At 36.3% G+C, this 144,179-nt stretch overlaps 1 protein-coding gene and 1 pseudogene across 3 annotated transcripts; both read left to right on the forward strand.

The window, feature by feature from the left end:
* The first annotated feature begins 24,676 nt into the window (after positions 1-24,676).
* Positions 24,677-84,844, forward strand: LOC131062598 (WD repeat-containing protein 26 homolog). 3 transcript variants are annotated; one of them, XM_057996289.2, is made up of 6 exons: positions 24,677-24,870; positions 25,069-25,915; positions 75,121-75,222; positions 78,684-79,313; positions 79,513-79,678; positions 84,437-84,844. In XM_057996289.2, exons 2-6 carry the CDS (start codon positions 25,118-25,120, stop codon positions 84,442-84,444), a joined length of 1,704 nt encoding a protein of 567 aa, XP_057852272.2. In that variant the 5' UTR covers positions 24,677-24,870; positions 25,069-25,117; the 3' UTR covers positions 84,445-84,844. The 3 variants fall into 3 exon arrangements, with proteins under 3 accessions (XP_057852272.2, XP_057852271.2, XP_059063323.1); XM_057996288.2 differs by having other exon boundaries at positions 24,679-24,870; positions 79,513-79,747; XM_059207340.1 differs by lacking the exon at positions 84,437-84,844 and having other exon boundaries at positions 24,680-24,870; positions 79,513-80,017.
* On the forward strand, positions 52,725-52,847 carry LOC131062632 (5S ribosomal RNA; annotated as a pseudogene).
* Positions 84,845-144,179: the final 59,335 nt, after the last annotated feature.

Consider the following 144,179-nt stretch of genomic DNA (forward strand, 5'->3'; position numbering starts at 1 on the left):
GATACATGAAACTTCTGAGTGCTCCTCATGGTGTATCCGACACCACTTCGATAGCAGCAACTCTTGTATCTTCATAGTGTTTCCCAATAAGCACATTCCTTGTTGTACTATTGTAACGAACTCTTTCACCCGCCCTCTATATGTGGTCTTGTCGGCTTGAAATAGTTGAAGAGGGGTTGGTGCAGAGAAAGTTAGAATCTCATTGACCTTGTAAACTCTTGGGCTTACCTCAGTAAATGCCACTTCATTAAGAGCACCATAATTTGTGACTAATTTCTTCAATTTAGGCTCACTATCAATTCGGATCTAGTTGCTCACCCCCTTCCAAGGAAGCCATAAGTACGTAAAACAAGTTGAGAAATATCCTCCCAATGTCTTGGACCAATCCCTACTGAGGAGCATCCCATATACTTCTGGAATATCCACCACTTGAATGTCAATATAGCGAGATATTTGAGGATCGACGCCTAACTAGATGTATACATCTTTCAATTCTCCAATGACATTAACCTTTGTTTTGTCTAATTGTACTACCTTACTATTTGCATGTACTGGTTGAAGTCCAAGTTGTTGGCATATAGAGTAGGGCATTACATTTCCTAAAGCTCTTGAGTCTACCAAATAGTTATGTAAATTCTTCCCACATATCTTCAAACTCAGTAAAAATGGTGGATTTTTTATTGCATCGTTACTGACATTAGCATTGAATTCATTAAAGTCTGCCATCTTAACCTCATTACTCTATGATTCTAACATTTCCAACTTTCTAAGGAGAGCCCTCTTCTGTTCGGGGCAATATCTCAATACTTCCATTAAGGACATAGTCATGGCAGTCCTTTCCATCTCCTTAGTAACATCGAATGATCCTTTCAGAACATAATCTTGCCCCTGAGCTTGTTTAGGGCGTGTTCCTTGGAAAGCTTGAGGTGGACGAGGATTGTTGCTCGCATTAGCATCCGGAGGTACAAACCCCCCCATCGAGGGAGGTGGCTCTATTAATGAAGCCTTGCCTTGACTCCTAAGGTTATAATTGTTCCTGGTTTGAAAAGCCTAAGCATCGTATACGCATGGTTCACCATCAGCTTCAGCCTGAAACTCTTTACACAGGAAAGTATCAACCAACATGGCAGTATTAACCTTATCAGGTTCATCATTAGAATAATCTTTAGGCTAAGAGTCAGCTTGAGCAATTCTTATGATTTTCTCGAACTATGCACAATTAACCTCAGAATGGGCAGTTGTGTCATGCAACCTGCACCAATTTGTTAGTAGATTCATATCAGCAAGGTTAACACTTTGTGTGTGGTTTGGGTTATCCCGTGCATCTGGGTGGTCATGGTTCACCCCACCGTTATTCGGACCCATATTCCACTGCCTATTATAAGGTTTGTTATTGTACCTTTGATTTTGGTTCTGGTTATTGTAGTTTCGTTGATTATTATATGGTTGGGCTTGATTATACCCTCTTGGAGGATTCATCTTTAGCTGGTTCAAGTCTAAAGTAACCTGTGAGATCATTTTCTTCAAGGCCTCTACTTCAGCGGATATATGGGATCCTTGATTCTCAGGTGTCGTAGTTGGAAGTTGGTTTGCCGAATTCATATTGTCAAATTGTTGATTTCCGGCTTGCAGCTGAACAGCATACTGTGTTTGAGTGGGGATGGTATTGGCACCATTTTGCCAAGTCGACACTTGAGCTGCGAACTGCTGACTTGCCTGAGGTTGGGGTGCATAAATTAGCATGGGATTCATCATCGGGGCACCTATAGGTAGAGACGAGGGTACACTTGGGAGTTGAGTGTAATTTCCTTGATTCAGCCCTGTGGGTAAATTATATCCGATCCCTCTTGGGGTTTGATTCAGCTCATGATTCATGCTAATTGCTAATGTGAAGACTTTTGCTAAGGTATCCCTTTGATCTTGAGGAACACTCTTTTTAATGAACATAGCAGTCCAAGGGTCAATAGCTCTCAGATATGAGTCGATGGCTACGTTAGGCACTACCTAGTAAGGGGCTTGCAGCCTCTTGAATGCCCTTTGGAAGTTGGTATAAAAGTCGTTAATGGCTCATTCAAAAATTTCTTAAGAGAAGGAAACTGATGGTATAGTGTCCCAGGGTCTACGTACACTCAGAATTGATCAATGAAGGCATTCTCCAAGAGATCCCAACCTGTGATAGAGTTTGCAGGTAAGGTTAAGTACCAATTGTATTCATTCTCCCCAAGTGAATATGGGAAGAGTCTACATACTACATCTTTGTGTTCAATATGATTACGAACAACTGCATCTTTGAATGCTTTAATATGTTCATCAGCCGTTCGTCCCTCTATTTAGTAAAATTTGCTGCAAAATTTGTTCGAGTTTCTAGGTAGGTCATGTGTACCCCTTGGTATGGTTCCTAGCGGTGTGGTGTCTTGGTTGAAGTAGGCCACCGAAGGGAGTGATGGTGAACATTGAGTCACAAAAGGTGCAGCGATAGGCTGAGGACTAGGGATCAGTTGATCTCTTACGTTGGGTATGGATGACTTTACTAGTGAGGATGTTGAGGGTTGTTTCTTAGCTTTGTTCTTCTTCCTCCTAGTGGCAAGCCCTAATTCAACTAAGTCAGATGGTGAAGAACCACTCCTAAGGACTCGATGGAATCTCTCGGGAGAAAAAGATGATATACGATCCAGCTTAGTACCTCAATTTTTTGGTTGAGGAGGTGGTTGTAGATTTTCTCGTGGGTTCACCTGAGGATTGAGTTGTCTTTGTGTCTCTGCTTCTATACGTATAGCCTTTTGTCTCTCGTTATCTAAGACTTGTCGTACTTGTAACCAATGGTTGTAATTTCTCGTACTGTTCCAAGCAAAGTCGTATAGTTGAGTAAGAATGTCATCTTGTTGGTTGTTGAGGTTAGGTTGGGTAAAGGGTATCAATTCATCTCCTGTAAGTACCATATGCGGTTCACCTACGAGGGGATTAGTCTTGGCCCTCCTTCTAGCGCCAGTTTCTATTGACGTGTGTTTTGACACACCCACCAACAGTCAGGTAGTTTATACAAACACTCACCACCTCTCCTGAAAAGTAACGAGTTTGGAAAAACTCACTACCCCAAGGTCTCTGTAGTCAGGTCTCGACGGTGATGGATAGCTCAATGGTTGATGTGGTTATACCTATAAAGGGGCCTGCTGGTTAGAGCTAAATCTCGCTAGTTTACGGATAATTGCACTTCCTCCTTTTTTGTATTTTATGATTTAAGACTATCTAGGGAAATAAAATGTAAAGCGTAAGGGAAACAAGAAAATAACAATAAAGATCAATACAATGACAACTTAATAAACTATTCAATTAGTTCCTTGCAATCCAAGCAATTATCAAATATTATCCAAGTTAGCATTCAAGAACGGACCTCCAGAAAACCTGCAAAATCATCAATTTCACAAATCTATGGACATAAAATCATCAACAATATGGCCTATCACAATAATTCTCATACACCACTGACATGCGTAATATGATTCATAACACGATAGACAAAAAGATTACCACGTTGCTAACTCAAAATAATAGACGTTACCCGATTACACAGAACAATTTGGTAGAATATAAATGTAGATCAGGCAATCTACAAGCTGCTTTTCATATTAATCTCCATGAATGTATAACAAAATTAACTCAAACTTCTTAACAATCTACAAAATATTTTAAAATTTCTAAGTAGGCCACAAATCATCAATTTGGGGACCCTTACAAATGAATCTAACTTCTCAATTTATAGAAGTTTCCCACCCTACTATCTAGGAAATAATTCTACTCTAAATTAAGAACTGATCCTATGAGTCGTAGTTAACTTGCAAGTTTATGCCTCGATACTCCACTTAAAAACTACAAAATGGGGATTGCGTGAGCACTACGAAAACCCTGCTTGGTGAGCCATGTTTTCGTAATCATGCAGAATTTCTCTCAAAACTGGAACTTGAGTAGGAGCAGCAGTTTTATATATAAAAAAATACAAGAAAAAGCTTTGCTATCTTTAGCAATTATGTGCTTATCTTTTTATTTCTTGGTAAAAGCCTTATAATTTTCAATTATACATGCAACTGCTTGGACTGGCGGATTGGCTACATGCTTAATTCTAAATTTATATTTCTTCAAAGTCTCATCTGCATGTGCTCCTTGTTCCTCTAACTCCTTTACCGTATCTGCCACCTCTTGACACTGAGTAATCAGCTATGTGTATCTATCCATAAGGGCGACATCGAACTGGGTGGCAGGTCCTAGGTTTTGTGCCTCATACGCATCCCATTGGTTCAAAACTTGCTGCTAATCCATTATTCCAATATCAGCTATCCTAAGGCCTAAAGGTCCCAGTATATTCGTCACAAAATTCTCATATGACAAAATCTCCCTGAGGAGAGGGTCCCGAATGTTAGTCATCTCCTTGGTATATTGTTGATACATCTCTATTTTTAGCTCCAAAATGTATATGTAGCATTGAAAATTATCACAACTATCCCCTCCTAAGAGATCTTCTTTTACTATCAACTCTTCTCCTAACCGTAGTATCTTTTTCAAAACTCGGAGTTGTTTAAAGGTGTTCTCCTTCTGCTCCCATTGTCTAGAGCATGTTACCAAAGCTCTACCTGCCTGTACTGCCTTATGGTATATTTCCATTGTATTCTGCAGAAGCAATCTAATGTTGGCCGCATTTACCTGGGTCCAAGATTTAGTGGCAGCAGCTACTTGTCTCACCTCTAGTAGTGCCTTTACCTCTCCCTCTGGTAGTGATGAGGTTGAAGGCAGGTTATCCGTTCTACAAGAATCCAGAGGTTTACACATTTCTATCAGTAGCTGTTTATATTTCCCAAGTTGCACCTTAAGCTCCATATTTCAGGTATGCTCTTTTTCCACATGCCCTCTGACAACACTTGTGGCTAGCTCCAAGGTATCTAGCTCTCCCCACTTAGTTTGCCTACCCAAATTCACTTGAGATATTTGATACTTAGGGGAGACCTATCCTTCGACTTCATGCGGTACTGCCATGTCTGCAATCAGCTCGTCGGAATCTGTTTTTGATAGATGATGGATGGTTTTCGACCTCTTAACCTTTGGAGGTTCTTCGGTGATTACTTGTTGTAGAGTGACTTCTGGGAGTTTCGCTTTCCTCTTCTTCTTTCTGAAGGTAAACTCCAACCATTGTGGTATATCCTCATCCTTATCACCTTGATGTGATACAATATCCGCAGTTATGATATGGACCTTTGCCTGCTCTTTTGCTTCATCTCTCACTTCAGCTCGCTCTTGCCTAGGATCTTGGGGTGAGGAAATTTGGTGGGGTAGATAAGCTTGGAGAGCTTGTTGTCTATGTAATTCTGGTAGCTTGACACTAACCTCTTCATTGAATGTCATTTCTTCATCACTTGGCTTCGTCTCAGCTTGCCCAGCTGCTATATCCTTTAGAAGGTCTTCTTGATCTTGGGGGGTCAGGATCAACCTTTCATTCAATATGTCTTCTACTTCACCCCCTTTGCCTTCTAGCGGTCGTTGTTGCTCAAAATCCTCCTCTTCTTGATTGGAGTCAGACTCAATATTTCTAACTTTTACCTCTTCAGTAGTAGATGTGAAGCCTTGCACTCTGGGTTGCCCTATAGATACATTAACTAATGGTGGTGCAGGAGCAGTGGTGCCTGGACCACTTGTTGTACCTGTGGAAGGTCATTGGGCGGGTACCTTCTCAATGGCTTCTACATTCTCTTCTTGTCCCTGAGTACCTTGTCCTTCGGTGTGGCCTATAGTTGTCCTTGGTGGGAGAACTTTTGTGAGTGGCACCGCGCCCAGCCCATCGGTCACCTCTAGGTCTGCAACCTTCTTCAATAGTTTAGACTCCCTCATCTTTTCCTGGAGTTTCTTTAATAAGTCCTCAGTATTCTCTTGTGGCTTATCTTCCTCACCTGGGTCGGTGGAGGTATTTTGCCTTGAGGTTGACCTTGTCTTTCGAGTGTATTCCTTATGGCCTCTTGACTGAGGTACCCCTAAGGTGGACTCCTTCTGTTTTGTTTTTGATATGCTAGGCCTTACCCTCTGGCTTAACCATTGTTTAGTTCTATTGATGACTGCCTATGAGACCTTCTCCATATTCGTATCTTCAGTTGCAAACCATTTTACTGGGGAGAGAGGCCTCTTATCTATCCCTGATTCTCTATAGACTGGATCAAGTAACTCTCCATCATATCTCAGGTCCTTTGGGAGGCTAGTCTCAATACCAAAATCTCTCACTTGTGGGACAGATAACCTATTATAGTTCTTTTCCTTGACTTCGAAGCTATCTTGTAAGTTAGCCCAGAAGTCTTCCAAGTTGGGCCTGTGTCCCTCATATGCCTTGGGCATAGCTTGCTTAAGTTTCCCGTAAGGGTCATAAAACTCCCTAGAATGATCGTATTCCTTCAAGTTTAGATCTTGAAGCTCTTGTTCTGCCAACTTTGCCACTTGTATCTTGGAACAGGCAAAGTACCCAATAGACACTGAGAAATTGATTCCTATTTTATGCTTTGATGATAGAAGTGATTGGAGGCCTACAAGTTGTCATACACATTCTAGTAGAATCACCCTATCGCTGCAATAACGAGGCAACAACATTGGGTTCCCTGTGAATCCACTAACCCTGATGTAAGTGGATCGTGGGTTTTGGATGAACCAACATGCCCACTCCCGGATGATAGCCATAGCCTCTGGGCTAATCCGATATCCTGCATTGCCTGTCAATTTGATGATTATTGGGAAAACAAAGGCATCATTAACCCTTTTGAAATGCAGCTTGGCATTGGCTAGAGTGAGTTGGGAATAATACTCCCATATCTTCTTCTGTCCCTCCTCTCCTAATTGTCCTTCAACCTGTAGGCCTAGGAATTTTCCAGCTCTGGCAGCTACCCAGATGACATATGATGTGAAGAAGAATTTTTGTGTGTGTTGCACCTGTTTCATCTACTTACAGATATTATCAGAGAGGATCTGCGGGTAGTCAAAGTATTGTTTCCCTATTAAGATGGTGCTCATGAACTGGAACATCCAGGGATGGAAGTGCTTGTAGTCTGGCTTGCCAAAGGCCCTGCTGAGCATAATGATCAGGTCCTTTTAGGGTTCTTTGAAATCTGCCCTCTGGATCTCTGTTTCCTTAAGCCCTGTCTTTCTTTCCTCTTCAAGCCAGTTGGCATTCATGTGCCTCTTATTGGCTGATATTTTGTCATTCCATGCCTTTAAGGCCTCTTCTTCAGTTAATAAAAATGCCTCCTTCCCGGTTGGGATTCCAAAGACGAACCCCAACATATCTGGAGACAAGTCAATAATTGTTTTTTCCTGTGCATCAGTGCACTTTCTAGTCTCCGGATTGTAGAATGGAGTGATGGTCATTATGAATTATGGTGCCTATAATGACTGTGAGAATACAATAGCTTCCACTAGACCAGACCTTTTGATTCTTCAGTGGAGAGCATCTAGACTAGGTTTATCCAACTGGGCCTCAATATCTCCAATTTCTACATGACCACTTTTAGTGTTTGTGACCCATCGAATTTGATCTTCTAACTTCGAAATATAGACCTATCCCTAATACTAGTATTTCATGCTGGCTGGAAGTCTGTCAATTTCTTTGCCTCTTTTGCTAGAAGATGAGTCCATCTAACCACTCGAACCTGCAAGTGAAACATAAATCTTCAGTATCCAAGATTAAGCACAAACTTTGATTTACTTCGGGGCCTCGGGGTCCCGGGGTAGGCACAAGCGGAGGAGGCTCAAAACTCTGGGAATCCAGGGTTCCTAGATGAAGTCTATACAAAACCTCCCAAAACTCTGGGGTTTTGGGGTTTTGGGCTCATGGCTTGGGGTGACCTGGAACTCCGAGGATCTGTGGTGGAATGAAACGGACACCCGGAACTCCGGGGATCTGGGGTTCCGGGGTGGTATGGAATGAACACCTGGAACTCTGGGGATCCGGGGTGGAATGGAATGGACACCCGGAACTTCGGGGATCTGTGGTGGAATGGCACGGATACCCGAAACTCCAGGGATCTGGGGTTTGAAAAACTAGGGCATGCCAAAAACAAAATGAGAAAAAAAACCACAACAAGAAAAAGAAATCTAACCTAGAAAAACATGACGAGGGGAAGAAAATTCACCAACCTAGTGAATCGAAGACCCTAAAACGCCAAGAGAGAGCTCGGAGGTCCAGAGGTTCATGACTTGGGGTTAGGGAGGAGAAGCTCTGAATGCACAAATGAACTCTAAAAGCCCATCATCTCTTATATATATCCTCCCAAACCCTTCCATATGAAAGTCATAAACACGATCTCGGGACTCCAGAGTCCCGAGGTTCCGGGGTCGACATGGCGTACAAGAACAAAACCACCTCGGGACTCCGGGACTCCAGAGTTCCAAGGCAAAAAAAAGGCCCAAGACCTCAAGACTCTGGGACTCCGGAGTTCCGAGGTCGGAACAACAAGGACCTCGGGACTCCGGGACCCCGAGGTCGACAGAAAGGAAAGGGGGGCCACATTTTGACTCAAGGAGACTAATGGGGAAACAGATATGCTAGGCATAATAGATCTGTTGTAGCATGTAATGCCAAGAGTAGTTGAAGCTGAAAGTTACTAGGACATTGCATAGGTACACCGCCTTGGTCTTGTGGAGCCAAAAGTGTAGGAGATCTCAGTCATTGTGATTGAGTCTTGTTCGTTGGCAAAATCCTTTTCTAGGTCTAATCATGAGTTAGTGGCAATTCCTCTAGGACTTGGACCTATTGATTTGGGAACCAACAATACCATCACAGGGTCTGGGACGTGATTGAGAACTTTGAAGCCTTCAATATTTTGAAAATTTCCTGTAAAGAAAATGAAGTGGTTGATCTCATGGCAACGATAGCATCTCATTTCGATCCTACAACCCAATTACTAGAAAATGAGCATTCAGTCTAAGTAGTTGTGAGGCCAGTTGTACCCGGCAATAATATCCATTGACAATTTTTTGAAAGTGATGAACATATAGCTATGTTTATTAAGCAATCTGGGGAATTTACAAACCAATTGCAGTCTAATGTGTCTGAGGCATATGGCGACCAAGAAATCCAAATGAAAACAAACAAACTCCCCAAAGGTCTAATCACTCTTGAGAACCTTTTTGATTGCGAAGATTCCAGGAATGACAAAAGGAAGTTCACAGCGGACAAAGGGGATTATACTGACCTCCAAGTCGAAGGTGGCTGGAAACTCAAAGTAGGGAAAGATGTTTCCCAATGCGATAGAGAAAGGCTCATCCTTTTTTGCAATAAATATGAGGGAGTGGTTGCATGGTCATATGACGAGCTAAAGGGTTACAATCTGGAAATTATCTAGCACACAATCAAACTGGAGGAAGGAGCAAATCTTGTCGGACAGAAGAAACATCCAATTAACCCTAAAATTGAGTCCCTCGTGTCACAAGAGCTGCAGAAACTGATTGATTCCAAGATTATATATCACACTAAGCACAACACCTGAGTTTCCAACTTGGTATTGGTCCGGAAGAAGAACAAAGATATCCATCTCTATGTGGACTTTCAAGATTTGAACAGAGCCTTCCTAAAGGATCACTATCCTCTACCTCCAATGGAGCAGATCCTACATACAGTGGTTGGATCTGAAATATTTTCTATGCTTGATGACTTTTCCGGTTATAATCAGGTCCTCGTCAAGCAAGAAGACCAGCATGAAACCACGTTCATCACCAAGTGGGGAATGTTCGCCTACCAGAAGATGCCTTTTAGGTTATCTAATGCTAGTGCTACCTTTTAGAGGGCCATGAACATAGATCTTTGTGAACTGATAAATAGGATAATCCTAATTTACTTGGATGATCTAACTGTGTTTTCGAAACACAAAGAGGATCATTTTGACCACTTAGAACTGGTTTTACAGAAATGGTTAGAATTTAGTGTCTCCTTGAACCCAAAGAAGTGCATCTTTGGGGTATCGAAAGGAAAGTTGTTAGGACATGTGGTGTCCAAAGAAGGGGTATCAATCAATGCATATCATGCAAAAGCCATCAAGGAGATTTCCCTGCCAGTGAATAGGAAAAATCAACTTTGTCAGTAGATTCATTTTAGATTTCGCTGGTATGGTAAGGCCTATCATGCTCATGCTAAAAAAGGATATGCATTTTAAATGGACCTCAGAATCCAAAGAAGAGTTTGAAAAGATCGAAGAAGCTATTTCATCCGCCCCTATTTTGGCTAACCCAGACATGTCCCAAGATTTTATAATGTACGTCTTTACCAATGATTTCAACATCATTGTTGTATTAACTCATAGAGACGCATAGTCCAAAAATGAACACTTGATCGCTTTCCACTCCAAAACACTTAAATCATATGAGATCAAGTACAATTTTATAAAAAAGCAAGGCTTTGCCATTGTAAAAGGTCTAAAGAAATTCAGGCACTTTATCGCTTGCAACAAAATGACAGTCTACGTAGCTCACCCTACGGTCTGTGAGTATATCATGGAAGGAGAGATCATAGAGAAAAGAGCCAATTGGATCACCAAAATCCTCGAGTATGACATAGATGTCAGACCTACCAAAGTGATCCGAGGCAAAGGTCTTTGCAAGTATTTAGCTAAGAGCCTGAAGAGCTAGGAAAAGCTCAAGACGAAAATGCTAATGCATGCAGGACCAGAGGAAGAGGATTGGATGGCCAACCGCAAGCATTTCATGCAAACTGAAATTTTCCCTCCAAATCTTCCTATGAAGAAGAAGAGATTTTACAAGCTCTAGAACAGTGGCTATCGGTTGTTGGATGGTGTTCTGTTTAAGCAAATTTTTTACGGTCTTATTCCATTGTGTTGATAGGAAGCAAGACGAGAAAATTATGCATGAATTCCATAGTGGCCCCGTAGGAGGTCACTTCTCAACTCAAACCACTATCATGAAGATCATCTACGCAGGTTATTATTGGCTCTCGTTATTCAAAGATGCACATGCTCTGATTTGAAAATACAAAGAGTGTCAATTCTATAATGGAAAGCACAAAAATGCAGCCATGCCACTCAGGCCTATAATGGTAGACAAACATTTTGCTCAATGGGAGTTGGATTTCATAGGAATGATTAATTCAGTGTCCTCTGCCAGTCACAAATAGATTCTTACGACCACAGATTACTTCACTCGCTGAACAAAGGAAGTGCCCTTAAAAAATTCCACTAAAATGGAAATTGTTAGTTTCCTCGAAGAGCTAGCTGCGCGTTTTGGTCCGCCTAAGACCACTATATCTGACAATGCCAGAGCATTCACCGGGTCCAAAGTTATCCAGTTCGCTCTCAATCACAACATCTATTTAAAGACCTCAAATTATTACCTGCAAGGGAATGGTTTGGTTGAGGATACGAACAAAAATCTAATTTGACTTATCAAGAGGATTGAAGCAGAGCATAAACGAGAATGGAATTGTCATCTAAGAAGTGCGCTTTGGGCAGACAGGGTCACCCTTAAGCAGGTGTTGAAAAGATCCCCATACAAGCTTGTATATGGGAAAGAGGCACATTTTCCAATCTCATCAGAGATTCCAACGCTACAACTCTTGAAGTCTCTTGAACTGGAAGAAAATGAGCCTATGGAAGTAAGGTTGGCAGAGCTCATGGAGCTTCAAGAAGAAAGGGAGGCGGCCTTCGAGTCACTCCAAAACCGCTAGCAAACTGTCAAAGGATGATTTGATAGAAAGAGCTCAGGCCTTGGTTTTAAACCAGGAGACCTCAGCCTAAAATATAATGAGCGCAATGCACAACCAGGACATCATGCCAAATTTGACAGTTTGTGGGAAGGCTCGTTCCGCATTGTTGAATGCAAAGGTTTTAACGCTTTTGTGTTAGAGGAATCGCAAGGTGAGTTGTTAGGGATCCCAGTTAATGGGTTCCACCTCAAGGCATTTTATTAAAGCTTATCCTTGTGTTGTATGTAAATATTGTGAATAGTGTGCCTTTTGTTCTTCAGAGGTCTGTTTTGTCTTAGTTCTTTCCCCTTTTTAAGTTATGTTTGAACCAAAGCAAAGCAAAGCAAAAGAAATAAATAACAAGTATTTTTAGTCCAAAGAAACCATGATTAAGCAGAAAAGAAAAGTTGTCTTTGTATTATATAGATATTTCTTTACATATTTACAATGCAAAAGAGGCTCTTAGGCCTTCATATCAATCTGGACAAAATACAAAAAGATAAAGAGAAAAAAGAAGTGTTGCAGATAAGGGGTTGGTCTAGTCATCCTGTTCGAAGTCAAGCTTGTGCTCGTCGTAGTCTGCATCATCATCATCATCCCCACCATTTTCTTCATTCCCAAGATCAAGATCCGAATCTGAATCTGAGAATCGCAAAACCACCTGGAGGATGAGATGATTTTTTAGGTGTTAGAATCTTGGGAAATATGTAGTCCCTGAAATCTGAGTACCACTCTACTCCAGTTGACTCAATCAACATATGAACTTTCAACAGGAAATCAATTGTCCGCCACGCTCGGTAGCGGTGTGTTAATGTGGACATGGTTTTAAAACCAGAAATTAAAGGCAACCATGGAACCACCTCATCATCAGTGATGAATCACCTCAAATACGAAGCAGTGGGGATACCCCAAATGGGGTCTGCATAATGAACTACCTCCTCCATACCACCTAAGTACTTATTGTGAAGAAGCTCATTTGTGAGTTGCAGAACAAATTCCTTAGGCACAAAAATGTCAAGTAGGGGAGCTACAAATCTAGAGGTAATGTCTGTGTTCACACGGTAATGGTCCTCACATCCTACGAAGTCCTCTCCCAAGACCCACTTGATAGCTACTATGATGACGGGATTAGTATGGTTTGTCATCCTCTGCAGTGGATGGTCTGAGATAGTTCCTAGAAAAGAAACTTGTTTGTTTGTGCTTACTAGTCTAACAGAGGTATCTATTACTCCTATTCTAAGAAGCTACTCAAACTTGTCCTAAACTGCTAAGGATTAATTCTCATTATGATAAAAACTGCCTTCTCTAAGCGGTATTTATAGAAAAGATTAGGCCAAAAGCAACATCAATGGCTCTCACATTAGCACAAGTTGGCATTTAATGAGTTTTATTACCGCACAAGACAACTTTAATCATACCTCTTGCGTAGTCTTTTCAGAGGATATGAGAATTGCGAGCCACCGCCACGCGTCCGACCATAATATTTCCTTTTGAAGCAAATCTTAGGTAATCTATTGCATCGATATGTGCAACCAACTTTTGTAAATGTGCCATAAAGCGGGAAGTCCTTAATCCAAGAAGATTGTACGGTAGTGCAAAATATTTTTAAATGGCGGTGTTAAAAGGCATAATTTCTTCACTCTTTGGTGAGCTAGTAGTAAGGCGAGCAACACACAAATTAATCTTACAAGTAAGTGTGAGTTGGCCATTTCATCGAGTTAACTCCCAGCTAACGTACCGTGCAACGCTATTTTCAAGGACTCCATATTCATGAAAGCAGTTTCATCAAGAATAGAGTGCATGCAATAGTAAAGTAAAATAAGAGCAAATTTTTTCGGCCTCTAAGTGTAGACCCTGAGAAAACACAAAGTGGCATCATCCGTAGGAGTTTCTGGAACTACTTTCAATAGCTAGTATGTGGATATTTTCTGAGAGGCGTCTTTTTCTACCCACACCATGCCTCCTAAGCCCAACTGTCCTTTCACAAAACCAAAAGGAAAAAGCCATGTCAAGGATATATCTGTAGTCGTGGATAGGTTTGAAGATGTTTTCAACCTAGATCTTCATGTTCAGCCAAAGGCCCTCCGACAAGCTTCTTACCAGAGGTGGAAGAAGGGTGGTTCGAGTAGGCCTGCTTTTCAGCTTTGGCACTCTGATCTTCCGCAGTACATGGTTCCTATGGTTCCTCATTGCTCTGATTTCATTAACGAGTGCGCTGAAAAGTTTACCCTAGAACCTCCCGTAATTGAAGGAGAAAAATTGAAGGTGGTGATAAGTGTTGAATCCATCGGAGATATGTTGTGTATTCCCTAGATTGACAGTAATACAACGACTTTTAAGAAAAAGACCTTAGAGGGTTATTGGAAGAACAGAGACATCGTTGTTAGTTTCTGCAATGACTTGATGAATAGGGATAAAGCTACTATGAAGCTTCCTCAATTCCCAATAGCTTATGGCACTCTCCAACATCAAGATGTAAAAGATGTTGCATCCATGCTGACATACATTTTCGGCCTAAATGATGATCGAAACATTTACCCATTTCAAATGGGTAACTTGTTCAAATTTCGCAAGCAGAGGGAAGTCTTTCATTTTGACTTTGCAGATGTTTTGGTGCATAAGATGGTAGAACAATTGGTGAACTTCAAAAGTCATCACAGGTTCAGGTATACCTCTTTTCTTGTCCATATGTTTATGCACCAGAACCATGGATTCTTTAAAGAATCCATGGAGCTTGCCATGCATGACATTAGAAATAAAAAGAATCAGGTAACAGTGTGGTACCCCTTGATGTCTACCACATATGATGCTTATACATTTTCAGATGCCTTCTTGGCTCTTGCAATGCAAGATTTGAGTAAGGTAGATATAGATTCGATCATACATTTTTCAAATACACAAATCGCCTGGATGACATACAATTTTCTCCCATCTGATTAGTATCTGGGGTCAGATTTTTCTTTTATCAGGACTCATGGGTTCACTGAAGAACCTTTTCACCTCCCGCAATCCATCCTAGACCGCACTTTCGCTCTAGAAATGTTCAGGCAACTGGTCATTATTGAACAACGTATAGGGTTAGGAAAGAATGGGTTTGGCATTTTTAAGGACAACTAAATAATTGGACCCATTGTTGTTGTCAAAAGACGCGAAGTAGAAGGTGTACTCACCTCAAAGCTGGTTCAACTCAGCCTGGTGGTTATTGATGATAAATGGAGTTATGACCTAGACGAATTTCTAGCCAAAAGGAAGAACCCAATAGTGCATGTCCCGCGTGGTCCTGTTTGGGATTATTGGAGAAACCCACTGGAAGATGGCCTGCCAGTATATGTGAACCTACATCTCATCCCCAAGGAAGAAATATTGCCTTGGTTGGACCTCTACACTATGAAAGAAAAGTATGATCCTGCCAAGAAGGTACCACTCCACTTATTCAGAAAGATGGAGGAAGAGAACTAGTCCGAAGATAAGAAATAGGCCTTTTGGAGATATAAACAAGAAATCAAAGAAAACAAACTAGGATTAGGAAATCTTCATAGCGACAAGGAATTTGAGCTAGAGTGGCAGAAGTATAACAGTGACGAAGATGATGATTATAATCCTTCTCTAGGTGCCACCGATGAAGGAGCTTTCGCGGAAGTGGCTGAGCAACCTGGAGGGAAAGGAAAGCAAATCAAGATCATTGCCCTAGGAACCATGCTTGACACTAATTTTCACTCTATAAAGAAGCCTGTCAAAAGGCCTAGATCTCAGACTTCAAGAAAGCGGTTAAGTCCCTCACAATAATAGGATTCTTCAGAAGAAGTCACGACCTCTCAGAAGAAGCAAAAGAGCATTCCTAGCAACCTTAAGGCTTTAAAGACCCAAACTCCTCTATCAACACAAGCCTCCCTTGCACCAACAACCGCTCCAACGTAGGTACCTTTTTCTTCCCCTCTTCTTTCTTCTCAATCTTTGGTTTATGTGTCAACCTCACACTCTATCAACCTTGTTACCATACTAAGTAGTCCTGAAATAGTCGTGCCTTTAGAATTGTTTGTGCAAACCCAATCAATTGCAGCCTCCATAAGCACATTTACATCTCCCTCACCTAGCGTTATTACTTTTGACACCTCAGCTATCATGACCCACTCTTTTCAGACCCCCAGCCAGCCAGCCAATACGTCTTCTACTTTACATGTCCTCGGGTACAAGTTTTTCATCTACCTCTTCGTCCAATATTGGTTCGTTGTTCTCCTCGCCTGTTGGTGTCTTCCCTAGGATTCCCCCTTTTTCTCCAACTACGCTCTCCTTGATAGCTCCAGCCCAATTGCAAGCTAGCATGGCTCCTATTCCTTTCGTCCCACCCCTAGGAGCTCCTTTCGCATGACAAATGATCTTTGTACCTTCAAAATTCCATCAGTATGCGGATCAAGGCAGGCTCTCCTATGCTCAAAGGGCACAAAAAAGAAAGGCTAAATATTCTCAGAAGCCCATTGAGCCTTGCATTCATACTATCTTTAGAGAGGAACATTATAATTTAGTGTTTGCAGTCATTACGCCAAATGTTGTCAAGCCAACAAATCAAATGCAGCCTTAAGACTATTCTATGCATGTCATTGGCATTAATTTGAGCAGAGCCCAACCACAAGATAGAGTGAAAATCATGGAAGAATCCCATAAGGTGGTCTCTTTAGACTATTTAAAACGTTCTCGCCGCCTGGAGAAACTCACGATTGAGTTGGGAAGAAAAGCTACAAATGAGCAGTTGATGAAGAAAGGGAAGGCCAAAGAATCAGAGATAACTCACTTACAATCTACAATACTTCAATAAAAACCCGAGTGGGATAGACTTCAAAAGGCATTAAAGATATCTGAGGGCTCATTGCAAGCAGAGCAAAATGCTAAGCAAACAACTTTCCAAGAACTACTTGATAAAACACAAGAATTATCGCGTATCCAATCTGCTTTTGCCAATATGGCTCAAATTCAAGCTTAGTTGCAGGAAGCCATTGTAGAAAAAGAGAAGGAACATCAAGAATTGGTCGACACTCAAAGCCTTCTGGCGAAGGAAAGAGAAGCAAAAGATAAGGTTTTGCAAGACTTCTAGACCTTGCAAACTCAGTCTGCCTAAGATCTTCATGAATCTCAAGTGATTGCAAATCAATAGGCATAAGGCAAGCGACTGCAGGATGAGGTTCAGGATAAGCAGACTAGAATAATAATGTTGCATCATCAAGTGATAGAACAAGCTAAGGATTTGAAAGAGATGCGTGAGAGTTTGGAGTCCAAAGAAGCTGAAGTGGAGCTTCTCTCAAAGCCATTGGCCCCTCAGCCTACCCCCCCACACAAACTTCACTTATCTAATGTAGGAGCTTCATAATACATATTGGGAAAAGATAAATCGGTCTAGTCTTCTCTTGGAACCAACTTTGTGTTTCTTAAGAGTTTCTCAAAGTTTACATGCTAAAGTTGATCCTTTCATTGAGCACGCCATGCAAGTTTTGGCCCCTAAAATCCCCAAGGCTCAGAGGTTAGTTGATTGTCTTTATGTCGCTTCTCCCCAGGAGCTAACTACAACGAGAGACACACATTTTGAAGGAATAATTCAAAAGACTAACCATTTCATCAATTGTGGCAAAATGGCCAAACAAGTTGCTTCAAGTCTGTCGACTTTAAAAGACTCCATCAACCTTGTCACAGAGCGGCTCGAAGACTTTGTCAAGCTAGACCTACCTTCCCCTTTTCTTTCGGATCGCACAATCATGGGAGCCGAGAAACTCTTAGATTTGATAGTGAAAAAGCAACATGATCAATCATCCCTCCAAGCATTGAGTGATCCCCCTGAAATAGATGCGTTTGTGGCCTTGTTTCTTCCTTTGGCTAAACTCCTTACTGTGCTTGAATCGGCCTATAAAGAACCAAAAATAGCTCCTTTCAAGGATGTCAACGAGCTGGATCAAAATTTTCAAGATCTCAAGGCTCAACCTATCCCTTTTGAGGAAGATTAGTCTCCCATGCAACAACTTTTTGATAGGCTCTTCAAGATAGAAGCATAAGCTTGGTCGACGAACTAGAAATTTTTGGGTATCGGCATCCCGTGGGCGAGATTTTCCCAGAAGTTGCCTAGAAATGTAGACTTTAAGTCTCCCCTACCCCTTTCGAGGAGTTAGTTTCTATTTTTTCCCTTGACTGAAGTTCTTTTCTGCTCGAGGTTCTTTTTGCCTCTCCGCGTCCGCCACATGGTGACACGACTCGTAATGTTCGAGCTCCTCTTTTCCCTTTGCTAGGAAACCCAACAGTGTTGACATGTGGCAGTTTTTTTTTTTGTTGTTTTGGTGGGCCCGCGTCTTCGAGCCCGTGTTTTGAAGTATTTTTGCCTACGTCACATGGCAATTCTTTGCGAGGCACTCTATGCATTTTTATTGCGTCCCCATAACACTCCCTCCTCCTACCACGTTGCAATTAAGGCAACCGTCGGGTATTGTTGTTTGTTGTCCTGAGAAGATGGGTTTTTGTCACCAGTGGCTTGCGGTTTTCAGTGGTGGTTGCAGATTCCTTTATTTTGATCCACCATTAGAGGATTTGATAGCAGTTACGCGAAAGGTTGAATATTTTCCGTTTAGCTTTTGGGAGGCCGTTTCATGGTTGCTAACGACATTGTCAGTGATGCTTATGGTTTTAAGCACTCTCTATTTTCTCCACTGAGTTGGTTGGCTTAGGCTTATTTAAGAGATGCTTTTTGCTTTTGTAAGGGTTCAAAATTTAGGAAGATGAATATAGACAATTGCTAGTAGAATTATGCCTTTAATTTGTAATTGTGCTTTTGAGACTTTGATAATCAAATTGTGCCTTTGACCTTTATGATCATTGTATTTCAGTGTGCAAGGACTTGTTTTTGTGCAATTTTATAATTTTGTACGACTTTGCAAATATATGCTACAAGACTCTATAGATTAGACTATGTTTTTATGAACTTGTTATCTAGTGGATGAATGGTATCTATTCCTTTATGTTGAATGAGTTGTTGTCTATATTTCATTTTTGTTGCTGAGCATGTAGATTGTTGAATGGGCCTCAAAACTACATGTTTATGAAGTTATCTTTGTGCCTTTAGTTCCAAAATTATCTCAGCGCATCGCTATAGAGTAGTTTTGCTTTCAGTTTTCCTTCTATCCCTTTTCTCCCCTTATATATGAAGAATTAGCTTCTAAAATCCCAGAGGTCACTCAGTGAACACGCGCAGGTCCCCCATCACTGAGTTTCCCATAAGGTTGTATTCATAGAAGCAATTTTATCAATCAACACTAATAACCCCAGACTTAGTCCTATTGAGGTAGTAAACAGAGCTTTTTGGATCTAGTTTAGTTACTTAAACAAACAAAAAAATATCACACATAATATTAGGCTTGATAATCAGATCTCTTACATTAATATCTCAATATATTAAGTACGTACCTTATATTTGTTTTATACTTTCTGTTATTCTACTCACATTCTTCTCTCATTCTCTCTTATCTATAATAACTAGTTATCTTATCTCTACTTATATCTCTTAATAGAGACACAACCTTTAGATGATATCCCTAAAGACTACTTTATCCCCTAAGTTACATATTCCAAAACTTTGTTATTGGATTACATTGTTATATCTCTAAATGAGTGTTTGTAGCCCATTTTTTGATCAACAAGAATAAAGTTGTCAAAGAGTTTTGTATCTCCTTTTTCTTTTTATCTTATGAACATGTTATGGGGATGAAGATGACTAAGTGGATGCCATCAGCTGGATGATGAGACTATGTGATGAAATGAATCTAAAATTCAAAGATGTAGCTAAATCAATGATGTGATTGTTGGATGGGTGGATTTTCTACTTGTGATAGGCTATGCATTTAATCAAAGGATATTTTGATGCAAACTATACCTCTTGCTTGAGTTGGAATATCTTGAACGAGGATAACTAACTTGAGATAGGCTAAGTTCCCAAGAAAGCATTATGATGGGGGGTTGATTTAGGATTTGTCACTTGGGTTGAATTGTTATTTTAGACGATTTAGATGTCGACACAAAGTATTTTACATATGTCCTTGTCCTAAGAGGTTGGGATTTTGACTAAGTTTTAAATGGGTGAAGCTACAAAAATGGTTAGTATGAACTAGGTATAGAGCAAAAAATATATTAATTCATACTTTTGGACTTAGGAAGAGACTCTCTATCCATGGTACAAAAGGTTTGTTCTTTGGATTTTGTATAAAAATAAATTTGGTTAAACACAATTTGTATTTGCTTAGTAAGTCATGAATTTTCTTGAGTGTATGCTAGACAAATTTTTCCTAATTGGGTTTTTGTTGATCTTTTGATAATGTGGTGACAATTTGATTTTACACAAGGTAGATTCATCTAACGACATGATGGGTTCACTTATCAACATGAAATATTCACCAAACCAAGATCACATTCGTTGAAAGATAAGGTACATTTGCTTGAACAAGTTTTGGACTAACTAAGGTAGATTCACTTATGGATAAAGAAGATTCACTTATGGACATAAAAGATTCACTTGTTGACTAACATGTTTGTTTAATAAAGGGACTGACAATTGAATTGAAACCAATACAAAGGAGTTTTCCAAAATACAAGGAAGATTCACCTAAGGACTTGCATACTTGCTTGATTACAATTTCGATTCACCTAATGGCAAACATATGGATAAGATAGAGGATTTATACAAAGGTGGATTTTTCTATCAAGAAGGTAAATTTGCCTAAAAGGTGGAAGATTTTCACGAAAAGGGGTGTGCCAAAATGGGTGCAAGAAAATTATGCTCTAATGAATGATAATTGAAGGAAAACATAAAAAACCACAAAATTAAGCAAACACTCAAGTTTAGGCATGAAAGATAGAAATACAAATAGATTAAGTAAATTCACACTATGTTGAACCTCCCATTATTTAGATTTTCCCAATGTAATTGGTTTTGATGTGAAATTTGATAGCATAAAGATACTTAATTGCAAATGAGAGTGTTAGAATGAAAAAATGTCTGAGTGTTTAATATACATGTTTAGGAATGGAAATGGATGGAGGGTTGAGATTGCATGATGGAGATCAATGGTGGGAAATGAATGAGACATCTCACCTCATGGGACGTTTCTAAGGGAGATTGGTACTTTGGAGTGTATGGAGAGATCTTCCCATAAAGACAAGGTTCGTCCTCACACTCCAAAGGCATGTGAGTAAGGGAAATATTTTTTTTTAAATTCCCTAGATGTACTTTTGGAAGGAGGACCCATGTGGTGGCTCCTTCCAAAAGGGGTAAGAATGTGGTAGATATATGTAATGAATGGAAAGGGTTGACCCATCCCCTAATCATGGATTAGAGAATATACACATAATTAGAGGGTTAATCAGGTGAGGATTAGGAAATATGATCAAGGTGAGGGAGATAGTTGGAGGATTAGGCATTTGGAGAGAGAAAAGGGGGAAAACTAAATAAATTATTTAATTCACATTTGAAGGAAAAAGAGGATAAAAAGATTAATTAAATAAATAAAAATATTTATTTAATTTTAGTAGAGGAATGTGACAAGGTAGGACAGGTAATTAAATTACCTTAGGCCTTAGGAAAAAATAGAAAAAAATAGGGAATACTAATTAAAAAATAACATTATTTAATTAATATAGATGATATGAAAATATATGGATTAGGGTTAAATTGAACAAATGTAAATGCTCAATATGTTAGGTGTCTACACAATGGATTGCAAGGTTGAGACACCTTATCCTAGTAAATTATAATTTTTAGTAATTACAAAATTACAATGAAACTCTAAAGTTTCACAAAACTATTGAATTGCAAAGGAATTTCAAATTTTTGTAAAATTATAGAATTGCATGGGAACTCTAAAGTTTCACAAAATTGTAGAATTAATGGGAACTTTGAAGTTTTGAAAAAGTTACAAAATTACTTGGAAGCTCCACATTTTTGTCAAGACTTATGTTTTAAGATATCATATAGAATTTGTTCCATGTTTTTGCAAGTCTTCCTCTTGTAACACTATGTTCAGTGTATTGATGATTGTATGCCTCTTGTGTTGTTATGTGATGTCACGGTGAGCCATGTCTATAGGTGTTCAACGTGGTATGTTTGTGTCACTTCTGTTAAAAAACCATTCATCCATTAATGTCTATGTAAAGGCCTACGACATTACAAAGCTCAATTAGCTACTTTTAATATTGAGTTCACTGCTTGTTTGCTATGCTAGTGGCTAACTCAACTCCTTCAGGAAACTTGCCATTACGGATAACTTGGATTTAATCTAGAACTTCTTTTAAGTGTAATATTAAAGGTTGGTTGATATTTTAGCATGCAAGCAACATAGGATTCAAAGACAAAGCAATTAAAACACAAGAAGATACATATCTAAAATATTTAAAAAAAAAAATCAACAATATCATATCATAAAATTAGAATCAAGAAGAAAATTGAACCCTAGGAGTAAATAATTTGACAAAATATGAAAAAAAAGGCTTCTACAAATATAGATTTAATTAGAACAATGAATATCACAATCAAATAATTTATTTATAAATGAAATAAAAAATTAAAGAATGCTAGACTCTGATAATGATGAAAGTTATATTGCTAATTTGAATTGTGTAGGTGTTCTTAACTCTTGAAAATCAAATGAATGAATGAATGTTTTTAATAATGTCCACGAGACCAAACAACCTATGAGACTCGCGGGTAGCCAACAAAGAAGACTATGCAAAGACCAAAGAGCTTTGTCTGCTAAACCTCCTTTTCCTTTTCCTTCTGCATCTTGGATCTTAAACTGTGTAACTTGATCAAGAAATCTGCAACTCTTGTTAGCTTTCCTTCTTCAAATAAATTGATCGAGGTGTTTACATTTAACGTGTCAATGTAGTGGATTCAGATATCCTTGTAAGCCTAACATTCCATGATGTAATGTCATTTAGTCTCCACTACCCCTTAGGTGCAATATCTACATTTTCTATCTGCTCACTCCTCTTTAGGTATCATCCATCTTTCAGTTTCACATCTAAGTTGATGTGAGTTGGTTCTAATCCCAATAATTAACAATTTTTCTTTTCATTTTATATCCATTCCTATGTAATTCTTTTGTGTATGGTCATGTGTGATATTGAAATGTTTGATATAATATTCCTTTTTCCACCTAAGTTGTCCTGTCCACATGCTTTCTCTAAATTTTCCTTCCACGTACTTTTTTACTTGCTTATTGTTATTTGGGAAATCTCTTATGCTAATATCCCATTTATTTATCCATTTAATGTTTTCCTTCATCCATGTATTATTCCTTCTCTCCAACTTCTCTTCTGCTGCTATGTTTGGCCAACGATGTATCTCCATGTTTTCTACTTTTCTTAGATAACTTAGTAACCAGGCCATAACTGCCACCTCAATAGGAAAAGCCCCCGCTTCCGCTAGAACAATATCGTATGGAATATATGATTTAATCTTAATGCTACTTGTGATTAAATGTTTTTGTAATCTCTCTATTTGCCTCCATTTACTTCTCAAAGTGTTGTTGCCCCAAACCTCAGAACCATATAAAATCACTGGAACCACAAGAAGGCTTAAAAAGAGTTTTCTTAGTTTTCTAGTCAAATAGCTCAACTCTTCTACATCTATTTTGCAATGAGTATAAGGCTTTCCATCCTCCTTGAATCCTTTTCGCTCTACATGTTTTCCAGCTAAGTTTATTGTGGAAGTCAAGGCCAAGATATTTATATTCATTGACCATTTGTAATGGGCTGCCCACAAAAACAAATTCCCTAGGAGCCTTCTTTCTCTTCAAGGTAAAGATCATAACATAAGTTTTGCTAGTGCTCACTTGCATCCCTGCCTCATGACAAAAAAGTTTTAGTGCCTTCAAGTGTTCCTTCAAATTTGAAGCTAATTTTGCCATTAAAATAAGATCATCAACATATAAGAGCAATTTTATTACATAATTGGTCAAACGAACTTCCCCTCCATCAAACTTGTCTATCCATTCTCTTGTTTGTCAATGTATAACCCAAATAAGGCAGGATATAATGGGCATCCTTGCTTGACCCCAATGTCACTTCCAACGCATTTTGATAATCCTTGTTTGTTTAGATTTGCCCAGACTTGGTTATATAGCTTATGAACAACAACCCTATAATGTCATGGAATCCCCAATTTTTCCATTCTACTCCATAGGTTACTTCTAGTTAACGTGTCAAAAACTTTCTTAAAATCAACACAGCAGCAAAAGACCTCCCCTCCTTGTTTGTCCCAAACCTTTTCAATCAAATGTCTGAATATAATGCAATGATCGATAGTAAAATGTTTCGACCTGAAACGCACCTACCTTTTCACCCTATAATAAAATGTTTCGACCTAAAACCCACCTACCCTTTCGCCCTCTTTCCCTCTTTTTCAACCCAAATACGACACAACATTGAGTTTCCTTCTACACACTAACACCTAAACCGATTTAAATATAATTGCAATGGTTTCGTATATTCGAGTTTATATTCGAGTTTGTGGGAGATCCTAACGTCCACGCTTTAGCGGAGTCCTCGAAATAAATGGGTGAGGAAGGCATTGGTTATTGGAGCGTCAAATTAACTTTTGTATCCCGTCACTTCTTCTGCCCTTTCAAGAATCTATACATTAAGCTACCACCATCACCGATTTCTTTATATTCCTTCCTTTGAATAGGAGGAAAAGACAGCAGAAAGACGGTGGGAGGTTGAGGTCGAGGGTTTGGCGGCTCTACTTGAGTTTAAAGTGGGAGGGAGAGGCGAGGCATCTGCAGAAAGAGACTTTTTTCCTTGCTCGCAACTCAATCTCAATCTTAATACCAATCCCAATCTCATTCTCAATCAGAACAGTCGTGAAAAGAGAGACCTTGCCCATTAAGGTATACCCCTTTTTTGGATTTCAGACAACTAGGGTTGGGGTTGATTTCCCTTAGCTGCTTTTCTTAAATTCAAAGGTATTGTCATTGGATGTCGGTATTGATTTTTGAGTGAAATGCTTTTAGAAAAACCTGTGTGTTTTATTTACATCAACATTTTGGATTACACCTGGATCTTCTTCTTGACATTATGAGATTGCCTCTCAATTGAAATATGGCTGTCGGAGATTATCTTATTGTTTGTGCCCGGTAAGTGAATTAGCGATATTAGTCCCTTGGAAGGGAGGAAGGAAGGAGACAAAACATATGCTTAGATGACCTCTTTCTTCTCTTATTTTACTTCTTGCAGCTGAGACGATGTTCCTAGTACATATGTAGGATTTTGATTCTTCACACCATAGGACAGTCTTTTTGTTTGTTGTGAAACAATCATTTATCCATGTGCAGGTATTGATGGTGTGTAGAGGGCTATTTATGGGCTAAATTGTGGCCTTTGATGGGAGGCAAAGAGGATGAGGAACCACCCTTGAAGCGCATGAAGCTGTCTTCACTGGAGGCAGAGGCAGAGGCGAGGAATAAACGAGAGTTGTCATTGGACATTCTAATGGCCAAGTCAGTGGAATTATACGAAGATGACACAGAGACAAATACAGAGATTTTGGGTTCCAAAGGACTGATAAGGAGGGTGGAGTTTGTAAGGATAATAACACAGGCACTGTATTCCTTGGGATACCGGAAAGCAGGTGCCATTTTGGAAGACGAGTCAGGAATACCTCTTGAGTCTGATATTGTGAGCTTATTTAGAAATCAAATACTTAATGGAAAGTGGGATGAAAGTGTCCTCACTCTGCATCGAATTGGTCAACTGGAGGAAAGCACGCTCAGTGCCGCCTCTTTTCTGATATTGCAGCACAAATTCTTTGAACTATTGGATAGAGGCAATATCCCTGCAGCTCTAAAGACCCTTAGGTTAGAGATATCTCCACTCCAAATAAACACACAAGGAGTTCGCGAGCTTTCAAGCTGCATCATATCACCTTCAAGATGTGAGCTGCTTGGATATAAAAAGCATGGCGATTCTAGCTTCCATCAACGAATGAAACTTCTCCAAGGCATCCAACAATTATTACCGCCTTCTATAATGATTCCAGAGAAGAGGTTGGAATCTCTGATTGAGCAGGCCCTTAATGTGCAGCGAGAAGCATGTGTTTTTCACAACTCTCTGGATAATGCACTTTCTCTATATACTGATCATCAATGTGGAAAAGATCAAATTCCTACTATTACATTGCAGGTTTCAATTCACATCCTTATGTTTTTTCAGAGGCTAATGTTCAGGATTTGTGCTGATTTTAATTCTCTGTGTTCTCTAATCATGGTCAAAAATTAATTTGAGCATTTTATGCTTACATGTCTTGTGCTTTTTTACTGATATATATCTCTTTACAAGTTTTGTTGTTTTACTTAAGGTTCTCATCGTAAATATTTCACATACAATAAATCAGCATAATTCTACCAAGAGGAAGCTGTTCAATGGAAATGCCAGTAAGTTAAAGAAACAAACGAGTCTCGAATATAAACACTTGTCATCATAAGTGGGTAGTCTAGGAAGCAACAATCTATGAAGAGAAAATGGATAAATATGAGTATCTTCCCCCAGATTAAGCCAATATTGCTTGTGGATCTAAGTCTATGAGGATGGAAGATCAGCCTAGAGAAATGCTACAGACGAAGAGTTTGGATGACAAATTTGACTTGGACATTGCACTGGTGACTGTCCATTCATAATGGATCATTTGCTGGACCAAACTACTTTCCACACTCTCAATATGAGCTACCTAGTCCGCTGGCCCTAAGTTTGGAGTCTTTGGACCCAATATTTTGAACCTATAAAGCAACATGGAGTTGGGCTTAAACATAGTGTTGATGTATCATATTTACATAACTGAAAGCATCCATGGTCTGAATTAGAACGAGATCCCTTATGACAAAGTAATGATTAGGGAGAAAATAAGGATTTGTAAACTTAGGTTTAAGATATTACAATGTATTATTGATCCTTTGTGGGAGAATTGGGTCTTGGTAAGAGCATTTTTGGAGGTTTTGAATATTAGAACCTTAGTTTTACAAAGGTAAATAACTAAGTGTTGTAGCTCATAGGATTAGATTAGCATTGAATGCTCTTTGTACTCACTAGCGGGAGTGAATGAGGAGTGTCACATCATCACAAAAATCTGTTTGGTGGTCAAGTTGTGACATTGGAAGCACCCATCCTTTAAATGAGTTACATTGAAATGAGTTGTGAGATGATGGGGTACGATAGATTCCAAAGCAGGCAGGTTGGAATGTAGAGAAGAAATAGTCAGTGAAGGTCAACTCAACATGACTAGCTATGGGGAATTCAACAAGGGCACGATCGTCTCAAATGTGAGGGATTATAAGCTTTCTATGAAGAACATAATCAACGGCATTCATGCCTCCATTTGTTTAATGCAAGTAGACTCATTGCAATTTCAAAAAATCGAAAGACCATTGTGTCGTAGCTTGATTTTTCTTTTTGTAAAGGTTTAGTTTTTAAGATCCCTTTGATTTAGTTTAATAATTCTAAGTTCATCCTTGCCTATATCATGTGAAGGCACTTGGCAAGTACAAGTACAAGCTTGATGAGCCGCATTGCCCATGGAGAATTATTTGGAAACTTGGTTAAAAATTAAAGTATGGGTCACAATCAATGTGAACACAAAAAGATTAATTGTCTCCAAGTAGTAGTGGACACAAAAAGATCATTAAATAACTATTGCTTTTATTAATGGCAACCACTTCAAGGGGGTTGTGAACTCCAAACAAGCCATTTCAAGGGGACAAATAGGTAACACACTCTTTTGTAAATAGTACCACTTATTATGTAAAAGAAGGAGAAGACATCACATCATAAATTAATAATGTGGTGATAAAAAGAGTGAGAAGCACACAGGAAATACTGAGAGGGGGGCTTAATCAGTATTTCAAATCTTTTAAAAAACAAGTTGCAGAAGTAAAACACAGAGAATAACCAGCAAGACAAGAACACAAAGATTTCTCGTGGAAAACCCTTTTGGGTAAAAAACCATGGCATAAATGACTCTTATTAATCTCAAACAAATGGGCACCAACCCAATGATACAAAAGTGAGCTTCAACTCACAAAGGGCACCAACCCTTTCAAGTCACCAACTTATCAAATCTGAATCACCGACTTCATATACCACATGCACAGTCATCATATTTTAGAAACATCAACTTTGATCTTCTGAAGCACCAATTTCAAACTGTCAAAAACACTCTTAATTCAAGCTGATTGAATACTGCTCAGAAATATATGATCAATAGCTCTGCTGCAACCTGGAACAAATCTCTTCAATGACCAATCTGGAACAATCTAAACAAGTCTTCCTTTTTAACATAACACTCCTCTCAACAACATAAGCATATTTTTCATATCCTGCAACTCTGCAATATAAGTCAAACCTTCGTACACCTTTTTGGATGAACAAAATCTGCTAAGGATGAATGTGCAGGATTTAACACAAAAGAACTCAGAATGCCATCCTTGACTCCGTAATCTCTAATCTCTTTAGTTTCTTTTTGCAAGCATATAACAGACCCCCGAAAAAGAAAAATAACGTACACACAATATATCAAAACTCAACACCCTCTTCCGTTCCTATCTCGTCAAAAGGATAAATACGCTCTATTCAAAGCGTAACTCTCAGCTGCCACAATTTACATAAATAAATGCTTCGATACCTTTTTAAGCCTTACACCCCAAAAATATTAACTGCCAACACAGATATCTACCCCCCAAAATACACAGGAAGCTCCCAAAAATAATGCAAAAAATAAGCAAGAACCATGCACTTGAAAAAGAAACATTCCCGAACTTCTGCACAGCCTCTATGACAAAAAAACGCACACCATGAATTCTCAAAGAAAATAAATATCGCTTCCCTCTGCATCCTAGGATGGCACTTCCTGATAGAAAATGGCTCCCACTCAAGAACAAACTCCGCTGAAAAATAAATACTGTCCAGTCTGCATATATATTTAAAACCTGACACCAACATGCCTTCTATTTCAAACATGCCCAGCTCACTACACAAAACGTAAGTAGATTTAAAAATCAGGATTCCAAAAAACTGTTGCATTTTGATATAGATTCCCAGCATGAGTCCACACGGCAGATAAAAGGAAATTGCACGAACACGGGAGTAAAGATTTCCGCTTTTTAATCAGCTGCCAAATATCAAAAAACTTAAACGTTTTCTTTTATGAGCACCAACGCATGGATATGGTTCAGATATTAATTCTTCTTTTCCTCCATCAAAAAGTCTTCACATTAAAAATACGTTACCAAAACCCTAGGGAAGAATCGGGTCCCACACTTGAAAACTATCAGTGAAATCAAACCCAGTGACTTGGCAAGGAATTTGACATGACAAACAACCAAGCAGATAACAAGCAGCTGAATAGAGAACAAGTAGGCACCCACACTGCTTAGACAGACACACAAGCAGGTGAAGCTGACAGCCAAGCACTTCAAGCAACGAAGCAAGCAGGCAAGGAGCTGAAGCAGGCAAGTAAGGAGCTGAAGCAGCTCAAGCTGCTCAACTAGATAAACAAGTAGACAGCTCACCCAAAATTCATAATCAAACTCAATTAAGCCTTTGACATCACTGACATCAATGGCAAATCTTCCAACAAAGAGGAATAAGAGTAATATCATATTTGAGAGTGGGTATATTACATGCCTCACCCCTTCGAGAAAGCCTTTTCTTCAAGGCTTAAAAGTTTGATGATGTCGAAGAAATGTGTTATCCTCCAAGTTATATCTTCAACAAGTAGACTTTCATTTAATAAGGTACCATTTGACTGTTTGATAATGAAGCTGGTGAAAACTTGTTTAAAAAATAGATCAACTTCAAGTATGAGCTAACCCTCCTCATCAAGTTCAGGAAGTTGTTTGAATAGAAATAAATTGGCCTATAAATTACTTCAAGCTCAAAACATGAAAAAGTTTATGGATTCTAGAGGAAGTAGGAAGTTCCAATGCACAAATGCTACTTCATTATTCTTATAGACAACTTAAAATTTGGGGACCAATTTATGTTATCCTTTGTGCTTGGGTGAAGACTACTTACAAGGCTGTAGGCGAAGTTATACCAATCTCCATGAAATCAATGTTTGGTGAATCGTAAATCAGCTTGTTGCTTCATTTGATTTTGAGATAAGTGGAGGGTATGTTGAAGGAGCTGTAGAGCATCTTGACTATGCTAAGAGTAATTCTGAACTACCTGCATCTTATGAGAATCTGGATACGAGTCTCAATGCTTATTGGAGGATACATCCATCTAAAGCATTAAAAGGAGTCATTGTAGTTGAAATGTGAAATGTGGTGTTTACCACCACTTTACTAGGAGAATCCAATTATCATGCGTTGAAGATGGTACTCAAGATACTTGCTAAGAGGTTTTCTTTGACCATTTGTTTGTGGATGGTATACAAAACTCATGGTAAGTTGAGTGCCTTACAACTTGAAGAGTTCCTTCCAAAAATTGCCATTAAACATCGGATCCTTATTAGAGATAATGATTTGGAATAGGCATGAAGTTTAAAAAATCTTAAAATAAGTTCAGCAATCTAATGTGCTCTAAAAGAAGATGGAATAGGGAATAAATGAGTGTACTTCGAGATACAATTTACATTTACAAGAATTCCATTTTTACCTTAGGATTTTGGAAGGCCTATTATGAAGTCCATGGAAATTTCCTCTAGTGTGGATTTGGAATAGGCAATGATTGAAGAAATCGTGGTGAAGCAGTAGTCCCTCCTATAACTCTCTGATAAGTGTCGCAATGGTCTGTGAAGAAACGAACATTGCTCTTAAGTCCGTTGCCAAACAAAAACAATTTACTTTGTGGCATGTCTTAAAGAACCCAAAATGCCCCATTAAAGAAGAGTGAACTTCTTGGAGAATTATATCCTTTATTATGGAATGGGGTACCAAATAGATGTGATTTTGATAGTGAAAAATGCCATTAGCCCATGAATAGTGCTACTCTGAATTAGGATCTAATTGGAACTCTTGTATAAGTTTGGAGGGATCATTATTGCATTTGACGAGTGTTGTGTGATCCAAGTGGGAAGAGGATAATCAATATAGAAGAAGTGAGCATAGCCTTCAGTGCCTTGATAGTGCATCAATCCCAAAATAATCCTTACCATTTTCATAGATAATTTCATATCAAATCCTTGCATTTCACTTTTGGTGTTCTGTTGAAGATATTTGTTGTTCCATAAAGTATTCATGGCTGGAATGATCTGTTTTAACCTTGAAATGATGGCCCGATAAATATTGACACCATTATTTAACTATATGGAGCATAGCTAACTTCTCCATTCTGTAAGTATGTTTCCAAGATTTTAGGACAAAACTGTTTACTTTCAAAAGCACCAAGTTTTCCTTTTTGCACTAGGACCATTTTGAAAATGGGTACAAAAAGAAGAGCACAAGGTTTGACTCACAAATCCAATCATTTGTCATCAACACAATATAATTACATTCAATGGTTATATATAGCCATACAACCTACAACTATCCAATAACCAACCAAAAACTAACTAGAAACTAACTCCTAATAAATTATCATTATCATGTCAATTAATTATGTATTACATTATTCTATGTCATCCACTAATAGTTCCTAACACCACCTTTAGTGATGACATAGGGACTTTATTCATGTGTTGCAATATTGATAATATGCTTATCTCATATTTGCCCCCTTAATAATTTTTTTTGGATTTCATTATCTACCAATAATGCATCCAAATATAATGTGCAAATGCAAAATTTGTTGTGCCCTAATGGCTCCTTAAAAAGATAAATTAAATTGGCATTTAGTATCTATAACCATTCAAATTACTTTACGATCAGAACAATGTACCAACAACAAAATGGTGCTTATTGAAAACATAATCATTTTTCACACAGCTTGATTATCCATCAAAGAGCAGCATAATAGATCCATACCAAGCTTGAAACAAATAAAATTTCATAACTGAAAGATGAAAAACTTCTCAACTATCTTAATCTCTTGCACTTTTTTGCAACACCTTAGCTTTCTGCAACATTGAATGTATTTTTTTTTGATTTTAATATGAATATGAACAAAATGGAGTGAAAACAGCAAAAATAATGAACAAGATTGTGTTCCACAACGTTTTGGGGACGCCAGTCCGAGGATCAGTTTTTGGGGACGGTGGGGGGATGGCGATAAATGTATTTTTCAAAAAATATGACTATATATGTTTCAATGTGTGTGTCTATATATATATGAGAGAGAGAGAGAGAGAGAGAGAGAGAGAGAGAGAGATGTGTCAATAATTGATAATTGATAACAACAATGCCAATATGTAAATAAATAATGACAGCAATCTAAACTTCAATAAAATAATAACAGCAGTATAAACAGCAATAAAATTAATCATGAGATTCATGACAGCAGTATTAACTTTTAAAGCATTTTGTTGTTTGACTTCAAAGTTCAAATTTTAAAATTAAAGTTAGCTATTAAAGTAACTCAAAGTAACTTTAGAATACAACAATCTATGAGACTATGCCTCATTTGGGCTATCAGTATTCAAAGAGCCACTGGTGTCATTGTTACTCTCTGCCTGAAGTGGATCATCCAATGGTAACCTGACCATTCCTTTTTGCATCTCCTCGTCAATTTGCCTAACATCTCCGGGATCAACATCCCAATGTGCTGTTGGAGTTTGTCGATACTCAGTATTCTGCCGATCTTGAAGTCTCAAGGCACTATGAACTGCAATTGGTTTTTTTGCTTGTTTCAAGGTAAGCTTGTTACTCTTAATGGAGTGGATGAAGCCATAGGTTGACTAATTCCTCTCTACAGTAGAGATACTAGCAATTTGTGATAGTAAACGAATAGCAAGTTGTTTTAACTTTGGTGTGACCTTTTCATGAAATTTCCACCATACAATGGGTTTTTTTTGTAACAGTGGCTCTATCCATTTGAGCGTCTGGTTTGCTGAATGTAGAACCTTGAAGATTAGAAAATTGAAGCCATTGCTCTCGAAATATGGTTGCCTTCTTGATCACCTCATCATCCTTAAAAGGAAGCATTCAACTAGGTTTAGGTGCATACCACTTCAGATTAAGAGCATAGGCAGCCATATGAAAAGGGGTGTTCATCGTGTTCCACCTCTTTGTGACAATAGGACTAATATGCTCTTTGTAGAATTGCGATTCAGGATCCTTGTCACGAATTGCTTGCTTCATTTGATCAAGCATGCTACAAAAAGTCTTATAAATCTCTCCAAGGCTAGGAGAGTCTATATCTGCATACCTGATTACCCCCACAATATGTGATATGATAGAGCAAATATATTTGCAAGCAACATTTAAAATTTTTAAAATTTAAAATTATGATTTTTTTTTGATTGGTAAATTCAAAATTATGATATTAACACTATTAATAAAGAAAATTAAAATTTTAAAATAAAATATTAAAAAGTAAAACAAAGTACAAACTCAAATAATTTTTTCTTACTTGATATTGGACCACAGAGTGTCATTAAGTACTCTTTCTCTTGCTGCTTTCCCTTTATTTTTGATCGAACCCACTTTTTCCACTCTTCACAAACCGCCATGAATTGTAGAGCATCTTGCACCTCCAACATCCTGTCCAACAAAATAAAATAACTAGCATATATCTAGTTTCAACTGGTTTGAGGAATTCTTTCTTTGAATAAGACCAGAATAGTGCAAGTGTGATGGTTGCATACAAACATTTGTATGTCTCTAGCTTCAGCCACTACTACCTTCACCCAATCTATTTTGCCAAAGTCTTCAAAGCATTATTCAAAGCATGTACACAACATGAAGTCCAAAAAGTTCGTTTGTAAGTGCTCTCAACCATCAAACCAGCTAACTTACAAACACAAGCTGAATCTATCACAACTTGTACAACATTAGAAGACCCAACCTCCTCTATAGCCTCCTTCAAAATGCCAAACTAGTAATGCATACAAACATTTGTATGTCTCTAGCTTCAGCCATTACTACCTTCACCCAATCTATTTTGCCAAAGTCTTCAAAGCATTATTCAAAGCATGTACACAACATGAAGTCCAAAAAATTCGTTTGTAAGTGCTCTCAAGTTCTCAACCATCAAACCAGCTAACTTACAAACACAAGCTGAATCTATCACAACTTGTACAACATTAGAAGACCCAACCTCCTCTATAGCCTCCTTCAAAATGCCAAATTAGTAATCAGCATTCCTACATTTCCCAGAACAATCAATAGCTCTACGAAAGTATGAAGTAGCAGGGCATGTAACAATAATATTAGTGAGTGGCCAATGTCAAATATCAGTCCACCCATTTATCATGATCGAACAACTAGTCCTAATCCATGTTTGTCTCACCTCCTCCATTAACATGTTCACCTTTAAATATTGTTTTCCAAGGAGGAAGGGAGGCAATCTATGTTCTCCAGGGTGAGCATTAGAGGGTCCAACTACCATTGCATCTTTTAACATAGCTTTGAAATAATGTGACCTTGCCAAATGAAATGGAATAGCATGGGTATAAAAATATTTGGCCATTGAATCATTGGATTGCTCACGATTTTGCATATTCATTAACCCTATTATCGTACTTTTCTCACCTATGCCAGGATCAGCCTTTCTCTTCCCCCTGTCACAACTCTCTCCAACTGATACATTGGAATGGTCACACAAATCATTAGATGACCGTTCCTTGTTGTGAGTAGAATCAATGATTTATTCCTCACTCATTCCAACCAACTTTGCCATTTCAACCTGCTATTCCAATGTTATACTTTCACAAACTTTAACCCCATGTAGTATAGCTCCCACGGTAATCAGTTTTGCAAATATGACATAGCCAATGCCTGATGTCCCTCCATTTTTACCCTTATTGATGGGCAAATTGGTGGCGAGTTGAAGCAATGGTTTCCTAGGGTTGAAAGGACCTTTTGCAAATTTTTGAAGAGAGGTTGAAGGGCATGCATAATGGTCTTGTGGAATACAACCTGAGTTTGGATTATCAGAATTAGAAGAAGGTTCTATTGATATTCTGTTTACTTCATTTAGAGTTTTTCACTACCCTTATGATTGGCACTACCACTAGTGCTCATTTTGAGGTGTTTTTTTTATGCTAGCAAACTGAAAGTCTGAAACCAAAACAATAAAAACATTTTTTAAATTTACTTACTAACAAGCTAAAAATTTAAAAAATTAAAGAAAAACAATGACATACCTTGACAATCGACACTGCTGTAGCTTTAAATTTGTAGCTGTTATTTTGTTTCAGACTTAGAGCTTTTGTAAGATGTGGCGAAATGCAATGGCGATGTGTCCAATCTTACCTCTCAAACCCCCTACCTCGCCCTTGCAACACCTTTGAATCATTGACTGCAAAATTCAGACAACCACCATTTGGCAAGATGGAGGGGACTAGAAAAATGATTTTTTTTTTTGTTTTCAAAGGGATTTAGGGTGCACAAGGGGCATGGGAGGGTTTGTGGGACCCCCATGCTCCTTTACAACCCAATAGACTTTTAAAAAATTTCATGTTTTATTTTTTTCACTTTCTAAACCTTGAACATTGTGTGGGAGTCTTGGTTGTCCCCTTCATTTTTGTTGTTGTTTATGAGATTGAGGATGTGTCCTCGGATGTTTGGAGATGGGGGGATAATAGAGGGATGTCTTGTTGTCCTTGAAACAATTGGGGGACAGGGACGTGGCTTTCAGGGGTGAGGACACATCCCCATGTAACACAAGAACAAGATGGGTAGAGGAGAGAAACTAAATACAAACGGATGATGAATGTTAACAGATTTGTACATGGTCGGACTGCATCTTTATTGACAAAATGTGAGAACGGTGGATTGACATCAATGGTTGTTGCACACAGTCTGCATTGCTTGGCCATTGTATGCATTGCTTTGGAGAAGAAAGACAAGCAAATGTGAAAGATCCCTTACTAGAAATCCTATCCAAACTGCTGATTGACTACAAATTCAAATTCTTTGACCAGCGAAAAGTGTTTTTGGAAGTTTATTGTATTTTCAATTTTTTTGTATTTTTTTGGATTTTTGACAATACATGGAAAATAATAAATGCAATACAATAAATATAGAACTGATAAGAGTTTCCAGACTTCTGATTATTAATTGCAGCAAGTACACATAAATAATAAAGAGGATTCTTGATAGAATTAAGCTGTTCAAGGCCTACCAGGAGTCCAACGCTGGGGTTTGAGGGTGGAATTTGAGCCTGGTATGTAGCAGTGACTGAACAAAGCACCTCCAGCTGCTACTAATGGCTGCAAATGACTTTATTTAACTCTAGGGTAATTACCAAAAACTAATATTGAAGAATTATTCAGACCCAGTTGGAATTCCAAATTCTTGCCAGGCAAGATCCCCAAATTATGTTTCTTTTCTTCAATGATTTGCTGTTGCTGCCCAAATCTGATATTTCTTTCACACCAAACCAACTATGACCACTTATTTATACCCCAACAATGAATTCACACACAAATGGAGGAGTCAAAACCCCTCAGTTTATTTAATGGAAGCTAGAGGCTTCCTTAGGTGGTACGGCCAGCTACTTGGAAAGGTACGGCTGCCATAAATGCAATTATTCTGCTGTAATAACCTATTAAGTGGATCAGATCTGTTATTAATGCCAATATGCCCCTGTCACAAGCAATAAACCCCTGAATTATGACCCTAAATGGCCAAATATGAGGCTCCAATTGATGCCGCTCAGCTAGAGATGTATGAGCTTCCGTCCAAACACCTGCAAATTGGAGATTGCTGCCCCCAATCTAATCTCAGACCTCTGCAAACCGTGCAGACCTGCTATAGATGGATAAATTCACAAAATAAAATAAACATAATGAATCTCCAAACATCTCCCAACACCTATATTCATCCTCAACCATAATTCGACCTCTTTTGGCATCTTTCAAAGATTCTTTTAGAATCTCCATTGCTATAATAAGTTCAATCAGCCATGAGGGTTGTTAAGTCATTAAAGTGGGGCCACTTTTTGTTAATAAATAACTTTGGAAAATGTGCCATGGTGAAAACATAAAGTTGTTTAATAACTTCTTATAACTTATTTACTTTTTCTAATTTTAGAATAAAGTAACTTTTATAACTTTAAATTATAAAGTTATTTTATTAACTTACCAAAGTCATAAAAATGACTAAGTATAGAACTTCCTTTGGTAAGCAACTCATCTCCAGACACTAAATTCACCTGTGGAGATGAATGACAGGTGAATCTCCATCCTGGTAGATCACTCAGGAAGTGGGGACATTACAAAATGGAAGGCAAATAGAGAGATCCAAAAAAATTGCTCTGATACCATATTGAAAATGGGAAACACAAAAAGAGCAGGAGGCTTAACACATAGAGTCACTCAATCATCTTCAACACAAGATTATAACATTCAATGGCTTTATATACCTATACAACCCACAACTACCCAGTACCCAACAAACAACTAACTAGAAATTAACTAAAAATTAACATCTAATAAGTTAACATTAACATGTTAATCTATTATTTATTATATTAGTCTATGTAAAAATTAACATCTAATAAATTAACATGTTAATGTTAATCTATTATATATTATATTATTCATGTCATGCACTTTTAATTCCTAACAGGCTGCACCAATGCTAGAACCATATACATCACATCAAATGATGAAGGATTTGCTTAACTTTGGTGTAGCTAAAACAGGCCTGGTATTTATAGCAGTCTTTAAGGCCTCAAATGCTTCAGTTACCTGCTCTATCCAAGCAAAAGAATTTTTTTGAGTAAGGCTGTTAGGGAAGTTTCAATTTTTGTGTAGTCCCCAACAAACCTCCTACAGTAGTTAGCCAGTTTGAAGAAATCATAAAGACTCTTAATGGTACGGTGTATGGCCCCCTTGACTATAGTTTGAATTTTTGTCTATTTGCCTTGTCACCTTCTTGAGATATGATATGACCAAAATACAATATCTAACCTAGCTAAAGACGTTTTGACTACAGTATTGAGATTCGCTTGTTCCTTGCCTAGATTTGCAAGTTTGGTTTTAAGGTGACCCTAGCAATTTTGTGGATCAGACTCATGGATCCATCGAGTCTTCTACCTGGACTCTAGATTCTCTGTAGACTCACGTTTCTTGGCAAGTTTGCAAGGCCGATTGCCAAACTTAAAAAGATATAAATAAAAATATTCACTTCAAATAAAAAAATACATATAATGTAAACCTAAAAGGCCCCAAAAGACATCATTTCATTTGTGCTTTTGACAATTGTCACTTGCCCATGTGCTTTCAAATTGTTTCCACTACACTTGGATATCATTTTTATCTTCAAAGGAGCTAAATAATCTTATGCAAGGAGCTGATGCGGTTTGATTAATAGTGGATTTGTACCAAGGAGGAGCTGATATAAGACCATGGATTTGACTGAAAAGCACAAGTTGTTAATCCAAAGATTGAGTGGCCTTGTGTTTGTGCACCACAGTTATGCCTCCACAAGAAAATTTCATTCATAGATGATGAATTAACTCAGATGGAGTTGCAGTGGATCATCAAGGATGACCTTGTTTTTTTGTTTAGAGTAGTATCATGCATGGGTTGATTAGATTGATTGTGAGTTGGAGCTTTTAGTAATTGGGGAGGGAGAGATATTAGAATGTACATCTGGAGTCAAAGAAGTTGTCCAAGAGAGAGTGGTTGCAGTTGCTTCTTTGACAAACTCAAAGAGGCATAGGGTCCAATGACTTGCAGCTAATGTTGGGAGGAGTTGCTTCTCTCAATCTTAGTTTGATTTTTCTAGGTATCATTTGGCTAATACCATTTATATGGATTTCTATATCCATTATTTGAACTTTGTCCACAAAAAACAATTTAAACAATTTTAAGTATATTAAAACATATTTCCTTCTTCTTGGAGTTCAAGTATGAATTTTGATGCATTTTTTAGTTATTGTGTTGTCAAAACATGTGTATGGTATATTAATTGATTAGTTTAGGTGTGTATATGAAGTTATTTTAAAATGCAAGATAATTAGTTTTTTCTCTTAAAATTTGCTGTTTTTCAATATATTTAAAATTTATCAAGTTTTAGTAAGTCTTGTTAGACGTCTATATATTTGTCATTGATTTCAAGAGACCCTGAAACTCTAGATTTATAATGAAATATTACAGATTGTATATATCAGATCTATCTTGAATGGTAGTATCACATCATGTTGTTGAAGATTTTGTGTCTTTTATCTGTTGATTTTGTTCCTTGGGTCTGACAGAATTTAAACAGTAAAGCATGGTATCGTGATAACAAAACAGTAAATCTACACTAATTGTGATTTCAGATTGTAAATCGGAAAAATAATAATTTACCATTATTTCTTCTATATCTCGTACTGTATCTCCATGAAAGATTCATGAACTAAGAATTAATGGATGTATAAATCTGTATAAACGGAACTGAATATATCTGTCATCTGAAAGTTCATCAATACAAGGTATGTGTTTGTCCATCACCAATCCAATCTGCATTTTATCATATTTTCTAATTCTGTGCTTGACATCAATGCCAAATCTTCTAACAAGTCTGTGGTGAGTTTTGGTTACAAATCCAAGTCTAAGGCAAACAATTTGCCTAGTCTCTGTTGAGTTTGTTTCTCAACACTATGATTTTGGCAACACGAATTTAAGATTATGATGAGCTAAGAGATTGAGAAGATTAGCTAAAATAATGTAGTTGACCTACCCACGTAGGCCATCAATGAAAACAAGTACTTGAAAATGTAGGGGACATGTCCCTTGGATACATAGGTACTAGCATGTATGAGAGTGGGTATATAACACATAACTACCCGAGCAATGTACGACACTTGATTTGTGTGTCTCATCTCTAGAGGCTAAGACTCATAGTATCCAATAATGAGAGGGAGAAATTGCCTTAGACTTTCATGATTACTTAAAGAAAATCACATTGAATTAGCATGGTTCTAGTTGGTGACATCCTAATACATGTCAAAGTTGAGCACATTGAACCACTACAATATGAGTAGGCGATGTAAATGCTACCATTGTTTATTGGTACTTGTTAATGTTTCATTTGGTTTGTGAAGGGTATGAATGACTTGCAATTTACAATTAACACATTTGTTGCCTCTTCTAACAACTTACAATTTACAAATAAGTGCTTTAGAGCTCCTCCCTTTGAAGTCACTTGAGGCCCTTAACCAAAAAATCTCTGTGGTAGAGCTATAGTTCCAAAACTTTGTGAGTTATTTGTAGACTAGCAAGCTCAGAAGGGTGGGGAAATTACTCATTGAAAAACTTGTTGGTGAGTTTTGGGTGAGAACTCATTGGGTAACCTGTGAGTTAATTTGTGGTTACTTGAGAGTTTTGAGAGTAAACTTACATGATAGTGCAAAAAATAGGCTGTGGCTTTACAATAGAAAAAACCTGATTTTTTTAATGTTCGTGACATTTATTCTCATGTCCTTCATTCCTTTTCTTCATTGCATCAACTTTCAGTTGATTTGGACTTGTTTTGAGAGATCTTGGATGAAAGAGAAATTTTAAAACTGAGTTTTCTGCCTGCAGTGGCAAAATTGCTAGTTGCAGCAGGTGGTGGAAAAGAAATCAACTCTTTTTGGAAAGAGAAGAATTTGTTAGGACAGTTTGTGGCATCCAATGCTTCTCTAATTCTTGTTTTTTCCTCATTTTCCCACAATTGCCGTCCTTTTGACTCCCTGAAGCATTGTATAGTTATACATGCCCTGTTGGATGTGCTGTAATCATCTTAGATGCCTGAATGCATGTTTGAGAGCTGTAGTAAGTGATTTTGTTGTATGTTTCTTAGTTTCTCTGACTCTTGTAATAGCAGAGGCAGGGGAGTTAATTGGAGGGTTCTTAGGAGTTGTTTTTTGATAAGAGCAAAGGTGTTCAAGCTTACTTGGCTTAGGCCTCATTTAAAGACATTTTGGAGTGCTTTGGTGAGTCATTGCTTAAGTTTTAGCTGGAGTTTTTACATGAAAGTGGAGTTTCTCCAGGGTATTGTTGATGTGTATTTTGTACACGACCAAACACAGAATAAAATACCCAAAGGTATCTTATCCTCTCTTGATTAAAGTCTCCGAATGCTGAAGATGTCGCGAAAAGGATCAATTGGGATGACTTCAAGGTTCTTTTTTTGTAGGATCTCTACGTGTGGATAAGCACCAGTGGTCGTTGTGTTTTCTGTTTCTTCAAGGGGCCTTATGCACTTTCAGAGAAAGCTTGTCCGTATTACTTTCTTTCAAATGAGGGAACAGGATTTTCCTGACACTAACAGATTTTCAAAAAATGTCAAAAGATAAGGGTTTCGGGGAATAGAGACTTAAATTGATCCTAAGAATGACTCAATGAAAGCTAGACTTGATAAGATTCTACCAATTTCAGTATCGCCAAGAAATTACAACTCTACTGGAATTGATGCGATCTTCTAAGGGGATTCAATAACTTTCAAATCATCAAGGATATAGATACTATCATAGAGATACATATCAATACTTCCAATAATGATTGAATTTTTAATCAATCTTAATGTTTCCAGTTGACCACACAAGGCGTCCTCACAATCAATAAGAAGCTAGTGGTTTGGAATGTGAATCTTATCAAAGATCAAGCACAACAATTCGTCCTTCAAACTTAAAATTTAAATGCTATTTCAACTGAGAGTGATTCAAGAAGATAAACAATCATGAAGATAGCCACAAGTATTGCAATAAAACACCATAACTTCAATATTTTATTGATCTCATAGCCAAATGGACAACAATTGTTCAAAATTCTTTCCTCACTAGTCAATCTTGCTACAAACAATGACTAATTTCTCTCCAACTTTCTAACTTTCTTCACTCTAAACTCTCTCCAACTCTTTAAAATGAAATGAGTGAGGGCTTATATAGCATCCTCAAATACAATGAACGGCCCAGATCGAAAGAAGATCAATGGCTGAGATTCTGACACCTAAACCCTAATTAGGGTTTGTTACAAAAAAGTCCCCATTTAGATAAACATTACTAATCCATAGCCAATAAAAAATTGGCACAAATATCAAGGAGACAGACAAATAGGAATTAAGTTGCCACATCATCCTATAACAACTTTTCATCTAGAATTTTGTTCCCTTTCCTATGCTCTTTCTTACCATATTCAATGAATCTGGACACAATTCCCTCAATCTTAGCAATGGGAATCTCAGGAAGATTCTTCATTCGTTCTTCCAAGTGGAGTACTTGATCAAAAGCAGTGAGAAGAGTCGTCTCCCATCCAAGTTCTAGTTCTTTGGTCTTCTCAATCAGGAACATAGTAGTATACATTTGATCTCGTTGCTTTTCTGTGATGATGTTCTCCTTCTTGCAAAAGATGACCTTGATTCTATCCTCCAACTTTTGGATGTCCACATCTGTCTCGATCTCGATCCCCCTGTCAAGGATGGTACACAACACCTCAAACACCTTATCTTGAATTGGATGAATGATGCCTTCCACTCGGCTGTTTCTGGTGTTGACGTCTTCAAAAAGGACTTCCTTCATCTGGAGCAGAGCTGACCACTGTAGGAGGCTATGGGTTCCTCCATCCATTATCTTTTCTTGCGTCAGAATCTGTCTTGGTGTTTCTCTTATCACTTGTAAGACTGGGATGATAACATCTCTAGTGTGAGTGAATGCAGCTACAGTTATCATTAGATTATGGATAATCTCAAGGACCTGGATAGCTCGATGAACTGTCTTCATCATTCTTGTTGCAAATTCAACGGCTACCTTGTGAGATTCATCAATCCAAGAACTCATAAGTTGAACCAGGCTCTTCACCCTTTCTGCCTCACCTACGGATTCAAGAGGGAGTGCATGTAAAGGAGATACTGTTGGATCCTGACGTCTCAAGGGCTGATTAAGATGACTAAAATAGTTCCTCCAAGCACTGACCTCTCTCTCAAGCTTCTTTTTCTTTTCCATTTCTTCTTTAAGTTTGTCTTTAAGTGCTTCAAATGAATCAGTTGCTTCTTCCATTGCTTGCTCGGAGGTAAGTGGACCAAGCTCAAATGTTTCTAAGTCATATTCTTCTACTAGAATCTCATCCTCATATTTGTCCACCACTGGTGTAGCTATCTGCACTTTTTTGGACCCTGTCTCATCTCTAATTACCTTAGACATCTTTGTGGCCTTCTTCTTCTCTATTACTTAATGAGAATTTCCTATAAGGCTTTCCAAGTCAAACACATCTTCTTCTTCTTCAACCACAACTACCCCAATCAGGAATGGCAGATCTTGTTTCCCTCACTTGTATTTCTTTAGGTAGAGGTCTATCTTCCCAGAAAGGAGATGTTGCTTCATCATCATTCTTTTCTTCATGTTGCTCATTAGCACCAACTTGGGGAGATTGACTTGATGAATGCTGAGGTATCTGTCCTTTCTCTTGTTTATCATTCTGTACCATGGATTTTATAGACTCATCAATTTCATATACTATCTGCCTCTGATCTTCCCCTTGACTTGCTTCCTTTTCATGCCTAGAAGATGTGCTTGGTGGGCGATCAAGATTTGTTTTCTGCTTCTTCTTGGAAGGTTCTCTCTTCTCAGGTCCTTCTTTCCTTTTTGAGCCTTTGGAATGAGAAGTATTCTCACTCACACTTGCTTCTCCTTCTTCTGGTCTCGCTTCTAAGGTGAATGTCATAGATACATTCTGCTCCTTCAACTTTTGATGCTGTACATCCACCCATCTGCGAGTGTAGGATAAAACGCGAGCCATCAAAGCTCTCAAGTCTAAAACCTCGGGCTCATTCCAATCTATCTTCACTTCTTTGTCTTCTTTCTCATAGGATGACTGGAGGTATCTACCGTTATTCTGGGCTTGATCGGCTACTCTATAGATTTTGCATTTCATGATGAGATCCAAAGGCAACCTGGAATGCATCTTTCTTTTGACCTCGACATCATCTTGGACATTCATCCAAAACTCCTCCACCTGAGATTCATGCCTGTACTTCTTCCCAACTGTTTCTTCTATATGACCATGAGGGTCAAAATTCTCGCTTGAGGCAAAAGATGTGAATGAGTATAGAGATAATTCCTTCTCTGCATCTTCCACGGCTTGAGTATTAGGACATACTTCAACTGAGTTCCCTAGTATGATGGGCATGGGAATTCCATTTCCATGCTTGTGTCTGGATGCCTTCGCATAAGTTGCCAACTGTCTAGTCACCTCAAGTAGTACTATCCTGTCTGTTGGATATCTTGGCAACATGTAGGGAGGTGAAGGACACCCATGAACTTTGATGTATGTGAATTTTGGAAACTGAATGAACCATGCACCATGCTTCTTCACAAGCTCGTGCGTCCATGGATAGTCGATTGTGAATCCCACCTTGCAATATCCTGGTAATATTCATCGTGAAGGTATCATTGACTAACTTGTAGTCACTTCTAGGCGGATAATGCAGTTGAACATAAGAATCACAAACTTTTATTTCTCCAGGTCCTCTTCCAACAACTCCTCTGTGAGGTAGTCCGGCATACTCAAAACCTCTGATCAAGGCATATACAACATATGAACTCATGTGGAATGATTTGGTAGGCCTTAGTCTTCTCAACTGCACGTTGAGATTGTTGCTAATGATTCTAGCCCAATTGAGCATTCCCTTTCCTTGGACAATCAGTTGTATGAAGAAGAACATCCATTTATCAAAGAAGAAAGCTTGAGAAGCACCTGTGACCCGATTAAGCAAGGTTATCAAATCCTTGAACTCTTCTTGGAAGTCGATTCTGTGCGGTGTATTTGGAATCTTGTTCAGGCGAGGTCTGCTCTTGAGTAGCCAATTCTTGTTGATGAAGTTCAGGCAGGAATCAGGATCATCCTCATAAATCGACCAAGCTCCTTCTAGACTTTTGTAGACCATGTCTTTATGTTCCGGGAGATGAAAAATCTCACTTATAGCTTCCTCCGAAAGATAGGCCAAGATAGTTCCATCATCGGCTACGATCGTTCTTGAGTGTGAATCATAGTGCCGGGCGCACTCGATCTTCAACTCATGACACTTGACTGCGGGAGAGAAACCTGCAGCTTTGATAATGCCACTCTCAATTATCTTCTTTGCAACAGGTGATGGCTTTCCGATGTAAGGGGCCTCTCGAAACTTCCTCACATTGAAGTTTCCTAGGTTGGTGTCTCCGACATTACTCCACTTGGACACGATCTTGGTCTCCAATTCGTCATTCCTCTGATCTTCCTTGATGAGAGCCTCGCGAGTAGTAGATCCTCCGGCTTTGGGTGTCTTCATTTGATGCCTACACAAAAACTTAAAATTAGTCCTTGAGCATAATATCTTAAAGCATAGGATCTAAGACCTTTCAAGGGGATAATTTGGACATTAATTTGAAAGTGACATGATAAATCCAAGAATTATAAACTTTCAAATTAATTATGAATGAAATCAGATTTTTCAAGACTTGAATTTTAAAAGATTGCTATGAAATCAAAATAACTCTTGAATAAGAACTTTAAAAAAAATGATTCTTCATACCTCCTTTGAAAGCTTAACTATTAACCTTGGAAAATGGAAGAAAGAAGATCAGATTTTGCTGGATAAGGATTGAATTTTGGTCTTCCCTTGAATGAATTATGTCTCAATTAACCTTCAAAAGAACTTCGCCTTTCACTAGCCTCCAACCACTTAGCAAATTCTGGAAATTAGCCTCCAATTTAGCAAGAAATTCACCTCCAATCTGGTATAATTCGCTCCTCCAATCTGCTCTTGAAATTCGCATGAGAAGAATAATGGATGAATGATTTGAAAATGCTACAACACTCCTCTCTTATATAGGGCGCTCACCCTAATTAACCATGAGGCCGACCTAGTTTTTTAGCAATAAAACAAATAAAATCCCCTTTAGAAGGAGGCCGACTTGCTTATAAAAGCAAAGAAATGGATTTTGAGCGCTCCCCTTCATTTTTTAAAATTTTAAAATTAATTTCAAGGCTTCCAAGCTGGATTTTATATTTATATTAAGGCTTAAAAATTAATTAATTAAATGGTAAAGGCCTTAATTTATGCGAATTTGATCTAGCTTCCCCAAATGTCTTAATTTTGGCAAATTTAGTGAAAATTGAGGAATATTGAGGTTTGATTGAGGCTTAATGAAGTTTCTTTTCTCCCTTGGGCATTGAAATATCCAAGATGATGAAGGTCTAAACCACTTCAAGGCTTGTTCATTTCAGAAATTTTCACAACCTATATTTGCAAGTTTCCATGTCTTTGTCTTCACAATCTTGCAATTTGTCCTTAACTCAATCAAACAAGGTTGAATGATAGGCTTTTTGATGATTTCGCCCTGGACCCTTTGGAAGGGTCGAGAGCGATTTTTCAAATTAGGACTTGAATGCCTTGTTTTCTTGACTCCAAAATCTTCCGAAAGGCAAGCTCATGTTTGTTTCGACCTAATTAAAGTCTTGCATTTCAAATTTTATCATTTCACATGGGCAAATTAGGTGATAATGTGATTTTTGCCCCAGACCCTTTGGAAGGGTCAGGAGCGATTTTTACTTTTTAGGTCAAAATTCACCTTAGTTTGATCATTAACCTCCTCCAAGGCAATCTCCAGTGTCTATTCATCTCAATCACTGAGTTGGCTTATCAATTTTTGAAGGAAATATTGTTCTTTTGGGAATTTCGCTCTGGACCCTTTGGAAGGGTCAGGAGCGAAATTCTCTCCTGAGCTCAAAATTCTCATTTTTTGGAGGTCTAAACCTCTTCAAGGCATTCCAAATGGCTTCTTTTATTGTAGTCCAGGCCTAGTTCTACTTGAATTTTGGAAGAAAAGGTGTCTTTGATGTTTTTTTGCCCTGGACCCTTTGGAAGGGTTAGGAGCGATTTTTCTTGCTTAGGCTTACTCCTCCATCATTCTGACTTCAATCCACCCCTCAAGGCTAGGCAATGGTCTTCTTCATTCACTCCACCCAAGCTTGGTTTGTTCTTGCAAGGCAAAATAGGGGATTCTGAGATTTTCGCCCTGGACCCTTTGGAAGGGTCAGGAGCGAATTTCTCTCTTGGCACCAAAACTGGCATTTTAGCAACCCAATTCCACTCTAAGGCAATCCAAATTCTCTTCTCACACCCTTGTCCAAGCTTAGTTTTGTCCAAAATTTGGAATAAAGGATAGTTTCTAGGATTTTCGCTTTGGACCCTTTGGAAGGGTCAGGAGCGAAAATCATGTTCTAGGCTTAATTGCTTCCTCTTTTCAACCTCAATCATCCTCATACCCATTCAAGCCATAAAAACCAAAAAGTTGTCTTGACCTTGCAAGGAAAATAGGTGTTTTTAGGAATTTCGCTCTGGACCCTTTGGAAGGGTCAGGAGCGAAATTTACTATTTGGCTCAATTCCTTCACTTTTCAACGATTTCTTAGCACTTCAAGTCATTTCCAGGGGCAATTCCTTCTATATTTCACCTTATCCCACACTTGACTTAGCAAAACTTGATAGCAAAGAGTGATTTTGAGAAAATTCGCTCTGGGCCCTTTGGAAGGGTTAGGAGCGAATTTCTCAATCTTGACCAAAATCCTCACTTTTTAAACTTGAAACTTCTTTGCAAGGTGGGATTTTATGTCTCATTGTGCTAGGAATAGGATTTCATGTCCAAGCAAGGCTAAAAAATAGGTTAATAAGGAATTTCGCTTTGGACCCTTTGGAAGGGTCAGGAGCGAAATTGCGTTTCTTGGCCAGAATCCTTCATTTTCATGACTTCTAAACATGCTTAAGGGTTTCAACATGCTCTTTCTTCCTTTTGTCATGCCTTTGACACTTCAATTTGACCAAACAAGACAAGAAATGTCTCCTATAGAAATTTTCGCTCTGGACCCTTTGGAAGGGCCAGGAGCGAATTTCTCATTTGAGGCCTATTCCATCATCATTTCAAGTTGAATTCATCTCTCAAAGGAAGAAAACACTACTCCTCTCTCATCCAAGCCATAAAAACCAAAACTTGACTTGATTTTGCAAGAAAAATGGGTGATTGAGGAATTTTCGCCCTGGACCCTTTGGAAGGGTCAGGAGCGAAATTCTCCTTTTGGGCAAAATCCTTCATTTTTCCAAGTTAAAACATCTTCAAGAGGCAAAAGCAAGTTGTTCTTGTTTCATTCATGCCAAAAACTTGACCTTCTTCACTGCACAATAAGAGTTTTTGGGAATTTCACTCTGGACCCTTTGGAAGGGTCAGGAGCGAAATTCACCATTTTGTCCAAAGTTCTTCATTTTTTCATGCTTCCAAATCTTCAAAGGTAACAATAATATCCAATCCTTCCTCCAAGATACCTTGCACATCAAAAGTTGGCCAAAGTTAGAAAGAAATAAGCTCTAATAAGATTTTCGCTCTGGACCCTCTGGAAGGGTCAGGAGCGAAATTCACTATTTCAGGCCAAATTGCTTAGTTTTCAAGTTTCAAACCACCTCACAAGGCAAAGTTAGATCATTTTCCAAGCTAGGAACAAGGTTGCAAGTCTATCCAAGACAAGAAATAGGGTTTAGGATGAAATTCGCTCTGGACCCTTTGGAAGGGTCAGGAGCAAAAATCCTATTTTAAGCTTGATTCTGGACATTTTGAACTCCAAATCTCCTTGAGAGGTAAACAAAGACCTTCCTTCACGCATCCCCATCAAAATCTTGCTTTTCACTAGGCAAAAATGAGAGCTTTTCAAAATTTCGCTCTGGACCCTTTGGAAGGGTCAGGAGCGAAATTGACATCTTAGGCCAGATCTTACCTTGGTTCACTTCATTTTCCATCAAACTTGATCAAACTAACTCCCTTGCTTCACAATCAGGACAAATCTATCACTCAACTGGGTCCAGGCAGGGTTTTACTAGGTTTTCAGGGCCAAGAGAAGGCAAGAAGGAGAGATTTCGCTCTGGACCCTTTGGAAGGGTCAGGAGCGTAAATCTTGTCCTTGACTGGCTTTCATCACATCCAAGCTTAAAACTCTCTTTTAATGCAAAAGATGACAACTTTCTCCATCATGTCTCAAAAGTCAACAATTTTGGTCATACCCTTCTAAAACGCCTCCAGTCATCATCAGGTGCATTCGTTTATCATTCACCATTTTGACCTTCCTTTGATTACTGACTCTGCTCAACTGACTCAAACCAGGAAACAAACATGAGTCCGACAAGAAAACCTTCAAACTAGACCTAACCTGACATGAGACCTATTCACCCTGTCCCTTGATCTAACCAACTTAACTCTCCTGAAAGGCATGCTTCATTCTGGTAAACTTGAGGTTTCAGGCAGATGGCTAACAACTCCCCAAAATTAGGCTAGACTCAGTTTGAAAGAAAACCCTAAAACGAGCTTCCAAGATTAGCCCTAATCTAGCCAGCCTAGGCAAACCACTCACTCACTCAAAAAAACCTAAAGGCAGAGAGAAAAACAAGCAAAAGGAAAGCAAAACCTAAAGCAAGAAAAGGGGTCCCCATTCTAATGGGGCGATGTGTGAGTCACAACAGGTATATCAGTCTCCTACCTTCTTTGGTGTTGTTCTCTCTTATTTATTTTTCCTTGTTTATTCATGCTTAACAAGTTATGTATTTTTATTGCTTTTTATTTAGGGGAATTGATTGGAGAGTTCTTTGTTGTTTTTGAGCTAAGAGAAAAGTTGTGCAAGCTTTAGTTGCAAGCCTACTTGGTTGAGGCTTCTTGTAAATGACATTTTGGAGTGCTTAAGTGAGATATTGCTCATGTCTTGAGCTGGAATTTTTATCCGAAGTGGGTTGCTCCAGAGTATTTCAGTCTCCTATCTTCTTTGGTGTTGTTCTCTCTTATTTGTATTTCCTTGTTTGTTCATGCTTAACAAGCCTTTTTTACTTTATTTTTATCTAAGATTAAACCATTGGTTGATGACTTTGTTGTTGTATAACTACCCAAGTTTATGAATCAAGTGTGTCAAAGCAAGTTCATTCTTTTTGGGAAATAGTTGTGGATGTTTTGTAGGTTCATACCCACAACAAGATTGGTTGGAGAAAGTATTTTACCTTACGGAGAGACAGTGATTCACACAGGTGAAAGAGTGAGTTAAGAAGCATGGCGAGAGAATTAGAATTTGATGCTGATGTAAGATTCCTCAAGATGGAGGCTGACACAGCAAGCCTTTCTCGATTCATGGAGATCATAAAAGCTTGATGGAGGCACTCATAGGTAGGTAGGATAAAGGTAAGGCTAAATCCAATGAAGGAGAGATGCAAAGATCGAGAAGAGCTTTCCAAGTAAATCTTTATTGAAAGAAGAGGCTAAGATTGGGATTTTCCATTTTAAGGTGAAGCAGGTTTTGGAAGAGCTTGAAAATTGGTAGACACAATTGGAAGTATACTTTAATATGCATTCCCTAGTCTTTGAACAAAACACTTCCTTTGCTAGATTAAGGTTTTTTTATTTTTATTTTAATTTTATATTGAACAAGCTAGATTAAGGTTAGCAAAGAATGCTCTAAATTGGTTCCGAAGGCTCTTGTATTCTATTACATTAAAGAAACAAGTGATTAGGAAACAATTTCATCTTTTTTTTTCATAAAGAGGGAAAATGTATGAAATGACAATTCTTAAAACTTAAAGATGCACAAAGTTACAAGAATACATTGGTGAATTTTGTAGAAGGGTTATACAAATGGGTAAAGATGTGCAAGATAATGAGGTATTAGGTCTTAATGAAATACATGGGATGGAATGTCCCCTATTTGTGAATGCCCTAATTTAGCCCTAAATCACAATTTCCAATTAAAACAAGAAATGGAATAAAGGAACATTAATTCAGTCATATGACATACCTAATTTATTGATGGAATTCAATCATAGGTGAGCTAGGGTAAGGTGACTCAATAGGGTGCCCTAGAGAACCTCTACCCTAGGCCCAAGAGTGAATATGCCATCCCTCTTGGCCTCATGTGGCTTGTGCCATCCATATGAGGTGGTGTATTTAGTGAGGTGTCCTATAACCGTTCCGTTTCACTTGCCATCCATTTCCCATTTCCTATGATTGGACTTATTGGTATGTTAATTCACCATGATAGAGGGATGAGGTGTATTCACAATAGGGTGCCTCGGAATGCCATTCCTTGTAAGCCCAAAGGCAGTACCCCTTGTACCCCCTTGGCCTCATGGGACCATTCGGTCAGCACCATGAGGTGGCGTACCTAGAAGAGTATCCCATCGTTGTTCCCCTCGTAATCCCACATTACCCCTACCATGGCTGAAAAACAAAATATATACAAAACATCCTATATTATGTCATGTATTCTATACATCTATATATTAAACAGTCATAAGCAACAGCATAATATGAATCAGCGATGAACAGATATTATGTCACGTATTCTATACATCTTTGGGCTCAGAAGGGATGGACTTTTGGGGCACCCTATTGTGAATACACCTCATCCCTCTATCATGATGAACTAACATACCAAGAAGTTCAATCATAGGAAGTGAAAAAAGGACGGCAAGATGAAGGGGAATGGCTACCTCACTAGGTACACCACCTCATATGGATGGCACGAGCCACATGAGGCCAAGAGGGATGGCATATATGCTCTTGGACCTAGGGTAGAGGATCTCTAGGGCACCTTATCGAGTCACCGTACCCTAGCTTCCCTACGGTTGAATTTCATCAATAAATTAGTTATATCATATGATTAAGTTAATGTTCCTCTATTCCATTTCTTGTTTTACTTGGAAATTGTTATTTGGGGCTAAATTAGGGCATACACAAAATAAGGGACATCACATATGAGGCCCTTCATAGTCATCTTGGTAGGCATGTTTTGTGTTCCATCCTTTCCCTAGACAAATGGCGATCAATCCAAGAAGTTAAATTCCACAAGCTTTTAAAAGAAACTCGTGCATTGTGATCATTATGGTAAGGATGATCACGAAGAATCTTGTTGAATTTCATCAATAAATTAGGTATATCATATGATTAAGTTAATGTTCCTCTATTCCATTTCTTGTTTTACTTGGAAATTGTTATTTGGGGCTAAATTAGGGCATACACAAAATAAGGGACATCACATATGAGGCCTTCATAGTCATCTTGGTAGGCATGTTTTGTGTTCCATCCTTTCCCTAGACAAATGGCAATCAATCCAAGAAGTTAAATTCCACAAGCTTTTAAAAGAAACTCGTGCATTGTGATCATTATGGTAAGGATGATCACGAAGAATCTTGTTGTTGAAAGTTGCAGTTGGAATAGAACCCTCATAAACAAGGCATGAAGGGTGAGAAAAGTTTTGCCTACTATGCATGTAAATAATTTAGTGGTGAATAAGGTTAAGTAAATTGGTTGCACTTTAGAAGTGGATTCTAGAATTATTGGCACCATTAGAAAGGCTGGTTTGTTTGCAAAGAAGCATTGTTTAACATCAAGATTCGCCTTAATACTGTTAAGGTTGATGTACTATTTGATCCATGTTCTCAAACTTAATTGACAAAATTGGCCTTAAAACGTTTTTAACACCTTAAGCCATATTGCTTTGGTTTTGGGATGGACCAAAAAAGGTACATGTATGATAGTTAGCAATATATGTAAAATGAAGCTTTCAATTGGTTCCAATTTGGTGATGAAGTGATTGTAGGTGTTGCTCCTTAGATGTTTGTGGGTGTTGTAAAATGAAGCTTTCAATTGGTTCGAACCTAGGACCTTCCATACGCTGCTGGAGTGCTCTACCACTGAGCTACTGGCCCCTCTTGGACTAGTCCATCGTCGGTCTGGGTGTGGCTTATTTCCAACACCAACACCCCCCCTTAAGCCACACCTCTCGTGTGCTTGGGGCTCCTAGCCTGGACCTGGATTTGATACCATGTTGAGACATGGACCAGCTAGGACTCGAACCTAGGGCCTTCCATACGCTGCTGGAGTGCTCTACCACTGAGCTACTGGCCCCTCTTGGACCAGTCCATCGTTGGTCTGGGTGTGGCTTATTTCCAACACCAACACCCCCCGGATCCCATTAGAACTCCGTAGTTAAGCGCGCTTGGGCTGGAGTAGTACTGGGATGGGTGACCTCCCGGTAAGTCCCGGTGTTGCACCCTTCATTTTGATTTTAGTAATCAGACTGAAAGAAACTAACAAAGAAAATATAAATGCGACACATAACACAATGCTATCCTGGGAAAACCTCCCTCTTGGAGGTGAAAAACCCAGCAAGGAATCTTAGATCCGATTAGGTTAAATATAACAGCAAATTACAATATAGCTCCTCTAGGGCATACAAGTAACTTATCTGATTCACAACTCAGATCAGACTTGATCAACTTGCCCAGAATGCAGATTTCAGACCATATGGCGATATTCGCTTGCCCTAGGATGAATGTCTTCAAGTCTGGAGCAGATTCAGCAACCTTGAATCAGGTTCAGCACCCTTGATGCAGGTTTGACACCCTAGGAGCAGGCTCGGTAGACTTAAGTGCGGATTCGGCAGGCCTGTGAATAAGTTCGCCCAGTTAGAAGATGATTCACTGAATAGTTCGTTGCCTTAGAAGTTCGCACAACAGAGGTAGGAGTATTCGCTTGGTTGATTGCCTTTGTGATCCTCAAATGATCTTACTTATATGAGTTCAAGCCCACAACAAACCTTGGTCAGCCTTATTCATTTTGGCACCAAGTCACAAGAATTTGAATACTTTATCTACAAGTTACATCGAATAGATCTTGACCTATTTACAATATACAAGTTATATATTAATCATTCGTCCTATTTAGGGCCTGCCCTTAATCGGATATTACAACTGAGATTTCTACATGTCAAGGCCAACAAGCCACTTGACATTTTGTGCACTAGTTGGCCCTAGAAGGGATCCGACCTAGCTACATAACAACACTCCCTCTTAGCTAGGGAGGATTCCATCTGAATGACCAAGTCACATAGTGACTACCACCATGGCTACTCCCATGGATGAAAGACATGAGTGCTTATTGTCATCTCAACATGACGTTCACCACTCCCAGAAGGTGAACAAGCACATCATACCTACTTGCAGAGGGTGGTTCCACCATGCCTACTCGCAGAGGGTGGAAGAGGGCTTTCACCTCAAATTTCTCCAAGAGAAGAGTGCATCTCCACCATACCTTCTCGCAGAGGGTGGATCCACCATACCTACTTGCAGAGGGTGTAACGAGGGCTTTCACCTCAAACTTCTCCCAGAGAAGAATGCATTAACCAAAAATGTGGCTTCCTCTGAAGCTGAAAGAAAGTGGCTCCCTCTGAGCTTGACAAGCTCTCTCTGAAGCTAAAGATGTCAAGCTCCCTCTAACATTTCCTCCTTTTAGAAAAGTAAGTCTTCATTTGACCTTTGCTCCTCCTGAGATGTCCCTATGCTAACTTCTGCAGAAGAAACAAGAGGAGTAGACCTGAATTTGCAATCCCGAGCAAAATGACCATACTTGTCACACTTAAAGCACTACATGTGAGATAAGTCCTCCTTCTCTTTTGATTTAGGGGCAGGATTTGAATCTCTATCTTTATCCCACTTCCTTCCTTTGCCTTTAACCATATGCGAAGCAAGGACTTGATTCCCTACATCATAATGATCATGCTCAATTCCTCTTGCTGTCAACCATGACTCTTCTTGTATGCAATCTACTCTCAAACGATCAAACTTGGGAAGTTCTGATCTTGCACTAATTCCTTGAATGTAAGACTCCCAAGATGCCGGAAGACCATTGAGAGCAAGCATGGTCAAGTCACTGTCATCTCTCAAATCAGAAATCCTCATGAAGTATGCTATGATGGATTCACCTTTCATCATCTTGATGTGATGAAGTTGCTGCTTCAAAGCTAGGGCACGGCTGGTGTTGTTGATTTCGTACATCTCTTCCAATGTCTTAAACATTTCGCTGGCAGTCTTCAGCTTGGAGATGATAGGTACAATATGATCCTTCACTGAGTCAACCAGCATTCTCTGAGCTTGAAAATCTTTCTTCCTCCATGAAGTCTTTTCCTCTTCTGCCTTAGGTTCAATGGATGATCTCTCCACAAAGTCTGCAAGATCACTTCCATTCAATGCAGGCATGATTCAGAATCTCCATGACGTGAAGTTGGATGCACCATCCAATCTATCTTCAACCTTGAGACAGTTCAACATTTCGATGAAGTGATAAGAGCAAATAGGAAGAGGAGGAACAACTACAATCAATCTGATTACCCCTAATTCGAACCAAGCTCTGATACCATGTTGATTTTAGTAATTAGACTGAAAGAAACTAACAAAGAAAATATAAATGCAACACATAACACAATGCTATCCTGGGAAAACCTCCCTCTTGGAGGTGAAAAACCCAGCAAGAAATCTCAGATCCGATTAGGTTAAATATAACAGCAAATTACAATGTAGCTCCTCTAGGGCATACGAGTAACTTATCTGATTCACAACTCAGATCAGACTTGATCAACTTGCCCAGAATGCAGATTTCAGACCATATGGCGATATTCGCATGCCCTAGGATGAATGTCTTCAGGTCTGGAGCAGATTCAGCAACCTTTAATCAGGTTCAGCACCCTTGATGCAGGTTCGACACCCTAGGAGCAGGCTCGGTAGACTTAAGAGCGGATTCGGCAGGCCTGTGAATAAGTTCGCCCAGTTAGAAGATGATTCACTGAATAGTTCGCTGCCTTAGAAGTTCGCACAGCAGAGGTAGGAGTATTCGCTTGGTTGATTGCCTTTGTGATCCTCAAATGATCTATCTTATATGAGTTCAAGGCCACAACAAACCTTGGTCGGCCTTTTTCATTTTGGCGCCAAGTCACAAGAATTTGAATACTTTATCTACAAGTTACATCGAATAGGTCTTGACCTATTTACAATTTACAAGTTATATATTAATCATTCGCCCTATTTAGGGCCTGCCCTTAATCGGATATTACAACTGAGATTTCTAAATGTCAAGGCCGACAGGCCACTTGACATTTTGTGCACTAGGTCGGCCCTATAAGGGATCCGACCTAGCTACATAGCAACAACCTTATCAAGAGTGGAAAGAGTTTCATCTTGTTTGCTAGTAAAAACAAAGAGCAGCCTAACGAGATCTTGAATCTTCATAGGAAGATGAGTGGCAACAGCAGAATCCTTTCTTTGAAGAAAACTAAAGTTGAACAAGTTCCTTCATGTTCAAGCATGCAATCATTGTATAATCCAGACAGTTGGAGAAAGAGGTATTCTAAATTTAGGCTAATGTTTGTTTTGTGGTAGAAGGTGAGGTGACATATGTGTCATCAGTCGAGGGGTTCATCCACTCTCATCTGTTGGGTCTCTATAGCTTTGTATTGGGGAGGTATGATCCATAAAAGGATTTGGTACTTCTACTCATAGAAGCATAAATCCTCAAAAAATCTTGACTTTGGTGATTTTAATAAAATCCTTGGTTGAAACAATTTGCCCCCCAAAAATCGCGATTTAATCAGCTGCAGTTATTAAAGATGTCAAACAATTTTTAAGAGTTTAAATTGCAAAAGATTCATGTAAAAATTACGAAAAAAAATCTTGGGATCCCCCCAAAAATTGCGATTTAATCAGCTGTGATTTCCAAAGATGTTCAACAATTTTAAGAGTTTAAATTGCAAAAAAATCATGTAAAATTATGAAAAAAAATTCTTGGGAAACACAATTGCTATCCACCAACTTGTTGTGAAACCATAACCATGTGGAATCGCTATTTAATCAGGCTTTTTTCATTTTTTTAAGCACAAAACGGAGCATTATTGTCTTGGGACGTGGTTCACCATTAGAGATTTGCCAGATTTCATCAAGTTGTTGAGGCAAATTGTAGGTAGGTGACCTTGAATGAACGCATATTTCTAATAGATGTGAAGGACATTAAAATAGAGACATTTTCTTTGGTATGCTTTTATGTTTGATGTTAAGGACATTAACTTGGAATGGTTCAGAGATGTGCTGTTTTTTTCTCAATATTCCACACTGCTGTCATTTGCCTTAGGCTCATAGTAATGCTTTCCTTGTATATAAATACGAAGACACAATTTATTGGGAAATAGTAGGCAATTTCATAAATACTAAGGCTTCTATTTGATCTTTTTAACATGTCTAAACAATATAAGAGTACTTACCAAAAGTAAACATAGAAAGGCAATCTAAATTGAAACGAAACTCTATTGGCTTGATATCAACATAAAGAGGTTTGTTTTCCTGGAATTCTTGTGATCTCGACTATTCAAAAGAATTTTAATATTTCAACTGTCAACAATAATACCAAGGTAGGTGTTTAGATTATTAAGGTTAGGTTGAGACAAATTTCCTTTTCAGATGCTACTAACAAAGTGTGATAATTTGGCTTTAATTTGACACTGGCTATCAAGTTTTAATGACAAGCAGGTAGGGTATTGACATCAAGTAGGAAGTAGAAGTATATACATAACAGTATATAGACATTTTGGAATTGGAAGCAGAATGGTTCCTATTTGAAAGAAAAAAATCAGCTTGTAGTGCTGGAAAAATTAATTGGAACAATAATTTATATGAGAATGAAGGATTGTTATGGTTATATGTAAATTTCCTATATATTCTGCAGGCTTAATGCTTTGCTAATTATTGAAACTCATTGCTTAAATGCATGCGTTGCACGTGTTAGGTAACTACATTCCATTTAGGATCCTCACATACATGGAGGTTCAGAAGGCCTGCAGGGAGTATGGTAGCAGTACATGAATGCTTTGTACATATATACTGTAGCATTCCATTCCTGTCAAAATAGGTATCAGGCAAACTAATACATGCTTGAGAGAAGTCATGCTGTAGTCTTGTGGGCTTATCTAATCCCTCTCAAAGCAGGCCTCATATATTTTCTCTTTAATGATCGTGATAGATTTCACTAGCAACTATCCCATTGAAAGGGAATGTTCCTTGTGCTTTGATTTTTTATTGAAAATTGTACCTATAATCTCTCAATTTCTCAACTCAAAGTGTGTCAATGTATTTTAACTCCATCATCCACTTATATGCTAAATCAAGGAAAATTTACTTGAATAATAATAGCTAAAATTGTGGCTCAAATAGTTGCTTTCTTGTTTTGTACTACCAGGTCTTTATTGTCAAATGGAAAAATATTTAACACTCCATTTACTGTTTTACAAATATGCTAAAATAGTATCAAGGAGAACATTTCAATATCATTTGTGGTCTTTTGAGATGTAAGATTCTGTTTCAATGTATAGCGTAGCATTCCATGCATGTTAAATAGGTATATCAGGCAAACTAATACATGACTTGAGAGAAGTCATGCCCTAGTCTTGTGGGCTTATCTTAATCCCTCTTGAAGCAGGCCTCATATATTTTCTTTTTTAACAATCCAAAAAGATTTCAGCATCAACTGTCCCATTGAAAGGGAATGTTCCTTGTGCTTTGATTTTTCATTGACACTTGTACTTATAATCTCTCAAATTCTCAACTCAAAGTTCATCAATGTTTTTAACTCCATCCACTTATATGCAAATTCAAGGAAAATTTACTTGAATGCTAATAGCATAGATTGTGGCTCAAATAGTTGCTCTCTTCTTTATACCAGTACGTCTTTATTATCTAATGGAAAAGTATTTAACACTCCCTTTAGTGTTTTTACAAATCTGCTAAAATAGTTATCACTGAAAACATTTCGATATCTTACGGTCTTTTGAGATGTAAGATTCTGTTTCAAAAGCATTTTCTATTACTCTATCGTGAGCTATTTGATTCAAAACCTATTATGTTGAACTTTGCAATTGCTTCCTTTGTCATATAATTTCCCTTTCACACTGTTCTAGAAATTGCAAGTATTGTTAAATCACAAATTTGAACCAGTTGTTTCCTGTTTTGTAATTTTATGATGTTCCTTGTGCTTTGATTTTAATCACTTTCTTGAGCCCGCCGAGGATTTTGAGATCCTGTAGGTCAGCTTGGATAGTCATGAGGTTGAACGACTTAGGAGAGGCTTTGAACTAGGAGCTTCATCATCAGGACCTGCAGCTCTCTAGCATAACTCTATTTGTAGTAGCAAGAGTCATTGGTTATGTTTGATTTTTGGAACTTTGTACCTAGTTTATAGGTCAACTTTGTACAAACTATAGTGTAATTGGAAATTTTCAACTGTAACTGTCTAGTTAATATTTATGCACTATGAAATATGCTTTGTTCAATGCATTGTAATTAGTGGTATGATTATAAACAACAAAATCCTAATTTCTATATTTCATGGGTTAAAACTCTATTTAATTTGATTTTTACATTTTTTTCGAAGTCTGATTTTTTTCCGATTTTTCCAAAAAAAACCTTGAACTCATGGTTTGCTGTTATTTTCCCAAAACAGTTTTTGCTGTGAAGAGGGGACAATGTCTTGAATGCTAAAAAATGTATCAAATGGTTAGGGACACAAAAATGTAGGGTCTTGGTAGGAGAGAAATTCCAAAATTGAGTTTCATGCTTTCAGTGCCACAATCATGGGTTGCAGCAGGCAGCTAAATTGAAACTGCCTCTCTACTGAAAGCGGTGAATTCATTATGTCAATTTGTGGCATTGAGTGATATTTCAGTTCTTGGTATTTGCTCATTTTGGCAGAGTTGCTCGGTCGCTTTGCCTACCTTGGCTACCTGAAGCATTATAAAGTTATATATACCCTGTTGGGTTGTCTAGTAAATTTGTAATCATCTTAGATGCTTGTAATGCATGTTTTAGAGCTGTAATAGGAGATTTTGCTGAAATTTTTAAGTTTCTATGACTGTTCCATAACAAAGGTAAGGGAATTAAAGAGAGTTCTGATGGTTTGGTTTGAGCTTACGACCAGAGGTGTTCAAGCTCTTTTTTCAAGCCTGGGTGGCTTAGGCCTTTTGCAAATGCTATTTTGGAGTACAAAAGTGAGATATAGCTCATGTTTCAGCTGGAGTTTCAACTTTAAGTAGTTTTCTTCATGGTATATTAGTCTCCTATCTTGTTTGGTCTTTTCTCTCCTATTTACCTATCCTTGTTTATTCATGCTTAACAAGTTCAGTCTTTTATGCACTTTTCATCTTAAGGTTAAATCAGTTTGTTGGGGTTTTCAGTGTTGTACAGTTACCTGAGTTTATGGACAATTTAACTCAATTGGATCAGAATTTCATACATTTATTATTTTCCATTTTTAGAGTGCCAGGGACTTCTCCATTTTGATATGGCATCTCATTCAAGACAATACATAATTTTAGATTTTATAACCAGTGACGTATTTGAATTTAAATTTTCCATTTTTTTTTGAATGTACTGCTGGAAAGTTTCCATAGACATCTATACTTCGTTAAATTTACAAATTAGTGCCTTGATCACCACAGCTGAAAGGTCTTATTCCAACCTTTTATAGTTGAGCTTTATGACTGGGATGGAAATGGTTGCTAGAAAACAACTGCTAACATGCTGATGGGAATATTAAGAACCTTCGCCTCATTTTTCTGAATTCCAGTAACCATATCATGAAGCAAATGGGAGAACATCTCCATTTCTGGTTTCTCATGCACTCACGCCCCTGGAGCCAAAGGCTTATGCTTCTTACTTAATGAGATTGAATTTTAGGTTTTAGGATGCTCTCTGCTTTATTTCTTGCAACAGGGTGACAAATTACTACAACTCAATATTTTATGTACACTGTATAATACTTATCCAAGTAATAAGCTGAAGGATAATTGGTACAGTGAAAAGAGGATTATATAAAAATTATATTTGTATTGATAATGAAGTTTGAAATGATCATAATATTTTAGGATATGAGGTAAAGAGAATCAAAGGGATATACGTCAGGAGACACATCCATTCAGCTACTTATTGAACTAATTAGGCTCATAAGAAAATCTCTCTGCTTGAGATGTTTTGTCCTCAAAGACATATGGATTGGAGAATACATGGCCGGAAAAATTATCTTTTGGAAATGTTTTTCTTGATAGATTCTTCTACTTGTATATTTTATAAATTTTCTTCTTTGCAACTTCTTGAACAGCATCTATCTGACCACTAATGCTGTCCTCCCCTTAAGTCAGTTTGTCTATTCTGATTAGTTAGTTAGTGGGGGTATGGATCCCTTATATATATATTGCAGATTTTCTCCTTTGAGTTGATGAAAAGATTTTGTAACATATTCAATTCTTGTAGCCAATAAACATCCAAGAATATTGCATATCCCACCAGAAGGAAGGCATAAAATTTCCTAAAGTAGATAATTCTGCATTGTCAATTTGATCTCAAAGCAGTTATCTTGACAAGTTGTAATGGCACCATTAGCGATCAAGACATCAAAATCCTTTGCTAGGTAAACAAATAATCCTACTGCGCTAGGTGAGGAAATGTAAAAATATAATGCATCTGGATAGAATGAGTGAGGACCAACTTCCATTGGGTGGATTGCTATCAAACTCAAAGCTGTTTGAACTCATAATTTCCATACTTTCTGTACATATGTCATTTCAAACTTGGTGTCACCTTCATGAAAGTAGACTGTCTTACAGCTGTCAGCTTGTCTAGATTCCTGTTTTGGTTTTCTTTGTTGGAGCCGTGCTACTCTGAATTTGATTCTGCTTTGATTGTAAATCATTATGTAGTTTCCTGTTGGTGTCACATTTATTGCTTTATCATGTGAGCTTTATTCTTTGGATCTTGGATGGTTTCTTATCTTATGCACATATAATTCATTGTTAATATTGGATCAAGGCCTCTATAAATTTCCAATAACAAATTTTTAGGAATATTCTTGAAAAAAAGTGACTAAAGTCTACCAAACCAAAAATATTAACCTATTGATTTGCTTTGATGCACTTTGTGTCAATTGACTCAAATAATTAGTTCCTTTAGATTCAAATTCCAAACATCGCCAACAAAGTCATTCCAGGCTCCATCATTTCCTGAAATGGCCAGTTACACTGCTTGCATGCCAGTTTCTTGAAGGCATAAACCAGTGATAGTAATTAATTCTGCATATTAGTAGGGTTTATAAAAAATGTTTTTTCCTTTTGATCACCCAGTCTAGCCTTGTGAGGATCATCACATCCACTTGGTCTGAACCTTTTTTTCGTCAAGAGTGTCTTCTTTATTTTCTCTTTTAGTTTTTAAAAAATGTAAAAGCTTTCTATTGCACTTAATTATTTTATATTACACAAATAACTTCGGAAAAGATCATAGTAGACCTTTTTGTTACATAAACTTTTCACTAAAGTCTACCTTTTGATTTTAGTAAAATCTGTTGAATCTTTTATTATAACACCTATGATTTCTTGGAAGCTTGCAGCTTAAACTTTAGTGTGGCTCTTCAAAAGAACCATCTTATATGGCTGAATTTTCAGGCCGTGCCCTAACATGGCTGAAATTTTTAACACAGGTTCAGGACAAGCTCCTCCAACTTGTTCTGTCTTTCCATTAATGATTAATTCTTGTATTTCCTCTTCAGTTAGTTGAGGACACCTTATTTTAAATCCTTCTTGGGTCTGTGCATAAATTTTACTAGCCACCATAATGATTTTGTTTTCCAACAAAACCATTGAATTAATTGGCTAGAAATTCTGTTCATTGATGGATTCATCCAGCAGATTTGGCTTTGTCTGTTCCATTTCCACAAGGTTTTTGTCTCTACAGATCCTATCTATCATATCCAGACTGAACTGTTATCAAATTATCATGTTCTTTGTTAGTGCACAAGCTTGAATGTGATGTCCACATCCTATACATGAAAACCCATCTAGCCTCAAATACATGTGTTGTCCAGGTGTGGCAAGCCTTGGACACTAGTTAACAAGTAGGTATAAGAATTGTACATAGTAATTAGTAGCTCAAGCAGTTAGATTTGCATATCAATAAAGACTGTAGTATCAAGATCTTATTGTGGGAAAATCGTCTTATTCATAAGACTTCACGATTTTCCTATCAAGCATCAAGATAAAGATGCAGAAGTAAAGCACAAGAGGTTTGACATGCTATCCACCCATTCTCATGATCAAGGAATGAAGATTTTAAGAGTATTTGGTTTCATCAATATCAAGCATACAATATATTGAGCCCACATGATGTCAAGTATGACAACCTTGCTGATAACCCATCTTATACACATAGAGATCATGGCCCTTACCATCAATTACAGTGAAACCAATGTGATCAAAATAACAGACAGTAAATCCATAATCTGATATGTTCATAAGATGGTATCCTGTCTTCATCAAGATAACATGAAGGAAGTATGATAGCATGGATACAGCAATACTCAAGGATCATAATATTAATGCCACACAGAAGCATATATATCGTAGCAGCAGTTCATGAGGAAGTCTTATATGCTTCAATCATATATGAAGACAAATCCTTATCGGTATCACTACCATAACATCTATCCATTATTATCACTGTGTAATGGCCTCGATCATAGACAGAAGACTGTCATAATCAGCCATCAATCATTATCGTGGGAGGAAGATTTATCATATATAAAGACAATTCATATTGATATTATCATATCTTTAATGTAGAAATATCATATTATCCTCATGGTGGAAGAAGGATTTGCAGGTTGATGAATATATCATTCATTAAACAATTTCAATCAGCAAATGATTAGTTAAGAGGTGATCACAAAAGGATTAATTAATCCTTATCAAATGATGCAATTAAGGAATAAGGAAGAGATGCAATTTAGGGGAAGGTATGTCCATTCCCAATCCAAAAACGCAACTCTTCAATCCCACAGGATATTTAATGAGGAACGAACTTATTCCAAGGCATCATTGGATTTTGTCTTTTATCTCTATTTGTATCCATTACTGGATCTGCTCGATTGAGCATCTGCCTTTGGCATTAAATCAGGTTGCATACTTCAGGTGAGAAATCAGGAACAGCACCAATATGTATTTGCATATTTCCAAAGACCAATCAGACACAGCAACATAGCAATCATTGCTATCATCAACTTAGGAGGAGGCTCATAGCTATCTTTCATCGATAAATCATGGAGAGCAGAGATCTATTGCAGATTGGATCATCTTACCCATGCATAATTGCCAAGATTATATCAGAGACTTCAGATATATTACATCCAATCAATCAAGTTCTATTTGCAGACTATATAGTACTTGTATTATTATATATTGATTATATGTTTCAGAATTGATATACTGTCATTCTATTAAATATTTATTATCAGCATTCATAAGGATTTTGTGTTTTTGACAAGAAGTCTCTTGCAATTGATTTACAAGTTAATTGTTTGCTTCTTCCTAAGGGGTAACATAAGGGAACATTACACTGAATGACAAATTTTAGTACCAGATATATATTTGAGCTCTGTTCTTTGGCGGGACTTTTTTTGGTAAAAGTTTTCACAGATGTTTTTTGTTTCAACATCTTGAATCAAGTTATATAAATGATTTGAAAGAGAGGCAACCATGTGGGCATAAACTCTATGAAAGTTTTAAAAAGCTCCCTCAAAATAGCAGTTGGTTCAGACAAATAGAGGATTATATAAAAAACAATATATTTATTTCTATCAATACACCAGTACAAAGATGAGAGATGATTAAATTTTAGCATGCTAGACATATAGTCATCAAAGGAGTGTGTATCAAGGGACATATCAATGGATTTAATTATTTAATATATTAGGTTCATTGTAATGTCCCCTATTTGTGAATGCTCCAATTTAGCGCTAAATCACAATTTCCAACTGAACAAGAGCAGGGTTATAGATATCTTTCACCTGATTGAGACCCTGCAAAACAGGTTCTATTTACAACAATAATTCATAAAACAAATCTTCTTAATTAGGAATCATTACAGCATATAGCAGAAATATCGATTTAATCATAAGATATCTTAAATATGTTTGGGGAAGCTCAACCATGGGAGAGCTAGGATGAGGTGACTTGATAAGGTACCTTAGCGATCCTCTACCCTAGGCCCAAGAGTGGATATACCATCCCTCTTGGCCTCATGTCGCCTGTGCCATCCATATGAGGTGGTGTACCTAGTGAGATGTCCTATAACCATTCCCCTTCATCTTCCAATCCATTTGCCACTTCCTTTGATTGGACTTCTTGGTATATTAATTCTCCATGATAGAGGGATGAGGAGTATTCACACTAGGGTGCCCAAAGCCCATCCCTTCTGAAAGCCCAAAGGTAGTACCCCTTGTATCCCCATGGCCTCATGGGACCATTCGTAATGAGCAGATACAAATAATATTCATCATGCTATGTGTAAAGAACTCATACCAAACCACAAGTATGTTCGAACTGCTGTACATTCAATTATTAATATTCAATCTGATCTGTCTGATTTGATGCCTCCTTAGATGCTGAATGTTGTTCTTCTTATACCCCTCCATCAGGGTGGAGGGTTATGTCTTTCCCTTAAGTGGTGACCATTGAATGGGTGGTGTCCCTTTTTAACTGTGACTCTTCATGCCTCCTCTTGCTTTACCCGCTTTCTTAATGTGTTATTGTTTATTCTTAAACTAATCTTTCATCCTGTTTAGAGTGAAGAGCGCACAGGCAATACTGAGAGGGGGGGTGGTGGGGGGGGGGGGGGGGTTGAATCAGTATTGCAGATATTTTAAACTTTTAAAAAACTAGAAACTACATAAAACATGAAAAAGCAAACATCAAAACACATACATGAGATTTATCGTGGAAAACCCTTTCGGGTAAAAAACCACGGCATCAAATAGATTTCATTACAATAAATGGGCACCAACCCAAATGGCAAAAGACCAATCAGTTTACAAAGAGCACCAACTCTCTGAAGAATACTCTCAGCAAAGATGAAGCACCCACTCCACCTGATTGAGGTCCCAACCTCAACCTCTCTGCTAAAACAAAAATAGAATCCAGACTAGCTTTTTAAAATAATGATCCTAAGACTTCTTTTCCATGTATATGCTTTCAAGCACTGCGTTTTTATTATATATAGATATATTTAAAAACCTCCGTTCAAAACATCATTTCACATAAAACCTTCACCTTCAGAAAACACCTGATGCACCTTACACATAAATTTCACGTCGCTGTTTGCTTCCAGCTAGTGTGTTAAAAAAAGGAACTCATGCCTTGATTTTCTTACAGCTCCAACAGTAATATCCAGCCTCCTTTTTCCTAATAAAAATCACCTTCAGGCATCACTCCACACGATGTATATGCTCCATGGCTTCACAAAGATGCATATATTTTGAAAGAGAGCTACGACTCAATCTACCAGACGGCACACACACCGATAGCAGTTCGTGTCTTAGCATGTTCAAAAACATACTCCTACACAACAAAGAATCGCCTTCATGCCCAGAATCTTCGGTTTTTTAAAACGGCTCAGATAAAAATTAAGAGGCACAGGAAAAATCAAAACAGACGTCTGCCACCAACCTTTGGCAATCAAATCCAATCAAATAAATATGCACACCCATGATGTTCAAATCCACACATTTCTTCTTCTTGCCCAAAAAATATGCACAGCACAGAAAATTTAGACTTCCCCACCCAAGTAATCCCATTATATGCTAGTATAAGAAATGGATTTCCTTTTTTTATCGGTCTCTCTACAAAACAAAGAATCACCTACACACAACAAAGAATTGCCTTCATGCCCAGAATCTTCCCTTTTTTTTAAACGGCTCAGATAAAAATTAAGAGGCACAGGAAAAATCAAAACAGATGTCTGCCACCAACCTTTGGCAATCGAATCCAATCAAATAAATATGCACACCCATGATGTTCGAATCCACGCACTTCTTCCTGCCAAAAAAATACGCACAGCACAGAAAATTCAGACTTCTCCACCGAAGTAATCCCATTATACGCTAGTATAAGAAATGAATTTCCCTTTTTTATCGGCCTACACACAACAAAGAATCGCCTACACACAACAAAGAATAGCCTTCATGCCCAGAATCTTCCGTTTTTTAAAACGGCTCAGATAAAAATTAAGAGGCACAGGAAAAATAAAAACAGAAGTCTGCCACCAACCTTTGGCAATCAAATCCAATCAAATAAAGATGCACACCCATGATGTTCGAATCCACGCACCACTTCTTCCTGCCAAAAAAATACGCACAGCACGGAAAATTCAGACTCCTCCACCCGAGTAATCCCATCATACGCTAGTATAAGAAATGGATTTCCTTTTTTTATCGGTCTCTCTACAAAACAAGACTTCAGCACCACTTTACTGCCCACAACGTGAGAATTAATGACTTCAGAACCGTTTTATAAAACTTGAAAGTGCTATATTCCACTAATATTTAAAAAAAAACGGATGAATAAAGACATCCAGAAATTATATCCACCATTTAAAAAAAACATCATATGCCTCAATACTAGACTCAATGAGAAAATTTTCTGACGGATTAATTCTCAAGCATTCCACGAACTCCACACTAAAGCGTTTTTTTTAAACACTGCCAAAAACGTCTTCCGCAAATGTAGAGAGCACGACTTCCAGGTTTTTCGCCATCCCCACAATTGAACATACTGACATCCTTCAAATCACACGAATCAAAAAGAGCACCTCAATTGACAATAACGAATTCCTTTATTTAGCACACATCTGGCAGCCACTATTAAAGTTTTTTTTTCTTAATACGTTTCCCACGATATGCCAATAAACGAGACATAGAACCCACGATGCCTGAAGCCACCATAAATACGATCTCACTTCACTAGAACTTATGATGGCACATAAATCTGACATAGTAGCTGACACAGTGACAAGTAGGCACACAACTAGTTGAAGCTGACAGCCAGACACGTCACTACAATATGCCAATAAAAGAGACATAGAACCCACGATGCCTAAAGCCACCATAATACGATTTCACTTCACTAGAAAATACGATGGTACACAAACCTGACATAGCAGCTGACACAGTGACAAGTAGGCACACAACTAGCTGAAGCTTACAGCCAGACACCTCAAGCAGCCAACTAGGCACCTCAACCAACCAAGCAAGCAGCTGGAGCAATCAGGCAAGGAGCTGAAGCAGGTCAAGCACCTCAAGCATGTCAAGCAGCTCAACCAAAATTAAGATCATCTAATGAATAAACAGCAGCTTGAAAGGCACTTCAAACTTATTCCAATATTACTTGACACAGGCTTGACAAAAACCACTTGACATCAATGACAAACTGTGTAACATAGAGGAGATCGCTACTGCTAGAGGGAGAGAGGGTCGATCAAATGGTAAGTTTCATTATCTCTATTCTGTAATACCCCGATTGTCAAAACTGTGAAGTCTTCATAAGACAATTTGATCTTTGCGAGTAACTGTTTCACTTAATACTGGGTTGGGTCATGACATTCATAATAATATTAGTTGACATCCGTTTCTTGTCAAAAGCTTTGCTGTTAGCAATACTGGGTTGGGTCATGACATTCATAATAATATTAGTTGACATCCGTTTCTTGTCAAAAGCTTTGCTGTTAGCAAGGAATGTGAACCAAATTATGTCCACCCTATGAAATAAATTGGTACTTCTCCTTGTTATCTTGAAACTTTGGATAAGTGTAACTGATACATATATTGGTTTATGTACTTGTCACAAAAGAATCTACTTATGCTTTTCTTCATTCCACGAGTCTTAGTATATTGACAGATTCTCTGTTTTCTATGACATACATATTTTCAGCTTTTCTTCATTTCACGAGTCTGAGGATACTTACAGATTCTCTATTTTCTATTGCATACATATTTTCTATTCCCTCAAATTAAGCTTGGGACTTATTCATTATGGGCAACGTACAGTTCTTAGACATCTTCTAGATTGTTCTTTTATCCTGAATTCCAAATTTTGAATAGTTTGGAATTCTAATATAACTTGATTTTCCATATGGGTTTTCAAAAGTGTAAATTGAAATTGTTTCAGTGGATTATACAGCATTTTGGTATGCATTGCTATTGCTTATTCTTATTTTTTTCCTTCCTAAAAGTATCTGACTTTCTGTTATTTCCTTCCTATAGACATACTTCGAAGATTATTCTATTTTAGAGAGTTTGGAATATATTATTACAACTTCAATGCCTAAACAAACAATGTACCTCATAACTTCATCAAAATAATCATCAGTTCTGTTAAAATTAAATTCCTATCTAATTCTTACCAGAATATTTGACAAGGGAGCCCTGTTTTGACATATGACTTGTATAGCACTGAGGTGCCTAGATGAATGCCAATGAATAACCCAACACTCAGTACCTGTCCTCAATACTACTGTCCCTCGTAAGTAAATCTCACAGCTCTTACTCTATTGCAAAGATGATTGGATGTCGCATAGCAGCCCTGGGACATCCAAGCATGCAATGCATTGAACATGATAACTGTGCAGATTATTTGCCTCGTGCAATTCACTATCATACTCAGAAGGCTGCTCTCCCTTGTTCCAATTATCTATAAATAAGAAACTTATCATCAGAGTATCTGTTTTCTTAGTTTAAATATAGCTTTCCATTGAATAACTTAATAACCTTTTCATTAAAATTTAAGATCAATGCTTACCTAATAAACCATATCAATTCATATCTTATTGATTTATTTGTCTAAACAACCATTTATTGTTCAGCATCTGAGTATTTATATTCTATCTAAGTATATCACTAAAGAAGTCAATGAACACTCATTAGCTCATTACATTTTCTAGCAGTCTTAATACAGAGTAAATTAAAAGTCTCTCCCAGCATTCATATCAATCATTGGGAGTTTAAGCAACTTAACTGTTTACTAATATCTATTTAACTGTTTAGGGCCCATTCAACAATGCATGATTCTTTAAGATCTATGGCCTTATAAGGGAAAATGTTTGTTCTTAAAATCACTGTATTGACTGTAACATCTAGTTCGAATGACAGTGCTAAATTTTAAGATCACATGCCAAACTTATGATGCTTCACTGTATGCAAGTGCAATTATTTGTTAGACATAAGTGTTCCATAGCTAAATAGCTAAACTGAGTCAGCTTTCTGTTAGAAGACTTCACTTTGAGTTTAGTAATTCCTTTAAGGATGTCAACACAGTACGATATACTATCCTTATTTATTTCAGTTTACATTTGGTCTTCCATGCCTATAGCTAGGCAAATCTTTCTATTAACTGGTCTAGCATAAGTATTTTACCAGTATGTATGGGTATCACAGAATATACAATAAGTCTGTTAAATTAACTGTTTTGACAGTTCACTAACAAATGATATTTCAACATACAGGAAAGATACTTAGATGGTTATACTTATCCATCCCACACTTATCACAAGTGGTACAAATACAATAATGTTTCACTGTTACAGAATTTTTCACAGTTCAAAACCCTGAAACCTGGCTTTGTTACATATTTTCCTGGCAGTGGCAGTATGATAGATTTTCAGCCTCAGGACCACTATCCCAGGATTCCACAACCACCTAAGTTTTAAATCCCTTTTGTGGAGTAGTCATGATACTGAGTCGTTGTATTACCTAATTTCATGATTAGGGTATGATTGAGCAGCCTTGACTAACTGTGAACATTCGCCATAAAGGTCATGGATGGCCGTTAGAGTTAAGGTTCAGATCTACTTGAGCCAAAGGTGAATACTTAAACTAAATAATGTTCACTGTTCAAGACCTTTACAGTGACGTAAGTGCAACAGAGTTTAGTGCACAAAATAACAACCATAGTCTTAGCATTTTAGCACAGATCCACAGTTATGGTATTACACATGATCTTCACAAAGATTAGGCACTCAACCAATTTAGCATCCCCACCAGACAGAATCACTGTCCAGATTACCCAAATATTATAATATACACATACTTATTCAAATCTTTTCTGTTCTCTGTCTTACTGTTCTCAGACTCAGTTCACAGTGAACAACATTGTTTCTGCACAAATCTGAGCCATAAATCTCTACAAAGCCATTAGAACAGGCATGTGGGGCCATCTTAGTTGAGACACAAATCAATAGCAGTTAAAAGTTGGTCAATAACCCAATCATATGATCAAAGAACTATATACCTCTCATCAGAATCTTTAAGAGTACCAGTTAGGTATCACAATGTCTCTCACATTCAGATCCAGTATGCGTTTGATATCCTTTTCTTATAAACTTAGTAACAATACAAGTCTAAAGGTATAGCAGAGACGAATAACCTCTCAGATTAGTTTTCAGCCCTTTGAACCCATTATTAAAAATAACGTTTACTTAGTCCCAATATAATAATATAAAACTGCAACTCAACAGACCTTAAACAAGTTTGTGTACTTAATTTCATCTGATTACAGAACTTCCTGATAACAGAGTTTGAAGACTCAAAACTCTCATATGGGAACTCTGAAATTTCAACAATAGAACAAAGTTAACCAGATATAGGTGAGTGAACAGATCTAAGCGTAGGAACTTCTTTAGCCTTGTTCACCAAGAAACCAATATAATATTTCAACCTTGATTAGGATAAACTTATAACTTTAGGGCTTGCAATCCCCCTACAAGACTTTGAAGAAAATGAAGAAGGATCTAAACAACCGGTCAACCAAATAACCTCAATTGACATGTTTCACAATTGGTTCATAGCTTTTTGAGAAAAGACAACTTTCACAAAGATATATTCACAAATCTAATCAGAGTAATCTCAGAAATCTTATGGGGAGATAAACCCCTTTTTTTATTCTCTCCTTTGTACTGATTTCTTTTCATAACAGAAGAATTATAAGTAAGACACTGGGAAATGAAGAAAACAAACCAATGATGCTCACCTGCTGGTCTTGTTCGATGCAGAGATTCCAACAGCACATGGCTTCCTTAATAAAACCCACAACACTCCTTTCCCTCCCCATAGCTACTTCCTCAATATAATTCTCAAAAGACTGACTTTTATGCAAATAAAGTTAAAATGTATTTCCCTTGTGCAAATTCAATGAGTGGACAGGAATAATAGTCTCCATTGTGTCATTTGGATGGAGGCCAAACCCCTAGTTCACTCAGGTTGGCTTTTCTGTAGCTCAGACCTATTGTTGCAAAATTGAAACATTTACTCAAAATTCAAATGCAATAATTACAACTCAGTGTTAAACCAAGATTGTGCAGTCCTTCCGCCAAAAACTCATTAACTTTTAATTTAATTTGAGTCCTTTCAATTCAACTCAGTTAAACCCTGGATTAGGCAGTCCTCCCACCAAAACCTCATGTTCATTTAATTTGAGTCTTTTCCTAATAAATATGATATGTACCACCTGCCAGGTCACAGGCTATTTGAATCAAGTGGATAGATTTATTTCTTATCTACTTTAAATTCAGGATCTCCTTCATCCCACTTGAATTTATGATCATTGCTGAGGTTAAATTTAGGACCTTAGGATAGAACTCAACATAATCAAACTTAGATAGTTTCACAAAAACTCAACAACGCTTTAGTTTGCCCAGCTAAGAATCATTTTCTGAGACACTAACTACAATGACTAACACTTAACAGGAAATCAGCTCATTTAAATTGAACTTATTTCATATGAGCACAGTCCCAGGTAAGAATCTTTCTCTGAGTTACTAACCACAACAACTAACAATTAACAGAAAATCGACACATATAAATTCAACTTATTTTTTTATGATCACAGGCACAAACAATTAATTACCAATACACAAGACAACAAGACATCTGACATTGTCACAAAATGAACATAGGTGAAATGTTGACCATGGTGGTCATCCAGATGCTTTATCAAGTGAAATCATAACTTGATTGTAACCACCCATATGTCCACCACCACATTCAAAATTGTGATTTCAGTCCATAATACATGAGCAATATCTCTCTCTCTAAAAATAAAGACAAGAAAACAGCATTACATTCCCACTGTTAGAACATATTAAATCATCATTGGAAATATACCTCACAACTAAACATGGTTTAGAATCTAACAACAGAAGAAGAGAGTTGAAGAAGTTGTTATTATGATATCTTCACAGCCTTTGGATAAGCATGATCGATACAATTATTGGATTATGTAGGTGTTGCAATTCTGAGGTTGTTGATAGATGCTGAAGTTTGTATGGCTTGCACATTTTTGTTCACCAATGGGTAGTGTAGAATCCTTAGGCATTGGCAGCTTTTGTATGAGTTTTCTTGTCACATTTATTATTATCAAGCAGTTTGTAATTCTTAACACATCACCTAATTGTTTTTGTGTATCCTTTCAGGCAAAGATGCAAGACTTGTAGAGTAGTCAGAGAGTTTTCAAAAACTCGTGAGGTTTTTTGCTCTATGGGGTTTTTTTTAGCTAAAAACTCGCAGAGAAAAGTTGCCGAGTTTTTGTGAAAAACTTGGGGAGTTTTTGGCAATTTTTTTCGCAAAAACTCAGTTACATAAAAAAAGAGGCCCAAATGCATCAAACAATTATTTAATTTTTTTTTCTTCAAGTCATTCTCATTCTCTTCATCAAAATGTATACATAAAATATAACATTTAAGTATAAGAAATACTTTAAGTTATATTTCATGTATATATTGGTAGGATGTTTGAGAGTGGTTTTAGATCTTTAGGAGTTATAATGCAAATTCTAGGTTTTAGAAGATCTTATAAATTTTCAAACTCAGTCAAATTTTAGTAATCAGTAGGCTTTCTTTTGCTTTCTCTATCTCACTCACTTTATCTACCTTGAATTCTAGAGCTATCTCTCTCCATATCACTCGTCCTCTATCCCCGCTCTCTACCTCTCTCTCACTCTCCTCTCTCCCCCAAGATTGAGATCTATCTTTCTACCTCTCTCTCGGCCTAGACCCTCTAGTTCTACCCGTCTCCTAGTTTCCACTAGTGACTAGAGCTAGAAAGGGGAATATGTAAATGTTTTGATGTAGTATTTACTTTCAGTTTCACAAAAACAATTTGTTATTTTCATTTTGTTTAAGACTATCAGCCATCAGCATTCCACACGAGTATGCCATTTTGAAACCAATTTGCATTTAAATCAGTCACTCATTTATTGACTCATTGGATACATCTCATTGAATTTTGCAAAAAAATGTATCTCTAATGAAATTTAAGTAATTTTTCAAGTTGCGGAGATTTTTGCTGAGTTTTTGCCAAGCTTTTGCTGAATTTTGCCAAGTCCTATTTTCGCGCCTTGCTGAGTTTTTGCCGAGTCTGAGTTTTTCAACTATGCTTTCAGGTATATTATACAAAGTGTGATTCTAGAGTTCAAATTGGAAATATTTTTAGAAGAATGTTGAATATTTCAATTGTCTCATGGATGGGTTAGAGCAAATAAATATAGAAGCACTCATTGGGAAGCTATGGATGTTGGTCAGTTGATGTTTGAATAACAGATAGGTTATTGAATATCTTGTGTCTTCTTTTTGTTCCATTTTGTGTGCTGTGTTGTCATAGCTTTTGAACTTAAATATATCTCTTTGGCAATTCATTCATTGTCTGAAAAATTTGGGACTGTCTTACATGAAATATTGTAAAATATTTAGATGGATTCATCTAAAAATATCTTAGAATCACAAAGTTAAAGTCAATGAAGTTTTTGGAAAGTTGGAAATGATTATTTTATTTTATATTGGAAGGAAGTATGATATGGTTTACTGATAGTGATGTTTTTGGAAAGCTGGAAATGATTATTTTATTTTATATTGGAAGGAAGTATGATATGGGTTACTGATAGTGATGTTGCATCACTGTTTTGGAAACTGGCAGCATTTTTCTTGTAACAGGAACAGTTCTTGTATGATTCAATATATTTGGCTTTCAGAGCATCTATGTAAATGATAAAGCCCAAAGCATAATATTTGAGCAATTTGTTGCCGTTGGAGGCTGGTTATAGGCTAATAAATTGAACAAATTTTAGATTCATCTCGTCAAATGTACAAAGTTCTCATCAATTTAGTTGGTGATTTTATATTTCTTGCACTAGGTGATTGCCATTTAAGACATTTTTATGTGAGCATCGTCTTTGGTTCATGAATCTGATAGATGCTTGTGTTTGTATCACTTACACATTTATTAACAACTTCAATTTAACTTTGTAATCTGCTTGATTTCATTGTTGCAAAATCCCTCTGGTTATTGTGGCCAGTTTAATATATTTTAGCATTTAAGATGGTTAATGGTTTAAAACCTGAAACCTTATTTGATTGTTTAATCATTTCCTGCTCTATTAGAGAAAATGGTTTACAGTTAAAACTGTAAATCCTTTGTAATGGTCATAAAATGTTTGACTATGGCTAATGGAATATGCAGTTCATAGTGTGTGAAGAATAACCAGATCTTTGAGTCTATGTATTGATCAAAGAGAGTCCGATTCTAGTTTTTGTGTTTTGTCAGTTTTGCAATTGTGTTATACCTTGTTTGTTAACACAATTTTTTATGTTTCAGGTATTACAGTCACATGAGAATGAAGTTTGGTATTTACAATTTTCAAATAACGGAAAGTACTTGGCTTCCGCATCGAAAGATTGCACTACAATAATTTGGGAGGTCAGTTATAGTCTACCCAAGGTTCTGAAACATATTTTATTCTTATTTGTACATTATTGCACTCAAGTTTTTTAAAAATTGGTTCAAGCAAAAATGTTTTTAGTGTAATTGATGAGTTCTTGTAGTATCATAGTGTATCATTGTGCAATGTCTCTGACAGTCAGAAGTGTCACACTGCTGCCACAACTGAGGTCATCCAGTCCTTGCATGGGATAGCAAGTTACTGGAAATGTATTATGTTGCTGTCGTTGCAAGTCTGATAATATTCTCTCTGTGCTTATTATTGTTGTATTTATTAATAGTAAACTTTTTTACAAATTTTGTACATGCACGTGCTGATGAGAATTTAGTAATTTACTGTTTACTTTTGCGATTCTGTAAATTGTTCTAGAATATGGAACAACAGTTAAAGTTGGAATATGCATGTCTCTTTCCATGGCCTGCATTGCATCTGTGTTAGGATTTATTCCCTTTGTTGATAGGTTTTAAGAAAGTCATTTTTATTAGGAATATTGCATCATCAACTTTTTAGGTTTGTTAATTAGAATAGTTTTATGATAAAATAAAAGTGAGTAATAATAACAACTCACGTAGCTATTCTAGGTTTGAAAGTAATTAGTTGGGATTTTATTAGGAGTTGTTTTAAGTTTTATTTAGAGATTTGTTCCCTATATAATAAATAGGATCTAAAAAATCCTATAAATATGTATTGAACGAATGTGAGAAGTGTGAAAAATCTGCTCCTTATTTCTCTCCCAAAAACTCTTATATCAGAGGAAGGACAGCCTTGACTCTCTCATGAGAGGAGCTGGAATATGAGCTCATTATTATCCTCTTGGTTGTAGGACTAGAATAGCACAGGTGTATGTAGATTTCTGTTTATTGTTAGAAGTTTGCAGGCAAAAGTATTATTCGTTGTGGCCCATGATTAATTGCCTACCTGTTTATTGGTCTTTAATGTTTGCTTTGATGAATTGGTCGTTGTTTAACCAGTGGCTCTTTAATTATTGGACCAGCGCTTTGATTCAGTACTGTCGGGTTTCATTTTAGATGATCTGCACAGTGTGTTCTTCAGGGCCGAGATCTCCTGTATGCAATCGGATTTCATTCTTTGTAAGGCCGCATGTGTGTTTATTGCCCTTGCTTGGCATATTTTTGCCTCGTCTTTTTCTGTCATATATTGTTTGATCGGGAGTCTCAACCATTTGATGATCACTGGGTTAGAAGATTTCATTGGCAGGCAACCCATTCTTTGTATCTCTCTTCGGTTTGTTCACCTCGTACTAGAAATTCCTAGATCGGAGGTGAAGGGTTTACATTTTAGTGGCCTACGTGGAGGTTTGTTTTCCTTTTTTCCTTAGTCATCTCGGCTTTGGCAATCGGTTTGTACTTTGGTGACATCCATGCATTCACTTTGGGGCTGGTTTAATTGCTTTGGGGGCAAAGTCTTTGTTGTTGATGGGAGGACTGTGTCAGTAGTATATCGTGTCTCAATTTGTGGATCTGATGGAGTGGCATACTGGGAGGCATCATGAACTGTATCGTTGGATGATGATAAATTTGAGTACCTTGTGCAAGTCGCAGTGGCATTGTCATTTCAAAGAGCATGTGCTTGATTTGGCCTTGGCTTGTATTTGTACCACAAAGATGATACACAGTAAAAGTGCCATAATCCTTAGAAAGCCACCGATTTTCATTTTGGAAGTGAATCGCTAACTTTGGTCTCGAGCAATCTGGCTTTAGGAGTTGTAGTTTAGAATTTAAGCTCAAGGTAATAATTATTTGGCATTTTTTGCAATAGGCAAGTAGTATATAGTCAAATACAAGAGAAATATAAGAGAATAATGTATAATTTGATTGATTTCTTTTCATTTGAATCAAAGTCTCAATGCCTCCTTTAGCTAGCAATCCCTTGCTAGCTTGTAGTTTAAAATGCCACTAAATTCAATTCTTTGTTCATAAAAATTGTCTCAATTGTATATGGAGTGCATGATCGGTGGTACCCGACACTCCTTGTGAGAAGTTGACATTAAGGGGGGAGATATATTCTTTCCTCACAATTGATGAAATGAGCCTCAATAATCAAATTTGCTAAGTAAGTAGCAAATTAATTGGAGGATGGAGGCACAGGAGATTGGAGGACATTCAACGACCTCTCGTTATTCTCTAGCGACAGGGCCATGAAATTGCATTAGTGACAAAACTATTTGTGCCAAAATGACTAAAGCCAATATCAGTTTCCAGGTGGAAGCAACAACTGTCTCATATCATTTGTGATCAAAGTGGCAATGATATAATGGTGGCTGCATACATGGCGAGGGTTTGGTTCTCAAGCATTGTAAGATGTGGTTGGATGTTTATGTTTTCCAATCAATAATGTTGGTTGTTTTCAAATGGATGTGTTTGTTTCCATTCATAGGATGGTATAAGTGATTGGAAGTGTTTGTCCCTCGTCACAAGTTAGTGATTATGATTGGATGTGTGTCCCCAATCATAATTGTTGAGAGTAGATGTGTGTGTCCCTTTTCATAACCTTGATGTTGAATAGATGTGTTTGTTCCTATCCAAACTTGATGTAATACCTTGGGTAGATGTGTTTGTTCTTATCCTTGGTTCCATGGGTAGATGTGTTTGTCCCTATCCTTGGATGACAGCACAGTAAGTGTGGTGAGGCTAGTTCTACCATTGTTTGTCATGAGTAGATGTGTATGTCCCTACTCATACCTTATGATGAACTATTGAATGTGGGTTGGTCCACTATCCCTGTTTGGAGAATGATGCAATATGGGGGGGTGTTAGGAATATTGCATCATGAAGTCTTTTAGGATTGTTCATTAGAATAGTTTAATGATAAAATAAAAGTGAGTTATAATAAAAATTCACATAGCTATTCTAGGTTTGAAAGTAATTAGTTGGGATTTTATTATGAGTTGTTTTAAGTGGTTAAAGCAACTCATATATTTAGAGATTTGTTCCCTATAAAAGAGGATCTAAAAACCGTATAAATTTGTATCGAGCAAACATGAGAAGTGTGAAATAGAAGAATATTATTTTGGTGTAAAAAATCTGCTCCTAACTTCTCTCCCGAAAAATCTTATAAATTTTGGCAATTTGAGCATGTTCCCCCTTTCCTCCCATAGTTCTAATTCCAAAGCGAAAAAGTTGCAGAAGTATGTCTTTGTAATTTGCTTGCAAACAAGTCTGGGATTCTGTGTGCTTGATTGCCAATATTATTAAATGTGAATCCTTCTTGAGAATTAGGCAAGAAAAAGAATATATATCTTTTGCTGCCACTTGTCAGATATCCCAGCTCTGGTTGAAACCAGGAGCAAGTTTACTTTTTAGACTCTAATTACTTTTATGGTACATATTTTTTTGATTGTTTTTTGTTCTTTATATATTTGTTTTTCTTCTAACATACATATTTTAAAGTAACCAATAACTAATTATTATTGATCCAGGTAACCGAGAATGGTGTTGTGTCAATGAAATGTAGACTAGCTGAACACTGTAAACCAGTTTCATTTGTTGCTTGGAGCCCTGATGACAAACTGTTGCTTACTTGTGGTATTGAGGAATTTGTCAAGCTTTGGAATGTTGATACCGGAGATTGCAAGTGGACATATGATAAAGCCAGCAGCGGTTTCACTTCCTGTGGGTGGTTTCCAGATGGTACACGTGTAATCTGTGGTGGTGTTGATAAATGCATCTATATATTGGATCTAGAAGGAAAGGAGCTGGATTCATGGAAAGGACAACGAATGCCAAAGATATCAGATTTGGCTGTCACGTGTGATGGAAAACAAATAATCAGCACCTGTGGGGAGAAGGAGATTATGATATACAATTTAGATACCAAAACTGAGAGACTAATTGAAGAGGACAAATCTATAACTTCTTTATGTGTTTCAAAGGACAGTAGGTTTCTCCTTGTAAACCTAGCAAATCAAGAGATACACTTATGGGATATTACAGCTAATTCAAAGCTATTATTGAAGTATGAAGGCCACAAGCAAGGTCGCTATGTTATAAGGTCCTGCTTTGGTGGATCTGATTATGCCTTTGTTGTCAGTGGTAGTGAAGACTCACAAGTATGCCAATTTTCTTGCAAATTATTTTATATTAAAATTTTTAACTGTAAAAAGTATTTATTCGTCATTAAGTTTTGTCCTTTCTGAAGGAAAGTCCCCTTTCATCAATTCTTAAAGCTCTACTACACATGGCTTTTTTCCTGTTATTTTTTGAAGAGTGTTCTTATGGTTAATCAAATTTTGTTATTCTGGTTTCCAGGTCTACATATGGCATCGAGGTAATGGGCAGCTTTTAGCAGTTTTGCCTGGTCACTCGGGTACTGTAAACTGTGTAAGCTGGAATCCTGTGAACCCACACATGTTTGCTTCTGCCAGTGATGATTACACTGTACGCATATGGGGAGTGGACAAAAACATTTTGAAGAGTAAGAGTACCAACTCTAGTAATGGAGTAGTTCACCTTGCAAATGGAAGGGCATAAAAGAAAATGAGAGGTTAACGACCAATTTCGCTTTTTAATCATTGTAATAATGATTATTTTGTTTGGTGCATGTATAAATACTAAATGCTGATCTTATATTAATTTTCGTTCTTTCAAAGACCAAGCTTGTAAATTATGCTGATTACATTTCAGGGCATAATCAATTTAGCAGCTGTTTACAAAACTATTTCGTCTTCAAAAATTGTGACGTGCGTGTGCCATTATGATTTTGTTGCAATACGATATATTATAATATTGTATTCATATTTTGTTATGATTTAAATTTTAGAATCTGTGTCTCTTAAACTACTTGATTGAGAGATAGCCAGGAGACTTTTAAAATCAACTATGTTTAGGTGTGGGCAGAACACACTCTTGGCAATTATGTGATAGTTCTTGGTGTTTTTATTCATGGAGTACTCACAACGTTATTAGGTATGCCCCTGTTGTTTCTTTTAGCTGGTTAAAACAATTTCATTGACCACTATGGGAAGTATTGATGGTGCATCTATGTTATTAAAACGACCCATAATTTGCAGTCGGCCTTTCTAATTACAAAACCTGCTAAACTGCTTCTTACAACCCCATCGAAAGAAGTCTGCTTTTTTATCAGGAGTTGCTTGAACAATTCTCTCCTCTGGCCAAATAAATAGTTAACAGTCGAGGAGTCTGGAATTGTGAAAATCTTGGTTTCAAAGGAGCCCTTGAAAAAATAAGGAAATTAACTGAGCCGAGTTCTTCTCAGGTCTGTTTTGCAGTGCTATTTCTGGCAAGAATTTTCTGAATGCCAATAATCAGATAGCCTCTTCAAACAAGAACAATTTTTTTGTGAACCAATGGTTAGTATATTCAAGGAATAGAAGTATCGGCAATATCTCTGAGTTTGAGTTCAGAAGCAAACTTTCATTGCTCTGTTCATTATATGTAGGGCATTGTATACATATTACCAATTTTCTGAACTTTCTGAAACCATGGTTTAAGAAGAAAAGCTGCTATTCCTTAAGATGCACAGAAGAATCGTTAGATCATTCCCAAAATGTACGTAGAAAATCTCTTGAAAAGATGAATTCTAATTTTCAGGTCACAAGTTTATAAAATTTCTGGTCACCAAGACTCAGCTAGATGGCTGAAACTTGCTGTATATCTTAAAAAGGGACAATTTAAGTTTGTTACTGCCCTTGCAAATAGGGTGTTTGTATGACTAAATAGGTTGGGGAAGCCTTTCCTTGTTGACATAAGTATCTCAGGTAATAAGGCTTGTATAGGGAACTTGCTTTATATTTTAAAAAAGGGACAATTTAAATTTGTTACTGCCCTTGCAAAATAGGGTGGATGTATGTCTAGATAGGTTGGGAAGGCATTTCCTTGTTGACATAAGTATCTCAGGTAATAAGGCTCATATAGGGCTTCCGCACAGTGGTTTTTTAAATAAAGGACATAAGATCAGTAATTTTTCATACAGGGGATACTGAAAGGTTAGAATTATTGTTTTGTGTCCAGGCTCTTTCTTCATGAGAGAAATTGTACAAAATCTAAGGCTTTCTCAATCTGAAAAGTGGGCCTGAGTGGTTTATGAACACAGGAAATCTTGTAGCACAAGGATTGTGTTTCCAAATTCAACATGATAACATGAAACATTGTTGCCATTTGAGGGTTCTTTGAAAAATGTGAAATAAACCAGTTTGTGATTTTATTGCAACAGTATTAATCAAGTCGTTTGGTTTTGTTGTTGCATGTGTTGAGCTTCAAGCTCAGATAGGAATCTCTGCACAGATTCAGTGTGAACGTGTTGGAAGTGGTTCAAGTTATTCTATTTTGCATCTCACTTTTAGTAAAAAGTGTCTTTTATTTAACTTGGTAAGGGATAATAAATGTAGATGCATATTAATTATCTAGACTTGTCTTCCAAGTCATCTCTTGCAAGAGATAAGGAGCTTTTTGAAGGCTAGATTTTTGCTAAATTGTGTGAAGATAGGTGCAAAATAGAAGAATTACCATGCAGCTATGGGGAACAGTTTGTAGAGATTTCTTTATAATTTTTTGGAAAGATTGAAAAGCTGATTTGAAGGTGTAATTATCCGTGTATTTTTTTTTTGACTTTTGTGATTTTAGTTTAAAATGATATGGTATTTATGATATTTTAAAGTATAATTTGTTCTTATAGAACATTAGGACATTAGTCATCTTGGTTGAAATTTTTCAGTATGTTAACTATAAGCTAGAGTCTGTCTGGTATTGCCTGGTGTCTGTATGCTGGCTCAGACTGCAGTTTGATTTCCTATTCCCAAGATTAAAATCTTTAATCTACCAGGCATCTTGCGGGTGCAGGCAAAAACACCTATTCACTTCCATAAATACCAGAATGTTGATGATTGAGTGTTCATATCAGAAAAAAAGGTCTATTAAGTGGGTGCTGTGAAACTTTTGTTCTGTATTTTTTCTCGCCTTAGGTGTCAAACTCAAGATGAGTCAAAAAATTTATACAAGAATTAATGAGATTTCTGCAAACTTGTGTATCTACTGTTGCAAGGTGTGCACCCTTGGTCTCCTTGTGCTGTGCTGTGCAGTGCAGTGCAGTGCTTGTTTTTGCGACATAGTTTAACCACCTCTTGTTGACTCATTAAATCTTGTGGTTGTATGGAGCATTAACATGTCGATCTTTTGGTGCAACGGTAACAGTGTTTTTAACAAGTGGTATCAAAGCTTAGGTCACGGGTTCAAACCCCTCGCTTGTGTGGGGGTGGGGCGGGGGGTGTGCACCCTTGGTCTCCTTGTGCTGTGCAGGGCAGTGCTCGGGTTTGCGATATGGCTTAACCCGCCTCCCATGGACTTATTAAATTTTGTGGTTGTCTCAGACATTAACAGGTTGATCTTTTGGTGCAACAGCAACTGTGTTTCTAACATCTACATCACCGGCTTTTATTCTTTGATATTTACTAACATTTAGAGAGATGTTTGAAGCAGTGATGAAAAACTCTGCGCTTTTTTAACAGACTCGCGAGTACTCGCGAGCCCTAGTTGGCTGCGAGTCACTCGTGGTTAAACAGTAGCGATTTTTGTAAAAACGCGCAGTGAGTAAAACCCCAGGAAATTGCCAAAAATCGCGAATAGGGCATGACAATGGGATCTGCACCTTCGCTGACGCGAATTGTTTTAATCGAATTCCAGTAGATTTCAAACAAAATTTTATTGATCTATATTAAAATCTAAACTCTTTCCCACTGTAAAATTTCAGCTAGTTTCCATCAGCGCTTTAGGATTTGTAGAGTTCATAGCTTTCACATATTACTTGCTACATGTAACAAAAATGCAAGGTTTATGGGCTCATCGTTTTGTGTACATTTCAGATTTGTATATGTTATTTTAGGTTAAATTCACAAAATACCGGTAAGGAAAAATTTCTATAGGCTATATTAACAAGTTTCTTGCCTAGACACATTGCGATATCAAATACAATTATACAACAATCTATATTCTTTTTAATAATAGCTATAGAACAATGTAATTTTTTTTAATAAATTGTTGTATACATTTATATATAAAAAACAATCTATTAAAAAGAATAGAGTTTAAATTATAAGAACAATTTTTATAAAAAAATACGTAGATTAAATTAAATGTATATATTGTAGAAATATTAACAATTTAAGATAATCCTGATTCCTAATAATGCAGCATTTAGAAATGTAAGGAAATTAGTAATATAGCTAGGAATTGTTTAAACTTTAGGTGTAAATGTGTTTTTTAAGAATATTTAAAAAAAATGTATTTTCAAATGTTCGATAAAGTTGCCAAGTTATTGCCGAGTTTTGGCGAGTCTCGAGTTTTTTAAAAAATTTGGGCTTGCCGAGTCGTTGCCGAGTCCGAGTTTTTCAACTATGGTTTGAAGAAGTTCATTCTCTTAATTGGATGATTCTAAAGCTCAAAGTTTCCTGTTTTCCTTTACTTGGAATGTGTAGAAGCTTCCTTTGGTTCTTCTGATTGGTTCCGAATTCATTTGGTTTTGATGTTGCATAATAAGCTTTAGTTCTTGTGGTATTTTCCAGTGTTTATAAGGGCAGCTTGTTTGCCACTTAACCGTCATTGAAACTATGATCTACCAGACTTTTTGTAGATGCAGGAAAAACAATTCTTCATTCACATAAATTCAGAATGTTCATTAAGCATTTATGTGAAAAGGCATCTTAGCATATGAGTTAGTGCCGTGAAACTTTTGTCATTTGGATATTGCTGGTTTATTTGGTTCATGCTAAAAGGAGTCTACCATCTTGTCACAACAATTAGTTAGGTTTTTTTTGAACTTCAGTACTTACACTGTAGTTTTTTAACATTTTAATGTTTACAAACATTTAAACATACTAGTCCCTCGTTTCTTGAGAATTACTGAAAAGTTTGGAGTCTCAATCCATGTGACATGAAAAATGTCCTATTTAAACATTGTTTGTAAAGAAGTTCAATCCTTCTAAGCATTATATGGGCCTTTGAACTAGGATTAAATGTGAGAAGAGATAGCCCCTAAAATAACTAGAAACTTGGCAAAGACATGGTGATTAATTTGCCTAAATGTTCAATTTGTGAAGTTTTCTAGCTAAACTGCTACTTTGAAATAAGCTTTAAAGGAATTGCATTGCATCAACATTTTTCAGATTTTTTGTCTAGAGGTGCATTCTATACCCCACATCAACTTTGACTTTTGGTGCAGGTGGCTAGATGGACAAGATGGTTGGGGGACATTTGATGGTTGGCGATTTTACGCGACTTCTAACAATAAAAATTGAGAATAAATTTTTGTTTATATTAAGCTAATATGCTTCGAAGAGGAGTGTCGATCCCTATGTTCTTTAGATTTATGTTTTGAGATTGACACGTGAGAGTGATATGTCAAATTCTTTGGGATACCACTCCATGTGTAAGATGGATATTTGCTAGCATATATCTTCATTTCCTGAGAATAGAAAGATGTCTGTTAAGTTGACAAAATAACTGAATAACATGCTTTCTTATGGTTATCTCTATATTTTTTGTATTTTATGGCATTTGAAGTTGTGGTAGGCTTTGTTGAAGCTTGTGCTCCCTCATATCAATAAAAGCTTAGATTCATTTTGTTACACTATAATGATCAAATGTTGGTCAACAGTGCCATTTTCCTTCCAAAGAAATGAAATTCTAGATACATCGAAGGTCAATATCAACACGAATAATATGAGTTCCAAAGTAAATATGCCCTTTTCATCTAACAAGAGTATTGTAAGTCATTTTGTTTCGTCTTAATTTCTGGATTTTCCTCTCTATGGTAGTGAAGGTGGTAGAAAGCATTTTGTATTTTAAAATTTTTCTGTTGTCTTTTTTGTTGTGGTAATTATTTAATTGAATGTTTCATTTTAATTTCATCCTGTATTTGTGTATTAATATTTTAATTATTGAAAGTTCCCGTTTCCTCAAAATTTCTCATCATCTTTGTTCTCATGTCAATTTTTACTTAGCCCTGTTAGAAGTTCTATATATTTAATTTAATTTAATTCATTTAGATCTTTGCCCCTTGTTTCCGTCCCTTGTTTCCAGCTCTTGCTTAATTTATTGTGGTCATCACTTCATTCCTTCTCTGTATGTCTACAATTTTGACATGTCACATTTTCGAAGGTTTTTAATCCTTTTACTGGCATTTCCGGTTTGTTTTTAAAACATAGTTGAGGAAACATAGTCTTCACTTTTCTGGAATATTGTCTTTGAGGTTTGTTTGTTTGTATGTTTTTTTTTCGTAATTCTTAACAGTGTGATGAAGTTTACTTAAGTGTATGAATGAAATACATTGCTTTGAATCAAGGCATTTTTTTTTTTTTTTTTAAATTCAATTTTTTTTGCTAAGTAAACATCATTAACTATATGTTTACATCGTCATGTTCTTCAAATCCCAAAGTTGCGAGGTCGTTATATATTTTATTATAATATAATATCATATATAAAAGTTATTAAATACATCTAAATTGTTTTCTAGCACGTTTAGTTAAAGCATGCCTATAGCTTATTTGCCAATTACATTGTGAAATGATGATTACGCATGTTTAGATCTCTATAGTCACAACATCTTTTTCTATCTTCGTATAAAAGCAATGACAATGAGGGGATTGTAGATGGTGATTCTACACGTAACAACACTAATGGTGTTCTTGTATAGCCCAAATATGACTCATCATTATTGTGTAAATCACAAATAGCATGCACTTGGATTGCTCATGTTTGATTGGATAACTAACAATATAGCGAAAGAAAATGAAGGAACAAAAAGTTTAAGAGGCAAACCTCTTCACGAGGAAGTACTTGATGGGTAACAATGATATTGAGTTATGACAGTGGTGTTATGAAGGTTGAATTTTGTTTGTAAAATGTTAAAGATCTTGCTAAGTATTTCAAGAAAACTATTTGGGCAAATGTCTCTTATCTCAAACATGTTGTATAGGTGAGTTAATTTAATGTTCAACAAAGGAATTATTGTATTGTTCAATTTGTTGTACGGTTTTAGAATGCTCTCCAACTTGGTAGTTATAGGAGCTAGCAACAATTTTTGTAATTCATTCAAAGTGATTATAATTCAATCCTCCCTCATTTTTGGAGATAGAGGCCTGAAATTTTATAGTTAGCTAGAAAAAATATGGGTGTAATGGCTTTGATATCTTGGGTTACATTTGATATCTTGGCTTACTTTGTTTGTGAGTTTGCATGTTTTATTGTTCAATTTCAGTGAAGAGTTTGATGCTCAAATTATTGCTGCATTTTATTTTCTTGCATTTAGTTAATTATTTCATTGCATATTTGCACCCAGGATATGATAAGCTTGCTTAGGTATGTATATACCTAGGTAGCTTGCATTTTTATACATGATTTATATCCCTTTTGTTTAGATTTAGACTACAAACATGTGAGTAGATCTCTTTTTTCTCATTGTACATTTACTTTTTTTTTTTGGTGGTGTATCTTACACCACCTCATGTACTCTTGTTATTTATCTCATTTTCATATTTGCATCTTTTGATAGAAAGAATTTGAGATCTCATTTTCATATTTGCATCTTTTGATAGAAAGAAAATATTCTCATTTTGGGTCTCTTTTTTAGGGCAATTGCCTCTAGAGCCTTATTACATAATGTTGAAGGTTGCGTGATTTTCTTTTTATTCCTTTGGGACCTTGCTTGCAAATATTATAATTTCTTGAAAAGTTGAGTATGGTCTTCTCTTGCATCAAATGATGATTTGGAAAATTAAAAAAAGAGGTAGAAATATTAGATTTGGGGCATTCTTCTATGCTGCTTTATATTGTACGTGCATTTTTGAGCTTGATGGAGTAAATTTTGATCACATCATTGATTAAATTTTGATCACATCATTGATTGCATCATATTTGAGCAAGTTGTCTTTTATTGCATTCAAGTTAGATATAGGATGCCATATTTGCAAGAGATTGAAGGAAGGGTCAATTTTGTTAAGCATCTACAAATCACACCATTCAAAGCTTTTTAAAGAAAATTGATCTCTTTCATTACATCCGAAGGACTTGCAAATGTATAGAAAAAATTTTAAAATGCTAAAATTTGAGCACTTTGCTCTTGACTAATGAGGCAAATTTATGTCCTTGGCCATATATATTGTACTCTAGAAGATATTTTTTTGCTATGAAAAATATTCCAAGCTAGATTCCCTATGTATGCATAGCTACAAACCACACAAGGTAAACAAAATTCTTTTCTATTTTTTTTTCCTTTAGAATTAATAAAACAATAATTTCTTTGTAGCCTCCAAAGTACTCACAATGTGCAAAAGCCCTCTAGCATCTATACAAGAATCACCACTAGCAACCATATAAAGATCATTATTGGTAGCCCTCTATTGAATGGTAATCATTATTATCACAAGAACTAGTGACAAGGGACACTACCCCCAATAATCAACAACCAAGGCGTGACCAACCACCAAAAATGATGACATCGACTCTTCTTTAACTCCACCATCACCACAAAAATCCAATGATGCCACCCCAATCTTTTCCCCCATGGCTAAACCCATGTCCATAACTCATACATTGTTTTGTAGCAAACATAGTATTTGACTTAAAAAGTAGTTTCAAGTGAACGTAAAAGTGATATTGGCATAACTGAGCAATATGAAATAGTTTTGATATTTGTACTCAATCTTAGCTCCCAACTTAGTCTTTCTTGCTATTGGAGTTGATTTTTTCACTCAATCTTCAGAGGCTCTATTTTAGATCATATAGGCTCCTTTTCTTTGTTTGGACTATTTTATTGAGAGCTTCTTATTAGTGTAGACGGTTTTTTATTTTAATTTCTCTACTTTTTGGAGTTCACAATTTTAGGTTTTTTGGTGGGAAACTATGGTTTCAGGTGTTCATATGGAAGATTAAGTAGGGGGGAGGTATAGTTCCACCAAAGATAGCAATTGATAGATAACCTCTCTTCTCCTTTCACAACCAATCAATGGGTTCTCTCCAATCCGTCGCATGTAATCTACTATAGGGTAGGGATGCTAATTGATGGATGATGTGATGTGGTGCTCAATCCCCTCTATCTTTACGGGGGAGGGTGACCCTGTCGTACGATATGGGATGTGGGGCACGACCAAAATTCCAACTGCATTTCTTGTTGTACTGAGTAATTCTCATTTTGGCAACTTCTAATGTTTTTGATATTAAAAGAAGCAAAGCAAGGGTGCTGACCCTATACAAAGATAGGCCAAAAAGGCCACAAACAACTGATCAAGAACAAACCTCTAACAACAAAGGCCAAAACAAACCACTTACAATACATTAGCAGAATAACTAGTAACCCACGTTAGAGGTGGGTAGAAAAATCACCCACAACCTAGGTGAGAGTTTGGGGAGAGGGGGAAGAGTGATCTTTCCTCTTTCGACAAACAATAGTCCAAGCAATACTATCATTTGGAGAACCATCATTAGGGGGATCAAGAGGGGGGAACCCCAAAGTGAGACTTTCAACACTAGGCAACGAAATGTCCTTCAAAGGTAGGAATGGAATAGGAGCAACAGATGGAGAAGGTTCCACTAATACAATGGGGCCCCACCAGGAGCAAGAGGTGGAGAAGGATCCATGAGGGTTGAGGAGGCCACACTAGTAGCAGGAGGCAAATCATCATCCATGGGGGAGTCATCAACAACATGTGAAGAGTCGTTAGGGGAATAATCAGAAGCCAAGACTACAAGTGTCCTTCCACCAAGTTGTAATGCCTTTACATTGTGATAGAGTGTTGGCATTTTGATGATGTTTTGATTGTCATTGATGGACACACACTTTCTTGATGTATGAGTTATGCTCAACCGGTAATTGTTCCAACCGGTATTGTGTATTATTGAATGTATAGTCTTTAGACTATCGGTATTTTGCAGAAGATGGTTTACCGGTCACAGATTGACTGAAGATTTTAAGCGGTATGGAGACCCCAAGCGGTTCGAGGATCTCAATCGGCACGAAGGACCCAAGCGGTAGTTTACTTTTGATCGGGACACTTCGATCTTCCAGTCTTTATTTTTGACAATTGGTAATCGGTATATTGTATTAACCAGTATATATCTGTGATGAGTTACCAACCGGTATTACTGTAATGTGTGATGAGTTATCATCCACCGACACTTTGGCGGTGTGTTTGTCCCGTGTTACCAAATGTGTCTAGATGCACTGTACCTAGGAACTTGTAGTCTAATTCTATTGGACTGACATGAAATTAGATTCCTTTATAAGGACATCATGTCTAGGGTTTGCATGTGTAAGAGACAGAGTGTGTGAGATATAGAATAGAAAAGGTTATGTGCGATCATCGAAGAGAAGATTAGGTCTGTGTGAAGAGATAGAGTGTGGAGATATTTAAGACTAAAGTAATGCTGAAATGCATTAACAATGAGCTGTCAAGGATCTAATTAAGTATACTGTGCTATTATCTAGATCATTCACTTGTTGATCACTAATATCTTTGACAAGTCTAAAACCCTTAACCGAGTAGGCCCAACAAAGCCTTTGTAAATCCTCTAACAAGGTGGTTCACAACTGTGGATCTGAAATCCTTTAACAAGGTAGTCTTTAACATGACTTATCTCCTAACAAAGATCCAGATTCCTAACATGATATGTTCTGGTGAAGAACATTGTATGACCTTAACCGGTCTGACCTTAACCGGTCCAGTTTCTATTCTGCAGATAGTCATCGTGGTTTTTCCCATTTGGGTTTCCACGTCAAATATCTTGTGTTATGGTGATTGTGCTCTTGTGGGTGAATGCTTTGTTTTCTATTTGGATTGCACTTATGTAATGCACCTACCCTGGTCGGACTTGTAAAACCCGTTTGACCTTGATTGACTTCCTGTGTGGCATTCTTGAATGGTAGGTCAACCATGATGCAATGTGGAGTTTAGATAAAATAAATAATTGTGCATACCTATTATTGTGCTTTTGCATCGATTTTTGTGTAAATGTAGTTGTTTCCTAATTCTGGTTATAAATCTCGAGCTAACGCCTTCATTGAATATGTGTATGTATATGTATGCTTGCGTGATTCATGGGTGCAGGAGATTGCAGGTACAACACCGCCTAGGGCGAGGTTCATCTCCTTCGGGATTCGCAGGTTTGAGTAAACCTCCTCCATCCTCAGAATTCGGATTTGGGGGTCATAAAACTCTTGTCTTGCCTTAGCCATGGTCAGGTGAACATCATGTGTGGTTCGTGGGGCTTTCTTTTCATTGGGTTGCGTGTCGTGTGATTTGGTGGACTTCCTCGGTTTGCGTGCCTTGCGCAGGGTAAGTGGAGTTTGTTATCCTAAGTATTTAATTCAATTTAATGAGTAGATGTACGCATTAGTAATTTAGAAATTTAAATAGGTAGTTTCTTTTATATGATTAATCGTTAATTTAAAGAGGTCGCTTTAATTATAATTGTAGCAAGCTTAAAGCATTTAAATTGAAATAATGTGTTCATTTACGCATTAGTAGTTGAGAAAATTAGAATAAATAGATTTCTTTCATGAGATTAGTCATTTATTAAAAATGTCGCTTTATTATGTTATAGCGAGTTAATTTAATAGTTAATTTTAAAATAACGAATTCAATGAGTTATGCGTTTTAGAAAGGAAGGATTTAAAGTCATTTGGGAAATAGAAATAAATTAATCATTTTCGCATTTTGGAAAAGAAAAGGGTAAATTTTATTATTTAAAGGAAATTATTCTTTTTACTTATTAAGTTGATATAGTATAAAGGATTGATTTTTGGAAATTTAAATTAATTTAAATACCTTACCCTTGTTAATAGTTCAAAATTTAAATGTTGGCTAAAGTAATATGAAGAAATTTAAAATTAGAATTAAATAAGAAATAGAAGCATTTTAATTTTAATAAGAAAAGCAAATAAGATGTATTGAATAATGGAAAGGAATGATTTCCATTTTTCATTTTCATTTATTTTAAAAATAAATGCCTAAATTCGAAATTGAAAATTAGGTCAAAAAATGGGGTTTCTCATTTTAACCTAGTTTTTGAAATATTTTTGGGGGTTCTTTTTTTTGGGATTTTGGTTTTTGGAAAAAATGGAGATGGGGAAATTTTGGAGAAGATGGAGTTTTGCTTTGAGTTGCAGGCGGAGCTCTCCTTCAAGTCATGCCCGAAATGCATTATGAGGTAGGATACCAATCTACCCTTTTATTTATTTGCTGAATCAAAAAATTGGTGATTGAATGTTCTCCATGAAATGCTGGAAAAAAAAAAAAAGAGAAATAATAATACCCATGAATGTTTCTAAGATTTAGTTTCAATTTTGAAATTTGGGGTTGTTCTTGGAATCAAGATTTGTTATGGATATTCTGAAACATATTGAAAGGAGATAATCCTCCCCATTTTATTGCTTAAAAATTCTGAAAAAAAAGGGGAACAAAAAAAAAAAGGAATGTATAAAACAAATGACTATGGCTGTGATTGTGTTTTGGATTTTTTTTTTAGTATCCTTATTTAAAAAAAAATTGGGCTTAGTTTTAAACTGTGAATCTTCCAAAAAAAAAGAAGAAAAAAAAAAAGAAAAAAAGAAGAGAAACAAAAAAAAAAAAATTTTGGGGTTAGGGTTTGGCAGGCGGAGGAGCCGAAGCTCGGCTCGTGCCGCCGCCCCTTCCCCCATTTCCTCCCTACCCCGTGGCATCGCAGGGATCCCTGCGTCAACTGTGTCCGCAGGGTAAAACCTGCGGCCACTGTGGCCGTAGGGTAAAACCTACGACCACGGTGTCCGCAGGGAAACCCTGCATCCACGACGGCCCGCAGGGGGAGTCCCTGTGCCTGTAGCAAGGCAGCGAGGGAGCTGTGGGGTTTCCGCACATTCCGGGTTGGAAGGTGGGCCCCGCAGTGCCCCCATTTTTTATTTTAGTTTTTTTTTTAATTTATTTTAAAAAAAATATATATAATAAATTAAATTAATTAATTTTAATGACAACCCTTTTAAATATAGTTTTTCTTTGTTGATAATTATTTTTTTATTAATATACATATATTTTAGGTGAGGATTAATATATATATTAATAAATAATTGATATGAAATTCGTACGTTATTAAACGATATTTTTATATATACATTTTTAAGGAAATTTATATAATATATCGAATAGTAATTAATAACTGGTGATCTTTAATTAATACAGTATTCAGAAAACACATAGTGATTCTATCTGAGCATTCTGAGAACTTAGAAATAGGAATCGAAAATGTTAAAGTATTTAAAGTTCGTCATGGAAATTTTGAAAACTCAACTGATATGCTAACAAGATCATCAGAAACTTAATAATGTGTCGATTGGAAGTTTGGAAGAAAATGATACCTTCTTTTAGTAAAATAAATAGCTTAGTTATTTCTTCCCCGATGATGTCAAATAGATAATGGAAAAGATGGCAAGTTTATTTTATGTTTTTCGCTTGTGTTAAGTACTGGCAAGGCTTTGCTAGGTTTGTTTTGGACTTTGTCATCTGTTTACTTGTGTTGGTCATGGCCGGTTACGTCCCTAGATAGAGTAGCGTCCGTCATTTGAACCTGTGATAGCTTGAAGTGTTCAGTTGGATCCGCTTCAAAAGGGATCATTATGTAAATTCCGACCGAGGTGTCTATTGTATATTGGTTGTGTTCGCCTAAGTGGCAAAGATGTAAAAGACATGTGATTATGTAAATGCCTAACTATATTAAATGCCAGAGGGGTCTTGCAGTTGAGCAGACCCGGAGATGTAGCCCTTTAGGGGTGAACTCCGAGATCATATCCGTGTTATGCGATGCCTTGTCTCTTTTGTTTCATGCTTTAAGTTATCATGTATGGTTGTTATCTTGTATAAGTGTATGGTGGAAATTTAATGAATTTAAATCAAAGTGCATAAAATTATTCATCTTGATAAACGCAGTAATCAGGTTCATAAAACATTGTAAGTATGATCATGGAAAAGAATTTGGTTTATGTTAATTAAAGGAAATAATGGTGGAAAGAATCTCGCTAGGTTACCATTATTGTTTTAGCTTGTTATAAGTTGGTAAATTGAACGAATGCGAATGGGAAACAAAGTTAGAATTAATGTTATAATTTCTAAGTTGAAATCTAAAGGATGAACACCATATAGGTATTTACCTTTTTATCTTAGTAAATGAGTATTGCCATGTTAATTATATTTCGTTATATTGGATGAATTTGTTTAGTTATTTCACGTTTTAATCTCAACAAATAATACTTACCAAATTAACTTGATAATTGGGTGAACTCAACTATTTATCCATAATTATAACCCTAATAAAAAAATCTCTTTATAATTGCTAAATTGAACTAAAAAGGGAAGTATTCGTATAATTGTTTATATCTCAATCTTAGTAAAAGTATCTTTTCAAATTAACTTCATTTAACTAAAGAGAGTGACATGCAATAAGATAGTTATATTCTAATCCTAATGGGAGAACGTCACTATGAACTTATATTTTAATCCTGTAATGATGAATATCATCTTGCTAACTATATTTTAATTTAAAGGATGAACTCATGTGTTCCTAATACATATTCACCTTAATGAATTTAGTCCATCTATTAGCATTATTAATACTTCAATGAATGAATTCTATGGCTACTCACATTTTATCCTCCATAAAAGAACTACGACTCATTAGATGGTTAAGCTTGAATTCAAATGAAGGGACCTCACTCTATTAATGGAAGTTTAATCCTTAATGAACGAATCTCATCTTATTAACCAAACTTTTAATATTTAAGAAAGATTTCAATTGTGGGTGGTTACCTCAAACCCAAATGAATGAACTTCGTTATATTAAACGCTTTGAACCTTTTGGGAGGCCTCTTAATGTAATTATGATTTAAAATGCAATGAGTAAATAACCTCGCGATGGCCTCCTATCCACCCGAAATAAATGAACGCTTCCTAAAATTCTAAGATGTCAAATCATTTAACATATATATAATCATGTCTTATGCGTTATCTTGTAATTAAGATATCCGGCTTATTGGATCAATTTATGCGAGTTGAGTTAGGTGTAAGGTTACGTAATCGCGTTGGGAAACTCCTTAGGTTCATTTAGCCTTCCACTTTGTTATCTAAGTTTTAGATAACTCCAAAATATCTTAATGTTGTAACTTATTATTAACGCTTGTAAGTATTAATAATAATAATAATAATAAAATATTTACACTCTATTTGAGTGTTTTTAATTTAAATCCATTTTAGGGGTTTCCTGGTGGGGCATTACAACTTATCTTAACCGGTTTATTAGTGAATCTGTTGCACCGGTTATCTGCTAAATTGCTTAAAAGATTGATTATAGTAATTATTGGTATACTAATTCACCCCCCCTCTTAGTATTCATCATAGAGAACAATCCATAGCTAAGTGATTGGTAGAGAAGCAAAGATGACAGCGAAAGAGGATGCCCCCATAATCTAGCGCCTGAGTCCATGGTCTATCCCCAACCATAAGAACGACATCCCCAAGAAGAGGCACACAAATGTCAATATCCATTAGAATGTGTGGAAATATAGAAAGACCCATCAAGAAAGTGGTATCATCTACCTTGAAGAAGCAACCAATAGAGTTGCCAATGACTTCAAAACAAGAATTCTCCCAAAAATGAAGGGGAAGAATGGGAAGATAAACCCACACTAGAGGCAGATTGAGTGGTTCAGTAAGAGGGTTAAAGGAGGTTGTCCATCATTTGGCTAAGAGAGAGTGGATACCCCAAGTCCACAACTTACTCAAAACCAAATCATGGTTATCAACAAAAAAACCCTTAGCACAAGGGAAAATCTCAATGTTACCTGAAACCAAGAATCCATCAACTATTGATGAAGATCCAAGAGAGAAGGCAAAAGACCAACAAATCTACACACTAACCTGCAACATTGGTAGAAGTCCACATTTTCCACCACAACTTGGCCACATACCACAACAAGGGAACTTCTGACGTTCCCTATGGGCTCATATGGTAATATTTTTAGGTGCAATTTTTTTCAAAGTACATAATTTTTAAAAATTCTTCATTAAGTTAGTTTGATTTATCCATTTATAAAAAAAAAGAATATAGTTTTTGCATTGTCTTCATTTGGCAATATTAATATACTAAATACCACTTCATTGATTTGGCAAGTGACAACTATGATCACACTAAGGATAAAATATTGTAATAATATTTTTCTAGGGGTATTTTCTTGTGGTTGTGCTTACGTTCCTCTTGATTTGTGTTCTATATTTCTTGTTTCATCATAGAGTTCTTTTATTCCATTTCTAATAACCTACAACTAATCTAAATCGAAATATGAAATGAACAAATTGTCAAGTTAAGAGGTTGTACAAGATAATTTGTGGGTTTGATGAACTAAAAGATGAGCCCTATAAAGATGAAGTGGTAAATAATTTTTAAGAAGCAACTGACTATTTGTGCTTGTATGTCTCTCTTAAGCTTTTGTTTCATGGTGATCACCTTGCCACAATTATGATTATGTGGACTATATTTTTTTATCTTGTTTGAAAAAATAGATGGAATCTAAAGATATTTGTTGGAAAACGAAGTAATGTCCCAATCCATTAAATTTTGACAATATACCTTCATCACCAAATTCAAGTCACATAGAGCATAATTGTAAGATTTTAAAATTGGAAAATCAACCACATAGTTGATATTAAGTATGCTTTCTTAGCTAGGAATTGACTATTCAATATTCATGTCGACTTTCTTTGCAAAAAAGAGTGCTTTGGGAGGTGGTTTAATATTCATGCCTCTGAGAATCTTTTCTCACTCATTAGAAGGTAGGATACTCTTGTTCTAATGGGCACATTGAATTCTTTCAAAGGACAAGATTTGCTTGCAAAAGATGATAAGGATTTTAGTGACACTTGCAAAAGATGATAAGTATTTTAGTGGCAGAGATAATAAAAAGGAAATCTTAAGAATAACACATAACAAAAACCTATATTCACATCCATTTAAGAATACAAAAAATCCTCTTCCGAAGAGAAATAATTGAAAAGGAAATACCCCAAAATTTTATATTATAAATGATAGGGCACAAGGAACATTAATGTTATTGAAAATGAACTGATCAATCATTTAAAAGTTTCTTTTATTGAAAAACAAAATCAAATGGGTTTCATATAGGTCAAGAGGTTCATCATCTTCTTCTTATACATAATCAAAGAAATAGGAGAAAAATTCACTTGTCATAATTTTATATTTTGAATTAGGGAGATGAATCCTTGATTGCAAAGATGTATATATCATATGGCTTAATCACAAAGTATGTTCTCTCTATTTAAGTCTTGTTTCTCACCACACATCTTAATAGGTAACAACACACATACATGTTTTCTAGAGTGGATCGATTGATATAAGCTAAGGATCATTAAGTGATGTCCTTTGTGTTTCTTCATTGTTGACCAATATGCTTTCTATCTATCAGATGACACATAAGGGGATAGGGAAGAGTGTTGAGTTCACATTAGATTCTCTGGCCATTCATGATTTGCAATACAAAGACAGTGTGAATAGTTTTTAGGAGATACACTGTTGTCGTTTGAATCTCAATATCCTTTTATTGAGTAATATTCTACAAACATGTATTGAAATAACATCTCCTTCATCTCCCACTTCTTTATAGTTCATTGTTGATTTTGAAGTGTCTTCCAATGATTGAACATAGCAATAGTGTATTCATCATCTTCAAATACAACTTATTGGATGAGTACTTGACATATGTAGAAGGTTTATTTTGTGAGTTCCATTCATCTTTTGATTTTGTTCTACATCCGTTTCCACAAGGCTATGGATTGTCAGTTTCTTCTCTTATGCCTAGGACTCCTAATTTGACTGTGAAGACTCACAACATCAACACGGTGACATTTGAGCACTTACTATAGATATAATACATCTTTATTTTTTTTCTCATATTTATTTTTAGACTTACCAATCTTAGCACCTACAACACTCAATCTTAGCAATAACAACATAATGAAGCTATTCATTGTATAAAAGATTAATTATAGCTCTAGGATCGTACACAAAAAATAAAATCTATTATGAAATGGAAGCCTCTTACATACTTGTGTGAATATTCAACCCTATAATAAATTTGAACAAAAAAATAAATCATTGTTTATTCATTTATATTCAAGGACTTGACATTCCCTTATTATCTCTCTTTCATTCTCACACGTATGGTCTAAATTCTCTCCACCACTATTGGGTACACACATGACCTTTTCTTCCTTATTTTTCATAGCCACTCATTTGTTCTATGCATAACTTGGCTCTTGTCGTCTTCATGCACCTTCTTATATGTCCACTTATATGTGACCTATGCACACAAATCCATGCTTCCTTGGTTGAATTGTGCCCATTTCTACTGGAATTTCTCACGGATTCTCCACTATACATGATCTATCTCCCCACATTAGCTAGTTAGTCTCACATATATCATCCTCTTTGACTTGGCCTATTCTCAATCTCTTTCTTTAGCTAACACAATCTACTTAGCTCTCTCTTTGATATTCTCCTTTTTCCCTCATCCTATTATGATGCTCAACCATTCACTTGCCTATTTATATTATTAGGTCCTTTTCTTTCTCTTGACCTACCACTATACCAAATTTTACTGCTCATGCCAATATCTCATGACCTTAAATTTCTCACCTACTAATAGTACTAGGCTACTCTATCTTAGATCATAGGATTATGATATATTTGTTACCTATCCTTGAATATTTTCCTATATATTAGGAATTATAAACCACCTACCTTCTTCCTCAAGTGCCAATTTATGAATGTCGTAAATGCCTCTTTTTTGATTCAAAATTCTACTGAAATATTGCTAGATCATTATCCACATGCACTAGGAATTATAATTACTATTAGGAATAGTTAAAATGACTCATATCCAAACTCTTTATCAAATATGTAACCTCCTTATTGTCTTCATCATCCAAATGCCATCTAGGCAATTAAATGAAGACCTACACCATATGTGGGCTTCTCGATAATGTTACCAACCAAACATGGATTCCAAGATCAATCTATTAAATATTCATAACTTTATATTGCATTCATGATTGCCTTCATATGGTTGCACCCTCTTTGGGTTCCTCTACTACTCTTTTTCTTTATAACCTTTTGAGATTTACTCTATCTCAATCATACACTCAAAAAAATAAATAATAGACTTTTTTGACATCAATCTATGCTCATGAAACCAATAAAAATTCATGCAAAACCTTTAAAACTATCCCATAGCTAAACTTCATCCATAAGCAACTAATTAAATCTACCACTTCCTTTTTGCCTCTATAACAACTTGTTAATTTTTATTTCCACTCTTCTACCATGCCAACAACCACTCATAGACCTTATTAGTACAAACTAACAACTATTAATAGTTTTGTGGTCTGTTAGCTCACCACTTAAATACTCCAAATTGTCCTTTGTTTCATGTGAAATTGTAACAAACATCAAACCTCTTTGTAATAGTTAGTCATGAACCAAGGGAAAACTATCATGAAGATATAAGGATAGTTTGAATACAAATATGCATAAAACATTCAAATAAACTCAACAAACACCATTATACCTTCACAAATCTTCACTTGTTCCTTGGATTGAGCGGGACGAGGTTGAAGTAGCACTCCTACTCCAACCTAATTTGATATAATCTTTGATTGAATGTGGTGACTCTCCAAATGTGCACCAAATGATCAAAAGGACGATGAGGATGGATGAGTTAAGGATGAAATGGATATGCAAGGTGGATTACTAATTGATGGATGAGTGTGAATTTGGCTATAGTCTATGTGCTGGGATGATTTCTTGGACTCAAAATGACAACATGAACTTACTAAATTTGGAGATGATCAATGAAGGGGTGGAGTTCCCAATTTATAGAAGAAAGGGAGAAGAAATGAAGGGCTAGGATTGATCCAAGATGGAGGGCCAAGATTGCATGTGAGCTCACACATGGATCAAGAGAGGCTAATATGACAAGTGTGGAATCCAAGAGATATTTCATAAAGTCATTTTTTGTCTCCACACTCCCAAAGGTTCATTGGGAAGGCTTCCCAACACACCTAGGAAAGACAAAAGGAATAAAATATTCCTTGGATGACGAGAAGGAGGATTTAAAAATTCTCCAAAAAGGGAGCACAGGGATTTGAGGAATAAAAAGGAATTAAAAATTCCTTGGGTGAAGGGATACATAGAGGAATGTGAGATTTTTGAAAATCTCACATTCACCTAGGAAAAGAGCATTTAAGGAAGTGGTTGGGTGAGAGGACACGAAGATTTAGCCTAGAAAGGCTAGGGGTTGACTTTGTGGCTAATCATGGGGATTAGCCATTAACAACCCATTAGAAGAGTGATTAGAAGAAATTAGGAAATGGATTAGGTGGGATTAGAGCAAGTGGGATTTTTAGAAGTATTTGACTAGGAGAGAGAATGAGTGGAGGTAATTAAAAAATGAGGAATAATACTAAGTAGGCTTAAGATAGTTTCTAGAAGATTTAATTAGACTGATGATGGATTAGAAAAAGGTGATTTGTAGGAATCACAAGGATTAATTAATTAATTGAGATTAATTAATTAAAGGGGGGAATTAAGAAGAATTAATTTTGATTGCCTTAGAAGAACAAACGAAAATTGATTTATTAAATAAATCAATCATTGGACTATAGTGACAACATTAATTAGATTACATTTAATTAATATTGAGAAGGATAAGGATTAACATAATAAATAAATTAATTATGTGAGAGAGTTAAATTAATTAAATTAATTAATTTAAGTATCTACAAGTCACATCTAGCATCATCCATAAATGTTGCCTCGATAATAAATTTTATCATGATTATTGTAAGTGCCCAAACATTCATAACAAGAAACATCTCTCTTGCTGGGATTAAATCCTTAACTATTAAGTAAAAATTTATTAAAATTAACACATAAGATTTCAATTCATGCCAATTTCTAGGACTCTTAATGTCATTATATCACAAGGATCTCAATGAATAGCAAATATTAGATGAAAAAATGCATGCACAGCTTTTTGAAAAGCTATATATAATGTATGATCATCATCAAAGATGAAAATTATTATTTTTATTGCGTTGAACGCATCTAATCAAGAAAGTAAAAGGAATGTGAATATACAAAAATAAATTCATGAAAAGAAGTAATAGCATGATGTTAATTCCTCAAGGAATTTTATAATCACTAGTAGGAAAATTGATAAAATATAGGTGAATGTGTCAAATATAAACATATAAGTAAGTTTTGAAACATGACAAGTGATAAGAGATAAAGAAAAGTCAAATGCAATTATTTTCATACATTATTCTTGCACAAATTTTTGCTTGGGAATTATTAACAAAGTTATCTTTGTATATACACAACATAGAAAAACATTAGTTCCATTTGCCAGTTATGGATCTACTATATTATTAGTTTTAATGGGTCAAAGATTTTTCTTTTAAATTTTTCTTCTTGATAAATAAACTTTTTTAATCGGTAAATTGTAACCATGGGGTTGCTACCATTTATATTAATAAAAAATTGTTACATGACCTTAAAATATTTGGCTCTAGAAAGATCCAAGACCCTGCAAATTCCAGGTCATAAAAAAATATTGGCTATAAATGGGGATAAACCTAGGAGAATAAGTTTATTACATTAAGCCTAAAGACCTTGATAACATATGATTGTTATTAACAATTGATGCTATTTGAATAGTGTTGAAGTTTAACTCCAAATTTGGTGTGTGACCATAATTGCATTTTGTTGCCAACTTCCACTCCCCTATAGATGCACTTTTTCCTTTTTTGCACAACTTGCCACTTATAGCTCCATTCTCACCTATCTTTATGTCCACATGGGAATGAGATGGAAGTGAGTTTGAGCTCTCATCCCCAAAAGTAAAAAAATCTTGTATTTGTATTTGTTGCTGAGCAAATAAGAGATTTAATTCTCTTAAGGTACATGGTAATTGATTTAAGAGTAAAATCCTTATTGCTTTCATAAGCGATCTCTAAAGGAGAACTCAAAACCCCTTCCAAAACTTAAGAAGCCTTAGCTTCACAAAGATTATTATTGTTCCCATTTCCATCTGTTGGTGAAGTATCCTTTCTTTTTGAGGCATTCTTGTCCATTCAACAAGACATGAAGCTCTTTATGGAGTTTCCAATACCTACAAAGCAAGAATCAAACCAATAATAGAGAGAAAAATTTGACAAATAAACCCAAACTGATATGACATAATAGGATTTAGTGGAAGGGTTGAAATCAGGATGCCATGATTTTAGCATTAATGGATTATGCTCTGACATCTATATATGACTCAAATGGTGTTCCTATCATTTTTTCTTCCCTTGTGATCATTCATATGTTTGTTAATCTCTTTGGTACACCATTGACACCCTTGTAGGTATATGGATCTAGGGAGATGAAGTGTTTGCATTCCTCTATTTGTTTCATCATTCTACTATGTTGTATCTTGTCTAATATTTTTAGGTAAATAAAGTGTTTACGTTCCTTTATTTGTTTCATCATTCTTCTATGTTGTATCTTGTCTTATATTTAGGTTTCCTTTTATAAGATATTCATCCTTTGTACTTGTAGTTCCACTATATTTGGGGAATGATGACAATTTAGCGAACCCTAAGTAATATGATAAAGATGATTATCACAAAATCATAATAACCCTAGACCTTTGGATCTGTTAGTGTTTTCGTAAGTGATGTTGTAGTTTCTACGTGGCATACCTATCATTGTGTAATGACATTTCATGAATACATTTTGTTATATGTTTCATGCTACAAATTCCTTCTTATTGATTTCATAAGAATCTCTCTCTTATTATTTCTCTTCTTAAAATAATCTGTAGTCCTTGAGTTGTACTGCAATTATTTTAAGTGTGCTATCATAACGCATAATCATATATATATATATATATATCTTAAAAATATTTATAATCATTAACAATCATTTCAATATTTATCTTAACATAGTTTGCAACAACCATGGTCAATAAAAATTAGTGTATGATCTCTATCATAACACAATTTTCTAGCCATACTTCTTGAATCATTTATCAAAACCTTTTATATCATGCTTCCTCTTGTGTGTGCTTATCATGTCAATTTTACCTAACATGTGTGTTTTAGCTAACTATTTGTGGTAAATTTTTTTTTCATAACATATTTATTTTATACAAGATATTTTAGCTATTTTTATGTCTTCTCCTTGGGGCCATATCCATGTAGATTGAATATTCTATATCCTCTATAGTATCCTCTTGTAATTTTTAATTTTAAGTCTTTTTTACTTTAACATACATATTTAGCATAATACATATGTTTGCTAAAGTGAGATAATATACAATGTCAAAAAAAGTCTTTTTTTTACTTTAACATACATATTTAGCATAATGCACATGTTTGCTAAAGTGAGATAATATACAATGTCAAAAATTGTATTCTTATTGTAACATGTTGATATTGTTATATCTCTTTGCTAGAAAAAGTAACCCAATTATGAATTTTGGGTCTAATTTTCCTAGATTATAACACTATGCATGAACATGTGTGCATTGCGCTAATTTCCCATGAAAATATATGATTCAAATGACTGTTAGAATGTTACCCTCTTAGGCATATGCTAGTGTAATACTCTGAGTTCATAGGTGTGCCTTGTAGCAAAATCTGTGACCTATTTACAAAGAGGGAAGCTTTTCAATCTATTTGTGGCTCATGGATGCACATACTCTAATTTTTTTATAACTCTCTTAAGCTTTGAAGTGTAGAATAGAAAAATGTCTTATAAGCTCTTGTATGTTATCATTTCATGGTGAGATTTTGAAAGGAAACTCTTCTACACATTTTGAATCTACTTTGGAGGCCTTTTATATCTTCTAGGTGAATATTTTCTCAATTTGTTTCTTCCTTCTCATTATGAATGACATTCTAATGCTAGCATTTTGATATTATTGATATCATCATATTACATTTAAAATATCGTTTGATATTGAGCATTACATTTGTTATATTAATATTTTATCTTTATCATATCTTTTATCAAAAACTAATTTGACTATCCATGGAGGTGGAAACACTAAGATGGGGTCTTGGTTGAGGCAAGCCCTTAAGCAACCACCCAAAATTTTCCATTTCTTTTTTGCGTACAAGTTATTATAGGTTGGTAGTAGCTAAATATCTTTGGTAATTTCTCTTCCTTGTCATTATCATTTAATTATTTTTTTATATTTAATTTATTGTAGTACTTTTTTTTCATTTGTGTGATTAGCACATCTTTTTGTACACAATGGGCTTGTGATGTTGTTGTTTCCTATGAGGTACAAATCTTAGGGTATTCCAAGACTTTTATTTTGCATCCATACTAGACAACTACACACTTCTAGGAAATCCATGCTATGTACTAGTGTCATTGGCCAAAGGCTTCAATAAGTCACATGATCATTTTTGGTGTTTATACTTTCTATTTCTGAAAGTTCTATATTGTAATTGTTAGTATAGAAGCAAATAGTTTCACCGGTTTTGTACAAATAGAAGTTTATATTAAAGTTATGATATTTTAAATTATTTTTTATTTTTAATATTTATAAAAATGATAGATCATTTTTGTTTACAAACATCTAATTCATTTATATATGTAAATATTAATTTTGGTTCTCAAGGAAAGTGGCATTCTGGTATTGGAATAAAAAATAATATCTTATAGTAACCACACAAAGATCCTATTCAACATTGATATAGAGTCTCTCATTGCACCAATTTTAATAGGTTTAGTATAGACTATGCAACCATACACAGATCCCATTAACCATGAGCCAAAGCTCCCATTGCACCAGTTGAATAACTTTATTTCTCAAAATATAACTATCTTAAAAACTCCAAACATTTTATTTCTACCTCATAGCAACAAACATACAAATGCACTAGTTAAAAATGAAAGGATACCAATGGAATCTATATCAACATTAAAAGATCTATGCGTATGGACAATCTAGATTTGATTTGCGTACACAATGTGTACTACATAGAACAACCATGAAATTACACAACTCATAGATCCCAAATTATGTTATAGATAGATTCAACATCAAATTAGTAAGTATGAAAATAGAGCCCAACAAACATTAACATGCAGATTTTCTATGATTTTGTAAATTGTGAGCCTAATTTCACACTCTCCTTAGCACTTTAGTTTTCCACTCCTCTAGGTAGTTTGGGGACCATTTATAGCCTTGAATTCAACCCTCAATTCAAGAAGATGAGTCTTATCCTATTCTTAAATTCAAATTTAGTAATTCACATTACACTATCAAAAAATGCAAAAAATAGGCCTGGATTACCAAGGTCCTAATATCTTACATCTTGTTTTTTTGAGGCCTATATTGGTATGTCTATGATGATTTGCACACATGATCTAACACAATTTCCCAAGTTTTTGGGTATTTTTAGTGTCAGCTGTGACATTTTGTAATCTAGTGTTGATTTTTGAATATGACCATTTTATGTCAGGATTTTATCAATTTAAAGTTTGTAACTCATAAACAAGCAAGTAAATTTCTTCTTTTGTGATATACACTTTTTATGATATCCTTATGATGCATAATTATTGCCCAAAGTGAGTCTACAAATATGCAAATATGAGGAATAATCAACAACATCAAATCTTTATCAAGTATTCATCATTTATTATTCATTATGATGGAAGCTTCAAGAAATGTTGGAGGATGATACAGAATCACCAACTGATGATTGGTTTGTACCTATCCTTAAGGGTTTGGTACGATTTCATGTTATTCTTGAATTTATAAGTTTTAGCTTTAGATATGATATTTATTCTTTATTCATGTTCATTTATGTGATTCGTGTATTTGAGTTGATGAATGCAACACCTTTGATTGTCTCATTTAGGGTTCAATACTCTAATACACTTGAATATGGCTCTTGTTTATGTTTATGTATTTAAATGATTGCCAAAATCTTAGACACACTTAAGGTTCATAGAACACACTTTTGTTTCAAATTCAATTTGGTTATCTGTGGAGGTGGAATCACCAAAATGGGGGCTTGACTAAGGCAAGCCCCTATATAGCCACAACACCATTTTCTTCCTCTTTTGTGCATTTGCAAGTTTAGATACAAGTTACAGATCAATTTTGCAAGTACACGAGCATTGAGCAAGTTGAGACAAAGATTTCTAGAGAAAGTTCAACAAAAATATCTAGTCTATGTGATTGTTGTGATACTTAATGTTTAGTACAAATGCCAAGCTAATAAGATGAGAGCGAGGGGGGGGGGGGGGTGGTGAATCATACAAACTTAATCTTCCATAAAAACAACAAATTCAATCTTGGTAACATATACTTCAGTAATATAACCAAAACTGCTAAACATGCAAACTCATAAGCATATAAACATCACAACACTCATAACACCAGATTTAACGTGGAAACCCAAATATGGAAAAACCACTGTGGGATTTTGGACCCACTAAGAAATATACTCTTCTAGAGTATGCTCGGTTAAAAGCAAATCCTGTTAAAGATTACAAACACATTGCTAGATGTGACCCGGTTAAGGGATTTCCCTCAGATCTGTTAGGATCTTCACCTTGTTAGAAATGACCTTGTTAAAGGATTTCAAACACTCAATCAGAATGTCACCTTGCTAGAGGGTTTTACAAATTAGATTGTTAAGTCCACTCGGTTAAGAGATTTTCTGTCACTTTACAAAATAACAGTAATAAAAATCTATCTGCAACTTCACATCTAAAATGCTAAAGCAGATTCTTATTTGCTCAATAGAATCTAGTCATAGGACTTATCTTGTCCATCTGCTGGGCTCTATACTCTGTTATTCAAACAGGTCTTTAAGCTTTTGTGCTCGGTAATCACTATGTAGCATCCCTGTGCTTACACTTGCTCGCATACATTGTTTATCAATAGTTCCTTATTTATAAACAATTTGCCAACCGCTTAATCTCCTTGATCACATATCCCATGATCAATCATAGCCATCAGATCTTCAAACTTGACCAGGTTCAATGTATCCTTCGATCTGAAAATGTTTTACCCCACCTTGGAACTTGCATACATTTCTTGGAACTTGTGCTAGGGTATTGCGGTTCAATCTGAGCTGTAGATCTTCTTGCCGATCTTCCTTTGCCATAGATCCTTAACAACCTTTATACACGTTGTAACAATCATTTAATCATAACCAGCTCATCAACTTCCTTCATTAAAGAATGCTTTTATTCATTCAATTCATTCTATTATTACTCAGTTGCAACTCAGTAAATACTAAACTTCACTTGGTAGACATAACGCCTTCATTAACCGATAGCAATAACCTTAGGGTTTACCGACTAGGTTCTTTGCTCGGTAACATAGTATAGTATTAACCTTACAATCAACAACATATGTAGGAAATCAAAACAATCTAAACATCATGATCTCATCATTGTCTAACTCGGTAATAGTTGCCCATTGAATAACTTATTTCTCCCCTCATTCATCACATTCTTTCTGTGTCTTTTACCAACATCTTTATACTCACCAAATCACACTTCTTAAGATATGGCAACATCATTCTGAATTAGAAAATCAATTTCTTGACATCAATGACAAAACAATAATATTAAGATAGTAAACATCCTTTAGCAGTTATATCCATAATCATCAACAACCTTCTCAATATCCTAATTGAAATGCCAACAATCTCTCATTGTAATTGGAATGCCAACAATCTCCCTTTTTCTATTATAATTCCAACAATCTCCCCCTTTGGCATTGATGGAAAAACCAATTGATTTGACCTAATTGATTCAGATTGCTGTGAGATTCTAACATGCTGAAATGCTCTCCCCCTGTCATTAGTCTTCTCCCCCATACAATAGTCTTCTCCCCTTTTCTTCAGTCTTCTCTCCTTTTGACAACAATGCCAAAAAGTAAAGAAATAAAACACAATTTCTTCATGTATGAAGTGATTTCCTGCTATTATGTGTCAACTTAGTCTCGGTCAGAGCATTTTGACTTCAATTCCTATTCCCTGTTATTGTTTCCTGTACACCTTTAGAAAACATCCTAAAGTGTGTAAATCAGCATCAACTCCTAAAATATATTCTGTAGAGTCATCGAATTGATGCTTTCACTGAACTCGGTCAGTGAATGGAAGATAGGGGAAGGACCCCTAACTTACTTGTGAGATACTCAAAAGTGTCCCTTGGTAGTGGCTTGGTGAAGATATCTGCTATTTGTTCCTTTGTGCTAACATACTCCAATACCACTTTCTTCTCTTGAACTTCTTCTCTAAGATAATGATATTTGATAGAGATGTGCTTTGTCTTAGAGTGCATAACAGGATTCTTTGAAATGTTTATGGCACTAGTATTGTCACAGAATATAGTTACTGTCTCGGTAACTTTCTTATTTATACCTTCTAACAGTTGTTTGATCCATGCTATATTGGTACAATTCAATGCTGCAACAACGTATTCAGCTTCTGCTGTTGACTGTGAAACACATCCTTGTTTCTTGCAAAGCCAACTCACTAGTCTTTCTCCTAAAAAGAAAGCTCCTCCACTTGTGCTTTTTCTGTCATCAATGTTGCCTACCCAATCAACATCAGTATAAACTTTTAAATCAAAAACATTTCCTTTTTGATAAACTAAGCCATAATCCTCAGTGCCTTTCAAGTATAAGAAAATTCTCTTGATTGCTATCATGTGTGTTTCCTTGGGATCTGCAAAGAATATTGCAGTGAACAATATATTGTAGCTTTCCAATAATGGATGGTAAAGTGTCTCATCAACAGATACAGATTCATCATTCTTTCTTAATTTACAATTGGTAGTCATAGGAGTACTTACTGGTTTTGAATCCTCCATTCCAAATTTCTTCAAGATTTCCTTTATGTACTTGGATTGAGTAATGAACATCTCATCTTTCATTTGCAGTATTTGTAAACCTATAAAATACTTTATCTCACCGATTAATGACATCTCAAATTCTTTGCTCATTTCATTTCCAAAGTTCTTGCATAAAGAGTCATTTCCACAAAAGATAATATCATCAACAAATATGGCTGAGATCAGTATTCCATTTTCATCATTCTTCAAGTACATATTGCTGTTTTCACTTGTCCTTATAAAACCAATCTTGATAAGATAAGAGTGTAATCTTTCATACCATGCTCTAGGTGCTTGTTTCAGACCATATAAAGCTTTGTTCAATTTACATACCTGATCTTTATTCTTGTCTTCAATAAATCCTCCAGGTTGTTCAATAAAAACTTCTTCTTCTAATATACCATTCAGAAATGCAGATTTGACATCCATTTGATATACCTTGAAATTCTTATAAGCAACATATGCCAACAATGTTATTACTCCTTCAAGTCTTTCCACAGGTGCAAAGTCTCACCATAATCAATTCCTTCTTCTTGGGCATAACCTTTGCAAACTAATCTTGCTTTATTTCGAATGACCTCACCTTTTTCATTCAGCTTGTTTCTGAAAATCCACTTTGTACCAATTACATTTTTGTCCTTCGGTCTTGGGACCAGTGTCTATGTGTCATTCTTCCTGATTTGATCAATCTCTTCTGTCATAGCATTTATCCAATCTTCACTATTAAATGCCTCTTTCACTATTCTTGGTTCAAATTCAGATATCAAACATGTGTTCTATCTCAGTTTGTTCTTTGTCATCACTGGATCATCCTTATCTCCTATAATCTGACTTGATGCATGATGTCTTTTGACATACTTGGCTAATACAGGCTCGGTAGGCTCTGTATGATCTTCTTCATCACTCAATAACTGGATAATCTCTTCATTTTCTTCAACAGTTCTCCTTGTAAGACTTGTCGGTTGAACATAGACAAATCCTTCATAATCTTCTAGTTCTTTGGAGTTTCCTTCATCATTTCTTTCTGCAAATTCATCAATTTTCACATTTGCACTTTCTACTATTTTGTTAGATGATTTGATCAAACATTTAAATGCTTTACTTCTAGAAGAATAACCAAGAAATTTTCCTTCTTCACTTTTCTGATCAAACTTGCCATTTCTATCATCTTTGTGAACATAGCATTTACTTCCAAAGATTTTAAAATAACTTACATTAGGTTTCTTGTTATACCAGATCTCATATGGTGTCTTCAAAGTTCCTTTCTTCAGTTGTACTCGGTTCAGGGTGTAAACTCCTGTGCTTATTGCTTCTCTCCAAAATGTTTGTGGCACTTTCTTTTCAATCATCAGTGTTTTGGTACAATCCACAATAGATCTATTTCTTCTCTCACAACTTCCATTTTGTTGTGGAGTTCTTGGTGCAGAGACTTGTCTTTTTATACCATGATCATTGCAGAAGAAGTTGAACTCATTAGATGTGAACTCTCTTCCTCTGTCTGATCTAAGACATTTAAGTTGTCTTCCTGTTTCATTTTCAACTCTTGCCTTGTACCATTTAAACATTTGAAAAGCTTCTGATTTTTCTTTTATAAACATTACTGACATCATCCATGAGTAATCATCCACAAATAATATGAAATATTTATCACCATAATAAATTTGAACTTTCATAGGACCACAAAGATCAGTGTGCACAAGATCTAAAATTCCCTTAGAAGTGTAGGACTTACTTGTAAAGCTTGATCTTGTCATTTTACCCATCTGGCATCCTCGACACATAGCATTCTTAGGTTTTTCAAGACCCCGTAGACCTCTTACTCGGTGCTTCTTGCTTATTTTGATCAGATTATCAAAATTTACATGACAAAACCTTTTATGCCATAACCAGGTATCATCTATCTTTGCATATAGACACTTATTCCGAGTTGAGTCAAGGTGAAATGTGTTACCTTTTGTTTGTGTCTCGGTAGCAGCTAGCTTTCCATGCTTGTCATGAACTTTGACAATTCCTTTATGAAATTCTATTCGGTAACCTATGTTGTTTAGCTGTGCTACACTCAACAAATTGTATTTCAAACCTTCAACCCAATAAACATCATTGCATTTTGCATTGTCAAGAAGTGTTATAGATCCTTTACCTTTTACCAAACATGGTGCATCATTACCAAATCTTACATAGTCTCCATCATAATCTTCTAATATAACAAACTTGTGTTTATCACCTGTCATGTGATGTGAGCATCCACTATCTATGATCCAAGAATAATTAGTATTTATGTGAGATATTAGGGCTTTTTCTTCATACCTTTCTTCATCTGATCCATCTTTGATAGCCACATAAACTACTTCCTCTGTATTAGTTTGATCTGATTTATCATCATTGGATTCTTCATCGGCTATTAAGCATGACTTTCTGTCTCTTCTTCTGAAGTCTTGGTGTCCTCTGTAATGATTATCTTTTTGTCTGTCATCTCGGTAATCTCTCTTTTCAGTAGAATATTTGTCAGGACAGTTAGAAGCCATATGTCCTATCTTATCACAATTGAAACATTTCAAAGGTAGTTTTCCTTTATACTTACCTTTGCCTCTCGGTAACCTTCTGGCTAATAGTGCTTCAAACTCTTCTTGCTTTCTGATTTTCTCATATAGTTTGTGAACTTTTTCCATATTCTTGTGAAATCTCTCACTTGCTCCACTGTGATCCCCTTCAGTGTACTTACTCATTCTATCATTGTAATCATCAGATTCACCAATATGAAAAGAACTAAATGCAGACTCAACTTTATTTATAGATGACCCACTGTTATCAAAGTTACTTAACTCAAATGCATGTAGGTTACCAATAGTAGCATCTAAAGAAACTAGCATATTGGGTACAGACCTTAATTCATTGATTGCAAAGACTCAGATTGCATAAGCTGGTAGAAGGGTTCTTAACAACTTACTTGTTATATCCTTTTCTTCAATAGTTCCACTTGCTCCTTTGATTTGATTGACAATCTCGTTTAGTCTTGCACTGTACTGGTTTATGTTCTCACCTTCATTCATCCTCATAGATTCAATTTGCCCTTTTAGACTGTCCACTTTTTCTCTTTGAACATGTTCATGTCCACCATACACAAATATGAGCTTGTCCCAAATTGCCTTTGCATCATTGCAGCCTTCTAGATCATTAAACTTTGAGTCGGTCAATGCAGATGTTATTTCAATCATTGCTTGGATATGTTATTTCTTTGCCTTTATCTCTTCCATTGTCAATGGATATGTGCTCGGTGTAATGAAATCATTCTCCAGATAATATACAACATATTCTCCAACTCCTGATAGGTGCAGCTTCATCCTTTTCTACCATGTAGAGAAGCTTGACTTGTTTAGCTTCGGTGCATCCCTCTTGTACATCTTTGGATCTTTGCCTCAAGTACCTTTAAACTTTTTCTTCCAGAGTCCAAAGCTCTGATACCAATTCATAGTTCTGATGCTTAATGTTTAGTACAGATGCCAAGCTAATAAGATGAGAGGGGGGGTGAATCATACAAACTTAATCTTCCATAAAAACAACAGATTCAACCTCGGTAACATATACTTCAGTAATATAACCAAAACTGCTAAACATGCAAACTCATAAGCATATAAACATCATAACACTCATAACACCAAATTTAACATGGAAACCCAAATAGGGAAAAACCACTGTGGGATTTCGGACCCACTAAGAAATATACTCTTCTAGAGTATGCCCAGTTAAAAGCAAATCCTGTTAAAGATTACAAACACATTGCTAGATGTGACCCGGTTAAGGGATTTCCCTCAGATATGTTAGGATCTTCACCTTGTTAGAAGTGACCTTGTTAAAGGATTTCAAACACTCAATCAGAATGTCACCTTGCTAGAGGGTTTTACAAATAAGACTGTTAAGTCCACTCGGTTAAGAGATTTTTTGTCACTTTACAAAATAACAGTAATAAAAATCTATTTGCAACTTCACATCTAAAATGCTAAAGCAGATTCTTATTTGCTCAATACAATCTAGTCATAGGACTTATCTTGTCCATCTGCTGGGCTCTATACTCTATTATTCAAACAGGTCTTTAAGCTTCTGTGCTCAATAATCACTATGTAGCATCCCTGTGCTTACACTTGCCCACATACATTGTTTATCAACAGTTCCTTATTTATAAACAATTTGCCAGCCGCTTAATCTCCTTGATCACATATCCCATGATCAATCATAGCCATCAGATCTTCAAACTTGACCAGGTTCAATGTACCCTTCAATCTGAAAATGTTTTACCCCGCCTTGGAACTTGCATACATTTCTTGGAACTTGTGCTAGGGTATTGCGGTTCAATCTGAGCTTTAGATCTTCCTGCCGATCTTCCTTTGCCATAGATCCTTAACAACCTTTATACACGTTGTAACAATCATTTAATCATAACCAACTCATCAACTTCCTTCATTAAATAATGTTTTTATTCATACAATGCATTCTGTTATTACTCGGTTGCAACTCGGTAAATACTAAACTTCACTCGGTAGACATACCGCCTTCGTTAACCGATAGCAATAACCTTAGGGTTTATCGACTAGGTTCTTTGCTCGGTAAGATAGTATAGTATTAACCTTACAATCAACAACATATGTAGGATATCAAAACAATCTAAACATCACGATCTCATCATTGTCTAACTCGGTAATAGTTGCCCATTGAATAACTTATTTCTCCCCTTATTCATCACATTCTTTCTGTGTCTTTTACTGACATCTTTATACTCACCAAATCATACTTCTTAAGATATGGCAACATCATACTGAATTAGAAAATCAATTTCTTGACATCAATGACAAAATAATAATATTAAGACAGTAAACATCCTTTAGCAGTTATATCCATAATCATCAACAACCTTCTCAATATCCTAATTGAAATGCCAACAATCTCTCATTGTAATTGGAATGCCAACAATCTCCCTTTGTCTGTTATAATGCCAACACTATGATGCCTAGAGCCATAGTAGGTTGTTTATTTTCATAGGTGTACCTTTGTATCATTGTTCCATTTTTGTACTTACCTGTGGTTTTCTGTTTGTCCCTCAATATGTTTTACCAATTTATGTGATCATTTATGCATGCATTGGGACCCAATTAACTCACATATAAGTCAATGAATCAATCTTTCATACAACAATGAATAGAGCCTAGGTTTTTTTGACTCTCTTTGAGTAAGAGTTTGTCAAGCATAACACTTTTGTGGTCTGTATACCAATGTTTTATGAAAGAGGGTTTGGTTTTGGTTAATATTTTGGCCAATGCTACATCTTTTACATTTCCTTTGGATTTCAAAAAAGAATAAAATGTTTTACAAGCAATTTTATTCTTTTCATTATGCGCGTCTAGATTATATTAGTATTTTGAATGCTTTATTTCATTACATTGCATCATTTGATTAAATTAGTTAGATCAAGTTTTTTCTTATATTAGAAAACCAAAAATTTGAAAACAAAAACAAATCCCTTTCTTGGAGAAAGCAAGCTATAAAACGATATGTTGGCATTTGATCATTTGGTCAATTGGTAATGTAATATGTATTTGCTTGATGCAACCTGTATATGTCTGTTGTGCATAGAGATTAGATTTATGTATGATGACTATAAATATTGTATGTTGTCATTGATGGAAACTATGTTTCTTTAAGTCATCTAAGTCCTACAGTTCAACCGGCTAGACTTAACTGGTAAAGCAGATACATTTTTATCAAAATCGGTAATTGGGACTTCAACCGGTAAAATGACTGACATAGTCTCACACCAACAACCGGTACATGAAATACATGAAGGATGAAGAAATGCAGTTTTGCAGCAATGTTGATGACTATCAGATGAAGATAAATTCATGACCGCATGAGTAGATTTGATCAGATGAATGAGATTTGATTAACAAGGTAGAGACCAAGAAACACAGTTAACCGGTAGTGATGAAAATCACTCAGATTGGTAACATGACACAAAATTTGGTTTTTTATGTCGGTGGCCAACATAACTAAAGCGTACAATGCAAGATTGTCTAGATGCATTGAACCTAGGGAACTGTAATAAGGTTCTAGCCGACCTTATGATAATTTTAATTGTGTGATGAGGTATGAGAGGATATATATGAGCTTGATAGTGTGATAGGTGATGAGAGAATTTTGTATTTCTGATAGTGCGCAGATCAGAGGAATTGAGAGATGAAGTCTTTGTGATGTTGTAATGTTCTGAAGTGGATCTTATCAGACATGGAAGGTGTTATACTAAGATCATTTGTACTTGTTGTCTCCTTAACAATTGCAACAAGAAAATCCTCTTAAAAGGTCACTCCTAATAGGATGCAGTCAGATCCTAACAGTTTTGATCATTAAATCCTCTAACCAGGTGACACATCAACTTGTGTTTGCAAATCCCAGTAACTTGGGTAGCTCCTAACAGAGCTGGTCCTTACAAGACTTTTTGTAAAGCTCTTAACTGGGTTTCGAGACTTCTAATAGGGTGTGCCCCTAACTGGGTGTTGTAGACCTTAACCGGTCAGATCTCAATACCACAGATAATGGATCTTGTGGGTACTAACTCCCACCATGGTTTTTCCCATTTGGGTTTTCCACATATAAACTCTTGTGTCATGTGGTTTATGCTTTATGTGGTGATTGCATACTTGGTGTTATTTCTTACATGTCTACTGAGTTTTAAGTTGGTGAAATTGATATTAAGATTTATATTGTTTTTACTATCACCGATTCACCCCCCCTCTCAGTGCCTTATAAGTTCATCAATTGGTATCAGAGATTAACTTCCTTAAGGCTTAACCACTTGGAAGGGATCTCTAATCCTAAGGCAAATATGGGTGAAGGAATGAGGTATAGAGAGATGGCTAGAGAACTTGTTGAAACCAAGGATGAGCTAGAAGCCCTAAGAGGCAAGTATAAAACATCACTAGCTAAAAGAAAGGAAGTGACCGAACAATTGTTGGAGATCTCTAACAACAACTCTTGAGATGAGGAAAACATTGATGCACTGGTCGAAGAAGTGGAGAAGATGAATGGTGAAAATACTAACTTGAGAAGAGATCTAGAAGCACTTACAATCCAAATGAGTGAGGAACTTGAAGCTAGAAGAAAGGCTGAGGATCAGGTCCGAGATAAAGAGAATGAAATCTTTAAGATCAAGTAGGAGAATGCAACTTTGTATGAACATTGGCATGAGGAGAAAGAAGAAAAAGAAGCATTACAGTCAGATCTTGAAATGGAAATGTCTCTTAGAGAGACCCTCATGAAAAGAAATGAAGATCTTACAAAGGAAATTGCTAAGGCCAATGAGAAGCTTGATAAATTCAACAAGAGCTCCTCTATGCTGGATGAATAGATTCAATCTCAAAGGATGAAAGGTGATACATTTGGGCTAGGATACAATACATCTGAGAAAGGTGAACCTTCCGGTACCAAGAGCGACCTGCATGAAGGTAAAACTGCTCCTAAGGCTTAGAAGACTACCGGTAAGAAAGCTTACGAACCTGTTTGCTTTAACTGTCATAAACCAGGACATACTGCTAATGTTTGTAGAAGCAGATTTGATGCTAATATTGGTTTTAGACCTAATACTAGATATGTGCCTAGGAGATTTGAAGGTTATTGTTATACATGCAACATGTATGGGCATAGATCAGCTAAATGCAAATATGGAGCAAACAATCTAGTACCCCACATGAACCTAAGACCTATTGGTGACTGGAGAAGGAATTTCACCAACCAGAGGAACACAAATTGGCAAAGACCCTATATTAACCAGTCTAGTCCTTATGAGATGGAAAAGAGAGTCATTGTGACTTGTTCAATCTACAACAATTTTGGACATGTGACAATGAACTTCAGAAAAAGAATAGGTAGAGGCAACTCAGGACCTTGGAGAGCTTGTGGAATGGCATGCTATCATTGCAACAAACTGAGACACATTGCCAAGTTTTGCAGAACATAGAAGAACCAAACGGTGAATCATCCTGCAGACCAGAAAGGAAAGAAAAAGGTTGATATTGAAGAAACCAGAGTTGAGATGAATAAGACATAGAAGAAGAAGAGTGATGAAAAACCATATGAGGAATCAAATTCTTCACCTAATATGAAGAATCCATCTCTGACAAACTAAGTTGTTTCTACAACTTGGGGTGAGCTTATTGTCAAATCTTGAGTTGAACCCCTGAATGATGTACTGTAAGTTAAATTTGCATATTATGATGCATTTTGATGTTTTGATGTGTTTTTGGATCATAATCGACAAATATCATTGAGTTTTTGCTACCGGTAATATGCTTTAGAGTTTGTCAAGGCATTTTAGGGTTTTGTTAGTAAATGCCTCTATTACAGTAGTTAAAGTGCAAATAAATATAACTTTTTGAATTTTATTTATCACTTTGCGTCTTGAGAACTCTTGGCAAAGTGAGTAGAGTAGAGATAAGTTTGTGCAAGTAGCATTCAGACCATTTATCAACAATCCAAGTTTATCAATGTGAATTTTGATTCAGTGATCGTGTATTTAAAGTATTTGACGGTTGGAAACCCTAACACCGAAGTAGAAGAGGTATTTATTAGTGAATCTTACTCTTTGTTTCAAAGTTTTGCATATTGTAGTATGGATACTCCGCATCTAGTTGATGTGACAAAGAGGGAAAGACCTATATACAATTTACATCCATACAAGTTGGAGGAAACTGACCCTGTCGGTGCCCTATTCGGTGTCCCGAATGGTGTTTTGCATGTAGAGGATGTAATATCCCTTGATCACTGCAAACTTGAAGACTTGGGAGTTACAGTTATTTATGAGCAATACAGATCTCTGTGTAATGAACAAGGAAGATTGAAAGAACAATTTAGAAGTGTAGCCGATAAAAGTTTTCATCATGCGATCAATTTCATTGATGACGAGTTGGCGAGATTTGTTTTGATCCGTATTCATGATTAGTTCATGTGGTTGGACAAACCACACAAAATCACTAAGGAAGCAATCCATGCTATAATCAGCTTCAGCTCAACCGATGAAGTGCCATTGCTTAGGTCTATACCTAAGAATGATGTTGAGAAGTTAGCTGGATCTAAATGGGATCAAAGAGCCATGACTATGAATGATATTAATGATCCTGCTGTTAAATTTTCATCTATGGTGATTGGCTATAGAATTTTCTATTCAAGCAGAATGAACAACATATCGACAACATCTATTCACACTGCCTACCGGGAGATTAAGGATGATGTCGACTATGATCTCTATGAAGCAATGAGAAGCCAATTAGTGGAAAATTTGGAAGCAATCAAGAGTGACAAGAAGATTGAATTCAAGTTTGGACAACTTATCATGGGCTTATTCTTTTATTTCCAAAATGTTTTCCCTGATATTGGTGATGTATAATGGATAACTGGGACACCTGCCCTATTGCAGATGAAGAACAACATTAGGATGCTAAAAAAAAAGTTCAATGATATTTCATGGGGGTATTTTAAGAAATTTCAGAAGGAAATGCATGCTAGAGAATGCATACCGGTAGAGGTAGTCAATCGGTATGAGGATTCTATCTATTTTATGGTTGACACAGATACATGCTTGATGGAAGCTGTTATTCCCAGGACCACATGGGTAATGCCCATGGGTTATGAAGTAGATAAAGATCTACTTGTTTCTTATGTTGATCATTTGTTAGATCAACTGGTCGATACCACCATTGAGAGGTTTGGAACCTACAAGGAGAAATTACTAGAAGTGCATTCTGAATTACAAAAACTGGTGATAGCAAAGAAAGTAAGAAAATTAGTACATGCCTCTACTGAACAAGACAGATTCATAAAAGAACAAATAGTTGCAGCAAGAGCCAAATATGAGACTCAACGCGGTGGAACTTCCAGTGTACCAACCGGTACCCCCATTGGTAAGATCAGAGCAGCCAAAGTAGCCGAGAAGAAGAAAGTAGAAGAAACTAAGGTGAAGCCTATTGAATCTCAAAGAGGGAAACCCTCTAAAATACAATTCCAAAGGAAAGGTAAAACTATTGAGCCTCCTGTTGTGCGTGCCCAAACCGGAAAAAGAAAGAAGGAGAAAGCTTACAAACCGATGACAAATATAAAGGAAACAAAATCAGAAGAAGATAAGAAAGCACTAAGGGCAAGTGCTAAGAAGCATAAGACTACTTGAAAAGGTAAAGAAGCTACAAAAGTATTGACACTGGAAGATTCTTTCACTAGAATGATTATAATTATTAAGGAGTATGGTATTTACAAAGGTTTAAACATACGGTTTACTCAGTTGTTTGAAAGTCAACGAAGGGAGATTGAAGATGAATTCATATTCAATATGAACAAGTTTAGTAGAGCCCTCATTGAGTTACAAGGGCAAATTTCAGACACTTTGTATAATATTATTGATGTAAGATGGCAAGCCGCCATTAGACAGGATAAATAATTTATTGATTACACTCTTAAACACCTCCATCTAGAAGCCAGTGAGGAAGCAATAGAAGATGTACTAGTAAATGCAAAATCTCTTCTTAGGTCTAAGAAAAGATTAACTAGAATGTTGATAGGTGATATTGAATCAGTCCAGAAGGAGACTGAAATTTTGATAAAGAAATCTTTAGGTTTCATCCCTTAATAAGAAGAAAAAGATGAAGAAGAGGAGGATCATACACCTATTAAGTTAAAGGGAGAAGATTTTCCTGAGGGTGTTAAGGCTACAAATCTTGAGCCAGATAATAAGTACTTGTATGATGACCCTATTGATACTGAACCGATAGATATAACAGATGATAACACCAGTGATGCTGATAATGTTGCTAACACTGCAGACAATATAGATGTTTTTGAAGTTGATGTACAGATGTTGGATACTCAGCAAGAATAGGTTGAGAACAAAGTAGAAGAGAAAGAGGAAGACAAAATCTCAAATGAGCAATTGGTGAATGCACAATCAAGAGAGACTCAGACTGCACTAGTCAATGTAAGTGCAGATGCAAATGTAAATATTGTTAATGAGGATAATCAGAAGTATTTAGTTGATAAGGAAAAGGAAGCACCAGTGAAAGAATAGACTGTTGAAAATCCACAACCGGTCAAAGCCACCACTAAAGAAGTGGAGACAGAAAAAGAAAAGGAGGAAGAGAAGAAAATAGAGGAAGAAAAGACAAAGAAAATGAGAAGACAGATAATAAGGATCAAGAGAAGAAAAAGAAAACAATAGTTGAGGATGATGATGATGACTCAATTAGTATTAAAGGTCCTATAGATATGGACAATCTGAGTTTCTCTGAATTAATGGAGATTACAGTTGCAATGCAATCCTGAGCACAAAAGAAGAGGTTGAAAGAGCATAAACGAGAAGCAGAGACCATTCAAACTGTTGTTGAAATTTTGTCAAGTCTTCTATCGGTGACTGATACACACCATTTGGCTACGCCTATTGCCAAACTTGGATAGTTAGTTGTTGATGCTAGTGAAAAACTAAAATCACTTGAAGAGGCAACTCATGCTTTAGCAGAAAAAGATTACAAGAAGAGAAGGGGAGAACGAATGTTTTCAAAAATTGACAAAGGTAAGGTTGCTTTAACAGTGAACAAAGATATTTTGATAACCGGAATAGAAACCTGAGGTAAAATTTTGGCCACCATATCTAAAGTATCATTATTCTGTTCCGCCTTAAAGAAAAAGAGAGAAGATATAGAGAAGGAACTAGAAAGGATAAGTGAAGCATACATACCGGTACATGAGTCTGCTTAAACCTTTTGTAAATCCATTGATGCCTTACAACACATATTAGAAATTTATGATTTTGAACAGGTGAAGTGGATAAGATCCTTGAAGGATCTGAAGAATCACCTAATTCCAAAAGTTAAAATCTTACACAGAGCATATAAGGAGTCTGAAGCAATTTTGGCTACCCCAGAGATGAGCATTGTTGATGCTATGGAAGAATTTGCTGCATAGATTTTGACACATGTTGAAATCACTGAGAAACTATTAGAAACATGGGACAATGACCTTAAGCAGTTGAAGTTTCATTTTAGTGATATTTTCTTAAGAATTGCATTGTAAAGACCTAAAAACTTTTATCTCTATATATACATGCAGTTTTTGGTGACAAATTTATGACGTAATGTCTGTATTTTACTTATTTATTTGGCATTGTTGTCAAAGGGGGAGTAGAAATAGTTAAGAGTCTAGTCAAAATTTTGTATGTAATGTTAAGGGGGAGTAATGATTTCATTTTTTTGTAATGGCATGCAATTGCTAAGGGGGAGTGTATGTCATGAAGTCACTTTTTGTGCTGCACACTTAGTTGACAATTTTTTTTCCTTAGTGTTGCCTGTAGACACCTAAAAATGGTCAACGCTTGTGGAGTCATACTTTAACATTTGCGCATTGCCTCATTTTAGGTTTTTGCGTCGCATTAACATTTCTCCTATTATTCGCACTTGGTCTTTATCATTTGCGAGCATCGAGTCGTTCTTCTACATTCTTCATTCATCTCGCCTTCGAATTTGGTCTTGTCGACAACAATCTTCAATCATGATTTTGGTTGATCTTATCCTATCGCATCAATGTGCGTGCTCATTTGTCATCATTTTGGACATCGTCAATCCTAATTAGGGTTTTGTCCTCTTATCAATCTTGTCATCTGGCGATCGATTTATCATCAATCCTTATCATTTTCAATCTTGTCGTTTTAACGATCGATTTGTCATCGATCGTTGTCATGTTCGATCTTGTCATTTTGCGATCGATTTGTCATCGATCGTGGTCATTTTCAACCTTGTCATCTTGTGATCTATTTTGTCATCGATAATTGTCCTTGTCAATCTCTTCAATTTTGCAATCGATTTGTCATCAATCGTCGTCATCCTTCTCAATCATGTCAATTTGGATCAATTAGTCATTGTTCTTCGTCAATTGGCGCCTATCAATTTGGTCTCTTTATCAATCTCAGTTAGTTTGTCAATCAATCAAATCATTTATCACATTGGTCATTTATCAATTCAAAATCATGATCGATATCAATTATCTTCAATCAAGACCTAATTGTCGTTCTTGCATTGTTAATTCATCTTCTAGGGTTTCATGATTTAATCATTTAACCTTGTGTGTCATTTCTTCCTCTAGGATTAATAAATTATTTATTTATCCTAAGTCTTCTCATCACAATTAAATGTTTATTTAATTGGCTAATTATTCCTCTTTTTGTGAATTAATTAATAAATGACAAATTATTAATTAATTTACCTAATTCTTAATTCCTAATTTTCCTCTTTTTCTAATTTTCTAATTCTAATTCATCTAATTTCTATTCCCTCCTATTTCATCTCCTAATTCCATGGGAATGACATTTCAATTTGTCATAATTTGTCATAATTGACAATCAATCAATTTTGACATAGAAGTTTGTCATAATTTGTCATAAATTATCAATCAACAAATTTTGCATAGAAAGTGCATAATTTGTCATAATTTGTCATAATTGACATAATTGATTTGCAATTTCCATTTGATTTGAATCATGCTAATCTTGTCTTTTCTCCAATTTTTCTATAAATTGGATGAATTTCTTCAATCTTGGCTAATGAGAATGAGACTAACTAGATTATCGAATTTCTAATCAATCACGCTTCGAGTACTTTTGAGCAATTTTCTTACCTACTTGCTTTCAATCATGTGTGTGCACTTGTAGGTGAGATCCACAACCAAACTATTTGAAGAGGAAAGAAGAACAATGGAGCCACATGAAGGAAGCATTCATATCCACATATGGTTTGCATAGTATTTACTTTTGAGTGTTTTATCTTTATGTCTCTATTGAATGTGTTTAGGATAGATCATTACTTTTAAGCTTTCGTGATTGAGCTAGATTAGTTTTTATATTGCTTTGATGATTTCCGATTTCCTAGCTACATTGCCATCAATGCCAAAGGGGGATATTGTTGGCATTTGATCATTTGGTCAATCGGCAATGTAATATGTATTTGCTTGATGCAACCGGTATATGTCTATTGCACATAGAGATCAGATTTATGTATGAGGACTATCTATTTTGTATGTTGTCATTGATGACAACTATGTTTCTTTAAGTCATCTAAGTCCTACAATTCAACCGGCTAGACTTAACCGATAAAGCAGAGACAGTTTTATCAGAATAGGTAATTAGGACTTCAACCGGTAAAATGACTAACAAAGTCTCACATCGACAACCGGTACATGAAATCCATGAAGGATGAAGGAATGTGGTTTTGCAGCAATGTTGATGACTATCGGATGAAGATAACTTCATGACCGCACAAGCGGATTTGATCAGATGAATGAGATTTGATTAAGAAGGCATAGACCAAGAAATAGAGTTAATTGCTAGTGATGAAAATCACTCAGATTAGTAACATGACACAGAATTGGATTTGTTATGTCGGTGGCCGATATAAATAAAGCATACAATGCAATATTGTCTAGATGAATTAAACCTAGGGAATTGTAATAAGGTTCTAGCTGACCTTATGATAATTTTAATTGTGATGAGGTATGAGAGGATATATATATGAGCTTGATAGTGTGATAGGTGATGAGCGAATTTTGTATTTCTGATAGTGTGAAGACCAGAGGAGTTGAGAGATGAAGTCTTTGTGATGTTGTAATGTTCTGAAGTGGATCTTATCAGACACAAAAGGTGTTATACTGAAATCAATTGTACTTGTTGTCTCCCTAACAGTTGCAACAAGGTGCAGTCATATTTTATTATTTTTGAAATGGACACTCCTGCTTCCGCTCTCTCCAACATTCCGGTTTCTGTTGCTCCTTGTGACCAACCTTGGCTCCTGTCGGTGCCTCCTATCTCCCCTCCTATTGATGCTCTTGTGGATCTTTCGTCTCCTTCCCTTTCTCTTTTTGCCTCTGTGCTTGGGCGGTCTCTTCTTGGTGGGGCTCTGGTTGGGTCCTTGGACTTGTCAAGCCTTCCTCCTGTTAGTGCCTTTGGTCATCACGGCTCTGCTCTCCCTCCTCCTATGCAACATTTGGGTGCTAATGGAGGCTCTCTTTCATCTTCACCTACGCCCTCTACATGAGGGTTTTGTGCTGGGTCCCCCACGGCTGGTGTCTCTAACCCAGTTTTGGATTTGGATGCCCTTGCTGTTGTGACTGGCGATGCTTGGGGTGAAGATGCTTTGCCCAAGCCCTTTGCTGGTAAGCATAGCTTTTCCCATGTGGCTAAATCTGCTACCCTGCCGTCTAAGGGGGTTCATCCTCTTCCTTGTATGAAGACCTCTCCTGTTGTGGTCTGTGGCCGTGAGGTTATGGAGAATGTTGACTTCTATCAATGCAGCGCTTTGGTTTGTAGATTTACTGGGTTTTGGCCTTCCCTCCCGAACCTTCGTTGCTGGGTGAGTGATTCTTGGAAGCCCCTTGTTTCTTATGGCATTGAGCTTTTCCCTTGTGCTAAGGGGTTTTTTGTTGCCTCATTTACCTCTACTCATGATCATGATTTGATTTTGGGTAAGCTATGGACTTGTGGGGATCAATCCCTCTCTATTAAGCCCTAGACTCCTTCCTTCAACCCCCTTAAGGAATCTCTCTCAGTTCATTCGGTTTGGGTCTGCCTCCCCAATATCCCCCTCCATTTCTGGGAACCTTCTTGTTTTGAGGCCATCGGTAAATCCATTGGCAACTTCTTGAAGGTTGATGATGCCACGTTCTCCTTGGGTTATTCTACCTTTGTTCACCTATTAATTGATGTTGACATATCTTTGGCCCTCCCTAGGGATGTGGTTCTTATGGTTGGGGATAGGCCTTGGACTCAACCACTGGATTATGAGGGCATCCCTTTTTGCTGTCGAAGGTGCTTCTCAATGGGTCACCTTGCTTCTGACTGTTCTCTGTCTCATCGCAAAGGTGCTGCTACTTGGTGGAAGGATGCTATGGAATACCACTTGATGATTAATGCTTCATATTTTGTTTCTGTTGATTCATCTCAAGATGAGGTGCCCCTTACTACTGATGAAGCCCTGGTTGATGTTCTTGTTGTTGCGGACCCTTCCGCCCACTTGGTTCCTACACTCATTGCTCATACTCCTCACCTTCACTCTTCTCTTGGTGATTCTTCTCTTGTCGCTACTCCGCTGCAACAACCTATTGCCGCTCTACAACAATAGTCTGGTAGTGACTCTGTAGGGTCTTCCCCACTTGATTCTTCTTTGAAAGTTCCTAATGATAGTGTTTCTTGGATGGTTGTTTGTCATAGGCGGAAAGGAAAATCTAACCCCCTTTCCCAAGCCCCCCCTTGTCAAGTTTTGGGTTTTTCTCCCCCCTCTTGATTTGGGTTGTGTTGTTGATGGTTTGACAGGTTGGTTTGGCCTGTCTAACTTTGTTTCTTTTGGGGTTTGCATCCCTGCTTGGTCTATTTTTTTTTAATAGCCTTTGACTTTGTAAAGGGCTAGTGCCCTAGTTAACACTATTTTTTAATAAAAAACAAGGTGCAGTCATATCCTAATAGTTCAGATCATTAAATCCTCTAACCAGGTGACACATTAACTTGTGTTTGCAAATCCCAGTAACTTGGGTAGCTCTTAACATGGTTAGTCCTTACTGGCCTTTTTGTAAAGCTCTTAACCAGGCTTAGATACTTGTAATAGGGTGTGCCCCTAATCGGGTGTTATAGACCTTAACCGGTCATATCTCAATATTGCAGATAGTGGATCTTGTGGGTACTAACTCCCACCATAGTTTTTCCCATTTGGGTTTTCCACGTATAAACTCTTATGTCATGTGGTTTATGATTTATGTGGTGATTGCATACTTGGTGTTATTTCTTACATGTCTATTGAGTTTTAAGTTGGTGAAATTGATATTAAGATTTGTATTATTTTTACTATCACTGATTCACCCCCCTCTAAGTGCCTTATAAGTTCATCACCGTGTTGTATATCTTTTTACAAGTATTTCATGCCTTTGATTAGCTATTTAGTAGTGAAAACTATTGAGCTCCTTATTCCAATTCAGATTTAGTGCTGGCTAAAGAGCTTCACAACTCAGTGGTAATGATCGAAACTAAGATATTCATCATCATTTAAAAAATATATTTATTTGTCAAACCACGGGTCATGAACATGAAATGGGACAATATAATATGTGAATTATGAACTTATCTTAGGTTTTTATCCTACATTAACTGAAAAGATTGTATTAAAGGAAAGTGTAGGAAAAAACTACTAAAAACTATTAGAATTGATAATGAAATGACAAAGAAAGAAAAACATGATAATAAAGTAATCCTATTTGTAAGAAAACAAAGAGAAAACATCTACAAACTGTCACTTACATTATCTAATAAAATTAGAACAATATTTGCTACAAGAAATCACTAAATAACTAATCATTATATAGTTGTTATGTGAATATGACAATAAACAAAACTAGAAAGATCTACTTAACTATATGCATACAATGGAACTAACTAAAATATGTTTCTTTACCTCAAGTGGCCTACGTTGGATAAGTACTCACTAAAATATCATATAGTCACACAACTAATTCAGAAGATGCTTTGTTAGTTATTCATTACAAAAATACATGTCTTCTTACAAAATAATATTTAGAAATGAGATGTTATAGTAGCCATAGCATTGCCAACCTTTTTAGATTACAAGTGGAATCATTTATACTCTCAAATCCATGTCTCAATCCATAAATAACTAACACTTAATCCGCATATATAGGGAGAGATTTATTGAACACATAAAGAAAGCATAAATTGATCAAGGGTCCTATTAGGATTGAAACTCATAACCAATTCAAGACAAATTTCTACTCAAAACATCAAAACAAACTACTAAATAACATGCCTGCAAGTAGTTGGGAATGTTACGAAAGAAGTCCATGTATGAGTATCATTCTTCAGTAGCTCAAAGAACTTGGAATGGCCTTCGACTAATTCAAAACCAGTTCTACTTTTGGTTGCATGAATGCACAATTTGACTGTAGGAATAACTGCCTCTGATTTGCGTAGAATGCTACATACCATGTTAGTAAACACAACATTTCAAACTATAACAATTATCTTTTCAAATCAATCATAATTATATATATATTCAAATCCATTAAATAAACATATTAAGAGTGGTCATATGAGGAATCAATAACATAATAAGTCAAACTATAACTGAAGTCTGTGGTATGTATGCCATAGAAGATTAATTAAATTATGTTATGTAGCTATGAAAAGTTGACAAAACATGAGCCTATCATCTCCCACAACTTAATCTTCTGATTGTCTCAAAGCAGGTCCCAATACCTTGTTATGTGCCAAAGTCATTTCTCTAAAATATGAATGAGAAACAACTCCTACATTCTCTGTCAATGGGTTCCAATAGAACTCATTGGATCTTGAAATCTAAAACAATATTCGATCTTCAACCTCTTTATTATACTACTACACTCCTTTCTAGTCTAGTATAGGCCATAGAAGCGATGGGAGTTGAAATAAGAGTGCCATCCATTTAAGCTTCTGTATTCTAGCTAGTGCGATGTACTTCCTATCTCTTTGATGGTTGCCTAGTAAATGTATAGGGAATGCAACTCTTTCTTTTTCAACTTATTTGTGAGTTCTTTCCATCACTATGCAACAAATTCCAACTCTTCTCTACCCATTGTATGCACCATTCTATCATATGTTGCATACATTATTTTGTTGGATGCCAAAATTTGCTGCTAGACAACAAGTTTATTGGTGAGTAACACCTAACCATTCATGATAATATCTAGATCACTAGATTCCACTATGAGAGCTAAAGTGGTTGTTGTTTCAATTACCTTGTAGTTATTCATTTGCCTTCCCCTCCTTTCTTCATGTTTCATGTAAGAGAAAAAATATCTGAATTGAACATCCCCACATATAGGAGAGGATTCCAATTAGCGTTTCAAGGGACAAAAAGGCTATGCAAATAAAACACATAATGTATTTCGTAACTCTAGGGTAGATGACTAAAACACGTGGAAGAATTCTCTAGGAGTTGACAGTTGAGAATTTGAGGAATTGTGGAGGCCATTGTATCCACCTTACCTTTTATTCTAGCAACTTTAGTCTCTTTCTCTTGCAACTTCTCTTTTAATGTTTTCTACAATTGTTCTTTCTCTTCCATTAGTTTCTTCTCACACAACTACAATTGGTTAACTTGCTTCCATAACTTTAATAAAATATAGGGTTAGGATATTGAAGAAGATATGTGAAGCATTTGGGTATTGTTAGCAACTTCCTTTACTAGTTCAAATTAGTATCTTTTGGTTATTTAACTTCTTTTGCCTTAGCTTCCCGCTCCTCTACATCATATATCTCAACCTCCTCTATATCTTCTTAGTGTTCCACCATATTTTGTTCTCTAATATCTTCCATCCTCACCTTGTATTACTCTCCTATAGGTTATGACATTTCCATTGAGACCTCTACACCCTTTTCTAGCCAATCCAGAATAGGTTTGTCAAATGGGTCTAGATTGGTGTCAATCCTCTTCTCTATCAACATTAGGTGGCCTTATTTTAAACAAGAATTCCCTCTCATTTATGGTTTTAGAGGTAATATCTAAAGCTGGATCAATATTTTCCTTTTTATTAGCAATTATTCTCTCCTTCAGCCTATGAGATTTCCTTGGTGCCTTGGCAGTGGATTTCTACTTTGCCTTTTTCTTTTTTCCCTTCATTGAAGTAGACAATACTTTTTTGATAATTCTGAAGGTAATAGGTGGTGGATTCTGTAAAATAATAGTGGTGCAACAGGAGGATTTTTTCTCTGTAATGATGGTTATTGTTTTTAACAAAAAGGTAAGGTTTCTTCTTTGGTTCTTGAGAAGGAGGAGGAGTATCTATTTTTTTTTTTCATTGGTAGCAGTAGAAAATGGTCTTCTTGTTCATTTCATTTGTCTATGGAACCCTCATCAATTTTGACTTTCTTACTTGTATAGGGTGAAATTTGGAAGATCAAAACTATTTCAAAACCATAAAAGATCCAACCACATAAAACCCTAGTTCTACAATCAAGAATCCACCATACACCAATAAAGAACCTAAAACATGCAAATCACAACAAAATAGAAATATTATACCATTCACATGCTTAGTAGCATTTGGTCTCCATTGTTTCCTATCTCCATTGATCTTGTTTGATAGATTTGATCTCAGCTTTTGTATGTGTGTACAAGAGCTCAACAAAGAACGAATTGTGATTGTGAAGTTGCTTGATCACTTGATGACTTGATTGCAAAAGTACTTATATTGGGGTATGAAAGGATGAGAGTATCCTCTTATATAGAAGACACCTTAGAAAATGGAGGGATATGATTAAGAGGTGAAAGGATAAATGGTTGGCTAGGATTAAAGGGTAGGTAGTAAAAATAGTAAAATATGAAGGGGGTAGTTAGAGGAAAATAAATAGATAAATGACAAGTGTCATGGAGGGAAAAGATAACTAATTAATTAAATAAATAAAAATCTATTTAATTAATAGTGCAAGTGAGACCAATTAAATAAATAAAATATTTATTTAATTTACTGAAAGGATAATTTAAATAAATAAAAATATGTATTTAAATAGGGAAAATCTAGAAAAGGATAAGTGAATTAATTAAATAAATAAAAATCTATTTAATTAATAGAAGGCTTAGGACAAAATAATTAAATAAATAATTTATTTATTTAATTAGGCTAGGACAATTTTAGGTGTCTACATTTTTTTCCTCTTTGAGACAATGAAACCTGTCACGTTGGCTCAAAGAAGATAAGATAAACTGATACAAAGTTTCCCTAGGATGGGAGTAATATGCCCCCTTGAGAGATTGGATGAAAAATATTTTAAAAAATATAGCAAACAATCTCTCGATAAGAAAGGCTAGAAAGGTTAGGGATAGGGTGACAAGGTCATTCGAGTGGAAAATTGACTCAAAAGGGATCAACGGGTAGCAAGATACTGACATGACGGACTAGGGTTATATAGCCTATATATACTGGCTAGGAGGGAAAAAATCCTCATTTGCATCCATGACCTTTAGAGAGAGTAGAGAACAACACACTCAAAGAGCATAGAGAGTAGTGAACAATTAGGAGAGATGGCAGTCAGATTGCATTGATTTAAGCGAGTCTGACAATTCGAGTGACTAGAGGACATGGGTGAGCCGATATGTATTCAAAAATTGCTCATTAATTTTGCATTTATGATGCATTTATTAGGGTAGAATGCTAGGGAAAACAAAAAATGTGGAATCGGTGTTTAGGGCTAGAAATGCGCCTAGGTTGTTCTAGGGCGCATGTGTGATGTGCAACCATGTTTAGGTTAACTATGTACATGTTTATAAATGTAATCATGTTTGTGTCATGTGAGTAAACTTCTATGTCATAAAACCACGCCTAGGTTGCAAAACCATGTCTATGTGATAGAGGCACATGTGTGTTGAACAACACCATGTCTACATATTTAAAATGAATTTGTGTAGCATAAAACTACGTCTATATTACTATCAATGCGTCTATGTTAAATATAAACATGTCTATGTCTTAAAAGGCTGAAATTGATAGTTATGTGATGAAAATACATGGTCAATTGGATAATCTGCTGAGAGGATTCACTCAAATAGGTGCCCTAGGTAAGACAAACTGAAAAACCAGGATAGAATCGACAACCATGTGATAGAAATGCATCACCAATTGGATAAATTATTGAGAGGACTTAAAAAGTGCTCTTAAGTAGAGATGTTTGCTAAGATGGATATAGGATAAGTTGTCAAATTAATAAAATCTAGCGAGTGCTCTAGCAAAATAGGATCAAGTACAATGTGATAAACATATACACAAGGATGTATCACCATGTGATAAACATAAGCACTAGGATAGAGCCTGATGAGCAACACAATGTGATCGACCTATGTACCACTTGTAGCATCCTAAAATTTCACCCCTTGCAATTTTTTATCGCATTTGGGTCTTCACCTTAGTGTTTGCGCCCCTTGGCCCGATCTAAAACCTGATTATGCTCATACAAGTCATAAATACCACCTAGCTCAAAGTTACACCTTATTACCACCTTGATCCTGCCCCAAAATAGGGTAGGACCAGGGCATGGCACCCTGGTCCTCACCAGGACTAGGGTGTGACGCCCTAGTCCTCCCTAATGGGGACCTATTTTGGACCCCCTGGCCTATCTCAAATTTGAGCGGGAAAAACCCCTCTATGTCGGCTCATGTCAAAAAATTAATTCTTTTTCCCTTCGGGAAAGTATATAAGAGGATTTCCCCTCTCATTTGATCATTAAATGACATTCATGAGTAAGCATTGAGCATTCAAGAGATCAAGCATTCAAACATTCAAGAGCAATTGAGCATTTTTAGTCTTCCTTCAAGCTTTGGAGAAGAAATAGATTCAAGATTTCAAGCACTAAAGAGGAGATCATCATTCTAATTCATGAAGTCCTAATTCCATGTGGAGATAAGAAAAACTTCACAAGGAGGTATAAGTATTTTATTTTCAGTCAATTCAACATCCCCTCAAAGAGGATGATTTCTAGTTTCAGTCATTTTAGTTACATTATTTCAACCACTTGATTAATTCCAAAATCGTTTTGACCTAAAGGCAAGCCCCTATTCCCAACACATTTCCCTTTTCTTCCATGTGTAGAAAACCAAGTGTGCAACTGTAACTCTCAGGATAAGATTTAGACACAGAGATGGAAAAACCCTTTTCGACATTCACAAATCTTGGAGGACCAAGAGGGGTGCCTTGGTCCCCGCACATGGTCCCTGCTCCTTTTTGCAGTTTTCATAGAGAAGCTCTGAATCATCTCATACTTCTCAGATCCAAGTGCACGATGAAATACCTACTTTACAACTCACTGTTTTCTCAGATTTGTTTTCATTTCTTGCACTTTATATTAATATAGCTAGTCAATTTACAAAAGAGGGTCAAACACATTCCATTTCAGTCAATCTACTTAGTATTCAGTCCTAATTTGATTAGTGACTGAATCTAGGTTATTTTCCCCCTCTTTTGAATGTAAAGGCATCTCCCCATCTCAATAAAAAATAGGCGATTTGGTGATTTCTCATTCTATCTTGCAAATTGCCAAGTCACCTAATTTTCCCTTGTACATTTTGGTGAACCCGATGTGTCTTATCCTTACTTCTGATTTTGATTTTCAGATATGAGTGTTATGCAATTCAAATTTTCAATTACACATTTAATTTCCTTACAATTTAAATTTTTTTTGAGGTTAAATTCACAAAAACCATAATTTTTAGATTCAAAATTGACCTTGTGATTTGTCTAAATTGGATTAACTATTTCAGATCTAAGAACTCTTCAATTTTTACAATTAAAGTTTTCATTTACATGTTCAATTTTTAATGAAATTTTCAGATTTGAATTCTTGCTTCAATTTCAAAATTTACATTCCTACCTTGCAACATTCAATTTTTTTTTATTTTTAAATTAAGCGGTTTAGGCAAAAAACCCTAATTTTAAAATTTAAATTAATCTTGTGCAATTTCCAATTTTCCTTTAAGCATTTAATCAATTTAGTTTAATCTAAATCTTTCTTTTGTCCTTCTAAACATCATAAAATTTGGCCCTTAACCTTAAGTGTGCCCCTTTTTGTTTCCTTCCTTCAATTAATCATCTGATTGCATATCTTAAGTGTGTCCTATTTCAACCTTCAAGGCTTGAATTTGTATATCTAGACTTCTCCAATTTCCATATCCTTCTAGAATTTGCATTAAAATAACAATATCTTGCTTCCCTGAAAATTTGGTCAGTCTAGGTAGCTAGCTACCTGGTCCTGACTTTTTCTCCCCAAATTTGGGGAGCCTGTTTTTATTGTATTTTACTGTTCAATTCCAGATATTTGTGAAATTTTATTGATTTTAGGGTGCCCTAAGGTGGAAAGAAAATTTAAAATTCAACATTTCAATTTTCAATTTAAATTTTAAAATTAAGTGGTTAATTACATACACCCTAATTTTTAAAATTAAATCAATTTCTTCAATATTTCAACATTTTAAAATTTTAAAATTAAGAGCTTAGTTTTGGACAACCCTAATTTTATATTTAAAATCTTCCCTCCTTTGAATTTTCAATTTTAAAATTTAGAGGTTATTTTCAATAGGCCCTAATTTTAAAATTCTGTCTCTTGTTGATAATTTTCATTTTCAGTTTTCTAGGAGATTGCATCATTTCTTTCTAGAATTTTGCATTATTCAACTTAGACTCCAAAATCCAAATTTCCAATTCACCTCCCTTAGTGCATGAGTTTTACTACTATTAGTCCTACCTATTATATCCCCATGAGAATAAGTTGTAGAGTTAAGGCTGCCCACGGTTTAATTACCGAGGAGATGAAGCCTAATGTGGCCAACTTTTTCAATGAGGATATTGGTGGTTCTTCCAATCCTATAGATATCCCCGTTTATCCTCTTGATAATTCTCATGATGAGGAGGAATCACTAACTAGGGTATCCGTTGACCAATTGGCGAAGATGGACAATCAATTTGACAACCTTCAACAATGGATGAGTCAAGAATACTAAAAAAATGAATCTCTCTCATTGATTGGAGGATTAAAAAGAATTATTCAAAGTGATAAACATAGTGTTGATATCTTGCATGGTATTTCTCATAAATTGATTCTAATATTATGCCCATGAAGAGTTGTGATGAAGCCCTACATTTTACACAACCTCCTAGTCAAGTTAATCATTCCATTCCTTTGACAACTCCTATGGCTAGTGTTCCCACCTTTACATCAAACATCATGGTTACCTCTACAATAAATTTCATACCTACAAGTGTTAATCATGGGGAATCCCTCTTTCATTCCTCCTACCATGAGTGATCCCCTTTTTACCCAATCACTTTCACTACCTATAAATGTTAGTCCAGGGGAAACTCCTTCAATCACAATTCCTTTATTCCTCCTATGAGTCTTCCATTTGTTACCCAATCTTCCCCAATAACTACCTACCATAGTGTCCCTCCTCCTTATTCTCAATCTCTTCCTTCTTTCAACAATGTCACTTCTCCTTCTCAATCCAACATGTCTAGTTTCAATCCTTCTACTGAAGATACCATCAATAATTTAGCTCAAACAATATCCTCCTTACAACAACAAATAACTTCTATCAATCAATATAAGTATAATGTGCCCACATTTGATGTAGCGAGCCCATTATCCAAGGAAATTGTTAGTGTTGTCCCTCCCAAACATGTAGAAGTCCCTTAGTTGGAACTTTATAATGGAAAAGGTGATCCCTTAACTCATGTTAAAACATTCCAAACTTTGTGTAGTGACTTTCCTCATGATCAAAGATTGTTAGCGAAATTGTTTACTAGAACATTAAGGGATAAAGCTTTGCAATGGTATTATTCTTTGCCTCCTTATTCTATTACCTCTTTTCAACAATTGGCTAATGCTTTTATTCAATAATTTCACAATAACATTGGTCCTAAAATTACTTTGACTGATTTCAAACATTGTAAACAAGGTGTTAAAGAAAAAGTGACTGATTTTATTGGTAGATATAAGTATTTGTATTCTTAGATTTCTTTTCTTGTGATTGATCAAGATATTCAAAGAATTTTTATTACTAATTTGTAAAAATAAATTAGGGATAAACTTATCTTAACTGAGTTTACTTCCTTTCCGCAGTTGTGTGCAGTACTTCACAGTTATCAATTGGTTGTGAGTCAATTGGAGCAATCTCTTTCCATGGCTCCAGGTGATAAGGGTGATAGTGCTCAACAACCATTTTCTAAGTTCAAACCAAACAAAGGATTCATCAAATTCAATGACAACAACAACAACACTCATGTAGCAGCCTCTATAGGTGTGCTTCCTTTGTCTAAATACTTTAAAAGAGAAAATGAATTTACTCCTTTGAATGAATCTTTGCATAGCATTATGTCTCAATTATTACAAAGGAATGCATTAAAACTTCCCCCAATTAAACCAATTGATCCATCTAAGACAACTTCAGCTTACTTTGATGCTAAATCCTTTTGTCAATATCATCGTCAACCTGGTCATGACACTGAAAAGTGTTTTTCATTAAGAAGTAAGATTCAAGATTTGGTTGATAACAATACCATATCTATGGTAGGTGTGAATGATAAAGGAAACAAATCTGTAGCTCCTCCTAATCAAAATATTCAGATTTTCACTGATCCTATATCATGCCATTCAACTAATGTGATTGAGATTGATCAACTTGCTTTCTCTCCCAATGACATTGGCCTTGAATATAATAACATGGTGAACCTTTTAGATCAACAAGAACCTCCTAAGGACTTGTGTATCACATTTGATCCTAGTGAGACCATTAAAGAACCTAATGACCCACTTTACATAATTGCAAAAATCAAAGGTATACCTTCTAGAGGAGTGCTTATTGATCCCCCTTGCATGGTTAATGTGATAATTGAAGAATTTATTTATACTTTGAAATTGCATCAAGTGATATATGATGATACTGATGTGGTAGTTAATTTTTTTTATAGCTTCTCTTGTCCTTCTATTGGTTCTATAACACTTCCTATTGATGATGGCACTAAATGTTTAGATGCTAAATTTTCTATCATTCCTACATCTGATCAATTTCGTGTGAAGTTGGGACATCCTTGTCTCTGTTCCATGAAAGAAATTGCTTATACTATTCAAAAATGTTTCAAATTTACTCATAATGATAAATCATAACTATCAATAATATCATATATCAACCAACAATGAGGTATGGAGATGTTTGTCTTGATTATTTTTGGTTTGAACAATTCCAACCTCTTCAGCCTAGAAGTGATGCTCTCTTTAGATCATATCAAAATTGGAAAAATGAGATGATTTTGTCATTGAGTAAATCTAGAAGTCGAACACTTAACATACCTCTTGATGATCATATACCACGTCTTGAGGATAAGATTATTCTTCCTCCTAGGGAAAGAAATAATCTTCTTCCCAAAGAGGCACATATTCCTTCTCCTAAAGAGAAGATGATCTTTTCTCCTAAGAAAAAATATATTCTTCTTCCTAAAGAAAGATATTTTCCTTCTCCAAAAGATGAGTCCATTATCCCTCCCAAGGATATAAATTCTCTTCCTCCCAAGTGTCAAGATATCCTCCTAAGGGTAGAACTATTATTCCTCCTCATGATGGACTTGGTCTCCTTCCTAAACCTCCCATTCCTCCTTTATATGGTGCAATTCCTCCTCCTTCATCTTACAAAGAGAAGTTACCAACCTCTCCTATTGTCTAACCTAAAAGACCTTAACCCATTCATCCTTCCCTAAAAGAAGAGTAGAAGCCTATACCTGATGAACCTAAACCTCCTCAACTTTCAGCCAAAACTAGATGAAACTGTTGTGTGAGAGAAAGTTGACAAAGATGTCATGCTATATCTCGTGAAGTTTATTCCCAAAACATTTCTTCTCCTAAAACACCAAGTATTTATATTGTGGGGTAGAAATTAGGAATCATCACAAGATAAGTAGATCAATCAAAACACAAAATATGATAGCTGAATCAAAAGAATACTCATGAAATGAACCTAATTCCAAAGCACATTCAATAGAGGTATGGAAACAAAGCATTCAAAATGAAAATTATGCAAACCATATAACAATGCGGATGCTTCTTCCATGCGGCTCCATTGTTGTTCTTTCCTCTTCAATGGGTTTGTGGATCTCACCTACAAGTGCTCACACAATTGAAAGCAAAAAGTTCAAGAGTACTAGAACTAAAATTTGATAGTTTGACAGCAATTCGGATTTCAAGAAGTAATTGAAGGGGAAGGATTCGAAGGGTTATTATCCAATTTATAGAGAAATTGGAGAAATCACAAAATTGGCATGATGCAATTCAAATGGAAATTGCAAATCAATATGTTAATTATGACAAATTATGCAAATTATGCACTTTCTATGCACAATTTTGATTGATTGATTATGACACATTTCATGTCAAAATTGATTGATTAATCAATTATGACAATTTCATGACAAATTGAAATGCCACTCCCATAGAATTAGGAGATGAAATAGGAGGGAAAAAAGAATTAGAAATTTGAAAATTAGGAAATTGAAATTGATGACAAATTAGGAAATTGGAATTAGAAATTGATGAAAAATAGGATTTAGTGAATTAGTGAATTAATTAATAATTTTTCATTTATTAATCAATTCACAAAGAGGAATAATTAGCCAATTAAATAAAGATTTAATTGTAATAAGAAGACTTAGGATTAATAAATAATTTAGTAATCCTAGAGGAAGAAATGGCAAATTAGGTTAAATGAATAAATCATAAAGCCCTAGAAGACGAATTAGAAATGCGAAAATGACAATTAGGTCTTGATTAAAGATAATTAATGTCGTGATTTTGAATTGATGAATGATCAATGCGACAGAATGATTTGATTGATAGATGCGCCAATTGATGAGGAACAATGACAAATTGATCCAAATTGACATAATTGAGACAGATAATGATTGATAGTGAAATGATCGCAAAATGACAAGATTGACAAGAGGACGAGGATCGATGATAAAATAGATTGCAAGATGACAAGATTGATAACGACCACGATCAATGACAAATTGATCGCAAGATGACAAGATTGAATATGACAACGATCGATGACAAATCGATCGTTAAAATGACAAGATTGAAGGATTGATGATAAATCGACAAGATTGATAAGAGGACGAAACCCTAATCAGGATTAACGATGTCCAAAATGATAAGATTGATGATAAGATTGATAAGATTGATAGGGGGACAAAACCCTAATTAGGATTGACGATGTCCAAAATGATGACAAATGAATACGCACATTGATGCGACAGGATAAAATTGATCAAAATCATGACTGGATAATGTTGTCGACAAGACCAAATTCGAGGACGAGATGATTGAATAATGTAGAAGAATGACTCGATGTTCGCAAATGATAAAGACCAAGTGCGTGACATAGGAGAAATGTTAATGCGACGCAAAAACCTAAAATGAGGCAATGCGCAAATGTTAAAGTATGACCTCGCAAGCGTTGACCATTTTTGGGTGTCTACATTTTGCCCCTCTTTGAGACAATGCGATTCTGAGCGTTGTTTCAAAGAACAATAATAAAAATGCCCCAGACAATGATAATGACATATGCATGCCCCCTCGAGGAATTGGCCAGAAACATGCAGAAAAGAGGCCAATTGATCGATAAAAATGACAGGATCGAACGGACCGACAATCGGAGATCGGATGCATGACAGACAATCAATTTAATGTGCACAAGACCGCGACCAACATAAGATGGAGAGGATGCACGTCCATCTATGCAATGACAAAGAGCTATAAATGGGACCAAGAGGGTGAAAATGACTCATTTGCACTAGCTAAAGAGGAGGATTTGTTGCTCTGGACAAGAACACTTGCAGATAGATGGCGAACATTTCAATGGCGGGTCACCTTGGAGAACGTGTACGCACATTCAGACGACCGGAGGATGCAGGAGCAGCGGTATGTATTGCGAAAACCCATGTGTTTGATTTCATGAATTTTGATGGCTTACGGGACATTGCGGGACCCACAGAGGATACCAAAATGAACTCCTGCGCTTGTGTGGTCTAAACCTGCGCTTGTGTAAGGAGTTCTGCGCTTGTGTATGAATACACAAGCGCAATTCATCTAACACAAGCGCAAGTTTTTCCAACACAGGCGCAAGTTGTCAAAAAAACCCTAGTTTTGAGGTGAAATTGCATGCAAATGACCTGACAGGGGGGGGAAGGGTAGGATAGGGTAATGTGGATGAAAAACACCCTGATTTGATCATGAAAATGAAGACATGCAACCTGTAGGAACAAACCCTAAAACTGACAAAATGATGCCCCGATTGTGATGCAGAGTCAACAATATCCATTGATCGCACGGGAGAATCGACCGGACTGTTTCATGCTACGACATAGACTCAGGAGCACAGATAGAGACACATTATCTGAACTGGGATTGGCGAGGACAGACTGTACTGGAGGACACTATATGAGGGTGCAGTTCCACCGGAGCGGAGAGCACCTTCATATCGGGCACGATCGAGGACAGAGAGCAGGTCACGCTCTCGGAGGTCATTGAGCAGCATAGGAGTGAGTGGATCGATGAGACCACCACAGCCAGGACCAGGAGGGACATCATCTGCGAGACATGGCAGGGATGAGGAGGACAGAGGGAGCACCCAGTGACAGAGGCACGTGCTCCATATGACAGACAGTGGACATTATGTAGTTTGACATTATGTAGTCAGCCTGCGGGCCATACTTAGGACAAACAGTCCGATTTTGTACTCCGACATTATGATGATATGTGATATGATATGCATCGATATGATGGATGCAATATGTTATGACTGATGTAGTGATTTTGCTATGTATGGATGACTTATGTACTGGTTTATGAACATGTATGAATGCATTGTATGTACTTTGGATGTATTTATAATATGAAATGTATAAAATGCGTGATGTAAGATGTAATGGAATGCAAATGTATTGACCAAATGTATGCAAGACACAATATGGTTTTGGATATCGGAGCACTAGACCGAACTGACTATCCGACCGGACGGAAGAAGTGTTAGTAAGAAGAAATAAGACAGAGGACAATTAGAGATGATGAAAATTTGCTTTCAGTAATGCACTTTGTAGGTGAGAACCTTTATTTTTATTTAGCAAAATGGATGCGTAGCATCATGGCATTGAAGGCCAGAGCTGAAATGCAACCCGATTTGCAAAAGACAGACACATCACAGACAAACGACAATCATAATCAAAAAAAGAAAAGGATCATGAGCCATCCCGGTTACTCTAAATCACTTAGTGACATCATCGAGCAACATAGGGACATGATCGAAGCCAAAGATAAATCAATAAAAAGATAAGACTCACAAATTCAAGCAAATCAAACAAACATCTTGATCTTCATTGTCAAAAGTTGAATGTGCTGATAGGATGATCATGCTGTCTGGTTTCAGGAAATGCGGTACCCCGTATAAGACAGGACACAGTCTGGTTTCGAGTATACCACACCCTGTATAAGACCCATGATAATGTGACAAGGACAAATGATTTTGATGCTGATATTCGATTGATAAGACAATTTTTTGATCAGTTTGAATGTTTGGTTTTAATTGAAAAAGTTCATCTGTTAAAGCATGATTTCATTAAAGCACAATGTTTGATTGCGAGTGTCATTGGAGGAATGCTCAGTGATCTGTCGATGCACAAAAGGGATAATTATTGCAAAAATGCATGTTTTTGGTTTTTGGAGTTTTTACAATTTTTTTTGTTCATTTTTTCAGGACTTTATTTGATTTTTAGAGATTTTTTCAGGACATTTTTCGATTTTTATGGATTTCTTCAGGACATTATTTGATTTTTAGAATTTTTTTTTGCAGGACTTTTTTCAATTTTTATGATCTTATTTCAGGTCATTTTTTGATTTTTATGAATTTTTTCATGACATTTTTCAATTTTTATGACTTTTTTCAGGACATTTTGAGATGTTTATGAATTTTTTCAGGACATTTTGAGATTTTTATGAATTTTTTCATGACATTTTGAGATTTTTATGAATTTTTTCAGGACATTTTGCCATTTTTATGGATTTTTTTCAAATTTTTGCCCCCAGTGTCTAGCAAGGCAAGGAATATGACAGGTGAATAAACAGGCTTGCTGAAATGTTGGTGGATAGAGGGAAGACAAAGGCCTTTTTATCATAGAGACAACGGATGCAATTTCCAAGGACTATGACGTGATGGGACAAGAGACTAGATATGACAATGTAAAGCAGTGAATATGGCATGAGGGACATGTCAAGAGGTGTTTGAAAAAATATGTTTTGCATTTCATGTCCTTATGTCAGATCAAGATCAAGGAATGAAAAAGAATGTATGGATAGTGATAAGATATGGATAGGATAAGCAAGACCAAGAATGGATAAGGGACATGGACTGAAGGTCGGGATAGGATACGGGATAGTGGCAAAAAGTTGCAATAAGGTAGGGAATATGGATGAAAGGTTATAATAAGCAAATGGGCAAATGACCAAAAGCTATGATAGACTAAAAGCTGCAAACAAGATGCATGATGCTCATGAAGATCGTCAGCCTTGTCAAGATCAAAGGAGGAAAGAGGAAAATGGACATGAGTGACAATAGGATATGAAGGGTAATGACAGGGGTTTGATAGGATAATGAAGGGTAATAGGATATGAAGGAAGAGATCTGCCCCCAAGTGTGGTGTGCAAGAAGTTCATAGATTACACATGACGCCTGTTTGCCAGGTTTTCATCATGGTACTTGCCCAAGGCGCCTGTTTGCCAGGTTTTCACCAGTGGACGAATTATTTTTCTTTATTTTTTTCTTCTTTTTCTTTTTTCTTTTTTTTTTGCTTTTCACTGTTTTTTTTCTTCTTTTTTTGTATTTTGACCTTTTCAGAAGAAGATGGACACATGATAGGGGATGGAAGAAGGACTCAAGTGTCTTTTTATTTGGATAGTAGCCTTGAAAAGAATGGACCAGGACCTTTAAAAGTATGCTCAAAGACGTTGATAGGATAAGGACATGGACAATGAGATGGAACTAAGGCAATGATTTATGCAAAGGATTGGATCAAAGGGATCGAAGGATGGAAAATATGGATTGGATAATGGATAGGGTATTGGAAGAATTGGGCTTGAGTGGATGGAAATGAAGGCAAGATCGACATTGGCACACACCTTGAGGGGTGATGGACTGATGGAGGAAAGACATATTTTGGATATTGAGATTTTGATGGAGGAATAGCGTGGGATTTTGGGACATAAGGGCCCAAAATGGATGAAGAAGGTGATGGAGGAACAAATTTGAGAGGGTTGGATGGAGGAATAGCAATTTTAGATGCCAAGTTTGATGTTTCTCTTTGTGCTTCAAGGAGCTTCTTGGGGATCCACATGGTTTTTGACTTTTCATGCTTTTGCGGTTCCTTGGAGTGCATTGTTTGCACAAGGGATTTAGGAACCCATATATATTTTGACTTTGCTTTATTTTGCTCAGTGGGCCATTGTGGCCTATTGGATATTTCTTTTTCTTTATAAATCATATTGTTCTTTGTTTTGACATGCCGATTAGATTGGACATGTTGATCCTTGAATACATGTGGATTGCTAGACTTATGATGCTCATACTTGGCATTCAAATTGCTTGGAAGAGGGAATGAATGTTGGTGTGGACGGGAATGATATGGAGGCATGTGGGATGGATGGAAGGTTCTCCAAGATGTGCGCCTTTGTTGATGTTGCATAGGAGATGGAGGGATATAGGGACCTAGAATGGATGGAAGGGATGATGGGGAAGGTGGACATTTGGATTTTGACTTTGAAGGGATACCAACGCCTTGAGTGTGAGCTTTGTAGCCATGAACATTAGTATATTCTTCTTTGATATGAAGGGGTTCTTTCTTGTGAAGGTCTACCCCTTTGCTTTTATTAATATTTTGACTAATAGGATACTCTTTTCTTTGGGAAGAAGACGCGAGTTCATTATGAGGTGGATGTGATATGAGAGAAATAATGAGATCTTGAAGTGGATCGGATTGCACCAAAGTGGAAGAACCCATTATGCATGTCGAGGGTTCATGAACATCTTGCACTGACACATTAGAATCATGAGGGGTATTAGGATCACTAGGGGGATTAGGATCATGTAGGGTATCAGGATCATGAGGGGGATTAGGATCATGTAGGGTATCAGGATCATGAGGGGGGTTAGAATCATGTAGTGGACATGGTTCAATGATAGGCTCTTCAAGAGATGGGATGGGAGAAATAATGGGATCACCAAAGGAAATGCACTCTTTGAGTGGATATGCTGGATTAGGATGTGGAGATGGAGGGACAAGTGGATCTTGTGGAGGATCTAAAGGAATGATTTGATCTTGACAAGGAGGAAGATCATTGGAATCCTCTTTAAAGGTGCTTTGCTCTGAACTTTCAATGGGATCATCAGAAAGGATGGAAGGAATATCTTTATCTTGTTTAGGAAGTGGAATGTCAATAGGATTTGAAAGGACATTTTTTTCATGAAATGGAAGGGGATCATTTGGGATTGGATGGACTAGGATATCTTGATCTTGCTCAGGGAATGGAGTGTTAATAGGACTTTGGATATGATGGACAAGAATAGGAGAATCATCATGAGTTTCTGGGAAGATGGGGTCCTGGTCAACAATTGGATGGGATGATAAGGTTTCAGGATCTTGATCTTGATTTTCCTTAGGACACGTTTCTTCATGCTCTAAACTATCCTCTTGACATGAGGTTGGACTTTGGATATGCATGGAGGATTCTGACAAGGGATTAATGCTTTGGCATGAAGGAAAGGCACTTTGAAAATTTGTGATGGATTCTGGCAAGGAATCAATGCTTGAACATGAGGAAGAGGGACTTCGAATGGGGTCCTCTAAAATAGGGAATGGCAATAAAGTGCATGGTGGCATTGGGTCTTGTATTTCTGAAATATGACAAGGATGTGCATCACAAATTGGATTATCGTGGCAATCAATTATGGATAGCTCTTGGATAATTGCATCCTTGGGTGTATTGTTTGATGAGGACAATATGGAAGGTTCTTGTGAAACTTTTAAAGGTGTAGGGATAGATGCCACTGGAGAGTCAATTTTCTTGTGAGGGGATGAGGCATTGCTAGACATAAGTGTATTATCTTTATCTTCCTCAAAAGACTCACTTAGTTTTTTCCTTAAGAGCATTGCAATAAGGCCACCTTTCTTTCGAGGTTTTGACATAGTTGGACTTGGAATTTGAACTTGTTTTTGATTTGATGTCATGTTTTGATATTGGACTTGATGTTGATCAGATTGGTTTGACATGTTTGAAACTTGGGTTGGTGTGTGTTGCAACCTTTGTTTTTGAATGTTTTGTGGCAATTGTTGACATTGATATGTTGATTGAACTTGAACTTGTTTTTGATTTGATGTCATTTTCTGATATTGAACTAGATGTTGATCATTTTGGTTTGACATGTTCAAAATTCGGCTTGGTGCATGTTGCAAGTTTTGTTTTTGAATTGGTGATTGTGGTTGTTGACATTGATATTCCACCATTGGTTGAACCATTTGTTGACATTGTATAGTTGGTTGGACATATTGTTGAAATTGAACCATTGGTTGTGTTGGTTGCATATGTTGGACCATTGGTTGTGATGGTTGAAAATCCGATTGATAGTAAACACCTTCTTGTTCTTGTTGTGGAGGCACATAATGTTGAAATTGATGTTGTCTCCTTTCTTGTAATTGTTTCATCATCTTTATTTGGGAGAGGAGAGCTGGTATGTCTGATCGTTCAAGAAGAGATCTTACATCAATTGGCTCAAAATTTTGACCTGGAAATTTTCGAAACATTTTGGACATTTGAGATCTTATCTTCTCACTGTTTATCACTTTTTGCTCCAATATCTCCTTTTCTTGAGCTAGTTTCTCCTCTAGTTTTTGTATTTGGACATTTAAATCATCATGATAAGTTTGACCAATGTTACTTTGTTGTTGGGTTGGATATAATTGTGATTGCCTTGGATTAATATTTGATTGCATTGTCGGTTGATATGTCAAACTTTGTTGCATCATTGGTGCTTGGAACCTTGTTTCAATAGACATGTCACTATGCAAATGCAATATTTTTGGAATTTTTCAAGTATAATGCATGATATGCAACTAAATGCCAACTAAATAAATGAAAATGCAATCTATGTTTTTGGTTGTTTTTCCAGATTTTGACAAACTTTTGGAATGCAAATCTAAAAGAGACCCTTAGAATATTGAAATGACATCTAGACCTCAAAGGACAAAAGGACTTAATTGACAAAAGGATAAGA

Source organism: Cryptomeria japonica, chromosome 6, assembly GCF_030272615.1.
Source record: "Cryptomeria japonica chromosome 6, Sugi_1.0, whole genome shotgun sequence".
Lineage (NCBI taxonomy): Eukaryota > Viridiplantae > Streptophyta > Pinopsida > Cupressales > Cupressaceae > Cryptomeria > Cryptomeria japonica.

Excerpts from the sequence above, each read along its gene's own strand:
- LOC131062598 (XM_057996288.2), top strand. The coding sequence starts at position 25,118 with ATGGGAGGCAAAGAGGATGAGGAACCACCCTTGAAGCGCATGAAGCTG. Across the intron at positions 25,916-75,120 it reads TTCCTACTATTACATTGCAG|GTATTACAGTCACATGAGAA; the intron begins GTTTCAATTCAC and ends TTTATGTTTCAG. Across the intron at positions 79,314-79,512 it reads GTGGTAGTGAAGACTCACAA|GTCTACATATGGCATCGAGG; the intron begins GTATGCCAATTT and ends TCTGGTTTCCAG.